Below are 144179 nucleotides of genomic sequence, written 5' to 3' on the forward strand. Positions count from 1 at the left end.
GAGGACGAATATCTAAGTAAGGTAAACCATTCCATTGCAGATAACAATTTTATTGAGATTAACTCCAATCCCACCACCAAAATCAATAGCTTGATTAGAAATAAGTTGACCACCACCACCAAATTATTTAACAAGAAAGAAACTAAGTATCTAACAGTTATGAATCCATATCCACCTAGACTTTTCGGTCAACCTAAATTACACAAAACTAATGTTCCTATAAGACCAGTGGTATCTTTTGTTAATTCCCCCTGCTCCCAAGTTAGCTCACAAACTGAATAGCACCTTTCGGTCATTAACAGGTTTTCAACCAAAGTTTAGTATTAAAAATTCATTGGAGTTGGTCAACAATATAAAGCATATTCCTGTTCTATCATCTTATAAACTTGTGTCATTTCATGTTGCTTTCAAGACCAAACCGATTTTAAATAGTCTATTTAGCTGGAGTAAAGACAAAATTGATATTTGGGATAAAAGCGGGGTGTACAAACTTAAATGTGATGATTGTAATGCTTGTTACGTGGGTCAGACTGGTAGAAGTTTCAAAAGTAGAATTAAAGAACACATCAGAGATTGGAATAAACAAAATGGGGAATCTAACTTTGCAGAACATTTGATAACAAATAATCACAAGTTCACAGTTAAGGAGAATGTTGAGTTTCTGCATGTTAATAACAAAGGCAGATCTTTGAATATTCTAGAGGCTTTAGAAATAACAAGAGTAATTAAGGAAAATCCCCAGTATAGTTTAAATGACCAGATTCATTTCAACCAGTACAACACTACGAATTTAGTTTTATCATAAACATGTAAGCATACATTAGTCAATAGTTTTTCCATTTACATATTTGTTTTATTATCTTTCACATTTGTTTTCTTGGTTCTTATTTTGTACCAAATAGTAAATTTTATTATCATGGCGATTCTGTTGCTTAAGCCGCCATTTTGTCACACCGTTGAGGGGGAGGAGACTGTCTAGCTAGGCCAATGGCAGGCGTTCATGCCCTCGACCAATAGCAGTACTCGCCTACTAGTATAAATTCTGCTGCTCTTGTATTTAGTTTTAGTTTATCAGAGATTGACAATGGTGTAATAACCGAAACCGGTCTTTCTAATTATCAATAAATCAGTGGTTTTTTGACAATTTCTTAGTCTTTTTCATTCGATAATAAAACTCCTATTGGACGACATCTCTGAACTTAGAGATGAAATCAATATCTTAAGAGAGAAAACATTAGACTATCGGATGTTGTAGTTAAAAAAATGGACGTAATATATAAGCTTGAAAATATCATCTATGACTTCTCACAGGGAATTCACCCAGAGCAAACCTGTCCTAAAAGGAAAGAAATTGAACAGGAGACGAATACCTTGATTTATCATGGAAATGGAACTAAGGAGGATAAGACAAATGAAGACTTACAGGTAAATGGTGAGACGGAGCCAAGGTTACAAATGGAAAAAAACTATTACTTCTAATGAAGAGAAAAATGTTAAGGATTTCTTGATAATGGGAGATTCTTTGATAAGAGACGCACCAAGCATTATAGAAGACAGTACTACTCAGGAAATCAAAGTGGAAATAATCCCAGGTGCAAGAATACAATATGTCAGTGAAAAATTAAAATACAATCAGACTCTACCTAAAAACGTACTTTTAAATGTAGGCTCAAATAACATCTATGAATCAAAGACACCCAATCAGGTGATGAGGCCACTCTGGTACACCATTGAGGCAAACAGCAAGAGATTCCCTGATACAAGATTTTATGTCAACTCAATTCCAATTCGAGACGACTGTAATGAGAGATTTATCCATGATACAAACGATGCCTTGAGATTTATGTGCCATCAACTAAATGCAATATATGTGGACAACTCAAGACTCCTGACTAGAGACCACCTGAAATGGGACGGAGTCCATCTAAACTGGGAAGGATCAAAGATACTAACAAAAAGCATGATAGGAGCACTCGGGGTCATGTTAAACCAGAAAGGACACCCAAACGAAAAAATAGCCTCAATCACGCCTCACCCAAGCTAAATCAAGTTTTGCAAGCAAATACAGGGAAAAGTCATGGAAGCCATACTGAATACGCAAATATCAAAACAAATAAAAATAACAATACACAAAAATCTGGTGTGGTACACTCACACAACTTTCCTTGCTCATTGAACTATAAGCCTCATTCTTAAACGAGAATGATTTAGGGGAATAACATAATGACGATTGGCGGCAACATATTTGAAACTACGATCAGACTTCTGTATAATGTGTATAGTTGTTTTCAGAGTACTTTTTCCTTTGTGTAAATTGTGAAATTCGATATTTCTTAAAAGTCGTCAAAACAGCTGTTCTACAGATGAAATATCTCGACTATGTGTTCTTTTTATGAACTGCTCTACCTACCTACCTCATGCACGAGAAGGAGGCTACAAAGTCCATTTCTCAAGGATTGGGTGGTCCATTAGTTTCTCAGAGAGGAGACTCATTCCAGTTAATAGAGCCGATAAATAACTATACAGGGTATGAATTCGAAAAAAATCGGTCAAGTCATTTTTTGAGAAAATCGTGAAGCACGTGTTTTTTTTAGTGATTATCCGCCATTTTTCTCAATAATATTACGGAGCTCCTGAAATTTTCCAAGAAATGAGACTCATGTCAGTTGATAGGGCTAATAAATAGCTATTCATGGTATAAATTTGAAGAAAATCGTTGGATCCGTTTCCGAGAAAACCGTGAAAAACATGGTTTTTTAGTGATTATCCGCCATTTTTCTCAATAATATTACGGAGCTCCTGGAATTTTTCCAGAAATGAGACTCATGTCAGTTGATAGGGCTTATAAATAGCTATCCATGGTATAAATTTGAAGAAAATCGTTGGAGCCGTTTTTTAGAAAACCGTGAAAAACATGGTTTTTTAGTGATTGTCCGTCATTTTTCTCAATAATATTACGGAGCTCCTGAAATTTTCCCAGAAATGAGACTCATGTCAGTTGATAGGGCTTATAAATAGCTATCCATGGTAAAAATTTGAAGAAAATCGTTAGGGCCATTTTCGAGAAAAACGTGGTTTTTGGTAATTATCCGCCATTTTTTCCGCCATCTTGAATTGAATTTTATTGAATTTCTTATTGTCGGGTCCTCATGGTATAAGGACCTTAAGTTTAAAATTTCAAGTCAATCGGTTAATAAGGAATGGAGTTATTGTGTTCACAGACATACACACATACACACACACATACACACACACACACACACACACACATACACACACACTGACCAATACCCAAAAATCATGTTTTTGGACTCAGGGGACCTTGAAACGTATAGAAAACTTGAAATTAGGGTACCTTAATTTTTTTGGAAAGCAATACTTTCCTTACCTATGGTAATAGGGCAAGGAAAGTAAAAAAGATCTAATATTTACGATCCATATTTAACAAAATAGAAATGATAGAATCAATATTGCATGATGGGACGTGTGACATTGTATGCATAGCGGAAACCTGGTTAAATGATGTGAAAATGAAGAAATTTAAAATTGAACATTATAGTGTATCTGCTGAATTTCACAGGAGGAAAATAATCGGAGGTGGTGTAGCAATACTAAACTCGGTTTCCAGCATTACAAAGTTGAGTCCTATAACAAAACTGAATGAGATCTCAACTGAGGAAGTATTTGAATGTTGCGGAGCTCTCGTGAAGTGCAGTAAGTTCAAATTCATATTATTAAATATATATAGGCCACCTCATCGGACAAACTTCAATCATTTTATGGAACTGTTTCACTGTTGGAGATTACCATCGACATGATCAAAAATGACTATTGCGATCTACAAATTGTGATATGCGGTGACTTAAATATTGACAATTTGGTGGATGATTTTAACAAGGAAATTTTTAATGATTTACTAATGTCACGTAATCTTCAAATCACTTTTAAACATCATACAAGAATAAATACAAGAACTGAACGTCACAGCCAACTTGATTATTTCATAACAGACATTCCAAACCAGTATTACACAATTGAGTTATTGCCACCAATTCTTTCTGATCACGACATTATTGTTCTAAATCTTAATATAGCGACATACAGAGTAACGAAAAAACCGAGAAGAGGAGATTTACAAGACCACAGCAGGACCTATTCAAGTATTTATCGGCAGTTCAAGATTTGAAGGTTGGTTTCCATGACAGTGTTGAAGATAGTTTTAATCACTTTTACTCGACCTTTCTATCGACTTTTGACAATTGCTTCCCAAAATTAATATTTAAAGACAAAGACAATTCACATGTTAAATGGGTTAAACAGGAAATTCTTGAAGCACAGGAGCAATTGAAAGACATGTACTGGCATGCTAGGTATGAAAGAACATTGAACTCTAAAGAGAATTACAGAAGCACTAAACAAAAATACTTAAATCTACTAAATGAAACAAAAAGAAAGTTCTATAAATGTAAGATTGATAGCGCTAAAAATGTTAGCAAGGTCTCCTGGTCCATCATAAGAAATTTAACATGTGATGAAACTGTAAATAATTGTATTTAAAAAGAAGTGACGAACTCATTACAAGCCCGGCAATCGTGGCTAATATGTTTAATGATTATTTCATATCTGAAATTGAAAAATTGACTTGTTGGGGTGGAGAGAAATTGAGTGTGATTGACGGTGAGATGCAGGGGAATGATTTTACTTTGTGGCCGGTGACTAAGGATGAGATAGCAAACATAATTGTTCAAATTGGTTCAAAGACTAGTGCGGGGTGGATGAGGTGCCTTGTAGTTTGTTGAGTGTCTGTATAGACACTATAGTGGAGCCATTGACATGTATTGTGAATAAATCATTTGAGCAGGGCGTCTTTCCAAGTGCAATTAAAACATCTAAAGTGGTTCCAATATATAAGACTGGTGATAAAAGTAAAGTTGAAAATTTTAGACCAGTGTCAATACAGAGTGTTTACTCGAAGATCTTTGAAATTGCCTTCTTAAAACGACTCATTCCATATCTAGAGAAAAGGAAATTACTAAATAACAGACAATTCGGATTCCAGAAAAACAAGAATACAACGGATGCCATATTTGACTTGTTAATACGAATATATGAACATCTGGACGAAGTGGGTGAACAGATATGTATCTTTTATGACATGACAAAGGCATTTGATCTTCTATCTCATGTAAACCTTTTGAATAAATTATCAAGTATGGGAATTAAAGGAAAACCTCTGAAATGGATAACCACTTACCTGGCAAATAGAAGGCAAACTGTCAGTATAAGACATTCAGGACGTGATGGTATGACTCGGACTTATAAATCCACTATTTCGACAGCGATAAACACCGGGGTTCCGCAGGGGTCGAACTTGGGGCCAGTCTTGTTTCTGTTATATGTAAATGATTTACCTGAGAATATTACTACAGGAAATGTATGGCTTTTTGCAGACGATATCAGCCACTTAATACAGGACCAAAATAAATACAGCCTCCAAGTTAAAGCACAATCTGGTTTAAATGAAGTGAGTAGATGGTGTCATATAAATAAATTATTGCTAAACAAAGGGAAAACCAAAATTCTGCAGTTCTACAATAGGAAAAAGTATGAAAGTACTCCTCTCCTCAGATTGGAGGGATCTAGTGTGAGTGTGGTGGAGAGTACAAAATACTTGGGCATATCCATATCAGACAACCTGGACTGGCGACTACACATTGAGAACCTATCAACAAGACTGACAGCTGTTTGCTATATGATGTGCCGTCTTCAACCACTCCTAGATCGAGAAGTACTTATGAATGTTTACTACGGCTGTTTTCATAGTATAATAAATTACGGTATACTATTCTGGGGAAACAGTCCACACATGGAAAGAATATTGCTTCTGCAGAAACGAGTTCTAAGGACTATCTTCAAGCAACCATACCTCGCCCACTGTAGACCCTTGTTTATGGAGGCTGACATTCTAACACTACCTGCGCTGTTTGTTTTGGAGGCATGTTTGATGACTAGAAGGAAGCCAGATATTTTTTGAGAAATCAGCAATATCACCACTACAACACCAGACGAAGAAACGACACTCATGTGACAGTGGTACGATCCAGACTGACCCAATATGGACCAAAATATATCTGCGCTAGGATATACAACTGCTTGCCAAATGAATTGAAGACCTTGGAAAACTTGAGTCAATTTAAAAATGAACTAAAAAAAAAATTCCTCACAATGAGACCATATTATAGTATACAAGAATACTTTGAGGAAAGAATCTCACCACACCGACACCAGGAAACACAAGGAAATTGAGCACTACATTATGATGAAAAAAATCTGACGACCAGGCGCCTACGCGCTTCCAATGGGAGAATATCAAGTATCAAGTAAGTATCATTTAATAAAAAACGTGTTTTGCTTATCTAATTTTTGGTACAGTAATAATGATCATAAAGTCGCTGAAGCCTAAACCGTGTAGTAGGCCAAAGTTTTCCTATTCTACAGACATGCTTTTAATCAAATAATATCTTGTCTATTATGCATTATTTATTATTAAATACGTTTATACTATAGGATAAAAGCTTGGGTAATAAATTGAAGAACATTTTTGACTAGAATCCTGCATTTGGGTAAGCTGTGGGCTGGGATTCTTGTAAGTTTTGTAAGCCTAGTCAATGTTTTAATTAGCTTAATGAAAATGTTCAATTATATTATTTTATACGTAATAGAAAGAAAAATAAAAATCTTAGTAGGTACCCTTTTTGAAAAATTCAATAACAACATGTTTCGGACATTGATGCCATTTTCAAGTGATATGAAATAAATAAATAAATACTGCTAGAAGATTCTTATTAGGTACATGTTGTGATTAAATTTTTCAAAAAGGGTACTAAGATTTTTATTTTTCTTTCTATTTCTATAAAAGTAGCCCTATACAGAAAAGAGATATTTTATACGTTTACAGAGTTTTAAAATTTTTCTGTTCTTAAAAAATTCTTCCTTAAAATGATTGTTCCTCGTATTCATTCAACATTTGAAAGTCGTAAAACTAAATGCTAGACCGAGAAATCTCAAATGGAGTAGGGTGAATGTCAGGCATGGGCTAATTTCAAAGTAGGATTCAAGGATTGCAAAAGTTTTATTTGGTTGAAGAAAATCAACTGCATGATAATTTTTATTTGAAATTTGAAACGTTCTGTTGCTTACAACTTTTTTGCGGGGCTTTAACTTTGGTAAACGTACGGTACCTTTCTCTAAACGATTTACCGTTAACGAAACCGTATGCTTAATGGTTGACATTTTTACTTGAAATGATATTTTGACCAAATACAATAACAAATCAGAAAATAGAAGGGTAAAAGGGCAGTTTAAATGGTTTTAATTAAATGTATCGTGTAAAAAAGGTTATGACCAACACGTTTCTACAACAACAATTTTAACTTTGGAAACGGAGACGCAAGTTGAGTTTTTAAAAATTTGCACTTTGAAAATATAACTAGAATTGACTTTCTTATTTTGATTTTGAAGAAGGATAATGAAAACGTTGTATTGAACACAAAAACACTTGAAATAATCTTCATTATTAAACAATCTTAAAAACTTTTATGCCTGAAAATTAATTTAGCTTTTTTCTAAGAAATAATTCAACTGACAAATTTTTAAATAGAGATCTTATTACACATGATTTGCTCATGTTTAGAGTTGAGAAAGTTTGTAAAAACATGTGTTCAAATTCCAGAAATAAATTTATTTAAAAAACTTCAACATGCATAATAATTGGTTGGAAATTATTAGGATCTATCAGATTATTTTGTAAAGATCATAATATTGAGGACGGAAAATACGTGTGTTAGTAGGCTACTACAGTCTATCCCTCATTTTACTCCATAATTTCATATCCCAATTAAGAATTCAAGAATTAATAATAATTCATTAATATTTATTTATTACTTCGACAATAATTTATTTATAATTAATAATATCAAGTCTATAAGAGAATTCGTCATTCATCAATAGAATTCAAGAGAGGCGATTCGCCACTTACCTTTCCACAAATATTTTATTTTTTAATTATTGAATAAAAAATGCAATTCTCATGTTTGTCCATCAATATTGTGTTTGCTTTCAATTGGATTTTCAATGAATTATTGCTGATTCAATTTCTCATTCCAATATAATGGAATATAGTATTGTAATAATAGTTTTACAACAAATAATGAAACATTTTTATATTCTTTTTCAGCTGAGGATTATGCCCACGAAAGCTTCAGGCTTATTAGTGATTAAAAAGAATGAATTAAGATAAAGTATGAATAGTCCAGTCACCAGGTACTTTTTGCAGGAAAATACTCCGAATACGCTAATTTTACAATGGAATAATTTTGGAGTATTGGAAATCCTGAATACATAAAAGTTGATCTTGTAGACCTAATGATAAGATATTCTTCTCGATCATTAATAATTGTAGAACAGAATCTCCAATTTCATTTGACGTGAATAATTCTTGAACAAATACATTTTAAAAGTTTGAATCGCTCGTTTCAAAAAATCAAGATATTTTTCCTCATTCTCACGATTTCTGTAGTTTTTCTATACAGAAGAATAGTTCAAGATTCCAGGCAACTGAGCATGTAGAGCATGTATCAGTCTCAATTTGAAGATTGTTGATTATTAGTAGAATCGTAAAAAATAGGAAAAATGAAATTAGCTATTTCTTTATTCAGCAGTAAGTTTTTATTTATAGCCGTATGAATAGAATCGTCGTTCATTGGAATGGAAAGAGGAGTAAATTCTTCACAACCCTCACTAGATTTGTATAATTATTTTTCATATAGAGTAGTCCATGAGGAAGAATGATTTAACAAAAACTATGCATAATCGAAATATCATAATTATTGTCCAATATTTCCCTAATTAGTCCAGCCAATTAAAACAAAATTTTGTGCAAGTGATTAAGGAAGAGCTGAATTTTCGCAGGATGTAAGTAAGCATACTACATGGCCTGGAATCACAAAATACTCATATTCCCCCCGCTTGCTTTCCACCTGGACCCCCCCCCCACAAAGTTTGAAACTGCAATGGTTCGAATGACAAGTATATCTCGGTATTAAGTCAAGGTACTGAGCTGACTTTGATTTCATCGTTTCAAGGATGAATAGAACTATAATTGATGCCATATAAATTTTTGTCGTATATCTATTGTTCAGGAAGTTATTCCCATACAAAGCCAGAGAATAAGAAACTTTTCACCTCATAATTTTATATTTTGTAGAATAAAAGTTTACGCTTCCGTTTTTCGAAACAAATGTTTGATATGAAAGTTATCGTTGCAAGACCTCTAAAATGATGCATCATAAGTCATATTTTTTTGATGTTCTTTCATCTCAATTGTCCAGTAAATCTGCTTAATGCCCATTTAAGTAATACTATTACCAACAGGTGGTTAAATATAGAAACCAACTGGTCAAATGCAAAGCAATTTTTGCTATCGGATGTACCTGGAAATCCATTTGAGATAGAACAATCTACTTGGTCTCAGGTTGTAGAGCACAAATATGCCCGGAGAGATTTTAAATGATGAATTTTAATTGTGGAAATCAAAAGATAAAGTTGATTAAAAATGGTATTTCCTCCAAATTTTGTTTTTTAACGAGAATTTGAATTATTTATGAAGAATTGTAACTCAGCACTTAAAGATACAGAGCTCTAAATTATTCTATTTTATTCAAAATGTTATTATCTATAAAAAAGGCAAGAGTGATTTTTTCTGTCGATGGCGATTTGGCGAAAAGCTCAAAGAATTGAAAAAGGAACAGAAAATCATCCGTCGTTTTTGGGGCACTAGATAAAAAGCTCCAGGGCTGGAAGATCAAAATTTTGCATTTAAGCTGTCCAATACTCCAGAATCATTGCACGAGAAATTTAGCGTGTTCGGAATTAATTCCCCAAACGCTCTTTTTCACTTACCTCGCGACTGGACTAGCAGAGTGAACAAACAGCTTTAGGTGAGATCCGAACCAACCGGAAAGCGATTATGATACAGATTATGTGTCAAGTTAGCCTACTTTCCTATTCGAAAAAGAGATCAAGATCTGAATAGTAGGCTATGATCACTGTGGCACGGACTGCATCAACTGTGCCAATTCTAGTAAAGTTTACTAGAGATTGAACAGTGTAGCTAGCTGATACTAGTTTATTATATATTTTTTCAAAATGAAAAATACATTTCAATGAATAATGGTGGTTGTTACAATTTTTACTTTCCTTGCCCTACCTACCTACTACCATAGGTAAGGATAGTATTGCTTTCCAAAAAATTAAGGCAGGTACCCGAATTTCAAGTATCCCACGTTTCAAGTTCCTCAGAGTCCAAAAACATGATTTTTGGGTGTTGGTCTGTTCGTGTGTATTTGTTTGTACGGATGGTCAGATGGGGCAAATTGTAGGCAAGCACAACATGAAACGGGGTGCTCCCGTCATCTAGCTAACGTTCTGAAGCTGAATTACTAGTTTACACACTTTAAAAATCACCCCGTTTTGCATCTAGAGTTCACATACTTAAGATAAGGAAGAAATCCACTTAGAAAGACATCTCACAGGGGCACGTGCTCCTCCCAAGATTCCAAACAAGGCAGTAGACATTTAGTGGTGTGAGGACATTTTTCAGGGTTATTCTAAATTAAAATCAGGGAAACGTGCTTGTATCAAAACAGAATGTACAATAGCCTGCTTTTGCTTATTTCATCAGGACTTTCCCCTCTATTTGGTTCAGTAGTTCAGTTGAAGTGTTCAAATATTGTGTCGAAAGGCCTTTAAAATTACGCTAATTAAGATAAGCTTGAAATCGGTGTTCTTTCGCTTGGTTCCAAATTTTTCAAACAGAAAATGTTCAAATTTGGTTCAAAGGTTCATCCAAGGTGTAGATACAAATGTTACGTCAAGGGGGCTTAGGTATCACGACGAAGATATGCGCGAATTCGGGGGTTTTTCAGCGTTTTCTGTATTTCTCAACTTTTTCAAGAGCAATTTGACATAAACGTTTGAATTTGATTCTCATTTTAAGCTAAGGTCAGCTATATTTTTGTATTGAAAGGCTTCAAAATTTTGCCAAAAATACACCCAACATTGGCATGAAATTGTGTGTTAATTGCGCCTAATATTTCTTTTGCGTTTGGGGTTTCTAAGTTTATCAAGAGTTTTTAGGAAAGACTGAACTCGAAAGTCTAAACTCAATAGACAGGTTCATCTCGCAAGTAATGGCAGAGCTTACTTAGATTGTTCATTTTCCCCAATTTTGTGTTGAATTGAATGTAATTATTGATTGATTGATGGAATTCAACAAGTTAACCAAAATCTGATTGATAGATTGATAAGGGATTCAAATCAATCTTTCTAGGCACAAGAAAACAGTAAACAATATTTCCGTCTAGTCATTTTATTGTTTTCAAAATATACAATGATACAAACTAAAAAATTAATAAAAAAAAATTAACAATAAATTTTGAGGACCAAATCACTGGTATAGGCTAGATACTACAATACGTTTTCAATATTTTGTGCACTGAATAACAATGATAAGTATAATAAATATTGTTACCATGTTCAATATTTCACAAATTCAGTTGGAAAATTCAAGAATTTGTTCTTGCGTACGTTTTGAATAAATAAAAAACGTTTTATGATAACATTGTACAGATTACAAATAAAATATTTTGTAACTTGGATTGATTCAACAATAACGATAGAAAATATTAGTGTTTCAGATAAACTTAGTTTACAAAACAGTTTCGTTCAACTGAAAATAAATTTTAATAACCAGGCTATTAAATGCTATGCTATAGTGAGATTCACTTTGAACTGTTAGCATTTCTAGTAGATAACATCTATGCTTCACATTCAATCAATATTGCTAGTTTCAACGATATTTCACTATAGACTGTAAAATAATTAATTTAAAGTCAGTTTTGCATAGTTGGTGAAATCAACTGAAATGTGTGCTCATTTGTTCAATAGAGTATTAATAATTGGAAAAATTAACAAAAAGGATTTTAAGAGTAAAATATACTAAAATATGAGAACTACAAAACAACTGCATCGATGTACAACAATAGAGATCATAAAGAGTATGAATAAGATTAATATTATCAACAAAATAATCACTCATTAAATGCAACCAAAATTACAAACTATGGAAATGTTTCTAGAGAAATAGTAAAAGTTCAAAATAAATGCAATAAGTTTGTAACATTGTTAATAATTGATAAAATGGAATAAATATAGAATGCATAATACGGTACATGGAAATAAAGAACTGGAAGTTGAAAATGAGTAAGCTAATTTTAAAAATATCTGTGTATTGGATACTTGATTAAATTTTTTTCAATATGTAATCATGATCCCTGAATTGAGTATAAATTTGGAATCCAAAGAAATATTTATGTTCTACACCTATGAAACATTATAATATATTCACCTCCTCATTTCGGAAACATCAATTTATTAACAAATAAGGTTTGTCTTTCAGTAAGGTATGAATTATTAAAATAATCCATTTATTTATTTATACAATCACTAATCATGATATTGTTATCGGGAATCAATAGGTATCGAATATACTCCAAGATCTAAAGAGACAGACATTCTTATTGTCAATATTTTCAATATCCCTCATTCAAAATTCTTATTGTCCTAATAGAACTTGAAAACAATTTTTCGCTTCTAGATTTCGTTCACTAAAGCTTTACTTTTTAATGAAGTTCTTGCTCTGCTAGTAAGAAAATTATACCATTCGTTCTTATGGGAGAGTTCACACATTGACAGTCCCATAAGACAATTCTTGTTTATTATTTTTGTAAAAACCAATATGATCTCATTTTTTAGTCATTCTGGAATTCATTCCTACAATACAAGAAATAGATTGAACTTGAGAAATGAATATTGTCGGTGCAAATCCAGACATTGAGTTTTAGGGCTTGTGCAATTAAATCCTTCAACCAATTACCATTGAACATTGGAGACTTACCTGTGAGAGATTTTAAATTAAGAATCAAGGATTTTATAAAAAGAAACTGTTTTTACAATGTCAATGAATATTTTAGCTCTAATATGAATCATTTAATATCCCTCCAATATCTATAATTGTGATATTTAGGATTTTATGTAGTTGTAAAATAATGAATATGTGATTTTTATGATAAAAATACCTTATCTTAATAACGATAGAAAATATTAGTGTTTCAGATAAACTTAGTTTACAAAACAGTTTCGTTCAACTGAAAATAAATTTTAATAACCAGGCTATTAAATGCTATGCTATAGTGAGATTCACTTTGAACTGTTAGCATTTCTAGTAGATAACATCTATGCTTCACATTCAATCAATATTGCTAGTTTCAACGATATTTCACTATACACTGTAAAATAATTAATTTAAAGTCAGTTTTGCATAGTTGGTGAAATCAACTGAAATGTGTGCTCATTTGTTCAATAGAGTATTAATAATTGGAAAAATTAACAAAAAGGATTTTAAGAGTAAAATATACTAAAATATGAGAACTACAAAACAACTGCATCGATGTACAACAATAGAGATCATAAAGAGTATGAATAAGATTAATATTATCAACAAAATAATCACTCATTAAATGCAACCAAAATTACAAACTATGGAAATGTTTCTAGAGAAATAGTAAAAATACACAATTCTCACATTTATCGTGATTTTAAGGGGTTTTGTAACAACTTTTACAATAATCTAGCAGAAGAAAATAACAGAAAAATGCTTCAGTACTTCAAAACAATTGATTTGAAATGAAATAAAAAACAAAAACAAATTGTTTATTGGTTCTACACTTATAAACTGACAGAATCTCAGAACGATTGCACTATTATGAAACATTGACAGTCAGTCCACACTCTACACTGGTAGCAATAGATTAACTTCGTAGACAATATATTGAATAATTCGACATAACTTTTTTCAGAACGATTGCACTATTATGAAACATTGACAGTCAGTCCACACTCTACACTGGTAGCAATAGATTAACTTCGTAGACAATATATTGAATAATTCGACATAACTTTATGAATATGTTATTAAGTATAGGTTCCACTAACACACATTTACATTCTACTGGAGAAATATCACATGAATCTGTTTAGCAAAATCTATATTATATAATCAGCAATATAACAATAATTAGAAATGGTTACAATGATTATAATGCAACATCAATGATGTTGTAATAATTTCTGATATAACAATAGGCTATCACACAAATCACTTAGCTATTCAAAGCATGGGTTACTATGGTATAGAATATACCTGTATGGTTATCAACATACATGGTTACTATAGAGTGTTTAGTACAGATTTAAATTCAGCAATTTTCATGTACAGTAATGATGATAAATAATGGTATAGAACATATAGTTTCAAAATTTTCCCTGAAACAACCTTTCATTTTTTGAAATCTAAGCTCAAATTTGAAAATGAAAAATGAGTAACTTTTCGTTACGTTTATGAGGTGATATTCACCATTAAAAATAATTTTGAACTTGGAAATGGAAAAAGTAAATATACTGTTTGAAAATATTCATTCAAAAAAATCCAATTTCATACGTTATCAGTTATACTTTACAAGACACTCTGTATAAATAGACTTAAATGCAATGATAAATAGTATTAACGCACATATATTATGAATATCTAAGTATATATTAGCTTATGTTTATAAATTATCATGATAATTTTTGGTGTAAAGTACCACAGTGATCTTTTTAAATTACACTAAGTTTAAATTAATGTAGATTAAATATTGAAAAGCAATAGGAAACTTTAATACACACAATATTCAATTACTATCTAGATGTGTCAAAGGAAATTTATACTGTAATATTTATACATTGATAACATACATCCATTATTACTAAAGTCTGCAATAAATTATAATAATAGCATGATGAGATGATATATAATATAGTATAGTAGAATATTAACAATATTGTATTAATGATAATTATCAAAATTGCTAAAAACTATGAATAAACATTCAAAATACAAGATATAAGTACAAGAAACGATCAGTCATGAGGTTGGTACTTTCAATAAAAATTAAATTTCAAACTGAATAATTAAAAACGGAAAGTTATTAAATCCAAGTACTAATTAATATTGTTAAAGAACTTCATGTTTTTCAAGAACAACAGTTTCATTTAAAGATATAAGAGAGAAATAAGCGACTTAAAGTCGTAATGGGATTCAAAATTGAGGAATAACTTTTACAATATTTTATTCAAAATTCAAAATAATTATAGAACAAACCTTGAGAGATCATAGGACCTTGGATGAATCCCAAACTATTACAGATAGATCACAACTAATAATTTTTGGCATATTTTTCAGTTAGTGATAATTTAGTATCAATAAGTTTATTCAAAATGAGGTAACTGAATATCACAAGCATAAAATTAAAGTATTATCAATGGTGAGAAATGGATGATGAATATCATAAGACTAATGTTTATCAGCAATAGATATATAATTACCATCAAATATCATACAGGAATAATGATGATAAATAATGGTATAGAACATATAGTTTCAAAATTTTCCCTGAAACAACCTTTCATTTTTTGAAATCTAAGCTCAAATATGAAAATGAAAAATGTGTCACTCTTTATTTGTAATATGAGTCACCATGTACAGTATAACAGTTCCTATTATAGAAAAACTTATTTTTCAAGAACAAGAACTGTTGCTTTTCAAAATAATTTGAAATTCATAAACATACTACGAACGCGTTTGGTACTATATTACTCATGTTGAAATTTATAGCCAGTCCACACAATAGTATTGTTATTACCTCACCGTCAGTACAGAACATTTACAATTGATAGAATTATTTGTAAGAATCGCATTCGTGCCAACTAGAAAATATAATATCTTGAATAATTCAAAATAGTCATCTCTTATGCGGTGTCATATTCAATACATATATATTTCTTTTTATTTCTAGATTCCATAAATGTGGATATAAGTACCTAAGGACCAGCCTTTCAAGATAATCCCGAGAAGTATGTGCGTTTTGTCCGTAAAATTTTGTTCATAAAATAAATTGAATATCCATACAATGGGAGAGAAGCAAAAATAATCTACAGGTTTGATGCTTTGAAATCAAGTTGTTTGTAAGCTATGGAAATGAACTTTATTTTTTATATAGATTCGATTTCTTTTCAGTCTTGAATAATTTTCCAACTCATACCTGAAAAAACGCTAACTTCAAGTTGTAGCTTAAACAACTTTATCAAGACAACCATTCCATCAAAAACTTTTAAAACTCAAATTTCTATGCTAAGTTATATTATAAAAGCATGTTTTGTAATTTATTTCTTAAAATGACATAATATACGTAAATTTACGTATTTTTTAAAAAGCAATCTTCACTTCACTGTGCATACGGGAATAAAACTTTTCTTAATTTTCAGATATATTGTTCTGAAACTAATTACTTGCATCACACATTCTAATAATTATTTCAACAACCTAATATGGATAAATCTAGACATCAAATTACAGAGTTATTCAAATAGTAGAAGACTTCAAATTACATGCCTTTAAAATCGTCAAATTAATCTGAATACAGTCTCATACGACATACGCTACTGAAAGAGTGCTAATACATTTGTTCGCAGCAGGCAGCATTTCAATTATTTCAACTAAATTTAAAAATATTATTTTAGAACCCATCTAAAACTGTAGTTTCTAATCTTAATCAGAAATTCATGAGAAGCTTCTTACCAATCATCAATCTTGGTTTTATACTACAACAATATGGTTGTAATACAGCAAATTACTATTCCCGCAAGTATTACATTCGCACAGTATCAGCTAATTACTGTTGCCATAAAATAGCCGTTACATTCTCAACTTGTCACAAGGATTAGTGATCATAAGACCCTCATTTTAATCTCAATTTCTACAAACAATCTTTAAGGCTTGCCGCAATGCATACAGGGAAATCTATAAATTTCGCACTATCAGATATTTCTACACTCTAAACTAAAAACAGCTGATACAATGGCAATAGTTGGAGGTGTAGGAGCATCCATCATCCTTCCCTGCAGTATATACGCCTGAAGGCTTCTCCTGCAGAACTTGTATCTCTCCGGCGCGTATGAGCTACTACTAAGGACTCAGTTATATTCATTGGAAAGGGTCTCAATCAGCAACTTTTCACTCTTTTGGCCAATTGTCGGACGTGACGACATTGAAGCTAGATTCGCACAGAACAGTGACGGTGAACTGTGAACATATAATTGTCACGCATTCTAATTGGGCTATTCGTATTGAGCCCGACCGAGCGAGTGAGCGAATAATCCCATCAGAACTTATGGCAATTGTATTTTCGCTGTTCACTGTCACTGTTGTGTGACACTCAGAATCAGAGCACAATATTCTGGGTGTCGGCCGACAATCGGTGAATGTGAACGGACCCAAGGAACAGAAAAGCTGATGAATTCTCAACGATTTGAGGTAATGAACAAAGGGAACTCACTCGAACCTCCTCAACTTGCTGCATTGCAGACGTTTGACGAAAATCAGCTGTTTACTGTTGTGGGCTGATCAGCTGTTTACTGCTTGAGTTTGCGCTGTTGTTGCAGTTTGGTGATGAGCTGTTCGAGGTCCTGAATGCGCCGATCTCGACTGGCCAGCTGGCGGCGAAGCAGTTTCAGCTCTTCGCACTGCCGGCTGTAGGCTCGTTGCAACTGCATCAACAAATTTACTCAGTCAGCATTTTTCAATTTTACGTTTCAAGATTCGTCATGCTCGGAAATGTCCGTATTAACAAAATATTGGAAGATTATTCATTCACTTTGAAGAAAAAGATGGCATCCAGGAGGACCTACTCATCATGGGAAGGAGAGGATGAAAAGCCAAGGTGGAGGATAGACGTTGATGGAAGCTCATGATGGACTGACTGGAGCGCCGGATAGAGATAAAAATTCATTCACTTTTTGGACATTAGATAATTATTGAAACGATAACGCGAATAAGAGTCGAAACATAGTGGAGCAGCAAAGATAGAGTATATCGGAAAAGGTAGCTGATATTGGAGCGGCAAAGGTAGGGTGGAAGGTAGAAGGAAGCGTGATATTTAGGTACATGAATTATTCAAACACTCTCCACCTTCTCTCTACTCTACACTCTGCTTTCGCCGCTCCACTATGTTTTGACCCTCAGGCCTGGTATTTAGAACACTTATTGAATGTAATTGACCATTAAACCTACAGATTTGATGGTTCATTAGATTTAATGAGTGTCCTCGAAACCGGGCTCTAGTGCTATTGAATTCTCTGCATACTGCAAATGTTGGCAACAGCGGAATATTGGCAATGGGAAACCCGATGAGCGCTGCTGTAAAAACTATATACATAAATAGTCATTGCCCAGGCTGGAATAGCCGGACAGTGGCATTCATATCATCGTCGTTATCTGTGTTAAACAGAAATAACACAAATGCGTGTGGAATAAGTTATTTAATATAATATTGAAAATTGACATAAAATAAATGGCTAGATTATATTGGACATACATAGAATGTCCTACTTGTTTCTGCTATCAATGTTCATCACTTTCAAAGTCTTAAGACCAAACAGCGTTCCAGCATATTCAAATAAAAGTATAACACTGCTGTAACAATTACCTGCTTATTAAAACTAGGTAAACTAAGTGTTTTTATCAACCTATTCGAATTTGAAACTGGTAGTTTTATTATGATTTAGAATTTCAAGATAAATGATTTATCGTAAAAATTAATAATACACAGATTAAAAATAAATTACTACAATAGTAAAGTTATAGGAAACTAGGTGATTATAACAACTACATTATAAAATTACAATAGCTCACCTGATATTCATTCTTTGGGCTTTCTTCGAAGTCATCTCGTTCGGGTACTTTGATATTCATGATTTTCTCACTCAGGTCGTCATCTTCATTCTGAAAAAGAAAAATCACATTGAAATGTGATTATCTTGATCACAAATAATGATATCCTATTATTATTAAGCCAGCAGTTTCCGTATAAATTGGTTATTTATGTCCAACGGATCTCGAAAACACCTTCATCGATTTTGATGAAATTTGCAATATAGTAGGTTTATGATATAAAAATTCGATTGCACTAGGTCTCATCCCTAGGAAAACTTGCTGAACGACATTAAAAAGATAATCCATCCTTGGAAAAACAACTGAGACTTTCGTCATCTGTGGATAATGGAAGTGATTCAGCGGGTGTGTCTGTGGTAAATCAAAATATCTCATCCCCGAAATTCATTAGCTGACGTATAGCCAGCTGTAAAATATAAACACGACCTAAAAGATGAAGAAACCTTGAAAGATAAAATGATTCATAATTATTAATCGGTTTAATTAATCATAATTTACAGTTCAAGTGATTGGTGAGTGTTATTTTGTCAATCAAAATTCAAACTTTTCTGTTTTCAAATATTTGTACTGAAAATTGGACTAGAATTCGAAAGTGTGTGGAACATAACCTACTTTTTGGACTATAGTGTATACATCTAAATTCGGGGAAGAAACAGTTTTTGGCTGTGCCTGTTAGTCCTTCCCTAATCATTTTAAAGAATCGTGTTCTGTTTATCAATAAATAAATAACGAGCGATGTTCGGTGCCCCGATATTAAAATTAAGTAGAGGAAGCAGTTGTTGATCGCTTCTTTAATTAGGAGTTTTCAGACCATTTGAATGAATGGAATCTCTATAGAAAACCTAATTCAAATACATTAAGTGAAGGCCAAATAGAATGATATTGAAAATGTACAAATTGGAGAAAAGTCTTCTAATAAATTCATTTAGTTTGTAGTACCTGCATGTACAAGCATACATAAGGCTACGTCATAATAAACTATTTAATCACAGTAGCTACAGTCTGATCGAAATATTTGAAAGATCAAACAGATCATAACATAATATGACAATAATACTAATTCATACTGATCATACTATGCTTTCCTCATGCAAAATTTCATCTTTGTCACTGCTTTCAACTTAGAAAGGCAATCAAGTAAAAACTGACTCGAGTTTAAATTTTTTTTTGCTGAGTGTGATGTACTTATGAGCTTAAAGGATGAACGTAGATGATAATAGTGTTAGTCGCAAATTGAGAGGCGACGCGAGTCTGCTACAAGAGTTAATACCATACGATCACATGAGTTAGCTTCGTCTCAATGTGAACATTATAATACGATATTAACTCGTCTATCAGACATATATCACGTGGTGTATCAAAATGCGGCTAGCCTGAGAGATGAGTAGACCTACAGCTTCAGGTGGATTCCGAACAGCCAGTAAGCGATTTTAAACTCATATATTGACAAAATGTAAATTAAACTGAATTTCAGGAAAATTATTCTCAAGACAGAAATTAAAAATAAATTCGTATAAATACTTGGAAAAATGCTTTGATGGTATATTATAATTTAATTGATGAGAGAATTATGGATACCAGAAAAATTATTCTCAAGTCAGAAATTGGTAATGAATTTTAATAATATTACTTGGGTGATTATTACTCGAATAATTTCAATGACTTGGAAAAATACTTTTGAATTGATAGAAGAATTACCTGTACGATGCTATTTCCGAACATTTGTTGTAGCTGCTGAAACTTTGTGCTTTGGTTGCTAGATGTCTTCTGACTTTTCTCACTTTCTGGTAAGCCCTAAAAATATTAATAGTAGACAAAATAAAAAAGTGAACCACTCAAGAAAAAAAAGAACAATTTTCACACAATAGACTTTTAAAATCAGGGACCTATTGCAAAAAAACGCAGTTCTTACAATAAGAAAGTGCAAATGTTCCTATCTATGAAAAACATGCATTATTATGTTAAATTGACTGATGACTCTTCATTATTGAAAGACATTTAGTTCATGAACTTCAAGAAAATCATGTAATACAGAAAAAATACTCCTTCATAATAGACATGGAAAGTGAGGTGAGCTAAGTGATAATTTCATATGAATTGAAAAAGTAAATGTTACACAGCTATTCAACATTTATTCGAATAAATTATATATTCTATGTGAAATATGATAAAATGTGAATACTATAAAATAGAAATAAACCACTATGATTCATGTGAACCTGAATTTTTGTCGCTGCATGCAAAAACATGCATTTAAACTTTTTAGACGAATTCCTAAGAGACCAATACTAGTTGATAAAATAATTTCAATATTTCCAGAGAGATTACAAAAAATACCATGAAACACTCATATACAGAAATCACCATGATTACTTTGAACTTTGAACGATAATAACAAATTTTAGTGAACAAATGATAGGCTAAAAAAGGAAGGGACTTGACTCGGAAAATGAGGAAATAGTAATATTGTGGCAAAAAGACAACCATGAAAGCCAAAATAATTAATGGAAAACTATAAAACTAAGAAACTGAGAACATGTTTTAGCATGAACTAAATGTTAGTATGCCTTGTTGATTTAAGATAAATATGATAACGCCCAACACCATAAAACAATATACTATTTTTTATAAAGGAGATTTAGAACAAAAATAAAAAATGAGAATTTACCAATGCGGGCTGGGTGGTAATGTAATGAATTAGGTTACTGTTGGACAATATATTCGGAATTACATCAGGTACGGCAGTTTTCTTCACTACATCCTAAAAAACATGAAACCAAACAAAAAGCAAACATAACAATCACGGCAACCAAATACGACACAAAACCCAAATTATAAAAAATAATCACAGTAAATGATAGTTTCAAACAGAACATGGTATTCAAAGCATGAAATTAGAAAAATGGTTCTACAAATAACTCAAATACGATTATTGTAGACAAAAAAATAAATATATGAGAATGGTTAGATGTGTAACAAGTGGACACCAAAATAGAAACAAAAATAAATTTTCAAAGATCTAACTTTGAACAACAAAATGAGAAAATCCTATAAAATTAAATATCATCAACAATACTCATGAATTTCGAATTGGAATAAAATGTATTACCTATCTTATACGTGGTACATTAATTTGGTAGTTATATCAAGTTAGTTCAACTACTGATTTAAATTCAAACTTTGATTTATAAAAAAAATACGAAATCAATTAATTGAACTGATTTGAGTCTTGAAAACATGCAGATGTGGAAACGAATATTCATTATAAATGAGAACACCAACAAATAGTATAACTCAACTAAACTTTAACACACAAAAAATAGCATAAAGCTTGAATACATGACAACATACATTACAACACCAAACAATTCCAACTAACCATAGATCAAGCTAACGTTAACACAACAAAACACAAAACATGAATTCATATCTAGTTTGAAGTGTTGGATAGAAATCTAATAAATAACTAATTTCACTCTTACAACAGTAAAGTACTGAATGGTTTTCAAAGTGGAAAAGTAAAGTGCTTATTAAGAAATTTATGAATGTGTAGATGGAATGAATTATAGTGCACTGATCAGGCCTTACGTAATGTGTTGTTCTATCAGCTACATCTTGTTTGTTGGATTGGATCCATAATTTTGTTATTGACATGTGAACTCAACCATACTTTGGACATTTTATTTTATTATATTTGGGAATAGAAGAAGTTTTGGGTCAGCGCCTGTTTCTTCATTCCGCTATTGTGCTTCAATGTATGAATAAATAAATAAAAAATGAAGACAGACCTCAAAGTTGTGAACGACTTGAATAATGAAACATTCTTTGTTAGTTATTCTATGCTATTACTGGAGTACTAATAAAGTATTTGGTTATTGAAGTGAGTTGTCGCTCACCTCGAGAGGTCGATAATCGGGGATAGTCTCCTTGGAAAGGAAGGCGAACTTCATGCGTAGATTGTTGTCTGAGGAGGCTGCCCTAGCTGCGTCGCTGCCCTTAAACGCCTTAGGCTTGTGCGTGCGAACTGTCACACCTATTAAAATATAATATAAAAAAATAATATAATATCATTATATAATAATAATTCATAATAAAGGAAAGAGTTGGCTTATACACGTACGGAATAGGAAATTTACGAATGACGCATCATCACGTCTGAACTACTTGCTAGACTGATTGATTTGGAATTTTGCATATCGATTTTTAATTTGCCGAGGATGATTAAGGCCTATTTTGAATTCTTCAAGATTTCAGTAGGTCAAGTTCTCAGTTTGTCAAGATTTTAATTAGACCATTGTGGAGCACGGTAGTATAATAAGAATATATGAAATAAACCAAATTTAATCAGTAAATGAATAAGTTGAATTGATGGATAAATAAATAAATAATACAAAATATATTGATAAAAATACACAGAAATGTTCAACAAATCATATCTTTAATCTACAAGATCTTCTACCTGGAAATATAAAATAACTCAATTCAAATTAATTAAAAACAAATATCAACAAAGAAAGGTATAGATAGGAACAATCATTTTGAACTATTCATAATAGATGGATGGAATACATCTGAAGCGAGAAAACACAGTGATTGACCGAGGAGTTACATGTGACTTAAAACTTATTTTCAACGAACATGTTGATGGAATGGTTGGGAAGACACGCAGACAACTTAGCATGATGAGCTGGATAACCAGATAATTCAAGTATACACTTTCCCTTTGTTTGCTTTACTGCACATTACTACACTATATAACCTTACAAAAAACTAATTGTTATTACAATTAATTGTTAAAACTAATGTATATTTTTGTAACTCACTTAATTTTGAATAAATAAATATATTATAATCACAATCAAATACACATACATTAAACATTACTCAGAAAATAAAAATTTACAATCTAAAATTCCCTATTTGTAAATAACAAACAACTAAAGAAAAACGTTGAATGTTGGTCACAATTAGTCAATAAATAGGAAAACAGAGCATAGGAACAATATTTCAATTTTTTGTGTAGCAGTGAAGGTAATATTATGATAGTTATCCATAATAATTTAAAAGTCTAGTAGTTGTCACAACGTTGTCAATTATAATTACTTATCATTTATTCATCAAAATGTGACATACACATTATAATCATAGAATGATTTGAAATAAAGAGCAGGCTCATTATTGAAATACAGAGACACCAGTTTCGGTTGTTACACCACTATCAATCTATGGTGAACTCAGATGTGAATTTGTTAATTTTATCCAGTATATTTTAATTAGACTATGGTGGTTGACTTGCCTGTTTTCATGGACATGAGGACAGGGGCCCGGTTGATGCCGTTGAGCCAATCAGAGGCACTCAACGCCGGCACAGGGGCAGCAGTATCTGGGTACAGGTCCTCTTGGAATTGGTCACTCTGAAAATTACAATTTCACAGTGAAAATCCGATCACAAATTGTAATGTTACAGTTTGATATTGATTTACCAAGTAAACAGCTGGTTTGGTTTTATATGAAATCAAATGTAATTAATTTGTTTGTTTGTTATTTGAATTTAATTTGAAATTCGTTGATGTTGGTCAAGGCTTACTTTGGATATAAATCTATCTATAGTAGGCTATGTGTTGGTGAATTCAATTTGTAATAATAATATTGAAAATAAAATAATAAGTTTTAAAAAGAGAGTAATGTTTCAAAATGATAAATGCATGATTATTCGTGTAAAATTACAATAAAATTTCTATTTTCAGGTGTTTAATTAATGAATATTCGTGTAAAAATAATTACCAGAAAGTACAAAACAATAATTGAGAAAATGTTGAAATATTCCGCATAAACAAATATTTTAGTACAATCAGTCTCGCAGTTTTCTTGTACTTCAATTCAACTTTAAATCATATAATATTGTTTAAAACGACAGAAAACATAGTACTGATCTAAATAATAATTATTACTAGGTCAGCAGAAACATTACAAGAATCAATATTTTGAAAGGTTGAGAATAAAATGTAATAAGTATACTTCTTTTTGCTGGCTGTACAGTTACAAATCTACTAGGAACAAATAAAATAAAAATAAATAAATAAATGACTGAAGAAAGTTGCTAAGAATATTAGAGAGAAATAAAGTTGCCAGCCAACCTTTCTGGGAACAATCATGGAGATCGGTTCACACATGCCCCTAGTGGCATGCAACTTGTAGAATCTAAACACCTCGCACTGAGTCACATCACAGCCTCTCTTTGGAATGAAGCCCAGACCTCGCTACAACAAATCACAACATTCATTTATTAATAAAAGAGCAAATTATAGTACTCATAAAATAAAATAGATTGGTACAGAATACAACAAACATCACATTTAAAAATTATTGAAAGCATTATGAGCAATGGGTACTCTAATTGAAACATAATAAACATTTGTACTTCCTTAGAATATGTACCTCCTTAAAATAGAACATTTCTCTAAAATTTTGCATCTGTCTATAATACTGTACTCGTAATCGGTGATATTTATTCACTTTTTCGATAATTTGACAATTGTGAATAAAAGAAATAGAATATCTCACTAATATATAGAATTGATCATATAAAATTTGTTATTGTATGAAATAAAATCCATTGAATAGACTGACTCAATAAAATTCTACACTGGAATAATGTAAATAAAATTGATTTACCTGAGGTGAACCAGAAAGATACTGGCTGAGGAAATGTATCCATGGCGCCTCATCGACCACTTCGTAGTAGCGAATGTTGCCATCGCCCTGAAAATAATACCCATGACAAGATTGTCTCATTTTTTTATATTTTTTATCAGAGATTGGCTTGTTCCTGAGCTTGTTCATGATATAATACCTCTATTGTCTTGCTAGTAATTGTTTAATACATAAGAAATAGTTATGTTTCAGTAGTATTAAAATAGTAGTGAGAGAACAACTTTTTTTACAGATAATAATAATAATAAATTAATATTACAGAAAATATAATAAATACAGATAATAATATTTACATATTAGTGTTATGAAGTATGAAATGTTAGAGTTTACAATATTATTATTAGGTTAGATGACTTCTGTCAGTATATGACACCTAATAAAATTTCAACTACTGTACACCTCTCAGCAGCATAAAATAGAGGGGAAACAATATTGCAAACATACATTTGAATACGTATAATACTGATATACAAAGATTCTTTTTTCACAACCTTTTATAGTAGATATTTGCTTTGAATCAAGTCATCCCAATATACTCGTATTTGATAGAATATTTATACTGTTATTCAGTATTGCCATAGACAAAAATAGCATTAGAAGATATCTCTATGGTATCATAGTATAGGGCGTTTATGTTCCAAATTTCAATGTTCACTGAAGCCGATAGCCCTAGTAGTTATTTATCGTGAAACTACGTGACGCTGGGTGTTTCTCATACTGTTCCGTTCTTACACTCTCATCTCACCCGTCCAGAACAGTAATCATTATAGACAGTAATCTGCTGGAGTTAACAAAAAACGGCTTGAAATTTGGAACATGAACGACTTATACAATGGGATATCTTCTTATGCTATATTTTGTCTATGGTATTGGTTATGTGTTGTGATGTCACCTTGCCGGCCAGATACAGCATACTGGTGTCGGGGTCGTAGTAGGGGAATATGACGCCAGACGACGAGTCGACCGTCTCGACATGCAGCGGCGTTGCCAGATTGTCCTCCGACCAGATAGCTATCTGCCGGTCCGAGTAGCGCGCGAAGCCAGTCGTCACCAGTCGACCGCTGCTGCCCAGATAGGCAACCTTGCTCGACCTCGTGCCTAGGTGGCATGTGCCTTCCTACACACACAAACAACAAATCATATCAATAATTGGAAAGAAAAACAAACAAATCAATTGACTATATTTTTCAATGATAACCTGTTATTCTGAACAACACTTCTTCTAAACGAAGAAATGAGTCAATTTCATTTCCCAGCGAAAATGATCTGTAGAATTGTCCAAGAATATGTGTTCAGAAAGTTTAAGTCAATTGGTCGGCAGTAAAAGTCAAACTTTCTAATGCAAAAATCCTTGAGTCTAAACTAAAAACTAGCAAGGTCTGTTCAATAACAAAATTCATTGCATAACATCTACAAATGAAATAATTCTGCATGAAGAATGACAAGTCTTCTCCTCAAGCTCTCTATGCAATACTTTCAATTCATTTTTATTCAGAAATGAATACATTACACATAATCTATACTATAAGAATGAAAAGAAGTGGCTTATACAGGTACGGGATGTGAAAATTATGTTTGACGCATCATCACGTCTGAACTACTGGATTGATTAGCTTGAAATTTTCCAGATAGATTCGTTATTAACCGATGATGTTTATAGGCCTATTTTCAAGATTTCATTACGTCAAGTTTTCAGTTTGTCAAGTTTTATACTCTTGCGAAGCACGGGTTACCTGCTAGTGAATAATAAACACAATTAAAATTGTAAAAATGTAATATTGAAAGAAATAAATCAGTAGAAATGAATGTTTTCTTGCTTGGAAGATGAGTCTGTGTGCACGGAGGAATGAACTTTACAATAACTTCTAACTAATTTAATGAAATTTGAGAATGACCACCCAATAGGTTCTTTGCCATGAATTATGCCTAAATAAAGCTGGATTCGCACACAACTGTGACAGTGAACAGTAAAAATATAGTTTGCATTAGTTCTAATGGAATCATTCATACTCGTTGAGCCGGACTGAATAGGAAAAGTGCAATTGGAGCTCCTGGCAATTGGAGAGTTTTCACGGTTTACTATCACTGTTGTGTTCCAATCAGGGTTAACAGTGGTTCTTATGAATCACTCTTATCTGAGTGTTCACACAGACAGAAAGTTTGGCAGGGAAGACGAACCATTGGAAAAACAGATGAACTAAATTAATGTTTCTGTAAAAAATGCCTAAATATTCTTCAAGACCAATCAAAACAAAGATAATTTTCGAACAAGCACTTTTTGCAAAGAAAAACGACTATTGACTATTAGAACAATACCTTTGTTCTTGTCTATTTCAGATTCGAATAAGCTGATTTAGAACCCATCTTAACAAAGCCAAATTGATTTGGTTGTAATATAGTTCTGTAAAGGTTATTTTATCCTTGATTTTTTAAACTTATGAGGGATTGAATTTAAAAGAGACATAATAATGAATGTTGCAATATGTAATATTTTAGCTCTTAATTTGAAATTTTTAGACCCGTATCACATTAGAGCACACGCCAAGTCACCAATGGGACCCCAGTGTGCCGTCAGTGGTGTCCTTGCGTAAAGCCAGCTGAGACACCAATGCTGGTGTACCAGCGGTAATCGGCCTGTTGATCCGAATGAGACACCAGCCAGCCACCAAAAGGTGGTGTCTCTAGTTTAATGAACGTAATAAGAACTGATGCCCAGACACTTGATGTCCCAGCCTGGTGTTTTAATGTAATACCAACTTGAATGGTTTTCAACATTTTTTCTGTATATATTCCACATTCAAATTTTCCGGCTCTGGTTTATTTTGTCTGTCACGATTTGTGAACACTTCCACAAAAATCAATATGGTATTATTTTTCTGGCCGACTGCGCAGGAGTTTTTGAAAACATTCCTTAAAAACCAACACCTCCTAATTCTACACTTGACAATAACAAGGTTAATATTTGATATAATCTCATTTCTTCCAAACATTCTGCCAATGTATAATTACAATATTGTATAATAACATAGTATGATATTATTTTTCTGACCGACTGGCAGAATTTATTGGAAAGTACCTCTCTACTATAATAACCTTCATTCAATAAATCCAAAAATGATAACGCACCGATATGACGAATCCACTCCTGGGGTCAATGATCCTCAACTTCTTGTCCTTGCAGGTGGTGGCCAGCCTGCTTCCATCTCTGTTGAATGAGAGCGAGTAGATGACATCCCGGGTGACAGTCAATCACGTTCAGCGCCTCCCCCTTGCCAACGTCCCACAATATTATCTACAACACCAAACAAATAATTTTAACTCAATTATATAAATATGTTATTCAAAAATACCAGAATAATTTTTAAAAGAACTTGAATTGTAAGATAATTATTTTTTTCATTTTTTATCTAAACAGCAAACAAATTTCAAGTTGATTGAATATGGATCCATCCAAAATAGCAAAATAATGTTTAAACGTACTTGGAAATTGTAAATTCACTATTTATCATTGGATAAAAGACTAGTTCAAAAATTATTTATTAATTTACTAATTCAGTATAAAGCATTTCCTTTTGTGGGGAGATAACCAGGTGTAGAATATGTTACGGTACAGACCATATAGAAAATGTCAGTAATAAATTCTATTGCTTATAGATAATAGTGTGGCAGGCAAAACTAGTTGTTAGGTGGTTGAAACAATTTCAAACGTCTTCATTCAAAATGTCTCATCACAATATCACCAACACAGAAAACTATAAAAGACAAGTGAATTTGATTGTTAATAATCAGAGGTTTCATTTAAGTAAGATATGAATTATGAATATGATTAGAAAACAATGACTCACCAAATGATCGAACCCAGCGCTGACTAGAATATTCTCGGCAGTGGGATGCCACTCTATGTAACCGACTCTGCGCTTATGACCGTGCAAGTCTATCAGCCATTCTGTCAGGTGACTGCTCAGGCCTCCGTCAGGAATGTACCACAACTTGATCTGCAAACAACAATCATTCAAATAATTTGCATCATTCACCTGCTAAATTTGATTGAATTTTTCATACTCTCAGCTGTACGGCTATATAATGGTGTCCCAAATCTTCATAGTTATGGGCCTCATAATTATCATAATAGTCCAAGCAATGAATGCTCAAAAGAGGGTATAGAGGGAAAAGTTTGGAAGACAATTTTTGACCACACAGTTCTGTTTAGGGTAGTAAGGAGGTGAACATAACAAAAGTCCCCACCCCTACCCCTGAGCTAAGGGGGTGGGGGTATTTCAAAGGAATCATTTTTGGTTTCTCGCATATAACTCGAAACAAAGCTGCAAAGTCAAAAATTGTGTTCAAAACATTCCCTCCAAATTCCTTTGCCAATTGATCTAAAAACTGGAGATTACACACTCAACACTAAAGCTGCTGCAACAGTTGTAAGAAAATGCAATGCTCCTAAGCTCATAATCAACATGGATTTTTCCCATCGATTTTTAAAAAGTTATAAGAGCAATACCGTAATAAGAAAAAATAGAGACAAACGTGGTTTTTTCAAAAATGTCACACCTTCAAGAGCAGATACCTCGTAAACTGGAGGAGATAGAGAATATTGTAGGAAATTATGTAAGCTTTAATTTTATATAATAACAGTTATGTCCGTAAGATACATAGTTTTCGAGTTATATGCGAGAAACCAAAAATGGTACCTTTGAAACACCCCCACCACCTTAGCACAGGAGGTAGAGGTGGGAGCTTTTGATATGTCTACCTCCTTACTACCCTAAACAGAACTGCGGGGTCGAAAATTATCTTCAAAACTTTTCCCTCTATAACCTTTCCTTGGCTGGACTATACGTTAATAAGTTAATTTATTGAAAAGAATCTGGCGTGTCAATTTGTAGTTTTTATTATTATTCAAAACGTTTCTATAACAATTTAATTCATTCAAAATAATGTGATAAATTACGTCGAAAATTACAAGGATCATTGACATTTAAAGCTGCGTACACATATACGCGCTTCCAACCCGCACCGAGCACGCTCCGCCCTCGTTCCTCCATCGTACCGCAGTCGCTCCGCCCCCGCTCTGCAGTCGCACCCATCATGAACGTTACGGAAGATGTTAGATCTTCTCGCGTTCCCCGGTCGAACCACTCTTGCTCCCCGGTCGATCATCAATCGCTCTGCTGGAGTGACGTTCGGTTGCGGAGCAAAGCGAAAGTCTGTACGCACTCTAACGATTTTCTTCAAATTTATACCATGGATTCATAAGCCCTATCAAATGACATAAGTTTTTTTCTGGGAAAATTGCAGGAGCTCCGTAATATTCTTGAGAAAAATGGCGGATAATTACTAAAAAACCATGTTTTTCACGATTTTCTCAAAAATAACTTGACCGATTTGTTTAAAATTCATACTCTGTATAGATATTTATCAGCTCTATCAACTGGCATGAGTCTCCTTTCTGGGAAACCAATGGGGGGTCCACCCCATCCTTGGGAAATGGACTTAGTAACCTCCTTCTCGTGCATGAGGTAGGTAGGTAGCGCAGTTCATAAAAAGAACACATAGTCGAGATATTTCATCTGTAGAACAGCTGTTTTGACGACTTAAAAAAAATGACGACTAAAAAAATCATCGAATTTCACAATTCACACAAAGAAAAAGTACTCTAAGAACAATTATATATACACATATACAGAAGTCTGATCGTAGTTTCAAATATGAGCAAGGAAAGTTGTGTGAGTGTACCACACCAGATTTTTTCATTTTTTATCTAAACAGCAAACAAATTTCAAGTTGATTGAATATGGATCCATCCAAAATAACAAAATAATGTTTAAACGTACTTGGAAATTGTAAATTCACTATTTATCATTGGATAAAAGACTAGTTCAAAAATTATTTATTAATTTACTAATTCAGTATAAAGCATTTCCATTTGTGGGGAGATAACCAGGTGTAGAATATGATACGGTACAGACCATATTATAGAAAATGTCAGTAATAAATTCTATTGCTTATAGATAATAGTGTGGCAGGCAAAACTAGTTGTTAGGTGGTTGAAACAATTTCAAACGTCTTCATTCAAAATGTCTCATCACAATATCACCAACACAGAAAACTATAAAAGACAAGTGAATTTGATTGTTAATAATCAGAGGTTTCATTTAAGTAAGATATGAATTATGAATATGATTAGAAAACAATCACTCACCAATGATCGAACCCAGCGCTGACTAGATATTCTCGGCAGTGGGATGCCACTCTATGTAACCGACTCTGCGCTTATGACCGTGCAAGTCTATCAGCCATTCTGTCAGGTGACTGCTCAGGCCTCCGTCAGGAATGTACCACAACTTGATCTGCAAACAACAATCATTCAAATAATTTGCATCATTCACCTGCTAAATTTGATTGAATTTTTCATACTCTCAGCTGTACGGCTATATAATGGTGTCCCAAATCTTCATAGTTATGGGCCTCATAATTATCATAATAGTCCAAGCAATGAATGCTCAAAAGAGGGTATAGAGGGAAAAGTTTGGAAGACAATTTTTGACCACACAGTTCTGTTTAGGGTAGTAAGGAGGTGAACATAACAAAAGTCCCCACCCCTACCCCCTGAGCTAAGGGGGTGGGGGTATTTCAAAGGAATCATTTTTGGTTTCTCGCATATAACTCGAAACAAAGCTGCAAAGTCAAAAATTGTGTTCAAAACATTCCCTCCAAATTCCTTTGCCAATTGATCTAAAAACTGGAGATTTCACACTCAACACTAAAGCTGCTGCAACAGTTGTAAGAAAATGCAATGCTCCTAAGCTCATAATCAACATGGATTTTCCCATCGATTTTTAAAAAGTTATAAGAGCAATACCGTAATAGGAAAAAATAGAGACAAACGTGGTTTTTTCAAAAATGTCACACCTTCAAGAGCAGATACCTCGTAAACTGGAGGAGATAGAGAATATTGTAGGAAATTATGTAAGCTTTAATTTTATATAATAACAGTTATGTCCGTAAGATACATAGTTTTCGAGTTATATGCGAGAAACCAAAAAATGGTACCTTTGAAACACCTGCAACACATTAAATGGTGGAGTCGTTTTTGTTTTTCAATATGAGTCATACATTGTTTTTTGAGCCACAATAAAACTCATATACTTTGAACTCATATATTTTGAATCACGTGAAATTATTCATTTAGAATTATGCAGAACACAGAAAATAATTCTGTATAGTGTGATTCACTAACTGACAAGATTCCTTATGAATAGCATCAATGGGTTCCATTCAACGAATGCTGACAGTTGAAAGTGAATGTTAGTATGAGGGCAGAGAAGTGCCTACTAATGAGGATGTCAGTATGGAGGGGTCTCCATCAACTGTCAAGTAGTCTATTACATTAGGACAGCGCACTGCTTCCGGCAAGTTATATGTTAGCCGGTTTACTACCGCTACTATTCTACTATAAAATCTGAGAGAAAGTTTTTTCATTGATTAAGGTTGTAATTCAGTTCATTAAACGAATTGGTAAAAAATGTAAAAGAATTTTATAATAAGTTCTGTTATGGTGTGATAGGTCAAAGTTTATAAAATATTCTATAGTTTAACACGGGTTGACTTGAAAATCAAATATTTGAAATAAGTTGGTCAAAGATCTTTTATCAAATATTTATATGATCGTGTAATTTAATTTGAGCTTTCGATTCACACATGCAATAGGCATGCAAAATTTAAACAATATTATTCTTTACATACCGTTGGCATTCCCTATAAAACCAATACTTCCATTATGTAATATTACATTATGTAACTTTACATTATGATGTTTCAGTCATAATTGAATGAAGCTGTTCAGAGAGTGCTGGTAGGCGAAGGGTTGAAGCCGCTCCGCCCGCAACGGAGAAGTAACGGATTCGATTCCCGGTCTGAGCGTAATTTTTGGACATTTTTATTCTTCAAATTTCATTCTGCTTGTTAGTTTTTCGGACAATATTCGCAGTAGCAGAAGTCCTTAGTTCTTTTTATATAGCTTTCATTGGATATTTAAATAATTATTATTAAGTACCTAATAATATTCCAGCAGTTGATTAATTGCAATTTCTAATAAAAATCTCTCATCCTATACAATTCTCATTTTTATTCAAATACTCAGTGAATGTATTTTAATAAAAAAATTATAGTTTTTTCAAAGTTTGGAATTTTCTAATTAATTGTGATTGATTAAATTTAATTTCGAAGTATTTTTTTTTTAATTCAAAAATGATTTTTGTGTGTTTTGAATTGTAAATTGAGTGTGTAATTGAAGAATGTTCCAGTAATTGATATGTTCAAAGCTCCGCCAATTTATGTAGATGCAAAACAATATTATTTTATAGTCGTTCAAAATTGATTTATTCATACCATGTACAGTTCAATAATAATATTATTTTGTATTTTCATCTAAAACTTTGCAGTATCGTAAGCTATTGTACATGCCCGTATATATTGAAATCCACATAAATAAAGCACTCAAACAACAATCAATCAATCAATCAATCCAACTCCTACACAATCCCCTTTTCTTCAAATACTTTTAACTCGCCATTATTGTTCAATTGAGATGTTGATTAACTCAAAGTTACCCTTGAATATAGCTATAGAATCTTCTTGACTCAATCCAACTCCTACAAAATCGTCTTTTTTCTTCAAAACATTTCTAAACCGCCCTTATTACTGACCCTATCGATGGGCAATGCAAGGAAGGCTCCCCCGCCGGCCACCTCGGTGACAATGGCGACGAACTTGGGGTTGACGGCGCAGAAGTGCGAGTCGTGTGCGTTGCGGGTGATCTTCACGTTGTCGTAGCAGCGCTCCCGTTTCGCCGGCAGCCCGAACACGTGACGGAACTTGGAACTGCGCACGCCGCGGAACCATAGCTGCAACAACCAATCAACACCAATAAGATACAAATGCAATGAACAAAGTCAAGGGAGGAATCATTTGAATGAGAGAATAGATTCATAATGGAAAAACAAAATATAGATTTGTCAATGCCACATGTGTTTTTGGTACAGGACCATGGTTTTGAGGCCATCATCAAACTGATTTATTCATTATTATATATAATTATGGGTATATTATATAGTTGTATGATATAGTTATAGATTTGTTATTAACAAGTCATGGATTATTATAAAGTTATTCTAACACTTATTCATTCATTCCTTTATACATTGATAGATACAATATCATTCTCAACTATGAATGATTGGGAAAGGAACAACAGGCTTAAAGCCCAAAACTGTTCCTTTCCCAAATTTGGATAGAAATTGTCCAAAAATAGGTTATGTTTATCACTTCATAAGTTTTGTCCAATTTTGAGTCCAAAATATATATATATATATATATATATATATATATATATATATATATATATATATATATATATATAAAACTAGGAATTTCGAATTTAGACTATAGAACTATTCATTGATATTCTATAATCTACTATGGAAACTTCTGTAGCTGCAACTATTTGAATCAGGGAGAACAGTTATAAATGATACAATCATGAGAAAAATCTCGGTCCCCAAAAGGCCGCTGCAATATCAAGCTTTATATTGACGGTACTATCTATAGAAGGAAAATCTATGATATCTATATCTAAAAATGTATTTGCTCAAAAAGTGAAGATGTCCTATCTACAAAAACTGGAATTACTATGGAATATTCTACCTAGAGAGGTCTTAGTTAAGTTATATCTGCCCAGATAAATATGTTTTATTCAATTTTAAATTATTCATAATTTTTTTGTATTTATTGTTTTTGGCAATAAAGAGCTTTTATTATTACGAGGGCCATTTTTCAACCTCCGAGTGGCCATACTTAAAAGATACTTGAACTTATGATTATTCTTCAACATAATTGCAGTGAAGGTTGAGGCATTTGTCATACCAGTGGACCAGCCTACCAAACATCTTTTCATAGAATGCCAACAAATTAGTTGGTCTATGACGCTATTTTGGAGCTCCATAGCTTGATAGCTCTGCCCTCAAAGTCATGTCTTGAGTTTGGAGAAAAGGTTTGAGTTACTAGTGGTCAGGTCAGGTTTGTATTGTAGGTATTCGAAATTATCCCATTTTATTCGCTGGAGAAGCAGTTTGGTTGCACCGGCTCTGTGAGGCCGAATTGTCATGGATCACAATGATTCCGGAAGTCATCTCAACTTACGTCTTCAATTTCCCGACACCATCCACACACAATAACATCACTTGTTCTCCAGCGTAAAAACTTGAATTATAATTTAATTAGAATAATTAAACAAATTTTGTTAGATTTACGCTAAACTGTTATGTTTTGATTGCAAAAACAAATATTGCTAAGGGACTAGCACTTGGCGGCAGACTCAAGTGAGGCAGCCATGTTTCGGGATCTATAACTTGACAACAATATTATTGATGGTATGGCCTCACCGATCACAGGGCGTTTGGAGGGGATGAAAAGCTGTTCAGCTCTATGAAAATCAACCCTCTACCGCTTGTCTGTGTCTCATGATATGTGTGTGACCAGAGATTGAAAAAAATGACGCTCGTATTAATTGAAATTTCATTGCAAAAGAAATAAATTTTATAAAACCAATCACTCTACAAAGCAATACATTTTAGATGTATTTATGAGTATAAATGCGAGAGTATAAATGAGTATAAATTTTAAATGTATCAAATGAGTATAAGAAAGGAATCAATTGTATCACAAACAAAAGACGGAAAATCAAATTAATTTACATGAATCATTAAAATTAAAAAAGAATGTCAGTGAAAGAATTATTAAAACAGAATATAAAACTACGGAATGTTTATTTGACTAGTTCAAGGTTGAATGCTTTGTAGCAAGCTTGTGTTAGTAGTTATCAAAGCTTTGCAAATGCGGTAGTTGTAATGCAAAAATAATTTATTCCAAATCAATAGATTCCATTATGTATTTGGAACGACAACATGTCACGCGTTTCAAATCTATCCGGCAGTTGATAGTCAGGTTCACTTTAGACTGTCAGCATTGGTTGGATGGGGAGCATTGATGTTATTTATTAGGAATGCTGACTGTTTGCAGTGAATCGGTAGCTATCTGATAATGCATATCAAACCAAACAATGGAGTATCAATCGTTAGCGAATAGTTTGGCATTTCCTGTGCTAATATGCTGGCATTTTCATTAACTATTCCTTTATGTATTGAATCAATGATGGGATGGGATACGTGCGCTGTTTGAAAAGTAAGGGCTATGGAAAGGAAGTGTGATTTTATCAAATTTAGTTGATGATTAGTTGGTGATAGAAGAAATTAGTTTTCCAGATTTGCTTATTAAGGTGCATTTTCGTTTGTGCGTAAACTTCCGCAGTCGACGACGACAAGCATTGTTGACATTCATATTGTCCAAATTTCAAGTGTGCTAAAACAGCTGAACAAATAACTTTTCATTATTTGTGTTCATTATTCAAGAATCAATAATTTCTAATAATATCAACGTATTGCTATTTGAAAGTATAAAAAATATAAACTCAACATCCCTCATTAAAACGTAATTCAACATAATCTTTTATGTTAGACAAGTTGAAATCTCTCCATGTTATTATCTTTCGAAGGTTACTGTAAAAGCTACTCAGTTGTGCATTGGAATTTGACGATGCTGGTTCAGAATTTTATAGTCTAGATGGAAAGAGGAAATTAATGAAGCACCAAATTGAACTACAGAATATTTTACTCAAACTAAAGATCTTATATTAGTACTAACATGTATTTTTGTTATGTGGAAATTAATGTAATAAGATCGACCACTGTGTAAGAAATAAAATTTGATTAATTTTTATTCTATAAGATTCTAAAGATATTTTATGAAATTTGCAATTCTATTGGGAATTTGTTATATGCGTTTGTTAAGTTCTTTCAACATCATTTCAACTATGCTATTCAAAGCAAGGTATGAATAAAGTTTGAAGATTTAAATCCAGCAGTCATTCAAATTTAACTCAACCCATTCTATGGACTCTTTTTTTTTAGTTATTTTTTGTTGACACAAAAGTAACAAACAAAGGTTTATTGTAAAGGCGTTTATTTGTAAAAGATAGTCTACGGTAATTTTCTATTGTTCTTGGCGTAGTTTCGAATCTCTCAGTTCTGTTCAATTATCAGGGTGGAACTCAGGCTGGCAAACTGAGCCAACAAAAAATCTCAATGGTCCACTGATCCTCGCAGACTCACTCCAAACTGTCAGCATTCCTTATGAATAACATCAATGCTTCCCATTAAACCAATGCTGACAGTAGAAAGTGAATGTCTTCAGATAGCCATTCAGAGCTGAGAAATAGTTTGCTCTTCTTTCTGACTCATTTACGTCTTGCAAATCGTCATGCATTTCGTTTCTATTCACTATAGTGAGATTCATTGAATCAAGGAATGGCATCATGGAATCAAGGAATCAAGGAATTGCATCATTGAATCAAGGATTCAGGATTCATTAGAACATGGAAGATTCCTGAATGAAAAATAAGCAACGTTAAACAACGCTCTGTGCCATTATCATACTCTTATAATTAAAACAAAATAAAGTTAGCTAATCTTCAAAAACATATTTTACAAGCAAAATGAACATAAATACAGAAAACGAATGATACATTTCTTTGAAAACTACTCACTTAACGTTTATGTGAATATAATAATACTGTAAAATACTGTACAGTACTGCTGGTTCAACATGCTATAAATGCAATCCTAGGACCATATATATTCTCAAGAACGATTTCAACCAAGCACGCTTTTATATCCATGAACCAATCAGAACGATTCTGCTAGCTGCGTTTTCTAGACTATGAAAGAGTGCTTGGCAGAGGAGGTTCACAGGAATCGTTGTAGTCGAATCAAGATGTGTTGTAGTCACTATCTGTATTTGGATGTAAGTAGGCTAATTATAATAATTATGATTTAAATTTCAATCATAATGTAAAGCTTGGATCTCATTTCAACATACAGAACATTGCAAAGCAGCCACTACAACGCTTTTAAAGAGTATAAAACAAGAAATTAGGACGAATTCATAAATAGAAATCACCTCTAAACGAAAAATCTAGAACGACAGGGGTAGACTATCGTGCTAACTTATTGATTTCTATAAAACTAAAGCAGCACACAAGTGCAAGAGAGAAAGAGAATAAGTGATAAATGAGTCAAAGAGAGAGAAAGAAGTGAGAACTTATATTGAAGCTACTCAGGTTACTGAACTAACCTAATTTTGCTAAAACGGAATATTTACCTGTGTATTGGTCATGCTGAGGGCTTGCTTGCTAACTTCAGAAGGTTTTCGCAAAAATTGAGGAGATTTTTCTACTGCAATCACACATCAAGAGTACAGGAGAGGCTTCAACAGATAGGTTACACACGAGCAACAAACTCACTCTGGCAAGAAGCTACACAATATCAATCACTCAATACTGAAAAAGACAGAGAAAAACAAAAAATAATACAAAATGAGAATACAAATTTATAATAAATCATAACAACTTTAAAAAAGTAAACAAATTATAGGAAAGAAGTTTCAAAAATAATACAACAGTTCAATAACTAATAACAGAAATAACAGTTTAAAAACTAATGCAAGGAAAATGATAATAGGAAGGAAATAATACAACTAAAAATAGTGAAAAATGAAAAAATATGGGTGAAATCAAAAAACGATTTCCTGGTTGCACGTATTTTTATAAAATTTAACTGTGATTAAATGACGGTTAGACTGTCCACAAGAGCCAATGACAGCTCAAGTCAGCAGTTAATCCTGGTTAAATTCAATAAACGTGCTTGCAACTAGGCCTAAAATAAGTATTGTCAAGTTATCACTGAGTCACAAGAATTTAATAATGAAATAAACTCTATTGAAAATACAAATATCGATTAAAACAAAACAAATGATGGTAAACACATTTCTCAAGAAGTTTCTGTTGATGTTGAATATGTAAGAGAAATTCATGGGATGGAGGGATTGAATGTCATATCAATAAGTGTAGTAGAACTACTTATCAAGTAAATGTTTAGATATAAACTATATTCATAAATTTATGTCAATTCTAGAATTCCGGAATGCACTTTGTATCAACATTGTTATGGGTTCTAAAACACACAAACAATTGAGTATAATTTATGAGTAGTATGTATATAATATTGTATATTTTATTATGTATTTACATGGCAGATGAATGTTTCAACTAGACCTCAAAGTTTTAGATGAAAACTACTTGTTTAAGCCATCTACAGTTTGTATTGATGGAATAGCTCGAGTATCTAAACTGCGATGATAGAAAATCACTACTAAGGTGTTAATGATGATAATAATTAAACTTGAGATGCGATCTAAAATGGAGTGGCGTGTGGCTCGAAGGGGAATAGAATAATTCAATAAAAAAATGTATGCTGAAATTTGCCTGAAAAATCTAATGAAGAGAAAATGTAACTACGGTGATTGAATATACTGGAACCTCAATTAAATTATAGATTAGTGGATATGGAATACTGTAAAAAATCATGTAATACTAAAAAATTGTAAATAATAAAATATGAAATAGGAAATACGATTGAGATTGATGATGCATATTGAAGCAATGATGCACTATTATTAAAAGAAGCATTTTCATAAAAAAATAGATGGAGACACACAGAAATGATTAAAATAAGTCATGCAAAACATGAACATTTTCAATGCAAAAAATGATAAATTAATAAAGATATTAGTTATTAATTACTATTTTACTAGTTATAAGAAGTTTGAAACTGTAATTCCACAATTAGGTAAGGAAATTTAGGAGATTGATGGATTTGGCAAATAAAGTATAATAAAAAATAAACAAAAAAGCAAGTAATATATCAAACAAACTGTACATTATAACAAAGATTATTTAATCTATGATTATAAGTAAGAGAAACCAAAAAACGTTATCATTTTCTCGCAAAAGTTCTGTGGTATCAAACAATCAATAACATGAAAGTATAAATAGGTAATGAAAAGAGCTGGATCAAAAATTTTAATATTTATGAGTATGGGACAGTAAATATAAACTGAATAAGAGCCCCGTATGGAGGTGTTACGATAAATATTAATAAATAAATATGTATTGGCAAATGAATAACCGGAATTTTTTTCTTATAAGTTTTAAAAAAGGTTTATTACTAAACGTGTTATTAATATAAAATTATAGTATTCACGGTTTAGGTTCAGTGCAAATGAGAGCTTTTTCTATTCTTCATCTGTGGTTCAGGAAAACCATCCAAATAAGGATAACTGGATAACTATCTGGAGCAAAAAACTTGTAGCCGAAGAAGAAATGGAGGGAAAACCTCGGAAAAGCCAGAAAAAATGCACAATGTGCCAATTTTACTACTTTGCCTGTCACAAACAAGTTAAGGGCCGGGAAATCGATTGACACAGCCAGACAGACGCCTAACAACACAGCAACAACAAAAAAACAACAACAATGTGTAGTGTGACTGAAATCAGAATACTGAACAACAGGCGACAGACTGATTGCATGTCAATCAGCTGATAAGAGCAAGGAGAGACGAATAATAATGCAACATCGATCGAGATATGGCGAGGGAAACTAGTAAGTAGGGTGGGAAAAGCCTTTTTCAAGTGTAGCCTATAAGAGAAAAGTGGATTAGGTTCAGCAACAGTTGTAGAACTCCCAACTAACATATTGATGGTCTCGGGTTCGATTCCCATTCCAGACTGGCTTTTTACCGACATTTTTCCATGGATAATAAATACTTCTTCTGTGACTTTTCCGTTGTTGAATGATTAAAATCAAAGTCATACATGAGCAAATAATAGATTCTGTTTAAACATATCGATATAACTGTCACCCTGTGTTGGGGAACGAATACGCGACATATGACTATAACCTAACCTAATGAATAGCTTTTATTGAATGGGAGGCATTAGTATTATTTAAAATTTATGCTGACAATTTGAACTGAATCTGAAAATAGACACAAACTGTGACATTGTAAACATTACAATGGTATAGACCAGGGGTTCCCAACAAAATTTTCCCAAGGACCCCCTCATCCATTTATTATATTTATGCGGACCCCACTACTTCTTAAATGCACAGTTATAAAAATATTTTCATCTACCGCCAGCCCCACCCCCCACACTCTTAATAGTTAATAGTAATAAGTATAGCAGCTAATCTGATGAAATAACAGAGTGAAAAAATATATATTATAAATGCCTTGTATCTATCATCTTTTAAATAGGTTGTCAGAATATTTAAATTTCATAGTGCAATCAGGAAGAGCCAGTTTAATATTATTTTCGATTGCTTCAGACTCTGTTGAAAATTCATGGAAGTTCATAACTCAATTCGATTAAGAGAAGAAGTTGACATTTCAAGAAAAATGTAGGTAGTTTTTTAATCATTGATTATCATTATCATTATTATTGGAGGGTTAAGTGTAGGAGAGGGCCGACTGCGCCCTACTTCGCCCTCCTAGGTATAAAATAAAGGCAGTCATTCTATTCTATTATTCAAATTACGGTACGTTAGAATAATATTAAAAAAAACTTGAGATTTATAATTTTTTGTTTGCATTTATCACAATAATTTTCGTGTTATTATTACGGTAAAATTATTGTTATTGTAAAATCAGTACGGAAATTGTTTCACTAACTTGGTTTCGATATGGAGAATACGATCCTTGTACTGTACCTCAGCTCAAATAAGTTGCGGAAATGGAGACTAGGTCCACTGTTCCTAATAATTATCACTATTTGTTCAATGAGATGAGTTGAATTTTTTCTTCAAGTTCATGATTCCTGAGATATAAGGCTCCATACTTGACACTTTCACTCTAAAATCTGACCGCTCATCTGATCGAGCCGATTTCTAAACTTGTTTTTCATAAAACACATTGATGAAAATGCTAGTTCACAACGGTAAGTCGTTGCAAAGGGAAGGATTAACCTCAATGCCTTTTCTCCAAGATCTTTATAGTTCTTTCGTGCTGTTGCCCAAAAGTCTACCAACATCGAGTTACTATCAAATTGGTTTTTAATTTCATTAAAGCTGGATAAATCTACAAGTTGATCTTGTTCGTTTTCCGTGAGCCCGCGAATCTCACCTATATCTTGTCAGCAGAAGGGATTTTTAACCAAATTATCATCTGGTTCAGTTTCAAGAAAATATTTCCTAAAACTAATTGCTAAGCAGCGTAAATGTTCTGCTATTTTGCTCTTTATTTGATCACGTAAATTTTCCTCACATGCCTCCATTTATTGATTCAAAGTAGAGAAATTCGTGAATGATTTGTTTTCTACCTGCCCACATTCGGCACTTTTTCACCATAGCACTAATTTTATCTTCCACATTAAAAATGACAAAATTTTTCCCCTGCAAACTTTGATTCAGCCCATTCAATTGTTCAAAAACATCAGCTAGATAAGCAGAGCCAAGAAAAGTCTGTGAGCAAATCTGCATACTTGGTATCGATGAGAAAAATACGAACCTCGCATCTCTATTCAATTCAAATTACTTTCCCTAAATTTTCGGTTTATATGTCGCGGACCCCCACAACATGCCCCGCGGACCACCAGTTGGGAACTGCTGGTATAGACTATATGGAACAATGATTTTATGAATCATTGAGCTATAGAAGAGATTGAAAGATAAACAACTACTGATGATATAGGCTACAATAGAGTGATACCAGATACAAATAATACCTACAAGTACCGTATATTTAACGGTATCTTTACTCTATGGTGATAGTGATACTAAAGTAGCTATAGTAGTATTATAGTGCTTATTAGTTATTAGAACCATTTGTTAGAACTTACTGATTTTGGGTCAGACTATACGTAGCGGTTTTTGCATAGTTTTTGCACTGGCGGCGGACGAGTCAGCAGGACAGGAAGCTCTGCGATTGGCTGATTATCAGCTGATTCCCCGAACATCAACCCAATCATCTGATAATCAGCCAATGGGAGAGCTTCCTGCCAAAGAAAGTACGAAGAAGACGCGCATCCTACCTGGCTGAAGGTTGGCCATAAATAATTTTCGTGAGAGTACGAAGAGGGCGCGCGTCATTGCAGTGTGCACTCTCTTCGTACCTCACTGATTCACCCTTCTGACAGCTTGACAGAGCTTTTGCATGCGCGCCGTTTTCGTTCTCCCTGATAATATATATAAATATGCATGCTATTACTTATTTTCTAGTTTTCTTCAATAAAATCGACATGTTGAGGACCGAATGATGAATATTGAGAAATATTAATATTATAGATTTCTGTTAATATTCTCCAGTTGTGTTGAATTGATTAAAGCCGAATTTCTTGATATGAATTCCAGTGAACTTCAATTTATGTTAACTGTCAATTATATTTTTGTGTTTAATTTCAAGTGTTAATTTTATTTCTTGACTGGAGTACGATTCTGCTAAATTACTTCTAAGCTGCTTGAAAGCTGCAATAATTTGAACAAAGTTTTTACGTTATTGGTGTGCAATACTGCAAAGCATTCGAAAAAACTGAATGGAATTTGACCACTATGATTTTTGTACAAGTGTAGTTTATTGAGAACTAACCGGCAGGCTCGCTACCAGGCTTGAACCTTAACAATAGTAAATTTGTTTCTATATCCTGAAGGAGTGAGTCAATTTTTTTGTCCAACGAACTTGACCTGTAAAAGAATTGAAGAATTCTTGTTCAAAATTCGAAGCTGATTGATCAATTCTCTCTAAAGTTCTTGTCGAACATAAAAACAGGTAGAAAACGCCTTCAGTAAGTCAAAAGTGAGAACTTCACTAACGCTCGTTCTAATGAAGGTCCATTTTGAAGGTCTCTTGCCAAATATTTTTTAACATATTGTTGAAGGATCCGTATGATTAGAATTACATATGTTTAAAAATCCTGGAGTGCAGCATTTATTTTATTTTTATTCTTCATTCATTTTTTCCTCTCTTAGTATTGGGGCGCTACTCCCACTGGCGGACAAGTTCTCACTTATGCCAGTAGATTTCCACCAAGCTTATGCTATTTGAAGTATTGAATAATAATGTGATGATAATCCTCAATCTATTCAGTTTGATTGTGCATTATAACTATTACTAGTTAGGAATAGAAGTATTAATACTATTATTGTTCGATTTATCATTTTTTAGTAAGGAATGTTATTTATTTGAATTGATTGTGGTGAATTGCATTTGTGTTTTATAGTTAAATGTTTGTACCTACTTTGTGGAAATAAATTTGAATTTGAAATGTGGAGACTTACGTTTCAAGCTATATATACTCAGCCTGGACTTTGAACCCTTGTCAAACTCGAACAGATAAAGCCCGCTCGGCTCTCAATGCATCTAATAGAGTTGGGAAGTTTATTCCATTCACGACAAACACTGACAAGGAACGATTTAGAATAGATATTAGTTCGGTGATTAGGTATCCTAAGAGTATTAGCACCAGTTCTAGTATGGGAAGCATCTATCCTCCTACCATCGGAAACAAATTTAAAATCATTTTAAAATAATTAGGATTGCCATATTTTAAAGTATCTCTTACAAGTTTGATTATTCTGAAACGTCTCTGATCGGAAGCTTCAGGGTAGAACTAGCAATGTGTGCTGGGGTGATATGTTCATGGCGTTCAAGAGAATAAACAAAACGTAGACAATAATTTTAGCAGCGCTGCATTTTATCATTGAGTGTAACTTGCATGTCATTGAGGACAGAGTTGCAGTACATGAAATGTGGAAAAATAAGAGATTGGACCAGTAATAATAGTATACTTCTAGGAAGGACATCTTGTAATTTTTTAAGTGAATGCATTGCTGAGAGAACGAACCTTTCTACAGTTTTTATTGACTTGTTCTGACCAGTCGAGGTTTTTATCTATAATGATGCCTAGGTTTTTCACTGAGTTGCAGTAGGGAATCACATTACCATCAACAGTTATTTTACGTATCGAGTTGAAGTCGATATTGTTCACTAAACGTGAGTAACCAATAATTATGGGTTGTGTTTTGGTTGGGTTGAGTAGTAGGCCGTTTCGTCTTGTCCATTCCACTATCAAACTTATGTCTTGATTCATTTTTTGCACGGTTTCATTTAGTTTAGTGATAAGACAACTTGCATAAATTTGAAGGTCATTTGCATACAGAGTAAAAAGAAGAGGGCCTAAAATTGAACCTTGAGGAACACCATGTGAAACATTTAACCAATTCGACCTGTTCTCTTCAAGAGAGACACATTGTTTCCTATCTGTGAGATATGAATTAAACCAAACTATAGATTGATGACTAAAACCAAGAATAGCTAATTTTTTCAGAAGAACTTTGTGATCAACAGTATCAAATGCTTTGGAAAAGTCAGAGTCAATATTGTAATATTGTACATTTCTTTTGATCCATTGCCAACCTAATATCATCAGTGACACGTAGAAGAGCAGTTTCTGTTGAATGAGATTTACGAAAACCAGACTGAAAGTTATGAAGCTTTTTTTCTGCTCAAGGAACTCGTAACTTGTGCATGTACAAGTCTTTCAAGTACTTTTGATAGTGCGGATAAAATACTGATAGGTCTTCAACTCTATTTGGAGATGGAACTTTATTCAAAGGACGAACTAGAGCAGCCTTCCAACTTTCAGGAAAAGATCCATTCTCAAGAGAATTATTGAAAATGAATGTGATAGTTGGTAGAACAGCAAAGAGCATTTTCTTGATTAATTTGATTGTCTTGTCAGCCCCAGTGGCATTGCTATGAATATGCTGGATTGCTTTGAAAGCTTCTAATTCTGAAATTGGATGGAAGTGGAATTGATCTTCTAATGCTATGTTGAGGTTTGTTACTTGATCATTAAGGTCATTGTAAAGATTTCTTATTGCTGACTCATCACGCTGATTTGAATGTGAAATGGAATGATTGTTTATATCGTCTAGAGGTAAGTCAATTTGGATTTGGGATTTATGTTTGCCAAGACCGAATTCTTTGATACCACGCCATAGTGAGGAAGAGTCTTGTTTGTTTTCAGTCTGAATGAATTCAGATACCTGATCTTTGAGTTACGTAATTGTTGTTTTACTTTATTTCTAAGGCTCCTATACTCAATTAGACTGTCCAAGTCGAATGTCTTCCTGAATTTCCGGTGAGCTTTGTCTCTTCTACCCATCATTTTCAGTATGTCGTCAGTCATCCACGGTACACGTCGTTTTTTATTTATTCTCCGAGTAACATAAGGCGTTTGTCATATAAGTTAAGAGTCCAATTCTCAAAAGTCTCTACCATTTCATCAACTGAAGTTAAGGCTTCAATGTGATGCCATGGAGTCTGAGCTACATCAGTCAAAAAAGAGGTTTCATTGAAATTTTTAAAGTCTCTAAAAGTAATGAATTTCAGTGCTGGTTTTGGTGGATTATGAGAGAGCACACAGTAAATCAGGTCATGTCCAGAAATAGCTGGGACTGATATTTGTCCTGTTTGAACAACCTCGATGGGATCACTAACTATGAGAGAATCAATGAAAGTGTCAGATTCATTTGTATGGTGAGTTGGATCAAGTGGTACAATAGTCAAGTTGAGGCACTGAAATATGTTAGTGACCTGATAATAGTCAAAGTTGCGATTAGTCATGTTGAGGTCAGTGTTCATATCACCCATGACAAGGACACGGTTATAAGATGGCATAAGAGGAAGCAATGCATTTTCAAAATCAGTAAAATAACCGATTTTCGGGGGACGATAGCAAGTGAGAGTGAGAGAGCGATAGAGTGTGAGAGCGATAGAGTGAGAGAGAGAGAGAGATAAATAGAGAGAAAGAAGAAAAGGGCAGTGAGTGACAGGAAGGTTTGTTCTACATCGATTTCCTTGGGAAAGGTCAAAGCTCTCATTCACGTCAGCTATAGGTGATAAAGAGGGTTGGAATTAGAATGAAAGAGAAGAAAAGGAGAGAAGAGCATAGAAAGGAGCGGATGGAAAGGTGAGGAGTGAAAAGAGGGAGGAAAGCAGAAGAAAAATGTGAAAAGGAAGGAGAAGAGAAGGGGAGAAGCATTTTCAAAAATAATAATATTCTTTTATGCCGTTAAAATGCGTGAACTATTCAATGGAATAGGGAGACGCCAGCCAGACTGCCGCAGTGAATAGAATGTGAGACACAAAAGAAGATCGGGAAGAAAGAGAGGATGAAGGAGAAGAAGAAGGGAAGTAGAGCAGCAGAAGCAGCTGATTGAAGTTGTAGTTGAATACAGTGGTGAAGGTAAAGGACTTTAAGGCTCGGTAAAGGAGAAGAAGTACAATAGCCAGACAAGTAAAGAGTAGATGAACTAGAATAAAGTACTGGGGATAGATAATATTACTATAGAAGAGAAATTACATTCTAGTTTCAGAAAGATGTAGTAAAAGGACTTCTGTATAGAATCTTGAAATAGGACCGTCTCTTTGGTATTCGTCCTATTTTATCTCATTGGAAATTATGGAAGTTGTTTGACTGTATTAGTAAAATATTTCATAGTTTGAAGAAAGTTCTTATCCGATAAATGACAAACTTCAAGTTACTAGAAAACATAAGATAAGAATAACACAGTTTGAGTACTGTGCGACAACTTTATGAGAATGCACGAGATAGATAACGATTTGATAGGATGTAGGCGAAATATTGCAGTGATTCATATTTTTTCTTGTAATCTGAAGCATGGTTGACATTTGACATTGCATTGATAATAAATTATTGGAGTGATAAATATGCAACTTTTCAATATCAATGTAAACTACAAAATGAAAAATGTACTTTTAGTACAAAAAGTGAGATTTCTCAAATAAAACAACAGTTGGCCTACAGTAGTATAAATAAATTTCTTGTGCCACATAATATTGATAAACCAAACCTAAAATACGAAGTGATGATAGATTTAAAAATCGCTAGATCATGAAAAGGCAGAAGAAGATGTAGTAGGAAGAGCTTGTACAAAGAAAGAAGAAAGTGAAGAAGAAGAAGAAGAAGAAGAAGAAGAAGAGAAGAAGAAGAAGAAGAAGAAGAAGAAGAAATAGAAACAAAGACGACAAAAATAAGAGATTGTCATGCAATCAAAAAAGGGTTGTTTGTAGTTGAGGGGTGGAGGCCAGTCTGTCATACTCTCTAAACTTTATCACCGGGTTAGAGCCCTTTCCCAAATGTCACCCGGCTATTTAATAGGGCAACGATCGTCTCTCATCTATTCCTTCAAGTTTTCAGCATTTGTTGTATGGGAAGCAACGATGCTATTTATAAGGAATGCTGACAGTATGTAGTGAAGCCCATATTAGTTATTTTGTTGGCCAATCTGCTTTATTAAAAGGGCAAACAGCCAAACGCAAAATGCTATGGTTTTGTTTGTTTCTGACTCATGTTGCATCTAGGGCTAGGCCCTACGGCTGATTACCAGAGTAGGATAAAATTCAAAGAATTATAAAAATTTACGAGTTCTTTTTTCCTCAAAAAGTATGAGACGAAAGAAATTTATAAATGGAAGCATTAAAAGCTTTCATTGTTACATTAGTACAATAATATAATGAATAAGTTAGCATTGTTTTCTAGCATCAAATCTTGTAGAAAAACTCAATATTTCTCAAACTTTTTATTATTGTAAATTAAGTGGAATATATTATTATGCAACAATATTCTATGTTAATTCAGTTTCTAATCCTTATGATTTCAAAATTTGTAGTTTTTATATTTTCAGACCCAATTCGAACTAACATTTAAGGCAAGTTAAATTCAACCACAGTAGAATGTATAAAAAGCATTGATATCATGAGCGCTTAATCAATTCTCTTGGCATTGCTTCCGTCGATTGAGATTATTAAAACTTAAAGATAGTTAAATTCAATTGGATGATCAAGCAACTTGTGTTACTTTGAAAAAGGAGGAGTTACTTTCAATTCACTAGACGTCATAAAAAACCAATGGCTTTAATATTTTCATAGAATAAGATTTTTAGCCTAGATTGATCAATATTAATAATTAGAGATCTCCTACCTTTAACATAAAAACACCTATAACGATTCAAATATCCAATTTGGAGAGCAATGATCACTAGCACACTTCAACTGCTGAACACAACACAGTAACAACAGAGGAAATTATAAAAAAGGCCGAATAACACTCGAAAGATAATGTCAAACCGAACTGATAAACTCGCGTTGAACTTTACGGCTGAATATTGAACGATTCTAAAGTAGCTGCCGTCTAAATTTATTGCAGTCAATGATAAAGTGCCCTGCTAATGAACGAGTAAAGTCAAATTAAAAGGCTGCTAAGCTCGATTGAAAGTGACAAGTATTTCGTGTTTTTCGCCGAGCTGTAGATACAAACAGACTAATGCGCCAAATTTTATTACAGTTATTATATGTATGAAAGTGGCAATGATTGTAGAGAACTTACAAAAACAACTTGAAACGTTGTCAAATTCAAACAAGCTTCAAAGATATTCATATTTTGAATTCTCTAAGTCTACCTTGCGAGCGATTAATTATATAATAAAGAGAGGGGATTCACTAAATAAACATCAATATTGATCGATTTTAAGATCTTGTCAACATTTTTCATGGAGTGGTGATCCCAAACACCCTATCTCTTCCTGAAACCTTCAATAGTAGATTTTAATTATGAAAACATGGGTCATACAAAATCTCCCACTCTATAGAGAACGACTGATATAAATGTGCTAAAATGATACTGATCAAAGGGATTACTGTACCGTACATCGGAAAGAAATTCAATATGAGATGTAATATAAATCAACCATTAAAAGATGTTAGAACAATTAAAAAATAATGCAGGGAAAAACATACCGTATTCACCCAACTTCTCGTTCACAGAAGACAGTTGACTACAATCAACTGGAATAACTCAAATACTATCCAATTATCTAATCACAAAATCCAAGTTTGGAATGAAAATAAATCCAGCCACATACGACGAAACTAATGACAGCCAAACCGACACTAATTTTTAAAACCAAAAATTGATCTTGAAAAGTGAAGAGAATATCATTGAATCACATACGAGGTTCATGAAAAAAGAAAACTTCTTCAATTAAGACTGTCAAATAGGAGCAAACTTTGAAAATTTCAAGAACTATCACTAGCTTATGAACAAATTTCAAGCAGCTTAAAAGTTCATATAAATACTAAGTATCGACATTTAATTTGAAAAGTTCCGAAAATAACACTTCTTCATGGACTGATAACCGTTCAAGTCCAGAGATTAACACAAAGTCTAGAAAGTCCAGAGACTAACACATGTTTTTTAAACGAAGTGCATATAAAATTCTAAAATTCTCAAAATCTAAAATTCACAAAACTGGATGTACATAGATGTGGAAGCTCCGATTGTTAACAGCTCAAACCACGCCACAAACACTAATGAAATAAGACCGAGTTGACACCCCTTCGTCCTCTGCGTAGGACAGTCAACGGCATACTGACGATGCCTCTGTTGGGATTGACAAGCGAAAGCACTAAGCCCGGTGAAAACTATCTGCGACTAGTTTACAAAAATTCACTTCAAACTGTCAGGATTGCTCGAACAGGAAGCACTATTGTTATTTATAAGGAATGCTGACGGTTTAAAGTTGATCTGACTATAGTTCACAGAAGATAGGAAAACCAACCAACTATATAGAACTGTAGTGAGATTCACATAAAAATGTCAGAATTGACTGGATGGTATAAATTGATGGTATCTACGAGGAATGCTGACAGGCTGAAGTGAATCTCACAGTGCACTATACAGGAGCATCGAGGCATTACCTAGTTCGTAGATAGGGAAACCAACTATATATCTCAGTAACTGTATCACACAGTAAAGATACTAAGTTCAGTATATAGCTCTAAAACTCTAGAGATTTTAAACAGTGAGCATTTCTGGCACCAATGCTTCCCATCCAACTTATGCTGACGGTTGAAAGTGAATCTCACTGTATGGAAGCACCAAAGCATCACAGCAAAACCAAGATACTATCGCATCTATATGGTCTGATGAGTAACATTCGCTAGGTTTCAAGTAATTTGCAATAATTATCGTAGAATGTGTTATGTGCAATAGCAATTTGAATAGAGACTAGGCAAATACCGTAAAGTCTACACAAAATAATTTAGCGAGTAAGTAAAAGTAAACTATTGTATAACTATTGGAACTATTATAGGTCTATTTGTGTTGTAGTGCAGGGGATATTGTGGTATAATGCTTGGTATTCTGGTATAGTATTGCAATGAATGAAGCGAGTCGAAGTTGTGACAGTAACAAATGTGTTTAAAAACGAGATACCAGTTTCAGTTGTTAAATAGTTTGGTGAAGAAGTTTATCAGTTACCAGAGAGTTTACCAGATATTGATAATGGTGTAAAAGCCGAAACCAGTATTTCGTCTTTTTAAGGCTGTGCAAAGGCTAAAAATAAACTTTCTACTGGTAATATTTTTCAAAGTTTTTCGATTTGTATATCATCAAGCTATGAAAATGAAAAAGTTTTTTCAGAAAAACATTTTTTCCGCTACATTTGAGATATGAGCGCCTAAGTTTGAATATTTTGGACAGAACATTTCAAGTTCGGTAAGAGATAAATCCATGAGATTTAGAGGATTAGCCTCAAAATTTTAAAATTAAGGAGCTCATATCTCAAAAAGTCATGATCGGTAAAAAATGTTTTCCTGAGAAAACTTTCTCAATTTGATAGCTTGATGATATACAAATCGAAAAACTTTGAAAATATCACCAGTAGAAAGTTTATTTTTAGCCTTTGCACAGCCTTAATAAAGTGGCGACTTAACTAAACTTAACAGTCTTTTTAGACGAATATTATTTTCATTCATTTCAAACAATCATTATCATCATCTCTCCTACGAAAATGGAAGACTACTGTACTTGAAAAACCAAGAAAAAAGACTACGGATTAGAAGAGGAAGGGTGGAAGAATACAGAACATAAATGTGAGAGCTATGTGAAAAGAAAACGGGAGAGAAGTAGAGAGATAGATGAAGATATGATGGAATGCGAGTGGAGAAGAAGAACAGAGTATAAGAGGAATAGAAAAAAAGAAGAAAAAACCAGAGAAAAGCATGAGGAATCGAGAGATAAAAATGGAAAGGAGAGGTGAAAAGAAGGGAAACGATGAACAGGAGAGAAGGAGACGGGGCAAACTTGGAAGTTGAAGAGCAGAAATTAAACAGAGAAGAATACGAAGAAAATCAGAAGATGGATATGAAAAGTAGGTACAGTAAGATCAACTAGGGAGATTAGCTGTGGAGCTTCTAAAAGAGAAATAAAAACGTTTTATCAGCAGCCAATCAGAGCGGGCATTCCATTTAATCTGGGCTAGCATCCAAAACAGAAAACTCAATAAACCTAACCTTATTACAATTTCACCCAATTGGCCTAAATCGATTGTCAACTCATCGACTATTCAAACAATCGAATAATATCAGTCGACAATCAATGGTCATGTAGTGTTTCACTCCTTCCATGAACAAGAGGCCACGTTCTAATTTTCTATACTACAATCAACCGTATTTCTAATGCAATAGTCAACAATCAAATTTTATCCAAGATATTGATTTGATTGGTTAGGAAGGACTTGAAAAGTTATTACAATGAGAAATTTGTAATTCGGATAAATACAAATTTGTATTAGGACATGTGTTCAACAATATTTTTATTAAGACATGGTTTTATATTTTTGCTAATATTCCCCCTCCCCTCTATAATAAACTAGCCGTCAGGCTCGCTTCGCTCGCCATATCCGTCTAGCCAGGGGGCTCCGCCCCTGGACCCCCGACTGGATCGTCCAAGAATGAGATCAGCAGGCTCGCTTCGCTCGCCTGCATTTTTCATTTGAGCATTTTTATCATATGTTAGGACAATCCAGTCGGGGGTTCAGACTAAACGTCTGGCTAAACGGATATGGCGAGCGAAGCGAGCATGACGGCTAGTAATATAATATTCCCAGGATTGAAGTAGCAGTGCCCAATCAATTATTTTTCCGCGATAAATGCATTTAAATCTTCAACTTGGTGCCAACCTAACAAAGTCAACTCAACTTAATGCCAACCTGACAAAATTATTAATTTAGTTGCCAGTTAACAACTGTTTCGAAGAGGTACTCTATCTAGATTATAGTTCTATAGTAACATATGATATGGAATTTCAATTATAATTAAGAGATTGGGAGAAGAAGAATATACATGCTAAAAGACGAACTTTAAACCCTTAAAAACAACCCTTAGAGTTGGAATATTGCCAAAAGATTTCTTAGTGCGCCTCTAAAGGGCCAACTGAACATACCTACCAAATTTGAACGTTTTTGGTCCGGTAGATTTTTAGTTATGCGAGTGAGTGAGTGAGTGAGTGAGTGAGGGAGTGAGTGCCATTTCGCTTTTATATATATAGATTACAATATTTCTGAGGAATCTTGTTCATAATTAATTGCACTTTCACGTGATATGTGATTTTTCATCATTATTCAATACTCCAAGTTGTATAGATTCCAGAATTTAACAAAACCTTGAAAAATACCACTTTTTGAAAATTTGTAGCTTCAAAACTAGAAATCGTAGAATCCTGCGTGACTTTACACAATCTATTAGAAATTTGATTTTCCTCAATTTTGTAGAGAATGCGTTTTCTTGAAAAACCGAAGATTCTCGAAATAAAATGGAAAAAATCGAGAATTCCCAACATTTGAGGGTTTTAGGGGGAAGCCCTCTTCTGGCGTGTCAGCAAATTTCAGATCAGTATTCAGCGCCCCAAAATACTTATAAGACCGACAAGAAAAACTCTTTCGGGGCTGTTTCCTGAAAAATGACTATTTGACGACTAAAACTATCTGAAAAATTACTATTTGACGACTAAAACTACCTGAGAAATGACTATTTGACGACTATAACTACCTGAAACATGACTATTTGATGACTAAAACTAAATTTAGATGATTTTATTGCTGAGTATGATTCTCAAAAGAGCCCAAGACTTGTGCGTGAGTTGGGGAAGGGATGAATGAAGCTACTGTTGTAGGTGGATCCCGAGCCAACAGGATGTGTTTTATTCATTTATTAGGTTAGCTTAAACAATACAATGATCGGAAAAGAAAAAACAGGCTTTTGCCCAAAACTTCTTCAATTTCCTAATTTAGTTTCAAATTGTCCCAATATTATACATAGGTTATGTCCATTTCATTTTCATGCTATCAATGAGAATAATGCTGAAGAGAAGCAAAAAATCTAAAGGAAAACAGAACATACTGTATACGGAATCAGACAATGAAGAATATGGGATAAATGAATTGTAGTGTAAATTACAGTTCACAATCTAAATCTAGTGATAGTGATATTTTAGCGCAAGTGCTTCTCTTTGTAGTAAGTCACACCTACTTCCCACAACTAGCAACGAGCAATGATTGTATGTTAATGTCGGTTTGAAAATGAAATCTTCACTTCTATTACTACATAATACTAGTATAGGCTATCACTATAGCCTACTACTATAGTACTTAGTAAGCAGGCTTTTCTCCATCTACCTAATTAGATGGGGCGTTGATAGTACCTAGTGAAAAAGAGAAAACTACACTATCATGAGATTCACTGCCAACATTGGTTGGATGGGTAGCGTTGGTGTTATTCATGATGAATTCTCGTAGTTCAAAATGAATCTCACTGTAGTTCTATGATGTGTGAATATGTGCAAGCTTTCCTTTGAAATCTATGTGCTTTGTATCACTGATGATAGGCTATGTCAAAACTTTGTAGTGTATCAAATTTAGTTTTAGTCGTCAAATAGACATTTTCAGGTACTTTTAGTCATCAAATAGTCATTTTTCAGATAGTTTTAGTCGTCAAATAGTCATGTTTCAGGTAGTTTTAGTCGTCAAATAGTCATTTCTCAGGTAGTTTTAGTCGTCAAATAGTCATTTTTCAGATAGTTTTAGTCGTCAAATAGTCATGTTTCAGGTAGTTTTAGTCGTCAAATAGTCATTTCTCAGGTAGTTTTAGTCGTCAAATAGTCATTTTTCAGATAGTTTTAGTCGTCAAATAGTCATTTTTCAGGAAACAGCCCTGGAAGAGTTTTTCTCGTCGGTCTTATAAGTATTATTTCTTCCTAACTAGTACTATCTGTGATTCAAATAATCACACGATTTTTCTCTATTCTAGTAGAAGCTTTCATTAATTCAGCATTAGTACTTGACTTGGATTATTATTCATAAATTGGACATACATTCCTCGGATTATCACCTTTATTTCCAAATCTTGTCTCTTTTTCTTATTTAAAGCTATTTTATGCAGGTAATCTATTCCATAATCGTAATGCATATAAAATACAATCCCAGTTTTCTTATCATACATCTCCTTCTTTCTCTACAAGTTCTTCAATTACGTTTTCCACGATATCTTCAAACTTCTTTCCAAAACTTATTTTTCATCAACTCCTCTTCAATTAATTTTCCGTCTCCTTTCACTGGCTACAATTATCACTGGTACACTTCTCACAGATATATCAGTCTATTCGTCTATTCAATGGAACACTGTTGTCACAATAGACTGCAATTACAATTAGACTTCTACTATAATGTTGCACCAGTTCCCATACTAGGTTTCTAACACAGAAATTAGGTTAATGAAGTCTATATGAACGTACATTAAGTAAATGACCAAAATACTTGTAAATACCATCAACTAATAAATATTTTCTCAATATTTGATATAAGTTAGCGATACTGTTCATGTCTGAGCTAGTGACGTATTATGCGAGTAAAACTAATTGAAAATGTATAAACTCACCAGAAGAGAAACCATATTGCACACAACTTACACAACACATGACCAAAGGAAGTACAACACGAATAAGAATGGGAACTGACCAGAAATCAGAATTTCAACACGCTATGATTCCACACAATTTCCATGAAAGAAAAGCCAAGAATTTATGCAATTTTCATAATAGGAAAGCTGAGAGTTGATGCAATGAAAACTATTTCCATTTACTCTGTGGAACCAGTGCGTGCTTACTCTCCAAGGAAAGCAAAAATGAAGTAGAAAAGGAAACCAACATAAGTTTTTTTCAGGTGAAACCGTATATGCATTACGATTATGGAATAGATTACCTGCATAAAATAGCTTTAAATAAGAGAAATTATGAGACAAGATTTGGAAATAAAGGTGATAATCCGAGGAATGTATGTCGAGTTTATGAATAATAATCCAAGTTAAGTACTAATGCTGAATTAATGAAAGCTTCTTCTAGAATAGAGAAAAATCGTGTGATTATTTGAATCACAGATAGTACTAGTTAAGGAATCATGATTAATGTAGCCTAATATTGACAAAGAACAATAACGTTACAAGGTCCATCTACTGAAGTCTAGTACCTATTTGGTTTATTTGTTTAGCTGAGAATGATGCCCAAATGAGACATAGACTTGTGCGAGGTAACGAAAGGCTGAGAAATGAATGAATCACATTTCTAGGTGGGTTTCGAGCCACCGAGAAATGTATCTATCATTGATAACTATCTCTAACTCACATTGGAAACTCATACAGACTGATATGATATTATTGTGTCTGTCAATATTATCATACATCAATATTGACATTATATCTAGTGGATGGATGACTAATGATTGGACTCATACAGAAATATATATCAAATAATGTGTTATCAATTCTTAAGATAGCCTATCTATTCCTAAGGTCAAAACTAGTAAGTCTAGTAAGTATTCGAGTGGACTCTGGTATTCGTATTCCAGTATTCCTGAGTCTCTATCAAATATGCCATACTGAGTTATTACAACACTGTAGTGAGATTCACTTTAAACTGTAAGCATTGATAGAATGAGAAGCATTATTGTTATATTAATAGAAAATGCTGACAGTTGAAAGTGAATCTTCCTATAAAAACCAGCTTTGATTAATGATGAGGTGACATCATAATTCACCTTGAACAGTCAGTAATTTATTCACACATGACGTAATCATCATCACTCGGAAATATCAGGTCACTTCCCACAACAATCGTCAATGTTTTGAAATGCAATCTCACATATCATAGAAGAGAACACCAACATTTTTTATCCAGTGAACAAAAGCATTCTAAATATTGTGAGTGCACATTTGACTTATTTTAGTGAATAAACAATTTGATTATTTTTTGTTCAACATTCAATTATAGTATTGATATTTTATTCAGTTTCAAGCTTGAAATTTGATTTTGCATTGAATAATATTTTGTGCCATGAAGGCAATAATGGGGTCACCCTGGTCCCCTGGTGCCCTCACATACTGTAACCAGACATAAGGGAAGAAGTACTAACTTCTCTCTGCTGTAACTTTCTAATAAACGAATAAATTCCAAGTGAATAGTAACAATTGATTGATAACTGTGGTAAAATAGCATAAATTCATTAAAGTCTATATACTCGATGAATCTTGTTGTGATGCTTTATGTGAATGCAAATTCGGTTGTTTAGTCTTGGTCAGTTGCTATTTACACTTATCAAAAAATAAACTAAAAGTCTAAGCTATTATTTGGGAAGCAAAGACACTTTGTAATCACAACTGATATAGGAATTTATTGGCTTGGATATCGGCCAACTACATTCCTTTACTTTTATTTTATTCAAGGTTGGGATTTATACATGTAAGCAATGTTAAGCTGCATTTACACCAAAGTTATAAACAAAATGTTTAGTTTTCCGTCCTTATAGATTTTATTACATTGAACGTAACTTATCATACACAATCATGAAAAGTTAAACATTTTGTTACTAACTTTGGTGTAAATGCAGCTTAAAAGATGTAAACAAAACTGATGTTTCATCACTTCTACCACCACTTATTTATTCTAATTTCTCTTAAAATTCTTCTTCTACTCTCTTATCTTCTTATGGTAGAGAGTTAGTGGGGAGGATATTTTTAATATTCTTTCCGAAGAATGGACATTGATATGTCCAAAGCTCCGCCAATTTATGTAGATGCATAACAATATGATTATTATCTATAGTTATTATATTACAAACTGCTTTTTCATATCATAAACAGTTCAATAATTATTTTCTTAGTCTATATTATGTAAATTCATCTATAATTTTGCTGTATTGTAAGCTATTGTATATAAGTGTATAAGCCAGTATATATTGTAATCTACATAAATAAAGTACTCAATCAATCAATCAATCAATCTTCCTCGTTCCAACTTTCAACTCTTATTATGGTTTTCCTTCATTTACATTTTTTATGCAATTTCTAGTCAATGTTAAAAAATGTAACATGCTTCTTGTTTAACCTATCTTTTGATAATACCTTTTATTTTAGGTCCTCTTCCATTTTTTTCTTCTCATAGCGGCCCTCCTTCTTCTTCTGCTTCATCTTTTTATTTTTTGTATTATCTTCATCCTTTTTCTTTTTCCCCATTATCTAGTTAATCGAGTCTTTTATTCAATTTTTAACCACTCTAGTGTTCTATTTAATTTAATTTGTATATCTCTTTTTACTACTTGACTAGAATTGAAGCAGATCAAGTTAACCAACTCAACACACAAGGAATATTATGTTGGCAGTGCCGAATATTACATTGATAATTATTGTTGTGCAAGTTACAATCAATTTATTATCTATTTTCTGTATGGGGCTACTTGTAATATAAATAGAAAGAAAAATAAAAATCTGAGTACCCTTTTTGAATTATTTTATCACATGTTTCAACATTGATGCCATTTTCAAGTGATATTTTATTTTTCTTTATATTTATACAATCAATGTCTATTTGTAGGTAATTGTATATTGCATACTCTAATGATTATGTTGTACAATGTGATGAATCTTTCAAATAGATCTCATGAAAAGAGAGAAAAAATTGTGATTACCTTTTGAAATGAAAGAATTTGCTAAAGGAATAGTTAGCGACCGAGCGATAAAGCTTACTTATCAATAACTGTATATTTGATAAGAGTACCGTTCTGTACTAAATATTTTTCTAGGAAAATTATTCAATAAAATTATAATTATTTTGCAAATAAAGCACAAATTATTTATGAATCGCTCACTGATTTTGAGGTTACACTTTGTTTACTATCGATCAGATGTTTTTAAAACAGTTCGAACGCAGCTGACTGATTCAAAGTATTGTCAAATGTCACGCTGGCTTCACGTAAGATACAATACCATCTCTAAAAATCAAAACTATCCATAAAGGACCAAGAATTTCAAATAATAAAAAAATAAAATGTATGTATTATCGTTGAAATTATTTATTATTTAAGAAATTATATTATATGTCAGGTCTTATTGTAACTAAATAGGTCATAGCATGAAATTATATTATTGATAAAACGGCAGAAATTAATTATAACAGTCTCAAACCTAACAAAAATTGTACAAGAATATTAATTTATTAATGATTTAATTCAACCGAACCACATGGTAATTAAATCTCTTTGGCCAGCCTAAGCCAATCATAGTGCATAGAAATAGCACCAAGAAGGTGATCGTTTGAAAGCAACACATGTTAATCTATTATCAGACAACAACCCTGCCTTATCATTTACGCTAGCACATGTACATTGTATGAGAGGAACTATGTCCAGAAGATTAAGCAGTTTCAAGAATTACATAAATTAAATTATTATTGTAATTAAAGGAATTGTATTCTACTGCTTGCCACTGACGTCATGTTTACGTCACAAGCGTTCTACCAATGGCAAATTTTTATGCAAATTATTACATCGAGATTCTGAGAAGCAAGGTCTAGCCAAGAAGCTTAGAGAAAAAAGACAGCACTTCCCTTTTGAAATCCTCACCGTGCAGATCTCTTTTATAGTTACCAAGACCTATTTGTGAAAATTTCTTGTTCGATTTTAAATGTTCTATTTGTGAGCCGATATTTTAGGCTGTTTGCTGTTCTATTTGTTATTTGTAAATTTCTGTTTTCATCAATCGATAAATTTAAAAGTTTAAAGTAAATTATCCCTTAATTAATTCGGTGAAGGAGATATTAAATTAAAATTCCCCACGTGCTGAAACCGAAGCCTGGATTGCCGCCGATCAAACGATTTTTGATCTAAAGAAGAAAACCACGAACGCCAAGGAAATTCACGTGAGTTATAAGTTTTAAAAGGGGCCCCAATCTACGCTTCGAAAAATATTTCAGTGCAGAAACATAAATTTTTTCTTCGTTAAATTATTGGCCACGCCGACAAGCGCTTTAGCATTTAAGAGTCTAGAATTTATTCATATTAAATTTATAAGAATTGTAGTTGATTGACTATCCTCCGCTGCCTGAACCACGACCCCGAGCAACTTTAAAAAATATTTTTTTTATAATTCATTTTTTTTTTCACTATTTTTTCAAAACTGTTCAATTTTATCAATTGTAAAATTCTGTTGAATCACGCATGGTATCATGCAAGCACAAGAAAATTTTTAACTATTCTATTAATGCTAAATTATTATCAACCTGTAAATCAAATTCTGAATCTGCACTGTATGATTACATATTTTATTGTAATATATTTCAGTTTTGTTAATTCGCTTTCTGAGTTCGATTATTTCTTAAGCCTGTCAATTATTGTGTCTGATACGTTCTATATCATCAAGAACCGATCGAATACGATCATTAGAATAATTGAATCAAGCTGGATATTGGAACAGGTCTAAGTGGATGTAGCGAGTGGGGTCAGATCGAGATATTTATTCTTTGTCCTTACCTGCTCATACATCAGCTTTTATCTGTTACCTACCTCGACTTAGGAACGAATGCATCAATTGTACAGCAGAGGCAGCCATAGATCATATAAATTCCTACAATAGAGCTTAAAACCCGACAAGACTCTGTTCTCGAAATATATTCTGAACGATATTTGGTTCAAATACCGTATTTTAATCCTTCAGAACTTATTAGAGACGCAGTCCCGTAAATTATCTACATCGGGATTTTTGCTCGACCTGTATGATTTTGTATGCTCATTCTTCACAGGTAATAATTTTAAGGTATCCGTATTCAGTGTTTAGCGTCCGCTACACTACTTGTAAAAATTTCATCATTATACAATCTGTCATTAGAAGAATCAAGGGTGAGCGAGCGTTTAGGCCTCCCGCGATTCCGACAATTGTATGAATCTTGTAGTGAATCAATCAGTCTGGTGTTCACTCAGCGTCCACACATGCATTGCAAAATTTATAGCCTCTACACCATTGACTCAGTACAAGATTCACCCTACATGTGTGAAGCCGTTAAAAAACGCACCACATGATTTGCCGGCCCAACGTGAGGCATTTAGATTCAGCACTACATGATTTGGCAAATCTCTCTACATATGTGAGGCGAGTAAAATACCGCACCACAACAAGTATTTGTATGTAATTTTTGGCAATTAATTCAATTCAATTCAAGAAAAAAAAAATAACAATTTTCGCCTGTAATAATTGCAAATGTTTGACAGTAGTTGTCTTTTGAGTATACTATGCGATTTCTTCTTGTTAGATCTATGGTCAAATCATTTTAAAATTCTCATGATATTGTTGATATCTTGAATCTTCATTCTCTTCCACTCCATTTTCTTTCTTCCCCTACAATCTACAGTTTTTTCAATTTCTTTACTCAATTTTCTCTCCTCATTCTTTCGCCTTTCGTCTTTTACTATAAGTTCTGCTTATATATTTTTTTCACTACATAGTCCTTTAAATCTTCTTATCAGTATTACTATGTTGTTGGAAAATAGACTGTCATCTTGTTCTGTATGGTTTCAACTCCTTCCCGTCTATACTATGTTAATTAATGTGCATTACCAACCCAGGAAGTGAGAGAAGACAATAAAACGTGTTTAATTCGATGGGCTCGGATGTACAGCGTAATAATTCGCGTATGTTACGCTTTCAACACATCTTGTCAAGTGTGCAGTGCAGTGCGCATGTGCAGTAATCATTTCTCACTCACTATCATTACCAAACTACTGTAAAGTACTGCATTCGTCAAATTTGCTAGATGAGAACCATGCACCAATATTTTAAGCAAAGTTAAATTAGCTGTACCAATATCAAGTGCTATTCAAAATTTGTTGTAATTTGTTGACGTTGTAATATGTTTCTGACAATAAATGATTGATTGGTTTTTTCTTCTTCAAAAGGCTTTTGCGAGTATCCCTGGATCGCTGCTCACATAAATAGAGAGCAAGCTGGTGATAGCAACGCAACAGGAATTGTTACTTCACAACATACTCAGTCTAAAAATATGTAGTCCATAGTGAGGTAATAACAACACACCTATTGAAAGATGTGGAAACTACGAAGATGCTCCAGCTTATTTTGTGTTGCCATCACCCGGCTGCTCAATGTATGCTTGCAACCTAATCTTTGATTCATAAATGACACATAACAGAATCTAAATTTCCAGTAATAAGAGGGGCAAATTTTGGCATAATAAATTAAGAATTTACAGAGGATGATGTCCTTATAATCTGCAGGATTATGTGTTTGTAATGAGGATGATGATGATGATGATGATGATGATAGATGAGACTGGGTTACAGTTTTAGGTGGGTTCCGATTCCGAACCACCAAACAAGCTCAATTGTTAAATTCAATAAATCGTCAAAAATATAACAGAAAAAAAAACATATCTGAATGAGACAAAAGTTGAAATTATTGAGAATGATTGGACAGGATTTTTAGACACATAAATTCACTGCAAGGTCTCAAATATTCAAATGCTGCAGAACTATTTTGGAATATATACACAATTTTAATTTGTAATATTATAATAAAATTATACTTGGAATATACTAGTCTGGACTAGAAAAAGAATAACTTTTAATAGTTATCCTAGTAGAAAAATCTATACTAACATTCACTCTAGAATGTCAGCATTGTTGTTATTTATAAGAAATGCTAAAAGATTGGAGTGAATTTCACTATTTTAGTAAAATCTACTAGCAAAGGTCTACTAAAAATACTAGTAGAAGCTAGATACTTTGTCAAAATATTCAAGTAGAAACTAGAAACCTTGATGTTTGAATGACCAGTACTGAGCAGTGAATTAACGACAAAACAAGTTAAGAATTTCAAGGTGGCTTGTAATTTGCTAAAATAAATGGACAATTTACAGTTGTCGTGTTCAGGCTAATTGAGTGAAAACTTATTATTGGCCAAGGAAAAAATTACAACAATAACTACTGACAGGCTACAGAAGATGACTGGATTCAATTTGGAAATCAATCCAGATGAGTACAGATTACTTGAAAAAAGAAAAGAAGGAGATTGAGTAGCAGTAAGGGAAATAGCATGATTGGAATTAGATTAGAAGAGAAAATGGGAAAGGAAAATAGAAAGAAAAATAAAATAATTTAAAAATTGAAATTAGTGAGAAAAATAGAAAAAATAGGACGTGAAAAATAGAAGATAAAATCGGGTGCGGCAATTTATTTGAGTAAGAATTTGGAGAAGTTGAAAAAATAGTGAAAAGAAACTGTTAGAAAGATTGGAAAATTTGAAAAAAGTTATTAGAGAATAAGAAGGGTGAAGAGAAAGGAAGAGGAGAAGAGTAAAGAATACAAGAAGAGAGAAGAGTAGAAGAAAGATAAGAGGAAGACATAAAATTATTTCAAGGGAATAGGATGAGTAAAAGAGGATAAGAAATAAAAAAATTCCTACCTTTAAATCGTGAATAGAATTTGTATAGAATATTCAAAATATTAATAATGCTAAGAAAATTTTAAAGTGAATAAATTACAAAGAACTTGGGGAATAGGGTTGGAACAGATCAGGAAAGCATGTGAGATAATTATAGAGGAAGGGATAGACGATAAAAGAGGAATAGAGGATGAACGATGAAAGAGGATAAGAGAAGAAGAAGAAGGAATTGGAAAAGAAGGATGAAGAAAACAAAAAGATGAATACAATTAACCACTATCTCTCCATACAGCGCACACTATTCACTGTTATAATTCGGTTGTGCTTAACTGCTCATGTGCATCACTTCACTTGAAATTATCATCATCATCATCATCATCATCATCATGATCATCGTACTCATCATCATTGATAAGATACCCTTAAAATCAGCAGCAGACGCATTATGAATGTGAAAGAACTCTAATTCGGAGGTTTGCTGTCATACTGTTTATTTCTTTGTCTATTTATTACTCTTTTCACTATTCTCTGATCTTCCTTTCCTTCTTGCCCCCTCATTTTCTTCTTTTATTCTAAATTCTTCCTCGTACTATTCCTTTCACTCTCTATCTTCTTATCTGTCTTTTCCTTCAATTTGTACCTCTTGTTCTTCAACGTCTACTTCCTGTTCTTCTTCCTGTCCTACTTTTTGTTCTTCTCATTCCTCTTCCACCTCCTTCATACTGTTATCTTTGTTCTTCAATGCTTTCTTCTTCTGCATTTTCTACTTCTTTACATTCCCCTTCTATTTCTTATTCAATTCCTTCCCTCTAGATTTCGTCTTCTTTTCTCTTTCTTTACCTTACTAATTCTTCATTTTCTCCTTCTACTTGTTCTTCTGCAACTGCTAGCGAACTTATTTTTCTTTCCGGCAGTGCAATAACATTTTGGTAATGTTCATGACACTTCCTGTACCTCACACCTCCACATGTTTTTCGTTTCATTCTATTTACCGTATTCTTATCATCTTCTACTTCCTCAATACTATACCGTTCAACGAGCTACAGGTAACGGTAATTGTAGTGGGAGCAGGCATACGCATAGTAAGTTTGTTACTTGACTCAATTTGGAAATTGTGTATTTAGAGTGGGGCCAATTGCCAATATCCATATTCATGCTGCAAAGGGACTTGCAGCAAATAGGGGATGCTGATAAACTAAGAACGACTAAAATAATTTTTGGTAGGTCTATCCCTGTACTCCGTCCAGGAGTATATAGATTTGACAAATGATATATTTTTAAATTTAGCATTTTATTGAAATTGTAATCTTATGCTTGAGATATTACTTGATTGGTAATTTATTTTCTTATTTGAAATTGTAATTTTATGCTTGTAACCTGATTTATTGTTGTATTTTGTTACAGATGTATTTGTACACTTCATGAATAAAGATATTTTCAATTCAATTCCCAATGAATAATTCAATGGGATTTTCTGCTAGGAATGATAGAAAAAAGCTGGCAACATTTGATTTTATGTAGTATAGTGCAATGCTTACTGATACTACCAATAGTTTTGTAATAAGAAAAGACTATTGCTGGCTTGCGCCAACAAAGAAGTAATGCTCTAATCCTGGAACAGTTTTGCAAAGTATGTGAAGCTGATTTAAGATTAAAATAGATACTGTTGGTTCAAACTGCAAGCCTACAGATTTACAATAATCGAATCTAGTAGCCAACGAAAATTACACGCTAATATTGTAATATCTACAGACGATATTAGAGATTCATTATTTATACTATACAGTATTTTAATATCCAGGTAAGTTATTCAATTTTGCTACTATTTAACTTGAAAAAATGTTTGCAATAGACCTACTGATGACCTACTAATTATAGTCAAAATATCTACTATAGGCCTATAGTAGATAGTCTAAGGCCTTGTTGCAAGTACCATTATTATTTTAACCATCGGAAAGTGATCTCATCTAACGAAGGCGATTTCAAGAGAACCAATGAGTGAATCGGACGATAATACCAAGACATCATTTTACAGCAGTTAAATGGGCTATAGATCTATATTCGACGTAAAGACGTGCTTATAAACGCATTATAAATTGAATTATAGACGTGCTTAATTTTTTGAATTATATTAAATTATAGACGTGCTTAATTTTTTGAATTATGAGTCGTGAATATTGCTTATATGAGGTGGTTTTGATCAACAATTTCTTTGCAATATTTTTCAAGATTACTAGCATCAACAAGCTGAATGTAGCTATTTCGTATTTATAATTGTGACTGCATGAGTCACCTCGATAATAATAGATGGAACTATGAAATTAAACACACCATGTACCATACACATTTTAAAGGATCAGTCAGTAGCTAATATTGCACATGCATTATATAAGGTATTTGTATGATATTCTACATAATTAGCCTACATATGCATATCATATTGCAATATAATTTTTCTAGAAAGTTACATGAGATTAACTTTAAAATATCAACTTTGTTCGAATGGAAAGCATTGATGTAATTTATTAGGTAGGTATCAAGTAACTTTTATAAAAAAATTTCGTCTGCTGCAAAAAATGTATAGGTATTGTAAGGTATTTATGGAAGTAATTTTATACTGTAGTCAAAATTGAAGAATTGTCAAACATTGAATTGATTTTATAGTCAATACATCATAAACATTGAAAACAATACTAATTGGTTGAGAATAGAGCTATATCTGAATATCCAATGTCGTAATCACTGCCAGGATTTCCTGGATAGATCGTGTCAAATAATTTTGTGTTCATCAAAAAAATCGTCTAACTAATACAAGCTCTTTGAGCTACTTTAATAATGAGCTTTATTTAAAGCAATCCATATTACTATACCCGGTTTTTCAATTATTATCTTTATTAACTAACACCAAATAATCAATTTGTGCAATAAATCTACTAATAGGTAACTTTAACATATTTCAAAACGGGATTATTTTATGGAGTGATCATTGATTCTACAATAATTAATTAATATAATATTTATTATCCTATCGTACCTGGTCCTCATAGCGCAGATAGCGCTTAACCTAACCTCAACAGCAAGGAGTTTAATTTGACCTCTCATAGCTCAAGTGGATTTTGTTTTGTTTCACTTAGCCAAAACAATTACTAATTCTAATGAATCCAGAAATATTGTAATCAAGTGAAAAACTACACATTGTTATAGGGATACTATTATTATTGCAAAATCAGCAAACATGTTATTCAGGGGCTTAGGAATAGACACCGGTATCTTGTTAACAATTCAGGCAGGATTATTATTGTGAAATTACTAGTATAACTCTCTGAAATTGATCATATAATTAAGTTTAGTTCAAATTAAGGTTTAGGAGCGAGAAAATGAACACATTTTTAAGATCTAAAGTAAACAATGAAAAAGCTTGAATGGCAAGACAACTTGAAGATGCAAAGATAAAAAATATCAATATAAAAACTCACTTTTTCGACAGGTTTATTGCAGGCTCTGTTGTCTACCATTGCATTGCCCTTTCCTTTGTCAAATGCATGGAAAATATTTAAACCACTTTCAGTATCTTTATCAACGTTTTCTTCTGTAAACAACATATCAGAAGTAACAGAAACAAGACTCCTTCTCTTCAGAAGACAAAGCTGAAAGCAAGACAGACAGGCTGAAGCTGAAGAGGACACTAGCGCTCATAGCGGGCATAGGAAAAAGCATAAATCCGAGGCAAATTTGCCTGCGAAATTTTGAATTTTGGTGTTGATATCATTCTGATAGTATGAGCACAGAATATTCTTATATTTTACATTTTTAAGTATAGGCTACTGTCATCCTGTCATAGCCTACTATATCTAAAGTAAGCCATGATTCTGTGGTATGAGTAGTACTTTCTTGGTAAGTACTACTGTAATCGTATTTTATGAAAAAATAAAACAATCAAAGTAGGTACCTACTATTTTTTAAATAAATTAAAGTTGAAAAGATGCTACTTAAACTTTTTATTATTAATTTTCACTGATATCAATGGCGTAACGGCTAATGATTGATGGATGGGGTTTGGTTTCCAAGTTACAAACCCCCAATGAGCCCAAATAAAGAAACACAAATCCAAATATCCAACATCTAAAATCTGTATATCTACAATCAACTCAAATAATCTTATTCAATATTCAATCTCAATATTGTTTTCTGAACGTTGAAAAGTATCAAACTCATTCAAATGATATGGAAAATTGGCTACCAGCAATAATTATAGCAATTGCATTGTTAATATAAATTGAAAGAAACCATCCCGTTAATGCCTAAATGAGTAATCCAAACATAGAGGAAACATAGTTACAATAAAAAAACTAGCAAGAAAAATCTGGTGTGGTACACTCACACAACTTTCCTTGTTCATTGAACTGAAAGCCTCATTCTTAAAGGGAGAATAATTTAAGGGAATAACATAATGACGATTGGCGGCAACATACAGTATTTGAAATTACGATCAGACTACTGTGTATATATTATAGTTGTATTCAGAGTAATTTTTCCTTTGTGTGGATTGGGAAATTCGATGATTTTTACTTTCCTAGCCCTATTACCATAGGTAAGGAAAGTATTGCTCTCCGAAAAAAATTAAGGTACCCCAATTTCTAAATTTCTAAACGTTTTAAGGTCCCCTGAGTCCAGAAGTGGTTTTTGGGTATTGGTCTGTATGTGTATGTGTATGTGTGTGTGTATGTGTGTGTGTGTGTGTGTGTGTGTGTGTGTGTGTGGTGTGTGTGTGTGGTGTGTGTGTGTGTGTGTGTGCAGGGGTGCCCAGCCCCCCCAAGGGCAATGGCGCAAGCCCCCCCCAATCCAAGTGTAATGCCCCCCCCAAAGTATCCCAATTCCCAACCCTTTAGTTTTTTGCATTAGTCAGTGTAAGACAATAAAATTCACATCTTACATTCTAATCTTCCAAAGGGCATTATTTACCTTTTTTCTTGTGAGGAATTCTTTCTGTTTTCATAATATTGTAAAAATATATACCATCGTTTCTTATCTCTTTTAAAATAGAAATAAAAAATCTTTTTAATATTATTTTTGAGACTAGCAGTGCACCCGTTCTTGTTCGGGAGGAATAAAAAGTACTACATTACATCAGGAAAAAACTACATGACAAAAATTTTAGTAGGATATTAAAAGATAAGTAAGGAAGGCTTTGCTTTTTAAATGTAAAGGTTACTTATAAAAAGTTGAATAATAATATCATCGATATTCTTTTATTGCAAAAGAATATTGCATAGCAATTTTGGTGAACATTCATACAATTTTGGAACGATTTTATTCATACAATATATAATATCGGCAAATTTAGGTATTCTAAATCCTATACTATAAAACGAGAAATTTCTGTTTTGATGTTTATATATTTGTATTTTACCGGATCTCGAAAACGGCTCTAACGATTCTCACGAAATTCAGAACATATAGTATGTTTATAATATAAAAATTCGATTGCACTAGTTCTCATCCCTGGGGAAACTCGCTGAAGGACATTAAAAGAATTTATTCATCCTTGGAAAAACAGCTGATAATTTCGTCGTCTGTTGATGATGGAAGTGAGTGAGCGAGTGCATGTGTGTGGGACTCAGACAAAATTATGACTCAGCTGTTGAACTTTTGTACCTAATTCAATCAGGTACTTAGTGGCAGTTGTACAAAAGCCGGTTAAATTTTAATCCTGATTAATTCCAGTAGAACCAATCAGATGAGCTATCTTTTCGAGATGGTCTTCTGTGATTTGGTCTCGTGAAATTAATCAGGATTAATTTAACATGCTTTTGTGAGAGAAATTTTTGCATTCCTCTGCGAATTAATCTCAATCCACTGTGATTAGGTAGAACCTTTCTATATGAACTATGAATATTTATTATAATTTCTTCTTTCTTAATAATTTTTATATGCTTTTGTAGGTACCCCAGAGCGGAGCTCGGTGCCCCGATATTTATCATAAATTGGAACAGGTTGTCACTGATGTTGTGTTGTTGGTAGTATTTACTTTTAACATTACAGGAGTAAATAATAACACAAGTCGAACAAAATGTATCTTCAAATGGTTTGGTTTTTGGAATAAAGATATCATCTGAACAAGTACATTTTGTAAATTCTATCTATTAATACCAAATATCGGGGCACCAAGCTTTGCTCGTTATTATTCATTGATAAACAGAACTCAATTCTTTGAAATGATTGGGGAAGGACTAACAGGCACAGCCCAAAACTGTTTCTTCCTCGAATTTTGATTTATTCACTATAAAATTTATAGTTGGAATATTTAATATTCCAAAAAGTAGGTTATGTTTCATAGACTTGAATCCAAGTGAAATTTTCAGTCCAAATATTTGAAAACATAAAAGTTCTAATTTAGATTGTTTACATACCAAATAATTGAATAACAAAATAACACTCACTAATCACTGTAAAATAATGATTAACTTTCAATATTATGATATATACCATCTCATGTCAACAAATCAGATTACTGTATTTTGATCGAGTCAATTAAAATTTCTAGATTTCTCGCGAGATACGATGAGCTAATTGATTACATAGCTGATCTCCCACACAGGCACACGCATCTTCTGTTATCGACAGACGACGAAATCATCATCTGTTTTTCGAAGGATGAATTATCCTTTTCATGTCCTTCAGGGAGTTTTCTCAGGGATGAGACCTAGTGCAATCGAATTTTGATATCATAAACCTACTATATTCCGAATTTCGTGAAAATCGTTCAGACTATAGAATTGTCAGACTATAGAATTATTCATCATAGATCAGCTGACAAGTGATTACACAGATGTGTGAAGCCAGTCTATTGCTGTATTTCCATAAGGTCTATAGTTTCAATCAGGTACTACTCTTGTGGATGAGAATACTGCGTGAGGTCTACTGTTCACAGAACTACTAGTATAATCTATAAGGATTAAGTTATCAACACTTTGTTAATAACTTTTGTGTAAGTAGCATTTTCTATATAAAAATTGAACTTGAACCACTTTGTAAAACATTGGAACAGTCAAGAAAAAATTTGAAGAAACTAAACTTATAAAATTATATACATATAATAAAATAACGAAATTTTGTTTAGCCATTATAATTGTCATGTTATAATACTGGAAATCTGACTGCCAAAAGCTGAGCTTTGGAAAACAAGTTAAAGGAAGGAACGCTGGAATATTGAGAATGTGAAGGCCAGCACTATCTAGCGTCGAAAAAAGCAACTATAGTGAGGTCCACGTTATAATGGCAGTGAAGAAAGATATGAGAACAGCGTTGCCGATTCTCTGACCTGCTACTGCCTTCTATAGAGAATAGATGATACCGGTATATCTGATGTATATCTGATAATCTATAAGGATTAAGTTAAACACTGTTAATTATTATTAACACTGTTAATAATTCTTGTTTGAAATAATCAATAATTATAATTACTGGTATATGAAAATATAATATTATTATTATATTTCATTCATTGAGAAAATAGATTCTTCATTGATTAAATAATACATTTCTAATCAAGATGAAATATTTTGTTAATTAATTGTATTTCTACATTGATAAAAAACGATCTGACAACATTGCGGAGCTGGGAAAGGATAGCGCTATCTGGTATCTGCTTTATCAAATGAAAGACAAGGATAGCAGCACCAATGCTAATCAAATACTGCCATTTTTACGTGGAACTTACTATAAGGGTGTGATCATTTAGGATGTGTAGCCTATGGGGCTGTTAAATGTTATGTTTTGAATGTAATATAATACTTTAATTCTAATACTATAATAAATACTAAAACCCTATTTCTCCACGAAATGTAATTGAACGTTGTCTATAAAGCCCTAATTTATTTATCAATTTATAACATTCTAACTTCAAAACTATTGGAAAACTATAGTAAAATTAGTAGGTTGCTGAAAAATATGATTTACACAACATAAGTTTCTGTATAGCCGGTTCTGTTACAATTTTGCGAATTGTAACTTGAGACTTAGCCTTAATAAAATATTATGTGAGAAACAGATTTACAAAGCTTTTTGAGTTTCATCAATTCATGGTTTTTGATATTCTTTAATCTGATAAACATAGCAAAGCAATCACTATCCCAACAAAAATGAATTTATTATTCTATTCATGTTATCGTTTTCATGAGATGTTAGTTACGATTTCTGACGGTAGGTTGTGCAAGCATGCATGTTTGTTACCCAAGGTCTATACAGGCATAGCCAACTCTAATACAGTCAGTCACTCTGTATAGCTACTCTATATTAGAGGTGGCTATGATACAGGTCATGACACTCGTGTTCCTTATGGAGCGGCCATTATTTGGGTTCTTTATGACGGTACATTTGAAATATTCCAATCTACTCATAACAAAATCATGCATTATGCTTTTTAAAAACAATATTCTAGTTCAGATAATATGTAAATTCAGGTTTTCCATTTTTAATAATGAAATTTCAATAATAATTCAATAGTTCATTTTTTTATTATTGAAAATTGTTCTTATTCTTGTAACTTGTTATGATTCATAAGGCATTGAGACAAAAGGCAAACCTCAAAAAGAGTTTGAAGTTCCCAATCTAAAAATCAACAATTCAGTTCCTAGTTGGAATAAAAATATTATTATTCTGTGGGAAGAATTTATCATTCAAAGCCAAGCAATAATCCTTGAATAATATAATAAGATAACACATCATGTTGTTCAATCTATAATGATAACAGCTGATAAATTTGAAAATTGGTGAACTAGAACCCCAAAAAATGGCGATTTTGAAATTCATCACGGGATTGTGTCATGACCTGTATTTATAGACCTTGTTGTTGCCTTACTACCACCATATAACTACATAGACAAGGGTTGGATCTGTGATAATAAGGTTTGGTACTTGTTACTCAGTGGTGCACGTCCTTGAATTAGGGGAGGGGGACTCAAAATATATTTTGGTGAGGGGGACCCAAGGAAATATGGGGTTACCATGCTTTGAAATGAATTCACATCTCAGAAATTTTATTTCTTCAGCGTACGGCTTATTAGTATAGATATCTTCTCGTGAGATAGATAGTCTCTTGCCATTCTACACCCAATAGAAAAAATATGAATGTCAAAATATATTATTATTTATAAGCAGATATCCAAGTTCGTAATATAAGACTTGGCTTCCTTAGTCGACCGAATTTTTGCAGGATGTTAATATACATAGTATACTTAGCCTGGAATCACAGAATACTCATCGTCCCCCACTCGCTCACCCCCCCCCCTGAAACCTCAACCCTTTTCTCCAGTTTGTTTGTTTCAGTTTGTTACCGTATACTATTTGAGAGTGGTCATAGATAAAATAGTGTATTCAACGGGTTCATCTTCTATATCTTCCACTATTCTATCTATACTGTACTGTTTACTGTATATTATTAAGGAAGGGATTTGCTTATGTATGTACGGGATACAAAATACATGTTTGACGCAGCAGCACGTCTGAACTACTGATTAACTTGAAATTTCGCATGAAAGTTTTTAATTTACCGACGATGGTTATAGTATGCCTGTTTACATTTTTTATAGAATAATTTCAATTTGAATAATTGAAACAAATTTATTCTGTTCGTGATACAAAGTTTATGTGAGATAAAAGTCCAATCAAATTGTTATTATATTGTATATTATTAAAACAGTAAATAATTATTAAATTCAGTCTATTTGTGCTTTAAACAGACCCTTGCAAAGCACGGGTTACCTGCTAGTTCTTTATGGATGAATTCATTTGGAATCGGATTATTCATATTGAAGCACCAAACAGCACACAGAATAAGTTGATGATGGAAAATGATGAATTTAGAGCGAGATTGGGAAGTAGGATAATGAAAAGGAGAAAATAAAATAAGAGAATGATTTTGAATGAGTACGGTAAGGTGTTGACAAAAGACAGAAAGAGGGAATTGAGAGTTTTTCAGCTGATTGAACTGTTTCAAAATTACTTATCGATTTTGAACCCCCACCCACACTTCATCTCTTAAATTGACGAACTTTTTCATCGTTAGAGGAGCGAAAAAATATTATATTCATTGGTCAATAGAGTTCAGAAAATTACAAAAAACGCCCATAATAACTTCGTTTTTCTATTTCTCGTATCGTTTGTAACTCTCTATTTCTCTCTCACCATCACGCTTGTTTTCCTCTCTCCATTATTTCTCTTGATCTTTCATCAATTTCTTTAGCTCATTGGAATTTCCATCATCGCAGTTATGAACAATATTCGACGTTTCTGTTCAATGTTTGACTTTTTGAAAGGAAATAACTTTTTTCATTAGTGAAGATATAACCTCCTTGTTGAATAATATTTTGACTGATTCAGTTAAAACAATTCACGAGTTGGAGTAATTCAACTAAAAACAACTGACGCAACTGGAAACTGTTTCAAGAGAGATCCTTCATTTTCATCTCAAAAGAACTATGTTCTTTAACTTTACAAAATCTTTCGAAACGGCGGCACTTTCAAATTGACATTATGATGTATTCTATATATATACTAGTGGTTCTGTGAACAGTAGACCTCGCGCTTAGTAAGTTACATTGACCTGTTATGTATTGTTTTCTATAGACCTTATACAAATACAATAATAGACTGGCTTTTCCACACATCTGTGTAATCACTTGTCAGCTGATTTATGATGAATAATTCTACAGTCTGATTTTTACTTTCCTTGCCCTATTACCATATGTAAGGAAAGTATTGCTCTCCGAAAAAATCTGGTGTGGCGCACTCACACAACTTTCCTTGCCGTTATGAAAATTGATCACCTGACGCTAGTGCTCCCGCGCATCTCAAGTCTACTATTATCAATTTGAGCCAGCTGGTGAGAGGGCAATAACGCTGGAGACACACATGAGGTCTGCTATCTTTTCATAGTGAATGATTTAATAGAATCAACAATAATTTGCAATTGAATAATCACATTTTCTCGAATTTAAAGCATATTTTCAATTTTAGGTGAAAATGTTACTGAACATTAATTGTAGAGATTTTCATGCTCAATCTACTCCACTTGAATTTTTTTGTTTAAATTGTATCTGAAGCCTGATAATTGGGAATCTAAAATCGAACTTTGCATTGATGGGGCGGAGCTCCTGAAATTTTACAGATATGGGACTTGTAGCAGTTGATAGAGCTTATCGATTACTATTTTAGGTATGAATTTGATCAAAATCGTTGGAGCCGTTTCCGAGAAAATCACGAAAAACCCTGTTTTTGACAACATTTTCGCCATTTTAGCCGCCATCTTGAATTGCATTTGATCGGAATTGTTCGTGTCGGATCCTTTTACACACACACACACACCACACACACACACACACACACACACACACACCACACACACACACACACACACACACACACACACAGGCCAATACCCAAAAACCACTTTTTTGGAATCAGGGGACCTCGAAACGTATAGAAATTTACAAATTGAGGTAGGCCTACCTTAATTTTTTTCGGAAAGCAATACTTTCCTTACCTATGGTAATAGGGCAAGGAAAGTAAAAATAAAAGGGAAGTAGAATCTAATTTTTCTACGCGCATTGATACGTTCTGTACACTCCAGCCAAATCTGATTGTTTACCAAGTATTTGATCGGCGCTAAAAAATATTTTATTCAAAATCTCCACGTGGTCTTTATTAAGATTATAAAAATTTGTGATTGTTGTAGAATGTATAAAACACTGTAATTAGAATAAAATAAAAGTCAAGGATAGAAATATTTGTGTTTAATATAGCAATATGTTCTCGTACTGTGGACTACTTGACAGTATTGAATAGCGTCATCGCGGATTATTTGAAGTCCACCAATAAGAAAAGATATTTAAATTTTATGCAAATTTAGAATCGGAAGTATCGTCGAAGGAGAATAGGGGAAGACCAACTGCCCACTTGCTTGCCAGAGATCGACCAAGACGCCAACCATCACGAGAGCAATAGACTGTTTCCCTTATAAAAATTAAATTTTATTTATTGCCAAAGTTTAAGAATCAAAAACTTTTAATGAGTAATAAACCTAATTCAGTGAAGTCGCTCTATGACGTGAGTTATTAATATTCAAATATCCCCATTGTAGAGGACGATAGTGGCCCACCAGAAAGGCATAGGACATACGAGGTGAATCCATGCCACATCTTTAAAATTTGTGAAAAATCTTGCACATGAGTTACAGAATAATTTCTTGAGAGGGCCCTCAGTGCAACGAATAAATAGAATTTCCATAAAGCTAGCTCGTCGAAGGTTTTACTTAAAAATCAAGCTTGATTTAAACATAATCGCGCAAGTAGTATAAATAGGGGAAAAGTCATATTTAGAATACATATGACAACTAAATGTCAAATTATATAATATCACTATTTGAAATTATCAAATATGCTCAGTTAATATATTTAAATATCAGTATTATTAGCATAATAAGAATTATAGAAGATCAAAGTTCATAAGATAAATTATTTATCTAAATTCCACTGATGGCCGAACTTATACCCTGTGATTTTATATTTAAAGTATCTAATATTATTGTAATATTGAATTATGAAAGTCGAATAATTGAGCTATTAATAGAAATCTGTAAAATGTATGCTGATATGAAAATCATGAAAGTTATTAGTGGATGCTATTAAGCAGAACAAGAGTTTTAATTGAGCTATCTGTGATATTTTCTTGTGTATTTTCTCATATGTTATTTGCTCTTATTGTTTCATATATTATTTTTTGCTGTTCCTATCCTTCCTTCCCCAGGGCACAGCGGACCGTTGGCTGCCGTCCCTATCCATCCATCCTCCTAGGGTACAGCGGCCCATTGTCTGCCATCCCTATCCATCTATCATCCCAGGGCACAGCGGCCCATTGGCTGCCGTCACTATCCTTCCATCCTCCCAGGGCAAAGTGGCCCGTTGGCTGCCGTCCCTATCCTTCCATCCTCCCAGGGCACAGCGGCCCGTTGGCTGCCGTCCCTCCCGTCTATCCTCCCTCTTCCTACTATACTGGAGCGGAACCGAGGTCGTAAGGCCAATACAAAATTACCTCGAAGTGGTGTCATCAGAGTAGAGAGCGACCTTCACGCCGTCAGAAGCACCAGGAAGTGCTGTCCACACCAGCTAAGGTACAAAGAAGGAAGAAGAGGAACGTCGACTTGCCTCCTTCCCCCGCCCTCAATACGACTGTTCAAATGTTTAAATGTTTTGTCACAAAGTAAAATTGTGACGGGAAAATGTTGCAAAATAAATATTAATATTATTAAAGGATGCTCGGCTATCAGCAAGCTAGCTGACCGCGGAGATAAAGAGGGTACCGATGGCACACCATCTTCCGTGCATCGGGAGGATTCTTGCCGCCTCTGGAGGCGCCGCATTTCCATCCCCACCACTTTGGGAGAGTATTTAAACGCCGGACGAGCCCCAGACCACTAGCATTCTGCTCCCAACCTTCCTGCTCTTTGTAGGAAGCCGTCGAGCTAAGTCGTCCAGGAGCAACACCTGGGTATCAATCACCTACCTCTGAAGGTACTCAGGGTGTATGTGATAGTTAAAATGTTTAAATGTTAAAATGTTAAAATGTTAAATGTTTAATGTTTAAATGTTAAAATGTTAAAATGTTAAATGTTTAAATGTTTAAATGTTTAAATGTTTAAATGTTTAATGTTTAAATGTTTAATGTTTAAATGTTTAAATGTTAAAATGTTAAATGTTTAAATGTTTAAATGTTAAAGTTTAAATGTTTAATGTTTAAATGTTTAAATGTTTAAATGTTTAAATGTTTAAATGTTTAAATGTTTAATGTTTAAATGTTTAAATGTTTAAATGTTTAATGTTTAAATGTTTAAATGTTTAATGTTAAATGTTTAAATGTTTAAATGTTAAATGTTTAAATGTTTAAATGTTTAAATGTTTAAATGTTTAAATGTTTAAATGTTTAAATGTTAAATGTTTAAATGTTTAAATGTTTAATTTTTAAATGTTTAAATGTTAAATGTTTAAATGTGTAAATGTTTAAATGTTTAAATGTTAAAATGTTAAAATGTTAAATGTTTAAATGTTTAATGTTTAAAGTTTAAATGTTTAAATGTTTAAATGTTTAAATGTTTAAATGTTTAAATGTTTAAATGTTTAAATGTTTAAATGTTAAATGTTTAATGTTTAAATGTTTAAATGTTTAAATGTTTAAATGTTTAAATGTTAAATGTTTAATGTTTAAATGTTTAAATGTTTAAAGTTTAAATGTTTAAATGTTTAAATGTTTAAAGTTAAATGTTTAAATGTTTAAATGTTTAAATGTTTAAATGTTTAAATGTTTAAATGTTTAAATGTTTAAATGTTTAAATGTTTAAATGTTTAAATGTTTAAATGTTTAAATGTTTAAATGTTAATGTTTAAATGTTTAAATGTTTAAATGTTTAAATGGTTAAATGTTTAAATGTTTAAATGTTTAAATGTTTAAATGTTTAAATGTTAAATGTTTAAATGTTTAAATGTTTAAATGTTTAATGTTAAATGTTTAATGTTTAAATGTTAAATGTTTAAATGTTTAATGTTTAAATGTTTAAATGTTTAATGTTTAAATGTTTAAATGTTTAAATGTTTAAATGTTTAAATGTTTAATGTTTAAATGTTTAAAGTTTAATGTTTAAATGTTTAAATGTTTAAATGTTTAAATGTTTAAATGTTTAAATGTTTAAATGTTTAAATGCTTAAATGTTTAAATGTTTAAATGTTTAAATGTTTAAATGCTTAAATGCTTAAATGCTTATATGTTTAAATGTTCAAATGTTTAAATTTTTAAATGTTCAAATGTTTAAATGCTTAAATGTTTAAATGTTTAAATTTTTAAATGTTCAAATGTTTGTATGTTTATAATATGTTGCGCATTTACGGCGAAACATGCTAATAGATATTCATGAAATTTGACAGTTATTAAATTGCGCGTCGACGTATATACAAGGTTTTTGGAAATTTTGCATCTCAAGGATAATATAAAAGGAAAAAGGAGCCTCCTTCATACGCTAATATTATAGTAAAAATCTGGTGTGGTGCACTCACACAACTTTCTTTGCCATTATGAAAATTGATCACCTGATGCTAATGTTCATGCGCATCTCAAGTCTACCTACTATTCAAAGATTTGAGGCAGCTTGTGACAGGGCAATAACGCAGGACACACACGAGGTCTGCTATCTCTTTATAGTGAATGATTTAATAGAATCAACAATAATTTGCAATTGAATAATCACATTTTCTCGAATTTAGAGTTTATTTTCAAATTCAGGTGAAAATGTTACTGAACATTAATTGTAGAGATTTTAATGTTCAATCTTTTCCATTTCAAATTTTTGGTTTAAATTGTATTTGAAGCCTGATAATTGGGAATCGAAAATCAAACTTTGCATAGATGGGGTGGCGCTCCTGGAATTTTTTCAGATATGGGACTAGTGGCAGTTGATAAAGCTTATCAATGACTATTTTAGGTGTAAATTTGATCAAAATCGTTGGAGCCATTCTCGATAAAATCACGAAAAACCCGGTTTTTGACAACATTTTCTCCATTTTAGCCGCCATCTTGAATCGCATTTGATCGAAATTGTTCGTATCGGATCCTTATAGTGTAAGGACCTTAAGTTATAGATTTCAAGTCATTCCATTAATTGGGAGATGAGATATCGTGTACACACACACACACACACACACACACACACACACACACACACACACACACACACACACACACACACACACACACACACACACACACACACACACACACACACACACACACACACACACACACACACACATATATACATACATACAGACCAATACCCAAAAACCACTTTTTTGGACTCTGGTGACCTTGAAACGTATAGAAATTTTGAAATTGGGGTACCTTAATTTTTTTTGGACCTTGAAGAGTTATGCATCTTTAAGCTGGGTTTACACCAAAGTTATAAACAAAATGTTAATAACTTAATCCTTATAGATTCTATTAGATTGAACTCAAGTTGACAAACACACATGTTCATCATGTGTATGATAAGTTATGTTCAATCTAATATATATATATCTTCTATAGTTATAAAATTCTTATCTCACTGACTCACTGACTCACTGATCACGATTTATGGAAAACTACTGGATGGATTGCAACAAGACTTGGAATATAGCTAGCTCTCTTATACGTCCTAGGTGCTCACTAAGAAATCTTTTGGCGATATTCCAACTCTAAGGGTGGTTTTTAAGGGTTTAAAGTTCATCTTCTAGCATGTATATTCTTCTTCTCCCTATCTCTTAATTATAATAGAAATGTCCACATCATATGTTATTTTAGATCTATAATTTAGAGAGAGTACCTCTTCGAAACAGTTGTTACCTGGCAACTAAATTAATAGTTTTGACAGGTTGGTATTAAGTTGAGATGACTTCATTAGGTTGGCACCAAGTTGAAGAACTAATCAAAATGCATTTATCGGGAACAAAGTGATTAGGCACTACTGTTTCAATAGGAGCTATTCCTGGGAGTATAGATACGAGTAGTTTTTATTTTCCATAAAACAAACTTTTACGACGGGAGTTGCTTCTATCAATTGATCCTGTTCCATCAAGACTAATTTAATTTTGTTTGTATTCCGATCGCGATAACTGCTTAAACAATTTCGATGAAATTTTAATAATGCAGTATGATATATGGAGGGTATTTTTAAAACCTCAGAAGTGTCCGTTGGGGAATGTGTTTGCAAAGAATGAGGAAATTCGGCCAAAATTTAACTTGGGCGAAAGAAAGGGTTTATTTATTAAAACAGCCAAATAGCTGTTGTTCCTTCTCCTAATGTAGAAATTAATATCTTCCATAGAAGTAAGGCGCTTTTCCCATGCATCAATATTGTTCTCAAACATTGATTGTTTTACCATAGAAAATAGAAGGTAGCTTTCGTTATAAATATTGGAGAATATGCATAACAGTTCGTTGACTGTCAGTATTTCTCATTAATAGCATCGATGCTCCCCATTCAAACAATGCTGACACATTGATGTGAATCTTACTATAATTGGTTACTTCAGATGAACTTCCTATGTGCTTAGTTATATATATTTATTTACAAATAATTAATTAAAAATCAATTAATTCTAAACACCGATGACATCACAATTATTCGAAACAGAATAATGTCTTTAGAGCATGTAAGTCTTCAACCTGAGGACGCACAGAACAGTCATTTTCTTTTTAGTCGGGCGTGATGAATAAATATTTGGGCGGTTATGGAGCAGCACACACTCTTGTCTACTATCTATACCGACGGCTGTTGGATGACGCGATGATTATAACAGCTGATTTTATTTCTGTGTGTTGCCAGCTCACAAAATCTTCTCCCATAAGGATTACATGTAAACTTTGAAGGACTGTAGGAAAGAGTCCTGAAGTCGGATTATAAATTTAATAGGCCATAAACCTGGTCCTGAACATAACGAACACAACTGAAAAAAATCAAATTCGGTGCACACATAAAAAAGTTATTGAATGTCAAAATTTGAGGCTCGATTTTTATTTATATAGATGTTATAAAATTATATCAAACCTCATTACAAACATTTTATATAATAGAGCATATAGTCTTGTAAACCATCTTGTATACAAGACACAGTAATTCAAACAGAATTACAGCCAACTCAATAAATCTAGTCCTTCGTCCTATTCCACAAAAGGTTATACTGTACATTGTTCAAATAAGTGTATATTCTGAGCAAAAGTAGGACAGAGCCCTGGCTTTCCAAAGCAATCAGAGCTGGCTAATTAAAAGATTAAGCATACAATAAAGCAGCCAGGCCTGAGGCTTCTGAAGTCCGTCCTACTTTATTCAATATTTGCATTCTCTTATTCCACACAAAAGGCTGTGTTTTAGTTATTATTGTCAAGTTTGTTTAAAATGTTGTCCTTTGTGCGGTTATCCTTCCAGAGTTCAGGAGATGAGGGAAATGGAATGAAGTATAGGAGAGTGAGTAAATAATAGAAGAGAGAGAGAGAGATTTCGATTCAGATTACTTTATTCATGTGTTTAACAAAACAAAATTCAACTTACGTTCTAGTGTTAAAAATAGTTACTAGCAAGAGGAAAATAACATGATGAATTACATATACAGACTGAAGAGTTTCATAACAATATTGAGCAAATATGATGAAATTAGCGAATATTGAGGTATAACTTTAATGTTTTCACATGAAACGGTGAAGTTTGGACCATTCCCAGAAAGGGTATCGAGGATACCCTTCCCTTCAGCACTGTGAATGAAAAGATTGATTGATTTATTTATCACATGCAAGGTCTTGAAAAACCTATCGCATTTATAACATTACAACATTGCGAATTACAAAATGATAATAAATTAAAAATATCATTCTAAATATAAAAAAGAAGAAAAAATAACTGAACTAAGTTAAAAATAATTGAAAAATATAAAAGTAAGACAAAAAAGAGAGAGAGTGTGAGACAGAGTTTAGATAATATTAGAGTTCTTTAAATATTGTGATGTAGTTACATAAATCGGCGGTGCTTCAACAAATAATTTTTGACTCTCTAAAATCTGAAAATGATATAGAATAATATCCTTCCTATTAACACACGACCGGGATAGAAAGAGAGAGAATGCGAGAGAGAGAGAGAGAGAGAGAGAGATTGGATTAGAGTTCTTTAGCCTTGTAACAATATTTTCTGGCTTATACACTAATTTACATTACGGCTAATTAATCAACGAATTTTACAAAGTATGAAAAATCAATCATAAAAATGAAGATTGAGCACAATTTAAATAACGATAATATAATCGGGGAGTCAGAACTAGGGGAGAAAAAACTACAAAAACATAACAAAAGCAAACTTAGCAAAGTAAGTATATAAACATAAATGCTTCAACAAATAATTGTTGACTCTCTGAAAAGGATATAAAATAATAAGCCCGTTTAAAACATTATTTTTCATGGTGTGAAAAGGTAATGTTGATTAATGACTTTCCAAACTTGACATTTTCAGTTCATTTTTGTTTTTATAATTTTCAAATAGTGTACTTCTGAAGTGCTATTTACATTTGATGAACGTACATTATGATGCTATTGTAGTATTGGCGAGCAACAAAACTATCATATCCATGATATGGATTCGCATTTTATGTGAAATATTGCTGCGGTATCAAACAAATGTTTGTGATCATAAACTTGAAGAATGTATGGAGCTTTAGCATACACTCCTCAGTTATTTCCCAACCTTCAACTGCATTGGTTAGCTGTGATAATGGTGAGATAACCAGAAGAATGGTGGCGTCTCTGCATGGGAATTCATGTGAGTGGAAAGTGGTTTGCAACGAGCTCTGCTTGTTTTCTTGGTATGGACACGAGTGGTGCAATTCGTTATGCCAATGTTAGATCTGCCCATGTGGCAACTGGCTTTTACACGTTGAATACAAATAATCACCATGTATTTATTACAATTTTGGAACATCATTCTCATTTTACTTGCATGATACAGGAATACGAACACAATGGAGGACCCAGCAATTATTTTCAAATTATCATGATAGAAGAGGCAATGCATCCGTATGGTGTCACTAACGCACCACTCAGTACCAAGAAGTTCAACATTGAGAAGAGTGAATGAAGAAGATAGTTATATGATAAGTTATGATGATGTAGTGGATACAAATATTTTTTCACGATTTCAACCTTCTCTACAAATAACACATTTCAAAGGAAACCTGAACGATTGTACCTATAAAAGCCCCCTCAGGTACAGAAACCTATACAAATTCAATTGATGTTTGTGGATTAAAAGCAAAAGGTTGCCTTGTATCCACGATGTGGGTGCTCCTGTAGTTTGCAATGATGTCGTACATGATATGTTGTACAGAGTGGAGTTTCCGGACTGTCTAATGAACGTAAGGGGATGGCGCCAGGACATGGGTGGGAAAGAAATTTATGAAAAGAAATTCCCACACCTGTCAAATAAACCTTTTTCTAGTGAACTTGCGATGTATGGGTTTCTGGACATCAGTATCTACAGAAGAAAATTTGAGAAATTTCTGAAATACGAAGGTGTCTATGAAGAAGCTGAGGATGTATTTTTGATAAATGAAAGTATTAACTGGTGTGGTGCTCCGATTAGTGCAGAGATCTCACTTCCGACCTGGCCGTTTCTTGATTGGAGGAGGTCGACGCTGGTTTTCGAGGAGTGGCCAATCACCATGGAGACAACCACTCTACCTGATGATTATTTATTTCCATGAAGACAATGCACATGAAAATTGTCCTGTTAGAAGGGGAGGGAGTCATACTGGAAGCTGACAATCATGATTATTCGAAAGTTCATATTATCGAGGATATGAAATGTGAATACAGTCACACTGACACTATCCATTATGCTCTGGAAATATGGACTGTTTTTCTCATCAACCTCTTCATTATTTGATTTTGTTGTTTTCATATCAATGTTACCAAAAATGCACTTTTACGTAGATTTTGAAGGGAACCACAAAGATATTTCAATCTTGCTATCAAATTATGTTCATTCTAGTTGGAAATATCCTTCTCACCAATTTTTGTTCAGTTCTTCATGTCATTCCACTTTGCTATCTATTTTACAAAGAATTTACTTTTGCTGAGATTATGAATACAGAGAACACAGGTAATGTAATCAATCATGCTATAGAATCTTACTCAATTATCCAGTTATTTATTCCTTAGATTCAGCTTCTAGATTTTTTTCTTAATTGTATTTGAATTTCACCAATTGTAAATTGTACTTGGACTTCAACAATGATCACCATTAGCAAATAGAATTACACAGTAATTTAAAATACAAGAGAAAATAGTTCAAGTCAATGTTAACATTATAATCTCAGCATAACAGTTCAATTATCATTAATATATACATCAACTTGTCTACCTCACCATATATCCACACTCAGATAACTACCCATTTCCAATTTATATGAATCAAAATGTAGGTTATCTAACTTTCATTTTTCAAAAAATAATTCACACCCTCCGAAGCCTGAAAAACTAGCAAATTTTGAATCAAACAGATATTATTAAAATCCAAAATCACCAAAATCTAGAATAATAATTTAAAAAGAAGAATAAATTTTGAATGAAACTAGAAAATTTTGAATGGAACTTGAAAATTTTGTATGAAACTAGAAAATTTTGAGTCAAAAACTTAACGATAGTCATAGAAAACTACAGCTGATCTGATATAATATGAGAGTCAAAATCCATGTCAGGAATGATAGAATAATAATACAGGTGTGATAAATTGACGACCTATCATCATCTGCTTTAATGTAAAAAAAAAATCTGGTGTGGCGCACTCACAAAACTTTCCTTGCCGTTATGAAAATTTATCACCTGACGCTAGTGTTGTCGCGCATCTAAAATCTACTATTCAAAGATATGAGACAGCTGGTGATAGGACAATAATGCTAGAGACACACGAGGTCTGCCATCTCTTAGTAGTGAATGATTTAATAGAACCAACAGCTGCCAACAGTTTGCAATTTAATAATCACATTTTCTCGAATTTCAGGTTTCTTTTCAATTTTAGGTGAAAATGTTACTGGACATCAATTGCAGAGATTTTCATTCTCAATCTTTTCCACTTGAAATTTTTTGTTTAAATTGTATATGAAGGCTGCTAATTGAGAATCTAAAATCAAACTTTGCATAGATGGGGTGGAGCTCCTGAAATTTTTACAGATATAGGACTTGTTGCAGTAGATAGAGCTTATCAATGACTATTTCAGGCATGAATTTGATCAAAATCGTTGAAGCCGTTTTCGAGAAAATCGCGAAAAACTCTGTTTTTGACAACATTTTAGCCATTTTAGCCGCCATCTTGGATTGCATTTGATCGAAATTGTTGATGTCGGATCCTTATAGTGTAAGGACTATACCTTCCAAATTTCAAGTTATTCCGTTTACTGGGAGATAAGATATCGTGTACACAGACTCACATACACTCATACACAAACACACACACACACACACACACACACACACAGACACACACACACACACACACACACACACACACATACAGACCAATACCCAAAAACTACTTTTTCGGACTCAGGGGACCTTGAAACGTATAGAAATTTAGAAATTGGGGTACCTTAATTTTTTTCGGAGAGCAATACTTTCCTTACCTTAATAGGGCAAGGAAAGTAAAAATATTATACTTGTGATATATTGCTCTGTATTAGATATATAGATATATTATACTACAAACTTGCTCTGATCTGTCAGCATTAGTTGAGTTAGGAGAATTGATGTTATTTATTAGGAATGCTGACAGTTCGTAGTGAATCTACATAACGGCTTTGTCATAGAACTCGAGACCCCCTGGGTTGAGAGCTCGCTCATGAACTGTTGTATTGATCTCTGAGGTCCGAAACTTGTAATTATACAGAGTTGGTGAGAATTATTATGGAAACAGCTGAATATAAATATATCTTTTACAAGTATGATATTACAGTAGTAAGGTTCCATGGAGTCATATTCTAATTGAAAAAAAGACTTTCTGTCGCTTCAAAACTTTTGTCCGTCATCTTGGATCCGTCATATGGAACCAGCTTCATTTTGAATCCAACTTAATTTTTTCAAATTGGAAGGTGGTCATGTGATACATGATTTCCATACAGAATTTCAAAGGAAAATTAATGGCCAAGCCCGCACATCGAAATATCAACCGTTTCAATGATCTCAACATTTTCAAGGTACTAATAAATGACGCAAAAATGAAATGAATGAGTACGGTACCTATACATTGAATACCTGAGTGTGTTAGTGAACAAAGTACCTTCTACTCATATTTCAACACTTTGAACTAAAAAAAGTTGTCATAGCACTGCTATCACAAGTTGTATTAATTACGTGTATGTTACAGACAGGAAGACAGACGTTAACGTTAATATAGAACTTATAAATTAATTTATATATATAAAACCGAAATGGCACTCACTCACTGACTGACTGACTGACTCACTCACTCACTCGCAGAACTAAGAATCTACCGGACCAAAGACGTTCAAATTTGGTAGGTATGCTCAGTTGGCCCTTTAGAGGCGCACTAAGAAATCTTTTGGCGATATTTTAACTCTAAGGGTGGTTTTTAAGGGTTTAAAGTTCGTCTTTTTGCATGTATATTCTTCTTATTCCAATATCTTAAAATTATAATTGAAATGTCCATACCATATGTTAATATAGAACTTTAATCTAGAGAGAGTACCTCTTCGAAAAAGTTGTTCTGGTAACTAAATTAAACATTTTGTCAGGTTGGCATTAAGTTGAGTTGACTTTGTTAGGTTGGCACCAAGTTGAAAATTGAAATGCATTTATCCAGGACCTCCTAAATACCAATTTATCCAGTACCTCCTAAATACCTATTTAGGAGGTCCTGATTTATCGCGGAAAAATTGATTGGGTACTGCTACTTCAATCAGAGCTATTCCTGGGTGTAAACTCTAAGGTTCAACTTTAAGAAATTTATATTGATTTTAAATTGGTAATCAATAATTTTGATGTAAAGTGGACTGTATTGAATAGAAACGAAACAAGTGATATCTCTACAGAAACAAGTACATGCAATGAATATATAAAAGAACAACTCACCGAAAATCTGCAGAGTACCTAATGTAATATTTATATTATTGAGCTTACAACTCCCAGGTAAGGTATTCAGGTGTCCCCGAGGTAGGAGATGAATCAAGGATGGTGAAAAGGCAAGCTTAATTGTCATCTACTGTTGGTAAATTCGGCTTCCATCATATAACGTTGCACATATATTTCTGACGAGATATTTACAATGTCTTTAAAGACTATAGATCGGTGAACTTTCCAATCGAAAAATAATAGTTTAAAACTTTCAACTAAAGGGAGTTTGGCAAACACTCTTCCAAACGTAGGTTTATGGTGTACGATTTAACATTAACAAAAAAATAATAATTTGAAGAACGATTTTCTTCTGGGAATGATCGACAAATAATAACTATCAAATCCCGACTCGAGGCAAGCTATTACAAAGCGAGACTGAACTGAAAGAAAAAACCTACCGGCTAGTGAGCGCGACGCACTCAAGTGAAAGAAATACGAACTGAACGAGGAGCGCACGTCCAATTCAAAAACGAAAAATGAAAACTAGAGCTGGCTCCAACATCCCCCCCCGGCTGAAAAGCTATTTTCAGACAAGGCTAGAGAACAAAGAAACGAAAAAAACAATGAATAAACGACGAAAGAAATAAAAAATAAAACAAAACGAGAATAAAACAAAAAATGCAAAAGGAAAATTATTGAGTAGGCAACGGATACAACTTTGTAGCCGGCCTTTTGAAGCGACCATTGGCGCACCGCACTATAGCCACTCGAACGACACCATCAGCACCGGGAAATACTTCCTCAATCACCCCCAGAGGCCATTTCAACGGTGCGACATTTGGTTGATCCACTAGGACGTTTGTACCAACCGTGAGAGGGGTGGAATCCTTACACCATTTCACACGGGTTTGTAATTCATGTAAGTATTCTTTGTGCCAACGACTCCAGAAAGACTGAACCATTTGATTGACTAATTCAAACCGATCCAATCGATTCATTGGACGATCTTCCACATTTAACATAGGAAGGTACTTAAGAGGTGTCAAAGTGAGAAAATGAGCCGGTATGAGGGCGAGGGGTTCACTCGGATCCGCGCTCATTTGACATAACGGGCGTGAGTTGAGTACAGCCTCAATTTGAACTAAGACAGTGTTCAATTCTTCGTAAGTCAACAACTGGTTACCAATAACTCGAAACAGGTGTGACTTTACTGATTTTATATTCGCCTCCCAAAGACCGCCGAAGTGAGGTGAACCTGGCGGGATGAAATTCCACTCAATGCTATGATCAGCAAGTTCATTCTGGAGCAGGTTTTGATATTCCTTGGAGTTCAGCATCCGTGACAATTTTATTAGCTCATCATAGGCGCCGACGAAGTTGGTACCATTATCGGAATACATGACCTTACAAGGACCTCGTCGAGCAAGGAAACGGCGAAAAGCTGATAAGAACATTTGGGTCGATAAGTCCGAAACTAATTCAATGTGAACGGCTTTAGTTGCCATACAGACAAAAAGACAAATGTACGATTTAAATATGAAAGGATTCCGACGCCTGGCCATGGTGATTCGAATGGGTCCACCATAATCAACTCCACATTGGACGAATGGTTTAGACGACAGAGTTCTACAGGCTGGCAGATTGCCCATTTTCGGCGGTGTAAGAGTGGGACGATAGTGAAAACACTTGTTACATTTTCGTACATGACTCCTTATAAGGACACGGGCTGATAAAATCCAATATTTTTGTCTCAAAATAGACGCCAATAAATGAGGTCCAGCGTGACAGTGCTTTTCATGAAAATAATCAATCAAAAGCGTGACCAATGGATCATTTTTCGGTAATATAATCGGATGACAGCTGTCATAATTCAACTCAGAATTTTGTAAACGTCCACCCACACGAATAATATCATGATCAAGAAAGGGTGACAGTTGTTGAAGATGAGAAGTACATTCTTTCCCAGCTTTCAATTCCAGTAATTCTTTCGAAAAATGAATTTTTTGTACGACTTTACACAAATGTTTTTCCGCCAAATCGAAATCTAATTCATGAGGTTTAGGCAATAGACGAAGTACTTTCAATATTAACACCATGATACGCAATAGACGTTGGTAGTTGGAACAACGAGCAATTAAAAGATGAATCGAATTAATAGATGAATTTTCCGACTGTACTACAGTGACAATTGAGTGAACCTTGACCTCAGGTAGACACTCTATAGGTTCCAGATCGACCTTGACGGGCCAATCACTCTCTTCTAACATTAGCCAAGAGGGGCCAGACCACCACAAATCATGATTAATTATTTCAGAAGGGGATAAACCTCTCGAAATGGGATCAGCTGGGTTTGAATTTCCTGCCACGTGTAACCAGTCGTTGATAGGACAGTCTTGAATTTTCGTAACTCGATTAGCGACGAAAGATTGCCATCTAGATGGACAGCCCCTGATCCAATGTAAGACAACAGTTGAATCCGATAATGCAACAACGCGAGTCACGTGACAACGAAGGCTCAAAACAGAGACAACAACCTGTATTAATTCAGCGAGCAAGAGCGCCGCGCATAATTCAAGCCTAGGTATGGATAAAGTCTTAGATGGCGCGACTTTTGATTTAGCGCACAACAATGTGATAGTTGCAGGTTGCATATCCATTTGAGATTTTATGTAGATCACACCACCATAACCTAAAGTCGATGCATCACAGAAACCAATGACAGTAATTTTCGAATCATTCATCACTCCTAAATGACGTGGTATGAAGAGATTGGACAATAAAGGGAACTCCTTCTGACATGTCTCCCATTGAAGCGCAATAGAGGGAGGTACTGAATCGTCCCAATCAAGACCAGCATTCCATAATTGTTTAATTAAACATTTAAGAAACAAAGTTAGGGGTGACAAGAGTCCCAAAGGATCGAAAATGCGTGCTACTACCGATAAAATGTGACGTTTGGTAGGAACAGACTGATTAGGATTCACTGAAAAACAAAACGAATCACTACCAGGTTGCCATTTCAAACCTAGGACAGCCAACAAATTTCCCATCTCGAAATCTTTAGACAAGGCCGATTTTTCATCCTCCGAGAAATCATCATCAATTCAGGTGAATTGGAACTCCATTTAGTAAGTTCGAATCCGCCTCTCTCGAACAATTCTTTAGCCTGACTACAAAGACGATTTGCTTCACCTAAAGAAGACACACTTGTCACCAAATCATCCATAAACATGTCACTCGGAATACGAGCTTTAGCATCAGGGAAATTTTCACCTTCTTCTTGAACAAGTTGATGGACAGTTCTGAGAGCTAGAAACGGTGACTCACTCAGACCAAATACGACAGTTTTTAATTCAAAAATTTGTATGGGATCATTGGACGAAAATCTCCATAACAAACGCTGAAATTTGCGACACGATTCATCGACAAGAATCTGTCTATACATCTGCTTTATATCAGCAGTTACAGCGATAGAAAATAACCGAAAATTGACTAACAGAACGAAAATATCCGTTTGCAACTTGGGGCCGATATGAAGTATATCATTCAATGATACTCCAGTAGTAGTTTTCGCGCCTGCGTCAAAGACAATACGCAAAGGCGTTGATTGACTCTGAGTTTTGATTACAGCATGATGAGGTATAAAATAACCACTTTTATCACTCTGATTTTTTATCAATTCCATGTGTCCTTGTTTGAGATAATCCAAGAGGACATCGTGATACACTAAACGCATGTTTGGATCACGTGCCAGTCGTTTCTCCAAACTGATGAGTCGACGTTCTGACATAGCATAAGAATCACCAAGACAATCAGGGGATTTTGAAAACGATAATGAGACAACGAATCTACCCGAATTTTCACGACGAACGGACGATGCAAAATCCTTCTCGCATTCTAACTCATCAGCAGTGAGTTGTTTTCCTACATCTGGAACGCTTTCCACTTCCCAAAATTTTCGAACTAACTTATCCAACGGTGATGTTAGACAAGTCATCAAACACGTTGAATTTTCTGAAGATTGAGTTAAAATAGGGGCTCTACCCATCAAAATATAACCGAAAACACTTTCCAAGGCCATCAAATAATTCGAATCAATTTCCACACGACCATTTCGGAAAATATGGGGCACTAATTCAGCTCCTATAATAGCGTCAATTTCGCTGGGAATGTGATAACTTTCATCAGCAAGTCGAAGACCAAACAAATTTGATAATTTAGAATTATCAATTTTACTAGTGGGAAGCTGTTCCATGATTTTTTCGACAACTAATGGTTCAATGGAAAATTTAACACTAGAATCGAGTCGAGATTGAAGCGTGACAAAAGTACGACCAAAAACTGATTGCGAATTTCCGCCAAAACCATTCACAATTAATTGGAAAGGAGAAATCGATAGTTGCAATTTACGACAAAGTTTACGAGTAATGAAATGACTTTGACTAGCTGAATCAACTAAAACTCTTATTTTGTGCAATCTACCTCTCTTATCAGGTACCTCGACTTGAGCAGTTGATAGTAGAACACTATACGGTGCCGACTTCGAATCGATAGAACAACAGGTAATAGTATTATTTTCTACCTTTTTCGCATCCGAATTTGATGACGAATTTGAAGCATTTCCGAAATGTAAAAGCGAATTATGCTTCTGACTACATTCCTCGCAGTTGGAAGAAGTACAATCTTTACTACGATGGGCTGGCGAGAAACATTTCAAACAGCAACCCTTCTCCTTAACAAAACGAAAACGGTCCCAAGGTGATAACTGACGAAAAAGACGACAATTGATCAATTTATGATTTGTCATCGAACATTTCAGACATTCTGATATTTTTACCGGTGATTTGGTCACTTGCGAATTCGATTGAACAACCAACACTTTGGATTTTGGTATTGGTTTCACTACTGGCTTGCATTGTTTAGACGATTCGTCATGCGGTAACGATTTAATCTGCCTTTCGATGAATGAAACAAAATCAGTATATGTGGGATCATCCTTAGTATGAACTGAAGCTTCAAATGCCTTTCGAGAAACAGGATCTAAAATTTTCAACGCTTGGAACAGAAATATTGCATCAGATACATCTTCACCTCGTAGGCGTTTTAAAGCAGTAATTGAACCACAGAACTGATCGACTATAGAAACTAAACCTGCACGAGACTCAGATTTTAGACAATTGAATTCGAAAATTTGTTTCAAGTACACATTTGAGAGTGAGCGGGGGTCATTGAACCGCTTAATTAATGCATCCCAAATAATTTCATAATTATTAGCAATAGGTGGTAGATGACGTGAAATATTAGCCGCTTCTCCAGATAGTTTGGACACCAGATATTGGACCTTTTGTTGATTTGGAATCGATTTGTTGTCATGAATCATGCATTTAAACATTTCGTAGAATACCGCCCATTTTGATTGATCTCCGTCGAACACAGGAATTTCAATTTTCGGTAAAATATTAGACGAATCCTTATTGGAAGATACAGGTTGAGCCGGGGTAGAAACACTAGGTACAACCTGACTGCGTTTTTTCAATTCACTAGCAATTGCTTCCATATGTTCGAACATTTCCATATGTGAACTACTAAATTTGGGTACAAATTCCGGGTCTTTTTCCATTTCAAGCTCCTGTATTTCCATTTCAACAGCTTCATAATCCTGAACAGTTTTAAGAGTGGAACTATAGAGAATTAGAAATTGTTTAGCACTAGCTTCTTCTTTTAAAGCCTTTTTCGACAAATCGAAAGTACGTTGAATACGATAGAAATATTGCTCAAGTTTAGCTCATTTGAGCTTTAACTTCTTTTCACTCATGATTGGATATTGGAAAGGTCTTAATGATTTTCATTTACTAATTTTCGAATAAAATTACGAATGCAACAATGAACGATTTTCATTGATGATTCAAGCAAGCAAAATGATAATGTTAGTACAAATTGAACAGAGAAAGCTCAATAGACGAAGCAAGCTAAGTGATAACGTTATCAGCATTGCAAAGTAACGGTTCCGATCGGACAATAGAGATAAGAGTGAACCAACTTGATCGGCTCAATTCATAATGTACAAACAGGTTTGAACCCTAGCATGCACAAACGATTTACAATAAAATTGGATAAGTGCTTGCCAAATATTTGAATAAAAATTAGCCAATAAAATTTGGCCTGGATGACCAATGTAAACTCTAAGGTTCAACTTTAAGAAATTTATATTGATTTTAAATTGGTAATCAATAATTTTGATGTAAAGTGGACTGTATTGAATAGAAACGAAACAAGTGATATCTCTACAGAAACAAGTACATGCAATGAATATATAAAAGAACAACTCACCGAAAATCTGCAGAGTACCTAATGTAATATTTATATTATTGAGCTCACAACTCCCAGGTAAGGTATTCAGGTGTCCCCGAGGTAGGAGATGAATCAAGGATGGTGAAAAGGCAAGCTTAATTGTCATCTACTGTTGGTAAATTCGGCTTCCATCATATAACGTTGCACATATATTTCTGACGAGATATTTACAATGTCTTTAAAGACTATAGATCGGTGAACTTTCCAATCGAAAAATAATAGTTTAAAACTTTCAACTAAAGGGAGTTTGGCAAACACTCTTCCAAACGTAGGTTTATGGTGTACGATTTAACATTAACGAAAAAATAATAATTTGAAGAACGATTTTCTTCTGGGAATGATCGACGAATAATAACTATCAAATCCCGACTCGAGGCAAGCTATTACAAAGCGAGACTGAACTGAAAGAAAAAACCTACCGGCTAGTGAGCGCGACGCACTCAAGTGAAAGAAATACGAACTGAACGAGGAGCGCGCGTCCAATTCAAAAACGAAAAATGAAAACTAGAGCTGGCTCCAACACTGGGAATATTATATTACTAGCCGTCAGGCTCGCTTCGCTCGCCATATCCGTTTAGCCCAAGGACCTTAAAGATGCATAGACTCACATGCAGCGCTAGTGTCGTACTTGGAATTGAAATCCGCCATTGAGGGGGCAACCCATAAGATTATTACATACCAATGCCACCAATGCCTTTGTGATCTATAGTATTACAAATATATATAGATATAATATCTCGTGCTAAAATACCCCAATGGCGGCCTTCAATTACAAGTAAGAGCTATCATTGGGAAGGCATAGGCATTGTGGGTCTATATCTCTTTAAGGTCTTTGGTTTAGCCAGTCGTTTAGTCTGGACCCCCGACTGGATCGTCCTAACATATGATAAAAATATGACATAACATTTCAAATTTGGTAGGTGTGTTCAGTTGGCCCTTTAGATGCGCAATAAGAACGGTTTTGGATCGCAATCTACGTTTTTTAGCGTTTTCTCAGCTTTATCGAGAACAAATAAACAGAAAATGTTCAAATTTACTACGGGAAGCTCAGCTGGGGTGCAATAATGTTGTGTTAGAAGGAATTTGAAATAACGCCAAAGATACGCTCAAAATTAGCGTTTTCTCGGGTTTTCTGCGTTTCCTCACCTTTTTCAATAATTGATGGAAATATATTAAAAAAAATTCAGTACACAGGTTTAGCTGAGGTGGAAGAATTTTGTTCGCCAAAGATACGCCGATATAGTAACAGGTGTTTTTCGAGATCAAATCGATATAATACGTTCAAATTCGGTACAGAGGTTCCGCTGAGGTCTACATGCAGGCGAGCGAAGCGAGCCCGCTGATCTCATTTTTGGACGATCCAGTCGGGGGTCCAGGGAGCGGAGCCCCCTGGCTAGAAGTATATGGCGAGCAAAGCGAGCCTGACGGCTAGTGTTGTATATTATTCAGCTGAAATCATGTGTCGGCGCATAAAGTTTGTCTGTCTGACAGTCTGTGTGACAATTGATATATGATAGCATCAGCTTCTTTAAATGAATGGAAAAATTACAGAAATAGCATGCAAATAATTCCAGCTGACTGATAAATGATAAATCAAAACAATTTTTTTTCTCATACACTCTCAATGTTATTCTTATATCCTGAAAAAGGAAGAAGGATTTAGCCAATTTGTTGTCCAACGAACTTGACCTGTAAAAAGGTTCGAGGAATTCGTGTTCAGAATTTGAAGTTGATTGATCAATTGTCTCTAAAGTTCTTGTCGAACACACAAACAGACAGAAAACGACTTCGGGCTCTGGTAAGTGAAAAGTGAGAACTTCGCTAATGCTCGTTCAATATAACAACTTTGTATAGTTTATAGATAAAAATAGAATAAATAAAAAAACCAATGTATAAGTTTTCTCTGGTTATGTTGTAATGTTATTTTTCTATAACATGTGCCCAGCTTGGCCGCAGTCGGTAGAGCAAAGATTTTTGAATATACTGTATATAGGCTATATAATTTTCCGTGACTCCTGAAAGAACAATAGTACCAGTTTCTTACCAGCTCTTCTATCCTGGTGAGCAACTAATATATTGAAATATGTTGAAAGACTGAATTCAGTTGTTACACCCTTTTATTTATTTATTTATTTATATTTATTAGAACAGTCACAAACACAATATTTGGAAAGAGAAACAGGCAATTGCCCAAAACTTCTTCAATTCCTTGATTTTGGCACAAAAATAGTCCAAAGTGAGGTTAAGTTTAAAATTTCTGTTTTCACCAAAGATTAACACTCAGAGAATACGTATTCGAGATATGACTGATGAATTTTTAATTTCGAAGGGTTGATAAGAGCCGGAAATAACATTAAACAATCCGAAAGTTTCAATAATATTGAAATAAACTTGAAAATTTTGAGCAGAAAAATTAAAACTACTATCACTGCAACTATCAGCTGATTTTTATTTGAATTTATTTATTTATGGGAACAACAGGTTACCCCTAATGTGTCTCCTTCACAAATACAACAATACAAGATAATTATACAATGAAAATACAATGGGCAATGTAACTTACAATTATTGCAATATTGTTAAAAAAAACTATAGAAATACAAGAGAAGGAAAAAAATAGATATATACAAAAAATAATCATAAAACAGAATATATAAATGAAAATATTCTAAAATTGAAATAAAAATGTTACAAAGAATGGATAAAACTAACAAATGAATGTCAGAGGACTGAGGACCTTGTTTTGGTTCTTACACCATTTTCAATCTCTATAGTGGAGGTCCACGCTATAATGGCAGTGTCTGATTAGCGATCGTATTACAATCCTTGTCTATCATTCAAAAAAGCAGATGGCGCTATCTCTTTCTTGCTTTGCTCTGTTGCCAGATCGTCTTTTAACAATGTAGAATTAATAATTAATTAGCAATATATTTTATTTTAATTATGAAAATTCTTTATAAGATTATTGGATAATATAATTTCTAGCTTAATAAAATATAATTGATTATTTCAAACGAGAATGAACAGTCAACCTGTATCAGCTACCGTCTATAGAAGACATAGACAAACAATGTTGATCGGCAACGTTGTTCTATCTTTCTCCACTGCCATTATAACGTGGAACTCACTATAGATAACATTATAAATTTGAGATTTCAGGTGATCCTATTATTTATTAGAAAATTCAGTAACTAGTTTCAATTGCTACGTTATTATCATTTTTTAGTAAACATGATTAATCTCTTATAAACTGAAAATCGTCCCTCAATTTTAAGTGACTATAAACTTTAATATCGGGGACCGAGCTTCGCTCTGGAGTACAAAAGCATAAAAATTAAAAATCTGGTGTGATGCACTCACACAACTTTCCTTGCCGTTAAGAAAATTGATCAACTGACGCTAGTGTTCCCGCGCATCTCGTCTACTTTTCCAGCTGGTGACAGGACAATAACGCTGCAGACACATGAAGTCTGCTATCTCTTCATAGTGAATGATTCAATAGAATCAAAAGTTGCCAACAGTTTGCAATTGAATAATCTTATTTTCTCGAATATCGAGCTTATTTTCAATTTTGGGTAAAAATGTTACTGAACATTAACTGTAGAGATCTTTATGCTCAATGTTTTCCACCTGAAAATTTTTGTTTAAATTGTATCTGAAGCCTGATAATTGGGAATCTAAAATCAAACTTTGCATAGATGGTGCAGTGCTCCTGAATTTTTTACAGATAATGAGACTTGTGGCAGTTGATAGAGCTTATCAATGACTTTTCTATGTATGAATTTGATCAAAATCGTTGGAGCTGTTTTCGAGAAAATCGCGAAAAACCCACTTTTTGACAACATTTTCGCCATTTTAGCCGCCATCTTGAATTGCATTTGATCGAAAATGTTCGTGTCGGATCCTTATAGTGTGAGGACCTTAAGTTCCAAATTTGAAGTCATTCTGTTGATTGGGAGATGAGATATCGTGTACACAGACGCACATACACTCATACACACACACACACCACACACACACACCACACACACACACACACACACACACACACACAACACACACACACACACACCACACACACACACACACACACACACACACACAACACACACACACACACACACCACACACACACACACACACACACACCACACACACACACACACACACACACCACACACACACACACACACACACACACACACACACACACACCACACACACACACCACACACACACCACACACACCACACACACACACACACACACACACACACACACACATACAGACCAATACCCAAAAACCACTTTTTTTGGACTCGGGGGACCTTGAAATGTATAGAAATTTAGTAATTGGGGTACCGGTACCTTAATTTTTTTCTGAAAGCGATACTTTCCTTACCTATGATAATAGGGCAAGGAAAGTAAAAAATGTATTACGAAAGAAGAAATTATAATAACATTCTTACAGAAATGTTCTATCTAATCACAGTAAATTGAGATTAATTCCCAGAAGAATGCAAAAATTTCCCTCACATAGGCCCAGTTGCACAAAATCCGGTTAAATTTTAATCCTGATTAACTTCACGTGAACCAAATCAGAGAAGACCATTTCAAATAACTTAATTCCAGTTATTTATTGACAATTGAATTACTTTATCAAAAATCTGATGTGGCGCACTCACACAACTTTCCTTGCCGTTATGAAAATTGATCACCTGACGCTAGTGTTCACGCGCATCTCAAGTCTACTTATAAACAAAGATCTGAGCCAGCTGGTGACAGGACAATAACGCTGGAGACATAAGAGGTCTGATATCACTTCATAGTGAATCATTTAATAGAATAAACAGTTTCCGACAGTTTGTGATTGGATAATCACATTTTTTTGAATTCCGAGATTATTTTCAATTTTAGGTGAAAATATTATTGATCATTAATATTGTAGAGATTGTCATGCTAAATCTTTCCCACTCAACGTTTTTCGTTCAAATTGTATCTGAAGTCTGATAATTGGGAATCCAAAATCAAACTTTGCATGGGGCGAAGCTTCTGAAATTTTTACAGATATGAGGCTTGTGGCAGTTGATAGAGCTTATTTTAGATATAAATTTAATCAAAATCGTTGGTGCCGTTTTCGAGAAAATCGCGAAAAACCCTGTTTTTGACAACATTTTCGCCATTTTAGCTGCCATCTCAAATTGCATTTGCTCGAAATTGTTCGTGTCGGATCCTTATATCATAAGGACCTCAAGTTCCAAATTTCAAGTCATTTCGTTAATTGGGATCTCATCTCCCATGTACCGTGTACACAGACGCACATACACTCATACACACACACACACACACACACACACACACACACACACACACACACACCACACACACACACACACACACACACACACACACATACAGACAGATACCCAAAAACCACTTTTTTGGACTCAGGGGACCTTGAAACGTATAGAAATTTAGAAATTCAGTACCTTAATTTTTTTCGGAAAGCCATACTTTCCTTACCTATGGTAATAGGGCAAGGAAAGTAAAAATCAGACTATAGAATGATTCATCATAAATCAGCTGACAAGTGATTACACAGATGTGTGGAGAAGCCAGTCTATTACTGTATTTGTATAAGGTCTATAGTTTCAATCAAAGACATTAAAGAGTTATGCATCTTTGAGCTGGGTTTACACCAAAGTTATCAACAAAATGGTTATAACTCAATATTCTCACATTCGAAAAAACTAATATTAATATATGGATAAAAATAAACAAATGAACTGAATAATGCTGGAGAAATTATAATATTTTTGATTTAAAAATAAATAATTTTCATCAGATAGAAAGATCATCACGGAACTGGATGAATTATATCATATGAAATACAAATTCAAACGTGAACTGAGTTTGTTAACATTCAAAACAGTTGACATCTGGTACTTGTGGATGAGAATACTGCATGAGGTCTACTACTGTTCACAGATAACTACTAGTATAAATATAAAGAAAATAATAATCTCAGTACCCTTTTTTTTAAATATTTTATCACAACATATTTCGGTCATTTATGCCATTTTCAAGTGATATAAATTAAATAAATAAATACTACTGGAAGATTACAGGAAAGAGATAAATAAGATGGCATATCAACCAAGCATAGTCCATAAATGGAAATATACACAATTAAAAATAAGAAAGGTAAGAGAAGATATTTTATTCAACAAAACTTGTTTGGAATCATCATCATCATCGTGTAAGTAAACAATCAGTTACTCTAAATCACAATGATCCTCCAAAAAAAATTTAAATCCAAATTAACTGATGTTTGAGAAATGGTGTTATTCCTAGTTATGTAAATATTTTCACAAAGTCTAAATCAAGAGCTGCTAAAAAAACTATGAAAACTGCACAACAATTTTGGATTAAAGAGGAGATAAATTATTTATATTCAAAATTGAAAAGATTAAACAAAAACAATCAGATAATAAAAGAGCAAATAGAGAATCATTTTCATGCCGAATCAATAGATGAATTCAAAATCCATATTTAAACGTGGATTAAACCTATCATTGAAAAGAAAAAACTCACACAAACAAAGAAAATTAGCTTGTTGATCCAAAAACAAAAGAAAAATACTGATAATAACTACTACAATGAAATTGAAGAATATGAATCTTATGATAAAGTGAAGAACCTTACAAATTTAGGCTTCACTGAAAAAGAGAATAATTTATTATCTAAAGCATTAAAATATAATATAAATTTAGATAACAAAGTGTATGTCATGAAAGAACAACTGATGGAAGTGGAAACGTCTATAAGAAAGAAAGAAAGAGAGAATCAAAACGTATTAAGAACAAATTTCATAAATGCAATTAAAAAAGGAAATGATATGAGTAAAAATAAAATTTTTGAAAGATCCAAAGAAGATATGGAACTGGTAGAATCCATTTCAAACAAATTGAAGAATGAGGATGGCATTATCACAAAAGCAGACAAAGGAATTACTACAGTTATCATAAAACAAACAGATTATAATGATAAACTAGAGAAATTCATTAGAGATAACAAATTTGAAAATTTAACAAAAGATCCAACTCTTGAATATAGTAAAAATATAAATGATATCATATCTAAATGTAAATCAATCTCCAGAGCAGAACAATTCAAAATGAAGTTGATAAATCCTTTATCTTCAATGTTTAGAGTTCAACCAAAAGTACATTAGGTTGGAATACCAATAAGGCCAGTAGTAAATTATCGTAATGCTCCTGCATATGAAGTTTGCAAATATTTAAATAAAATTCTACCTCAAAAGACAATAATGGGAGAAAACCATAGCATAAAAAAACATATAATTTAGTTCAAAAAATTAAAGATATAAAAATTCCAACTGAAGCTATTTTCCTAGCATTTGATGTAGGTAACTAACATGTACACTAGTATTCCAACAAATGAAACAATTAGTATTTTGAAACAAAATTTGATAGATAATAATATAAATAATGATGAAATAATAGAAGATCTAATAGAATTGACAACAGTATGTGTAGATCAAAATTATTTCAAATTCAATGAAAAAAATTACAAACAAAAGAAAGGTTTGGCAATGGGATCTCCTTTATCAGGTTATCTGGCTAACCTATAGGCTACATGATGTGCCGAGCACTATTTTCAATTCAGGCCTTTTTCCAAGTTATAATAGTAAATTTAATACGCAATAGACTAGAGCCATTATTGTGAGTTAGCAAAATAAATTATTTTCTCTCTCTATTATGAACGACCATGACTTCGAGTTTCCCATGATAGATATTTAAAAATTGTGGCTCCGAGTCGTTGAGGAATGTAGATTATGGATTTATCTCTAAAACTTAGCCTTCCTGTCATGACATAGAGTGCGATAAGTTGGAAAACAGCAAGCAATGAAATTATAACAAACTACCGATTTTGCAGTTACTATTTGGTCCAAAGGCTCTAGAAGCCACGCGACGATTGGTCAAATTGATTCCCTTCGCCCAATAGGAGACCTGTTTCTAAATACAGTAGTGGGGATTCCCCAGCCGCGAGACCAGATTACGTTTCGGAGGACACTTTGCTAGGAGCACTATGAGAGTAAAGATGTAGTCACTATGTTTCCCCCTTTTTGGGCAAGTTTATATCATTAATTAATGTAGGAGCTAGTTCTATTTTTATTAAAGTTTAAATTTTCTAGTAGTGCCATGTCCTGAAAAGTTTAATTGTGTTTCTTCATCATGTACAAATAATTGTTTCTTCAAATAACCGCTAAGCGGTTCATGTGTGTCCCCAAACCAACTTCATGTACCACCCCTTTGGTTCCGCAACTTTATGTAACACCGCTTCAAGACACCCGTTCAGACGACAGGTCTAGGGACGTAAGAGGACTTCGCCGTCAAGCCAAATTCAACCGGTAAAAGTTCACCGCCAAAAACAAGGTACTGTAACCCCGAAGATAAAGCAACGTACAGACCAACGAAAGTGCAGTGTAGTGAAACAAAGGTTCATTCGAGAATGTCAATCAAAAGTGGGGATTCAAAATTATTATGAAATGGGTTATATGGGTTACTATCGACGAAATTTGGGTTCAACGGGCTTTTCTTTCCTGAGTAATTTCATGTTGAAATCAATTGGTTATTTTATGACTGATATTTTTTGGTTTTGTGACGTATTGCTATCTAAACGGGGATAGTAATGCGCCCCCGAATCACATGAAGAATGTCAACAAAGTAACATGATATTGTTGTTTCTGTTGTTCGATTTTAGTTGCCAATGTTTATTGAAGCTGTTTGTATTTTTCAATTATTTCAAATTGTAGTGTTATTCTATAGTAGAAACCTATTAAATCAGGCATGGCAAGATTAATTGAAGTTTTCTTGACTCTAGCCCGTTCACCTGCATGAATTAAGTATAGACTCAGGTATTTTCTAGATGTGTCGGCCTATTTCTAAATTCTAAATTTTATTCAAAATTATCTTCTTTATCATCTTTTAAAAGGTCAGGCACACAACTGCGCCACTGCAGCTGAATGTTTAGCGAAAGGCACACAACTGCGCCGACTCTGCTACAGAGCATTTTATATCTCTGAAATTTAAATTTAAAAAATAAAATCAAATTTTCTAACTCATTCTAATTAGTTAAGATTAATTTTTCTGAGTCGATACTTAATAATTCATTCTGTGAACGTGTTAACTGTCAATATTTTAGGTTTGGAGTTGAATGAATAATTTATAGTTGCTACTCCAATTTTTCTGAAGTTTAAATAATTGTAGATGAAACAGGAAAGTTATTCAGTTATGTTAAACCATTAAAATGAAAATCTTTTTAAGTGCTTAAAGATAAAGTCAGGTATCATTGAAGCTTAAGTTGAAAGTATTCTAAAACTTTATATTGAAATTGATTATTGACAAATTAAAGGTTTAACAGTAGAATAAAAATTAGTAGAAGAAACTAGCATAGGTGAAAAACAACTGATTCTAAGTGCTGAACAAATTTTTTGCATTCTGTAATTCCGTGAATGATGATAGAAATTATTGTAATGTCAACGTACGTATTCTGGTCTCACGCATCGGGTACTTGAGTATCATCATAGTATAGTGGTAGTGAAAGTGAATATTGAGATTTTAAAGGTCAACCCAAGTAAATTAGGAAAATTCGGAAATTATTATGGGAGAATGTTTGAGGAAAATAGGAAATTTTTTTGATAAGTTTAGGTAGATAGAAGGTAATCAGAGAATAAATAGGAAACTGTTTTATTAGTTATTGTTGATATGTAGTTTTGAAAAGTTGATGAGTAGTTTTGGCCTTGAGATGTTTAAACTAAATAATTGGGTATTGTAGATTAAAGTTGAAACGATGATCAAATCCTTGGGAATTTGTATAAAAATAAGTTGATTGAGATGAGGTTGTTAAGTCCTTTATCAGTAATGTTTATTCTCGAAAAGGTGAATCAGTTTTATTATTGAAGATATTTTTTTTAGGTGTGATTTTTGCGGTAGGCATGCGTAGTGATAGTGTAAAGATCCGTTGTGTTGATGACGTTTCCTGTAGACTGTGGGGAATTTTTTTGTTTGTTTAGTTGAGACTCAAGATTTAGAGGAGGACAAGGGGATGTCCTGCCTATGTGTGTTGTTGTTGTTGAATTTAGGTAATCGGCGCGAGTGTAGGTCCGTGTCCAGAGAGAACGGAGCACTGCCCAATAGTTGTCCATGTAACAAATCAAGGAATTTAGCTGTGACTAACCTTGCAAATTTGTACGGTGGAATTGTATAATTTTAGCGAAAGGCACCGAAGATGGTGTGAGCTAAGATTTTTTTTTGTATCTAGTAAACGGTCTGGTTCATTCGAGAGTTATGGGGCTCGTCAGTAGAATAACGTAAACCGAAATCTAGAATATTTAGTGAGTCTTCGTAGTGATTGTAAGGAAAACAATCAGCGTAATGCAGTTTAGGGAAGCCCAGTCAAAAGGTTCGTCAATGTTTGGTAGGAAAGTCAGCCGCAAAAACACTAGTAATAATTGGTAAAAAAAAGGGGGGATTATTGAGTTTAAAGTTGCTTAGAAATTTGGTATGGTAACGAAAATTGAAAGTTTTAGACAATGAATATTTAAAGTGATTAGTTAAGGTATACAAATAAAATAACAGAGAAACTTTTTCGATTACCTAGGTAATGTTAAAATGGTTATCAGTAAAAGTAGAAATAAATATTGGAACACTACTGAATGGGTTAAATTAAAATAAAATTAACAGTGAAATTCTTCTAGTTGAATTTGAAATGAAAAGGGAAAATCTCTCGAGTTAAGCATGAGTTTAAATTATTCTGTAGTTGAGAGTTGAAAGGTTGATTAAAAATTTAATTGGGGATATGAAAGTAGAAATATGTAGAAAAATTCGTGTCAAAAGGAAATAGAATTTTTGTTGGGAAAAATTAAATTGAGGTAATTAACAGTAGTAGGACCCTTTAGAGATAAGTAGTCAAAAGGAATTAATAAAAAAAAATAGGAAAATCTTTAATGAAATGATAAACTTTTTTAATGATGAATAGTAAAATTGCAATCAAGTTTTCCATGTGAATAAGTTGGGATGTTTTGAGATCTAGTAGAGTAATTGAAACTAGTTGGATATGAAGTTTATTGTTGAGAAATAATTATGTGAGGCTCCAGTAAGGTTGGAAATGTCAGTGCACTTGTAAATCAGTAATAGTGTAATAGTAGCCTATGCTACCAGTGTTTTGAGAAAATGTCACGTACTTTGAGTTTGAGATAAATAACCATGATCGCTGTCGAGTCAATTTATCTAGTTGAAGTTGTAGGCAGTGAGAGAATGACAATACTCTAGTGAGAAGCGAAATACAGAATTATTATTGTAGATTAAAGCCTGGCACCCGATATCATAGTTTTGTTTTGACTAGCGTTCTGTGGTAAAAGTTTCCTACTGGAATATTATAATGAAAAGTGTTTTTCTCATGATTGTAGAATGCAAAATCACGCTTGAGTCATGTTGAAAAATATCCGAAACAGATCAGGATAAAATAGGAAACAGATCAGTCTATTGAAGACAAGATTTTTTGTCGTGAGTTATAATTGGATAGGTTTTTGTGAGTATGGCGCCACTCTATAGTCTTGTCTCTATACACTCAACGAGATGATTCCTAATGAATGAGAAGGAGAAAAGAGAAAAAGAGTTATGATGAAGATATTTACCGTATTTGTTAGAAGGATTCATTACGGGTTCATGAAGGGTTTATTAGTCAAAGATTTTGTTACGTGACAATAATTACAATGTATATAGAAGAAATTCCGGAATGTAAATAACTTGCACAACTAGATTAGTCATTAAATTATGTTATTAACCTCGTAATCTTAAATATATTTAGGTAGGTGAATTAGGTTTAATTTTATTTCATTGATCGGCTGCATACTCGCGGTAAATGGAATGATTGTACAGTTTTCTCACGGTAGTAGATAATTGATTGTTTGGAAAATCGGGTGATTATCAATTTTTTAAGTTATCAACAGTCATATTATCCTATGTGACAATGTATGTACGTGATGTCTCTAATAATAATAATAAGTTATTTAGCATAAGACGATTTATCATAATATTCTATACTATACCCATTTTCAATAGCTTAATACTCATCCATTCATAGTTAAGAATTATACATTCACATAGTTAGGAGTTAGTACATATAGATGAAATATATTCTCATTCATAAAATAATAAGAATAATGTCTAAGGCCTCATATTTTATATTCTATTCGCTTTATATTTCATATTATTTTGTTGATATCCCTATTCTTTATTAGTTTACCTTCCGTGATTAATACAATTATAATCTTATCATAGGTTTATTCAGTTCAACTGATTCCGTTTTAGTTCACTTTAATACAATTCAGTGATAGAGATTTCCTGCTGGAATACAATAATGGATAGAAAATTTTCATAGCTACGGAATGTACATCAAGCAGGTGTCATTGCTCTCCGATGGCTCGCTAGCATTGCAGTTTCAACCATTGTTATCTTTGAATCGTAGTCTATGTAGAATAGTATTGCCTATTGAATTGCTTTATATTGTTAAAAATATGTTGCACTCTCAACTCTATAGTAATGATAGTTAGATTTCAATACATTCAGCAGAGTGAAAAGGTTTCATCCTTTACTATTATAATCAATGTGCTTCATATTTTACAACAGAGAAGTAACATAGAACCAATTAAAACTATGATGTCTTATAAACGTTTTCCCTTGTTAGAGTTTGCCAAGAAAATAACCAGGGACTCAATAAAGTGATTGAAGTATTCAAGATTATTATACTCGGTCCGTCTTTAGTGCCTACTTAAAAAGTGGACACGCCCATATTGTTTTGTCCTGACTCTTGCCACAGTTTTAAAGACTCTTGCCACAAATCTCTATTAGTTATACATTTTGCTGAATTTCGGAATGATTAAAAAGATTTCTTTTGAAGAGGGCCCGCTTCAAATTGGATCCTACTATCTATCCAGAAATTCGACTCTCCAAATTATACAGAATGCCTCTATAATAACATATCCTGATTAGATTTCTTTTTGCGTGTTTCACACCGTAAGGAGGGGGAGTGTGCTGAGCACTATTTTTAATTCAGGCCTTTTTCCAAGTTATAATAGTAAATTTAATACGCAATAGACTAGAGCCATTATTGTGAGTTAGCAAAATAATTTATTTTCTCTCTCTATTATGAACGACCATGACTTCGAGTTTCCCATGATAGATATTTAAAAATTGTGGCTCCGAGTCGTCGAGGAATGTAGATTATGGAATTATCTCTAAAACTTAGCCTTCCTGTCGTGACATAGAGTGAGATAAGTTGGAAAACAGCAAGCAATGAAATTATAACAAACTACCGATTTTGCAGTTACTATTTGGTCCAAAGGCTCTAGAAGCCACGCAACGATTGGTCAAATTGATTCCCTTCGCCCAATAGGAGACCTGTTTCTAAATACAGTAGTGGGGATTCCCCAGCCGCGAGACCAGATTACGTTTCGGAGGACACTTTGCTAGGAGCACTATGAGAGTAAAGATGTAGTCACTATGTTTCCCCCTTTTTGGGCAAGTTTATATCATTAATTAATGTAGGAGCTAGTTTTTTTTTATTAAAGTTCAAATTTTCTAGTAGTGCCATGTCCTGAAAAGTTTAATTGTGTTTCTTCATCATGTACAAATAATTGTTTCTTCAAATAACCGCTAAGCGGTTCATGTGTGTCCCCAAACCAACTTCATGTACCACCCCTTTGGTTCCGCAACTTTATGTAACACCACTTCAAGACACCCGTTCAGACGACAGGTCTAGGGACGTAAGAGGACTTCGCCGTCAAGCCAAATTCAACCGGTAAAAGTTCACCGCCAAAAACAAGGTACTGTAACCCCGACGATAAAGCAACGTACAGACCAACGAAAGTGCAGTGTAGTGAAACAAAGGTTCATTCGAGAATGTCAATCAAAAGTGGGGATTCAAAATTATTATGAAATGGGTTATATGGGTTACTATCGACGAAATTTGGGTTCAACGGGCTTTTCTTTCCTGAGTAATTTCATGTTGAAATCAATTGGTTATTTTATGACTGATATTTTTTGGTTTTGTGACGTATTGCTATCTAAACGGGGATAGTAATGCGCCCCCGAATCACATGAAGAATGTCAACAAAGTAACATGATATTGTTGTTTCTGTTGTTCGATTTTAGTTGCCAATGTTTATTGAAGCTGTTTGTATTTTTCAATTATTTCAAATTGTAGTGTTATTCTATAGTAGAAACCTATTAAATCAGGCATGGCAAGATTAATTGAAGTTTTCTTGACTCTAGCCCGTTCACCTGCATGAATTAGGTATAGACTCAGGTATTTTCTAGATGTGTCGGCCTATTTCTAAATTCTAAATTTTATTCAAAATTATCTTCTTTATCATCTTTTAAAAGGTCAGGCACAATGAACAATTTAGAAAAATCTAAAATAATGAATGATAATAATCCTCTAAAGAAAGTAAAGTTAGTATGAAAGATAACAAACATGATTTTAGCATTTATAGTTAACCCACACATACAGATTGTATAATTCCTAGAGATTCAAATCATCCTTGGCAAACAAAAAAATTCAACTTTCATTGCAATGATATACAGGCTAATAAATATTCCCATGTCAAAAGATAATTACAGAAAAGAGAAGAAAATAATAAAATATATGGCAATAACAAATGGATATAATACCAAAGCTATTGATAGAATGATTTACAAACAATAAGGAAAATTAATACAGAAAAGAACTCAAAATAATCAAGGAAATGTAGGGAATAAAGAATATATTTGTGTTCCATATAACACAAAATTTAATAAAGCTATAAGAAAAACCTTTACAAAAAATAAATTCATTCTAGGTTATAGAACAACAAATAATGCATTCGAACTGATAAAAAAGAAATCAAATTTAAATGTACAGCAAGATAAGTTTAAAAAATCTGGATTCTATGAACTTAAATGTAGTGATTGTGTAAAATTCGATATCGGACAAACGGGTAGAAATTTCCATATCAGGTTTTGAGAACATATTATCCAAGCACTAAAATCTAAAAATTATACACAAAAGTCGGCATTTGCTGAACACTTGATAGATTCAGGCCATAATTTTACAGATATAAATTCCAATATGAAAATACTTAATTATGGTAATAAAAGTCAAAAACTGAATGTCAAAGAAGAATTTCATATTTATAAAGCAGCAACATTAAACAGAGATAAAATAATAAACTTAATCCAATTAGACACCAATAACCCCATTTTTGATAGAATCATGCGAATTTAAACCCAAAATTTAAAGTCCCAGTTCATAAAAACATATGAATACACTAACATATGATCAAAATAAGAATCTTCCAGTAGTATTTATTTATTTAATTTATATCACTTGAAAATGGCAGAAATGACCGAAACATGTTGTGATAAAATATTAAAAAAAAGGGTACTGAGATTTTTATTTTCTTTATATCTATATTACAAGTAGCCCTATACAGGAAAGAGATAAACTACTAGTATATATATTCTGTTCAATAATTATATTCTGTAAATCAACCTTCAAAATTCAAAATTTTAAATCATCATTTCTGGACCGAAAATCAAGTGACGACGAAGCAGTGTGTGACTATATAACCTTATCTTTTGGACAACATTAACATTTTATCAAATTTTTTGGAGAGAAATAGTACAGGCTTAGCCTAGTTTTCCTCCAATGTCATAATTGTATTATGATTATAGTATTTTATACAATAAAAAAATAAAATAAAAATAAAAAATAATACTATTTTTTTCCATTCACTTGGATCCTCATTCCTCAAGAAACAGACTTCATTCTGTTGCATGTTGAATGATACAGTATCAAAGTGGTTTGTATCGTGTTTGCTGCCAGCGCTATCTAGCGTCACATACTATAACTACATTAAGCTTTTCTCTACTCGTTTTTCCGTTGGTGCAACTTTGATCATGTCTTTTCATCAATTTTGGGGATCAGTTTTGCAAATTTGACCATCTATAGACTCTCTTTGATGCGTGAAGAACTGGCAAAAAGAATTTCGATGCAGTTGTCATTGGATTTGTCACTGATAACTGACTTTATAGGTGCTGCCTCTCGCCAGAGTTTTGTGGGAATGTCTGCATAAGTTCACATTTCAATTTGATATTGCTGAAATGTTATCTCAGGATCAGATAAATTGCTTTTTTGGAGAATCATCGTGATTAAGGACCCCTCGGGGTACTATCAAGATGATTCATTGATTCTCAAAATTGATCCTCATTTTGATTCTCAAAATCAAGGTGATTCTCAAAATTTGGGATGCCATCTAGGTGTCACCCCGACTACCTGGTCATTTTGGCCATAGGTGTGAACATGGGGGTCGCAGTAAACCAGAAACTACCAGCCCTAAAAACTACCACAACCCAAAAAAATGAGATAAATTTTGGGATGACGACAAACTAGGTCTTTTCTCGATCCAGCTTGTCGCTTCACGCACATGAAGAGAGATCTTTCGAAACGTGGTTAACTATAAAGTGGTACCATTAGTGGAAACTGATTTGAAACTCGCTGGTATATGAATGCTGAATTTATAAGAGTATCCATACTATTTAGAAATATAAATAAGAATTTTATTTCAATATATTAAGATCTGTATAAGTAATAAATAGTATTCCATTTTATTAATCATATTATTCAACTATCAATTCCGAGTAACTGGTCAAGCAGTCAACGGTTTGGTTGAGTTTTTTCAGTTGAGTATAGCCAGGATGATGATGATCATTAATAATATTAGATCTAACATATTCTAAAATGGATAACGCAAATAGACAACTTTGTCTGATCTGAGCCCATAAGTATCTTAGTTTTGTTTTCAATACAGTTAGATACTAGAAGGAGATTTAAGAAAAATTATAATAACATGTTCTCATAAATTTGATTCCCTGAATATGATGGAATTCCCCAATATAAGAATAATACTAGAACTAATAATAGCTTTTATAATGAACACGTTGTATAGACCTATTCACTTGTCAGCTTTTTAACTTTCCTTGCCCTATTACCATAGGTAAGGAAAGTATCGCTTTCCGCAAAAACATTAAGGTACCCCAGTTTGTGTGTGTGTGTGTGTGTGTGTGTGTGTGTGTGTGTGTGTGTGTGTGTGTGTGTGTGTGTGTGTGGGCTTCAGATAAAATTTAAACAAAAAAATTTGAGTGAAAAAGATTCAGCATGAAAATCTCTACAATTCATGTTTAGTAACATTTTCACCAAAATTGAAAATAAGCTCGAAATTCGAGAAAATGTGATTGTTGAATTGCAAACTATTGGTAAATGTTGATTCTATTGAATCATTCACTATGAAGAGATAGCAGACCTCGCGTATCTCCAGCGTTATTGTCCTGTCACCAGCTGACTCAGATCTTTGAATAGTAGACTTGAGATGCGCGGGAGCACTAGCGTCAGATGATCAATTTTCATAACGTCAAGGAAAGCTGTGTGAGTGCGCCACACCAGATTTTTTAAATAACTTTCTATATGTGGCTGTGACAATACCATAGTGAGGTCCACGTTATAATGACAGAGGAGAAAGATAGCAGAACAACGTTGCCGATCCTCTGTCTTGTCAATGCCTTCTATAGATGGTTGCTGATACATGTTTATTGGTGTAATATTAACTGTTCATTCTCGTTTGAAATGATAAATTATATTTCATTGAGCATTAAATTATATTTTTCAATAACTTCATGAAGATTTTCCATAGTTAAGATTAAATATTTTGTTAATTGATAATTAATTCTACATTGTTAAAAGACGATCTGGCAACAGAGCAAAACGAGAAAGAGATAGCGCTATCCGATTTGTTGAATGATAGACAAGGATAGCAATACCATTGCTAATCAAACACTGCCATTTATAACGTAGACCTCACTATAGACTATTGCCTAATTCAATATTTGATATGGGTTTCTACTACCACAATGTCACATTTATTACTGCAACACAGAAAGTATGTATTCTACTATTAAAGTAAAGTTCTACTCTCCAATAAACTTCAATGCTAAGCAGAAAAATAATGCCATTGGTTCTTAGCCACAAGAATAATATTTTTCTACAATAAAAAACTCAAACAAAATAGTTGAAATTGAATCAAATAGAAAGTGATCCTCATAAGATCTTGAGGTTCGTACCCACTAGAACGTATCATACCATGACCGTGCCCGTACCGACACATGCAAAAAAATATTCTTTGCATCATTTGATATGTAATACACCCATTAGACCGTTCCGTCACCGGCCAAGCACGGAGCGTGCCATGCACGTCCAGGTCAACATTTGTCGGCCAGTATATTTTGTCTGTGACGAAACGCTCCTTGCATGGTACGTGACGCCTGCAAACCCCGTTGTAGCCGCGCATTCGCCGCGTTGGTAACCAGTGTAGACACCATTGTGGTAAAGTACCTAGTTAGTTGCTACTTGCTAGTTGTAGTTATACATTAGTTGTGGTTATATCATTTTCAATTTTTCTCAACAATTCATTAAACTGGAATGACGTCATACGGAAATACGAAAAAAACTTTTCTTCATCATCCATTAGGTGCCTATATAATGTCCAATACACCCCCTCAGTTTTCCGTTTTCTTAGAGATTCGTGAATCCAATAGCGCCTCTGAGTTCCTCTATTCTCCTCTTCCTCGTCCAAAATAATTGCAACCATTGCCAATTCTGTTAATGATAATCGCCTAATAGCCATTTATTTAAAAATAATTATGTGAACACTGATTAGAACACTATTTCACAACACCGCAAAATACGTACATCTGTTCATCGGCTAACTACATTCTCTTGCTAACTGACGCGTTCCCAACAACTTCTGACCGGGCATCATACGCGTATCATACGCGTTCCATACGCGTAATGTACTGGCATAGAACGCTGTTGATCCGTTGTAGTGGGCATAGTTGTTATTTTACGTGCCTGGCATGGTCTGACACGGTCCGTGTCTGGTACGTTCTAGTGGGTACGAACCTTTAATCTAGGAGCTCAATTCTCTGCTTTCGCTGGCTGCAAACGTCGGCCGCTTTAACAGTTCACAGTTTTTGTGACTGATTTGGTAGACTCCACAGATATAGATGCAGTAGAGGTAGACAGATATAAGGGCTCTGATTATCGTACTAGACAATGCGGTATCGCCACCAATGCCACTCACCACCATTCACCAAAGTGGTCAGCAATGAACAATGATACCGAGCGGAATCAAAGGCGACACTCTATCAGATACCTTATAAATTCTATTAATTTATATTGCTGCTGCAACTTAATACTATGACCTTTGAGTTTCTTCAAATCAGATATGCTGGTCCTGGATAATTTAAATAAATCTCGGGAAAATATTATTTCCAAACATTTAACAATCACAGCTGTATATTGCTGATTGATCCAACTTATTCGGTGAAGAATACAGTTGGTTGACGATTTCAATAGTATGTCAACAATAACAATAAAATAGAATATAACAAGATTGGTCATGCATGGAGATAGGATAATAAATGAAGGGTACACCATTCAATAAACATAAAATATATAATTACATGAGAAATTCAACAAGCAATAAATAAAAAATATAGAGCAACAAATACAAAAATAATTTGAGAATAAATATATATCAAAGAATATCACAGATAGCTCACGACTTTGTTTCTTAGCACAAATTATTACCATGTGCTTCTTTAATCAGCAAATATATACTTTAAAGTTATACAGCTCAGTTATCGACTTGCTGTTGCTTATGGAATAAAAGTTTATAAATCTTCTTTCCAAATTGATATAAAAAAATATATAAAATATTAATCTCAGAATATACAGGGTGATTCATAATTATGGTAAAATAATTTAATACGTGATAGTAGAGGTAAAAATGAGAAAAAAAGTTCTTATAAACATATATCCATAAACGCTTAATTAGCGAGCTATACAGAGTGAAAGATTTTGCCCGGAATTCAGTTCCTCTGGTGAATTGCACCGATGCTGAATTGTTTGGGGACTAGTTTTTGAAAAACTTATGCTGGATTCATATGGAAAAATATCTGAAAAATTGAATAAAACTAGTCTGGAGTCTGTAGTGTGAGTAGTTTTTGAGAAAAAAGTTGAAATATGCAAAAAATCTGAGTAGAAAAACACAGACTCCTACGTTTGATGCCCAATTACTTTCTTTAATGTCCAGTAAACAAATAATTTTTCGCAATAAAAATTGTAGAGAATTTAATTCTGAAAAGAATTACGTAAGCTGTGTGAACTAAATTTAAATAAAAGTTGAATAAAATGTATTCTTATGTAGAACATTACACCACAAAAATTTTCTGTTTTATGAGGAGAGAACTAATAACTCATAGGTTGTAGCTGATTGCAAATAGAACATGGATTTTAATAACAGCTGTTCCAAAACAGCTGATTTATTTTGTTTTAAATAAGAAAATATTTAAAAGAAATTATCAGCTGGAAATTATTTTCAGAAATATTTTAGCTCACTGTTGAACAAAAAAACAAACTGTAAGTTAGACCTACTGTAACCGTGCTGTGTTTTTTGTTTAATCTATTAACCAGTTATTTGTAACCATTTCACTTTGCTTTTGTGCTAAGTGTTAACTTTTTTAAAAAATGGCAGGTAATTTTAGACATTATTCATACTCCGAATTAGCTGACATGCATTTAATGTATGGAATGGGACACTACTGTAATAGTACTGAAGCAAGACGTTTGTATCAAGAGAACTTTCCTAACCGAGTATATAGTTTACAATTTCTTACTGTTTATATAAAAAAAACATGTATATTTTGAATTAATTCGCTTTTACTGCCGGTCAATTACTGTATTCTGATTGGCGTATCCTAAAATTACAAATGTATTCATGCGCTGAGTAAAGGTACATCCCATTTCCTTATTATTTTTATTTATTTTATACATTTTGTTCATGCTCGTATGACATAATAAATATTTTTGTATTTTCTAAAACGCTTTTCCTTTTACATTGACATGCCATGCTTGTTACTAACCCTTTGATCATAGTTTAAGCGAATGCTATTTGTATGCAACTAAATTTGCCACAGGTGTCTGGCTAATTCTCAATTTATTCGGCTCGATCGATTATTTAGGTCGCCGACTAGTAAGTACCAAAGAACCTAACACCAAATATTATTATTTCATATTATTAAATAAATAGTAATAATATTTTCCTTTCCATTTGGCTGTTCAAAACTGTAGCCTGGAGAACTGTTATTATCTATCTAATCTTGAGTTTGTTCACATCGTATCTAGCGATAACAATACAGCTGCTTGCTCGAGACCTATAATCTCTTTTCATTCTATGATTTTGAAAACTATTCAAAAATATATTCTTACAATGTATAACTTACCATCTCCGATTTCAATTGAATGCTACAATCTACTTCCTTCATCAAATCAATTAGCTATTTGGAATGAAGGAATTGATAGAAGAAAGGCTTGCTGATATTACAGTTATTTTTACAATAACAAGAGACAATAACAAATATTCAGCGTTTTTAATGCAAAATCCCCATCCTACCAGTGAGTATTGAATGTAATAGAGGAGCCTTCCCGTAGAGTGGAGCGTGCTTGACCCCCAACTCACTGGTTAAATACCCCGACATAGCCGTCTCAAGGCTTTATATTGCAAGCGTTACGGAAATCGTCCATATCTCTAGTAACAATGAAAATATCAAAACAAAATGAATGTCCATGTCTTTCTCACATCATCCCCTACAATATTAATGTCATACCTTTCCATTTCATCTGCAACTATTTGATAGATATCAGTGTGCAAGCTGAAATAGTTCGATATTCAACGTTTGCATACATTTCTATTCTCTTCAAAAGGATATTATCCAAGCTTCAAACAACAAAATGCTATCAATAGAACTTCTAGTACACAGAAAGACCTTCATATTTATATGAAATCCTACATACTTGATGATCACAGAACAACAGATTATGCGTTCAAACGAAACAAAGCCAGTGATGGATCACTTTGACTCTGCTTTAAAACTACACTTGACTAATATTGTAATTATAGGACTGACAATATCTTGTATGCTAGAAGTTACCTTTGATATTCAGTTCCAGAAATATGATGTATTCTGATCAGGTCACACTCATTAATTTGATGTTTTGGTCAATTATTACACTGAACTCATCATTTACACTTAACAATACACACATAGCTCTATATCTATATATTATATACTGTATATATTATTTCTTAATCGTTATTGAGAAATATATTCTACTTATGGACTCAGCCAATTCTTATGATTATACTCGGCTGAATATAAATGAATTTCAAAATGAAATAATTATTCCGTTTCGACTTTCTAGGAATCAAAAAATCTATTCTTTGACAAAGGCACTTCTATCAATAATAATTACTCTTTCCCTATGAAATAAGTCGCTGAAATTTAACTAATTTAGAATCAAGTTAATGTTGAAAAGTGCAATAAAAAACATATATGCAGTAGATATATAAGTCATGAACAATAGGAAAAAGTGTCTGTAAATAAATATGTCAACTCATTAAATCCATTGTACCATTGATGTATCGTATGTAATTATTCTATATTCTCTCTACACTCCAGTAGTGCAATGCTCACTCAGCTCCATGTAATGATGTATTTTTTTCTCTCTCCAAAGCATTGGTGTGTTGTTCTTTGTCCAACAAGTACGTATTATCAGAGACAAGAATAATATAGTTACTTACTTATTTTATAATTACTTATCCTTCATCTATGGTATTATTATATATCAATGGAAAGGTCTTTTCATGCACCACAAATTCAATCAATAACATTTTTTCGTTAAACGCTTCCATTCTCGTATTTCGGTTCGTACACGGATAACATGCAGACAGTGGCATCTACGATGAAAGTTTATGACTTCAATTGTAGATAATAATCTGAGAAAGCCATCAACATCAATTACGTTTCAATATTCCCATTAGAACTGGAGATATGGACAATTCAAGTAACGCTTGCAATATAAAGCCTTGAGACGGCTATGGCGGGGTATTTAACCAGAGAGTTGGGGGGTGAAGCACGCTCCCGCTCTGCATTCAGCTATGAGCAAGGCTGCTCTATTACATTCTATCCTCACTGCATCCTACCCCGTGTTAAATTGTGGCATAATCGCCTAATTGACAAATTAAATAAGAAATTCCGTCACAAGTGATTCCCACGTCTTTGGAATTCCTTTTACCTACGTGCTTATTAATTATTGATAAATATTTATAATCAATTATCTGTCCAGTGGATCATCAATTGCATGCATGACGCCTGCAGTTAATAACTCCATGTAACACTTACTCTAGACCTTTCTCCACTTTCAACTCTGGCTGACCAGTTGACAGTATGTGTTGTCGGAAATTAGCTTTTGTTGATAGTGGTTTACAACAGATAATTAGCATTTTTGATACGCCAACCCAATCTCCCAATCAGACGTTTTCACACCAATATCTCGCTGAACACGATAGAATTTACTCTGATGGACAGCATTAGATAAGGCTGTGGTTTATCTATCTTCTTTTATTTATACTCTGTGATGGATTTATACTTTTCAATTGAATGTAGCTCTGGATATATCTAGATCTTTGGTAACTTGTTTCAGATATTGTAGCCGGGGTCTCCCACGAGTCCTTCGTTCAATTATTATACCGTCCAGTATTCATATCGTGAATTCGTTGTGTCTAATTACATGGCCAAGCCAAGAATGTCGTCTGACCTTTAGAATACGCAAAAAATAGTTTTTTTTCAACCCTTTGAAATACTTCCTCATTAGCAATTCTCTCAGTCCATTTCAACTTGAGCATCCGTCTCAAACACCATACTTCAAAGATATTGTTCTCTCTTCTGCCCTACCAATAGTTCAAGTTTCTGAGCCATAGAGTGCAATACTCCAAATGCAGCTTCTTATTAATCTTTTTACTTTCCTTGCCCTATTACCATAGGTAAGGAGAGTATTGCTTTCCGAAAAAAATTAAGGTACCCAAATTTGTAAATTTCTATACGTTTCAAGGTCCCCTGAGTCCAAAAAAGTGGTTTTTGGGTATTGGTCTGTATGTGTGTGTGTGTGTGTGTGTGTGTGTGTGTGTGTGTGTGTGTGTGTGTGTGGTGTGTTGTGTGTGTGTGTGTTGTGTGTGTGGTGTGTGTGTGTGTGTTGTGTGTGTGTGTGTGTTGTGTGTGTGTGTGTGTGTGTGTGTGTGTGTGTGTGTGTGTGTGTGTGTGTGGTGTGTGTGTGTTGTGTGTGTGTGTGTGTGTGTGTGTGTGTGTGGTGTGTGTTGTGTGTGTGGTGTGTGTGTGTGTTGTGTGTGTGTGTGTGTGTGGTGTGTGTGTGTGTGTGTGTGGTGTGTGTGTGTGTGTGTGTGGTGTGTGTGTGTGTGTGTGTGTGTGTGTGTGTGTGTGTGTGTGTGTGTGTGGTGTGTGTGTGTGTGTGTGTGTGTGTGTGTTGTGTGTGTGTGTGTGTGTGTGTGTGTGTGTGTGTGTGTGTGTGTGTGTGTGTTGTGTGTGTGTGTGTGTGTGTGTGTGTGTGTGTGTGTGTGGTGTGTGTGTGTGTGTGTGTGGTGTGTGTGTGGTGTGTGTGTGTGTGTGTGTGGTGTGTGTGTGTGTGTGTGGTGTGTGGTGTGTGTGTGTGGTGTGGTGTGTGTTGTGTGTGTGTGTGTGTGTGTGTGTGGTGTGTTGTGTGTGTGTGTGTGTGTGGTGTGTGTGTGTGTGTGTGAGTGTATGTGCGTCTGTGTACACGATATCTCATCTCCCAATTAACGGAATGACTTGAAATTTGGAACTTGAGGTCCTTACACTATAAGTATCCGACACGAACAATTTCGATCCAATGCGACTCAAGATGGCGGCTAAAATGGCGAAAATGTTGTCAAAAACAGGGTTTTTCGCGATTTTCTCGAAAACGGCTCCAACGATTTTGATCAAATTCATACCTAAATAAGTCATTGATAAGCTTCATCAACTGCCACAATTCCTATATCTGTAAAAATTTCAGGAGCTCCGCCCCATCTATGCAAAGTTTGATTTTAGATTCCCAATTATCAGGCTTCAGATACAATTTAAACAAAAAATTTCGAGTGGAAAAGATTGAGCATGAGAATCTGTACAATTAATGTTCAATAACATTTTCACCTAAAATTGAAAATAAGCTCGAAATTCGAGAAAATGTGAATATTTCAATTGCTAACACTGTTGACAACTGTTGATTCTATTTAATCATTCACTATGAAGAGATAGCAGACCTCGTGTGTTTCCAGCGTTATTGTCCTGTCACCAGCTGGCTTAGATCTTTGAATATTAGTAGACTTGACATGCGCGGGAACACTAGCGTCTGGTGATCAATTTTCATAACGGCAAGGAAAGTTGTGTGAGTGCGCCACACCAGATTTTTCTATTTTCTAACTTGATACTATTTGAGGTTTATCTATAAAACTGTGCGAATTCGACTGCTCACTTCACAGAATTACTAGTAAAACTAGAACTACTAGAATATGGTCGTATTTATTATAATGTGACACATTGCAGGATTAAACGAACAGCTGATCATCTTGATACTGTAAACATCTAAATACAGCTGATCAATTTATTTGATATGCATTTTTAAATTTATTTTTTGATGAATTAATCATACACTAACAATAATATCGCATGTGATCTGGCTGGCTCATATCTGGTGTCAGAGTTTTCAGGTCGCACCTGATCAATTTCAGGACATCTGACATGACTTAACGACTTTCGAGTCATTGACTATAACATACTAGAATCACAGATTCAATGCAAGCATACTATTTAACATTCTACAAATTGTGATATATATATATATATATATCAATTTCATGCAATTAATGAACTTCCGTTCAAACCGAGATGATGAGGCCCTAAATTGACGAAAACCAGGATGTTTAGTGAACAATGAATGAATCTAAAGAGGATTTAGAAGAATCGACAAAAATGTAACATCATATGAATGCGGTCAACCACTGAAGATAAAGACCAAAAAATGGCATAGGAGAATGGATACGGAATGAAATAAACCAGCGAAGAATGAATGAATCCAAAGAAGATAATGCAATTTCCATTTTGGTCCCTGGCCAAGAGTGGCTCATTCACATTGCCCAACACTCATGACTCACAACCCCAAAAATCCCACTTATCGTCTGATACCGATCTTCTCGAATCCCCATTTGGGGAAAGCGATGCAATAGTTTTTACGAATAGGAAAGCTCACGCTTCTCACTCCTTTATTTATGCCGAATTTTTGCTCAAGTATTTACTGTTACCATAGAGAAAAGATACAGTTAGGTTAGACTCATTCGTTTATGCTGTTACACTACTGATAATATTGAAGTTTTGTGCCAAAGATCTTGTTATTAAAGTTGTGTGAACTATAGTGAGATCGATGTTTTAAGGTCAGCATCTGATTAACATTGGTTTGCTATCCTTATCTGTCATTCGAAAAGCAGATATCTTGATCTTTCTCCAAACTCATACCGTTGCCAAATTTCTCAGGTTATGTAGGAATAATATAATGGATATTTAATCAGTATGAATATTATGAAAATATTAAAATATTATCAAATCAAGAGAAAATATATTTTCTTGATTAATTGAACACTGTATATAATATACCGCATTTCCCCATAGCTTGTAGCACTTGCCTTTACTTTCTTACTCTTTCTCAGTCTCTCATAGCTGTCTTCTACTTATTCTTCTTCCACAAATTTCTATTCTCTTATTCTACTACGCCATTTCAGGAAATATGCTAGCAACCATTTTCCGTCCCCAATGCAACCCTGCATTCTTCCAACTTGTTTTAAACCAGATTTTTCAAACTTTAAAAAACTGTTATGAAATTCTTTTATCAGCCAATTTTATTTGTCTCCTCCCCATCAACCTTATTGTACGCCTCCTTCTGCTGCATGCTGCTCACCCTTATCACACTTATATTCTCCTTCTTTTTTTTTCCCGACCTATTCTTTCTCTTCTCCCTTCATTTTCCAATTCTTTATCTTCTTCCTCTCTCTCTCTCTCTTCTTCATTTTCTATGATTGTCCGCATCGTTTAGCATCAGATGAAACAGTCACAATAAATAATTAATCTCTTCTCCTTCCCCCCCTTGTTCAAGTGAAATCATCCATTGTTATTTTGTTGGCTGCTGTAACAAGATTTCGTTCCATGTAAAGTACATAGTTGGAGATGTCGACGGGAGTATTGCTAGTTTCTGAGAGATAAAATGTGGAAAAAATTGGCATCGGTCCTGGTTCCCTTGCTGTCGTTTCTTCATAATACTATATTTCAATTTCAAGATCTTACAATTTGCTATCCAAATACTGCGTGTTGAAAATTTGAGATGTAGAATTTTGTATCTCAGGAGCTTGGAAGCTTCAAGGCCGGAATGTACCATGTCTGTTCGGTGATAGATCAGCTGATAGTTTAGAACCGGAATCAAACCAGATCTATTTTTAAAAGCTTCAATACAAATGAAAAGAAGGCAATAATGTACAAATATAACAATATAATAGTAAATTAGAATGTTCCTGAAAATAGTATAATTTTAGATTTAAATTATTGTATAATAATTATTTCAAATACATGTAATTACGAACAGGGGCGGTCTGACCAGGTCGGCTAGTCGGGGATCCCCGAGGGCCCCGAGGCCAAGATGGCCAAGATGGGCCCCGGGGGCCTCCAAAATGTAAGGTCTGCTTTTGCAAATTCAATTTGACTATAAATGTTTTTCGTGGTAACAAAGGGATATTCAATTCTGAACAACCAAAGCAAAGGCTCTTGTGCGTGCATAAACCACGAAAAGTGTACTCGAATCTACCAAACCATACATTATCTGCATTATCATGGTCTCTACCCCAACCCTCCTCCGCAACTAACCTCGTGCGCCTCACAGCGGTAAAAGGACCAACTGACTGCAACCCATTCTGTGTAATCAAACAGTCAGTGACATCAATGTGAATTTGATAATTATGTTCGAATGAGTTAAATTTTTCTCTTTTTTGGGCTTATTTAGCATTTTCAGGTTGTATTCCAAACACATTTAATAATTTTAATAGTACTAATAAATCTGTTTGACTACCCACATTAAATTTTTTTTAATTATCAAACCTAGTCCAATTTTAGTTACTCCCAATTGCAATTTAAAAAGGAAATTATTTTCTCATAAAAGTTTCAAATATTTTTTAATTATAAGCTACCAAATACCAAACATTTCTAGATATATTACATACTCCAAAGCTGGGTAAAAATCAATTATTAGACATAAATTTATACAAAATTTCCGGGGGAGGACCCCCAGTCACCATTCCCTCCATTGCTCGGGGGTATTCCAGACCCCTGACCCCCAGACCCCCGGTGGAGGGCACAACAATCAGCCATAGCCGAGGGCCCCCAGCTGAGCCAGACCGCCCCTGATCACGAAAGCTATATAAATAGAGCTAAGGGCTTCTGCCACTGCGAATATTGACCAAAGAACTAAATAGAAGTAATAATATTTCAGCAGTTGGTTGAACTGCAATTTCTAATAGAATATTCAATCTTAGATGGAAATGATTGTATATGATGTTATTTAGATTTTTTGCAAAATCAAATATGGCTTAGTATGGAGAAATTGCCTAATATCAGAGACAAATAAATAGGTTAAACAGTATATTTACTTGATGCTAATATGTAAAACATGGCGAAGTTATTTGAATGTTGGAAACATGCCTTCATGTAATCGTCGATTAGCGTTGAACGCAGATTGAGCATATGGGCATGAGCACGATCATTCGAGAGCCTCAATCATTTGATAGATGCCTAGGGGTAGCAATCATTGAGGAACGGCAGCCTAGGGGGCTTTCATTGAGGGGAAGCTGTCCAGGGGGCACTTATTGAGGGGCAGGCCCAGGGTGCATTTATGGAGGGGCCGCCGCCTAGGGAGCATTTATTGAGGGGCGGCCACCGCAACTTGATGCTGTAATCTGATTAGAAAGTTGGCGCCATGCAAATGCAATAATAATTGGTGGCGCCAATTACTGTCAGCCAACCGACTTATTCAGCTTCTGAAGGAAAGGCTACTTTCAATACAGATAAAGGAAGAGTTTCCGGTTGTTTTCAGTAAGAGAGGGATTGTGAGGTGAAAATGTTGCAAAGTAAAATTTGGAAGAAGAAATTAGGGATGAAAAGGAGGCTGAAGAAGGGCGTAATGTTTGAGAAGGAGATAGAAAGATGGAAAGAGTCGGAGAAATATAATGAAAGTGTAGAAGGAGTCAGATATATAGAAGGTTAAGACCAGATGCAGATCAGATGAAGTAAAATGGGTAGAAGGAGATAGAAATATGGTAACGGAGGAGAAGAAGAAGAAAAGCACAAGATACGGAGAGAAGGATGACAGGAAAAATGCATGGAAGAAAGTGACACAATTAGAAAAAAGAACATTTGGAGGATAAAAGGTGGAAGATGAATAAAGTTCGAGTGAACATAAAAATCGATGAATACGATGAACACAATCAGTGTAGATACAAAAATGAGAATGGAAGAAATGACAGAGAAAAACAATGTACAGGAATGGGAAATACAATAGAAACGTAAAGAATGAGAGAAAATTTAGAAGTATAAGGGTAAGAAAATTATGGTATTGAATCATGAGGGTAATGAGGTAATGAAGAGCAGCAGTAGAAGAGAATGATGGAGAACGATTTTCATCAACCAAGTAGTAACAATATACGAGTAACAAGATTGAATTGAAAGAATGGAAAAAATGCTAAGACAGGAATGTGGTGTGAAGAGATTTGAAAAGACACGAATGATATTGAGAAAACGTGTATAAATCTATGGAGAATGCGGTTTATGAGATTGGAAACAGATGAAAATGGAGAAATACAGGGAAGATAGAAGGGAAGGTGAAGAAGAAAACGTAGAGAACGAAGGAAAGGAAAATTGTAAAGCTTAGTGGAGAGGAGGGCAAGAAAGATAGAATGTAATAAGAGAGGAGTGGCTTTGTCTCTGTTCGAAATCGGTTAGCTGGTAATCTTCTTAATTAGTGGTTTAATTGGGTTTTCTGACCACTGACAAATCCCCACTTCACGACCACCCCTTAGCATCAACCGCCAATCAGGTTCACTTCAGCGGAAATCTCAATCTTTGCGTGTCTGGGTGTTTCCTCTGTTCAAAATTTTGTGGTTGCATAGAAGGAAACCAGAGCTGAAATCAAATGTTTGTTGAAATATTCCAATGGTCCTAACTCATTCAAATATCTAATAACTGAGATTGATGGACCACGGAGAAGGGGAGACATAGAAAAAGACGGAGAATAAGAAGATAAAAGAGATAAGAAGATAAGAAGAAGAAGAGAAAGAGAAAGAGAGAAAAGATGAATAAGAAGTACAACCACCAAAAAAAAAAAGAATAAGAAGAAAGCGAAGAAGTGGTGAAGCAGATGTAGAAGTAGGTTTTTGTGATATGACATTCACGTAAAATATTTATCAAATTCAATTGGAATTATTCAAAAAAGAAGTTACTATTCTTTTGAATTTCATTATTATTCATAGTTTGTAATTTTTTTAATTATTTCTAGTGCTCTGTCTGGTAATTTGCGACTCCTCTCTGCACACGGACAAATCATCCATGCAGGGAGAATATTCATGTAATACATAACACTGTTATATTTTGTAAATATGCAATTTTTTATGAATAAACTAATTTGAATTTGAATTTGAAGTTGAGATATTCTATCCCGAAATTATGAAAATAAAGAAGAACATTTATCACTGTAGAATCAACCAGCACATGCTGTTGCTTCTAAGTTTCCAATCGTCAACCAATCAGAAGAGAGTGGTAGGAGCTTAGATTCTTCGAATATCACCGGATACGATCAGTGCAATCTACTAAATCAGACAGAATACAGAAAAATGTCTAATTTTGTTAGTAACCAATGAGGAAAAAGTAGGAGCAGTTTGGCAGTACCTATGTCGATTTCAACATATTGCATCATAAAATACAACTGGACTGAAAAAACAGCAAATGAATTGATGCAAATTATTGACTGGATCAGAATAAACTTGAAATATCAACACACGGCTCACTCTTCCTTCTGTTGAGTTTATGTGTCAAGAATTCGGAGTTATGTTATGGATATACAGTATTACTATTTAAAAAAGTGATTGTCTCATATTGTAGATTGTGTTAAGTGATTGTGCTGTGTTGCATTGTATGTGCTATATTCCAGGCTTGGTGCAGAGTTGTGCAATAGTAACGTGGGGAACTAGAAGTAGAAGAAATGGAGAGAAAGGAGAAGGAGAAATGAAAGGAGAACATTATAATCCAGACAAATCAAGTACTATAGTTAGTCATGGCTTCGAAGGGCAAGTAGTCAAGATTGAATTAATTTGGTGAGTTTTTGCTTTTTTTATTGTTCATTAATGCAGAGTTCAACTGTACAAATAACCTGGCTCAAATTGAAGAATAAATTTTGCCCCTTGTTTGTATTTGATTATTAGAATAGTAAATTACAGTCCTCTGGTAGCTCTAGCCTGAGCTTTGTTCAGAAAATTTTATGGTCCTCCGGGCCGGATTAATTAAATTTGTAATTTGTTGATTAATTCACACACATTGGATTTAAGCAGTTTCGTATTTGTCCAATGTTGGCATGTTGAGATGGTCTGATCCATGCTCAACTTAAGTTTGTTGTGGCCTTGTTCTAAGAGCAAGGTTTCTTGTCAATTTGTATTTGTCTGGAATAAAATTTATTTCAGTTAAAATTATAATTTCCTAAAACTAGGCTCATTGTGCTTTTTTCAGGAATTTGTTTGTTTGTTGGAATTTGTATTGTCCATTTTTTATACATGTTAGTGAAGGTTAATCACCAGCATGATTTTGTTTGTTCAATTCAACAAGTTATCGTTTGTTTGTGAGTTGTTGGAAGAACATTATCTAATCATATAGTTTTGTTCTCAGCAATAACTTATCTTGTGAATTGATAATCAAAGTTTAACTTTGATAACTTACTAACTCGTGATTCTAGTTTTGAACTCATTCTTGTTTTATTGTCTGTTGTTTGTATTGTCGGGGCTGAATTGTATTGTGTATGAGTTCAAGATGAAGGAAAAATTACAGAAACAAATCAGGGTGCATCGCGCGAAACTGGAACAATTGTATGCCAGATTGCAAAGAATTTATGACCTGTCTAAAAATGTCTCTGATCCAAAAGTTGCAGAGCAATTTTCAATCTTGTATCCTCGGGTGTCTCAGACCATTTCGGATTATGAAAAGACAGAATTAGTGGTTAATGAGTTGGAACTTGAGTTGAATAAAGATCATGTTGTAGCATTCAACGACTCACACCTAGATCTGTTTCAGTATATTGAAGTAGCGGCTAACACTCTCAAACAGAAAGAGGCGACTGTCGCTATTGCTCAATCTTCGGCAGCTACAGCAGATAGTTCACAGCCGGTCGTGTCCAAGTCAGTACTGCCTAAAATCGACCTTCCGAAATTTGATGAGAACCAGACTCAATGGTCGGTGTTTTATGAACTATTCAAGGAATTGGTACATGACAACAAAAATTTGAATGATCAGCAGAAGGTCCAATATCTTGTAAGTAGACTTACTGGACAAGCAGCAAATATTTGTCGTCATTTGCCACCATTGGCTAACAATTATCAAATAATTTGGCAGGCATTATTGACCCACTATAACGATCCATGGGCGCAAGTCGATGCCTATTTCAAACAAAATTTTGAATTTTGTCCAATAAAATCAGAATCAAAGGCAGGTTGTATTGCGATTTTGGATGGGTTTTGCAGTTCAATCAATGCATTGAAGAGATTGCAACTCACTGATTTGTCAGACTCGATATTCCTCTATCATGGCTTGAGATTGCTGGATCCAAGTTCTCATAGAAATTTTGAATCGGCTGTCCGTGACAAGGCTATGCCAACTTATACCGATTATGTCAAATTCATTGAAAAGCAAATTAAGACTCTTCCTTCTGATGAGAAACAGACTGAATCGTTTAATATGAAGCAAAAAAAGGATAATGAATCGAAGGTGTTTGTGGTTCAATCTAATGATTCATCTATTGATGCATCTAGTAAAAATCCCAATTGTCTGAAGTGCTCAAAACCTGGTCATCGGTTAGTAGATTGTGCAAGTTTCTTGAAAATGACTCCTTGGGATCGTTATTGTTTGATTAAAGGAAAGTTTTGTTGTTTTTGTTGTCTTGATGTGGATCATTTGAGTAGAAATTGTCGTAGTAAAACTCAGTGTGCTCAATGTCGAGAATCTCATCATTCTTTATTACACTTTCCCAGATCAAGTTCCAATGAAGGTGTTGCGTCCTCGTCAAACTCCAAGGCAGGTGGCACATCACCTATTAGTTATTGTTCTACATCCAACGATGTAGAAAATTCGACCGTTGTGTTGTCGACCATCACTGCACATGTTTGAGATTGTAATGATCAGCTTTGTGATGTTCGTTTCTTGGTTGACACCGGGAGTCAGTGTCATTTTGTTACAGCCAAATTGTGTCGGCATTTAGACTACCATTCCAGCCCATGAAAACTGTTGTTTGTGGATTCGGTGGTGGTACTAGTGAAGTTCGAGGTTGTACTTGTGTGTCGATTCAGTCGAAGTTGGATCCTACCATCAAGTTTTTGATGGATGCCACAGTGGTAGATAAAATCATCGACAAGTTGCCTTCTTGTGAAATTGACAGATCCAAACTTCATCATCTTGAAAATCTCACACTGGCTGACAACAAATTCTACCTTCCTAGTAGAATAGATGGCATCATTGGTGCGGAGTTAGTTCCTCACTTGCTAAGTGGGAGTCCTAGTACAGGTGAATCGCACAAATTGATGACTGTTAATAGTGTCTTTGGTCACATTCTGATGGGGAGAGCGCCAATTCTCACTTCAACAACGAATGTGTCGAATTGTTTTACAGCCATCTGTAGTCCATTCGTTAGTAGTCCATCGTTGGATAGTTTTGTGGAACCTTCTTGGGAGTTGGAATCGTGCCCTGCACCAAGCTGTCAACTGAAACCGGAAGAGTTGGAGTGTGAGGTAAATTTTCGGAAGTCTGTACATTGTGTTAATTCTGGTCGTTTTGTTGTTGCCTTGTCATTTGCGGAGCCGCCCAGCAGCTTGGGAGATTCGTATGCTGTCACCGAACGCAGACTGCTGACTTTGGAGAGACAACTAGAGCTTGACAGCAATACTCGTATTTCATATCATGAAATATTGATCGATTACCTACATCAGGGTCACATGTCGTTTGTAGCAGATCAGACAGACCGAGGTGGTTACTACATACCACATCACGCCATCGTGAAAGCAAGCAGCACTACAACGCCCATCCGAATTGTATTTGATGCTGGTTCTAGAACATCATCTGGTTTGTCATTGAACCAGGTTCTTCATGCTGGTCCCAAATTGCAGACTGACATTTTTGGTTTGTTAGTTAATTTTCGTTTGTTCCCAATCGCACTAACTGCTGACATTAAACAAATGTATTGACAGATATTAGTGGAGGATTCCTGCCGTCGTTATCAGCGTGTATTGTGGAGATTTTCGCCGGAGGATCCAATCGAAATTTATCAGCTCAATCGTGTTGTTTTGGTGTTTCAAGCTCTCCATATTTGGCGCTTCGCACCGTCCACCACCTTGTAGAGGAGGATGGAGATCGTTTTCCAGCAGCCAAGGCGAGAATACCAGGAGACATGTTCATGGACGACTTAGTCACATCTGTCGCCACAGAGTCAGAGGCCGCGGAGCTGTATCGTCAGTCCAAGCAGCTGTTTGAGGGAGGAGGTTTCTCGCTCACAAAGTGGACTCCAAATTCACCATCAATGTTGGAGAAATTCTCGGAGGAAGAGAAATCGTTTTCGTACAAGGATTTTGAAGCAGACAACTCCTTGGCTATCTTAGGATTGAATTGGCAACCTAGTACTGATCTGTTTCAGTTTTCAGTCAAGAGTGGTGAGGTCTTCGCTACTAAGCGTTCTATTCTGTCAGTGATGGCTCGAATCTATGATATACTTGGTCTCTTGTCACCGTTTACATTATTTCTGAAGTGTCTTGTCCAGAAACTGTGGAAATAAGGAGTGGATTGGGATGAGAAGCCGCCTGAGATTATATGCACTCTTTGGGAGAATTGTCAAAAAGAGTTGCCTCTATTGTTGAATTTTGCTGTTCCACGTCACGTTGGTTTGTTTCAGGATTCTCAAATCAGTTTGATTGGTTTTTGTGACGCATCATTGTCTGGTTTTGGTGCAGTTATCTATGTGAAGTTGCAGAAGGAGGGCGAGGAGCCAAGAGTTGTATTATTGTGTTCAAAGTCCAAGGTAGCACCATCTAAAGTTGTTTCAATACCTCGTTTGGAATTGTGTGTGGCACTCTTGTTGACAGAACTCATGAATTCAGTAGTCACTATTATTAGTGAACGTTGTCATGTGTCTCGTATTATCGCACTCTCTGATTCTACAGTCACCTTGTGTTGGATTAATGCTCCATCCCCGAAATGGCAAACTTTTGTTGGTAATTGCATCGCAAAAATACAGGATTCTTGTATACAGGGGTGGATGCATGTTGCCGGAATTGAAAATCCCACTGACTGTTTGTCTAGAGGTTTATCACCAGTTGAGCTTGTGAACTTTCCGTTGTGGCTCTCAGGTCCATCATGGATAGCAGAGGACGAATGCAATTGGCCTGTTCGAACTCAAATGGAAGAGATAGTGGATCCACCGGAGGCGAAAAAACCGTCAGTGTTGACAGTCACAAAATCTCCTGATTGTAACAGCAATGCAATATATTCATTGATTGGTCGTTGTTCGGATTATGGTCGTCTTTTGAGAATTGTAATTCTTGTTCTCAAATTCTTATGAATCTTACCCCAATCAGAAGAATCAGATTTCGATGTTGTTGAGAGGTATCTATGTAAAGTGGTACAGAAGATACATTTTTCATCTGAATTTGTGCAATTAGAGAAGGGAGAAGATTGTTCTATGCGCCTACGTCGCCTGTCTCCATTCATTGATAAAGGTGTGATTCGCGTCGGCGGTCGTTTGTCTCATGCTGGACTTGAATTTGAGACTTGTCATCAGATGATCTTACCAAAATCTGACGCTTTCGTATCGATGTTAATTGATTATCATCACAAGAAGAATTGTCATGCTGGACCTTCGTTATTGTTGTCCTTGATCAGACAGGAATTCTGGATACTGTCTGCTTGCTCTATTATTTGTATTTGTGTCTTTAAGTGTAATCGTTGTCTCTGTATTCGACCTAGTAATAGTGCAATTATTCCGAAAATGGGTGACCTGCCTGCTTGTCGAGTGTCAAAATGCAAACCATTTGAAAATTGTGGTGTGGATTACGCTGGTCCTCTGCATATTACTATGACGAGATGTCGTAATCCTTGTGTGTTGAAAGCCTACATTTGTCTGTTTGTGTGTATGGCAACAAAGGCAGTACATATTGAGTTGGTATCGGATCTATCAACGCTCATGTTTTTAGCTGCATTTCGTCGTTTTTTGTCACATCGTGGACCCTGTTGTGTGATGTATTCCGATTGTGGTACTAATTTTGTAGGTGCCAAGGAACAGTTGCAAAAAATATCCCAACTTTTGAACTCGTCCGAGTTTCAAACCACATTGACTAGTCAACTCGCCGAACACAAAATTGATTGGAAATTCATTCCCCCTGGTTCGCCGCATTTTGGAGGTCTGTGGGAGGCAAATGTCAAATCTGTAAAGTTGCATCTGTTCCGAGTAATTGGCAATCAACTTCTCACCTATGAGGAACTGAACACTGTATTGGTGCAGATTGAAGGTGTCCTGAATTTCCGCCCGCTGTGTGTACTGAGTGAGGATCCGCATGAACCGCTGGCTTTAACACCAGTGCACTTTTTGACTCTAACACCGTTGAAATCGTTTCCCATGCGGGACGTGGACAGTGTCCCTGTGAATCGTCTCACCAGGTATGAATTGATCAGTCAACTTATTCAATCGTTCTGGAACCGATGGAGAAGAGAGTACCTGCACGAACTTCAAAGTCATAAAAAATGGTTGAAATCACCCACTTCTATCGGTTTGGGAACGGTTGTGGTAGTTGACCAACCAAACACACCTCCATTGCAGTGGCCACTGGGTGTCATTGAACAAGTGTTTCCGGGAAGTGACAGCGAGGTTCGAGTGGCGAGTGTTCGCCTAAGAACTGGTATTTATAAAAGACCAGTAACAAAATTATATCCACTCCCAACTCAATAGTTGTTGTGATTGTTGCATTTTTTCTTTTGTGTTGTTTTTTGGTGTTGGTGTTTTGTTCTTTTTGGCATGTCTGGATTTTTCCTTTCCTTGGTTTTTTTCAGTTTTGTAACTTGGCTGAAAAATAGTTTTTCAGAGGCGGGGGGAACGTTCTGGCCAGAGAACTCGAATTGTAGCGCCAGAATGCCAGACTGTGGTTCTGCCAATAGCAGGCTTGTGTTTGCGCCGGCGCAGACCGTCCTGCCGCTTGGCATTGTGGATTTTTTTGAAAGTCTCCAGTCTTGTCTCGTCGGCCCGTTGTCTTGCAAGACAAAATTGTGTTTGTCTGTCATGTAATCTTCGATCGGAAATTTCATGTGAATTGTTTGAGTGTCATGTGTGTGAATTATGAATCGTAAATAGTATTGAGTTGAATTAATTTGAATTGGATTTGAATTTATAAAGAATCCAGTTTGAGCTTTGTTCGAAACACAGTGTATGACCTGCAAGTTGAACACAGAATCAACGAGAAGGCAGCCCGTAAGCAATAACCTGTCTATTTCCAGATTTCGTCCCACCCTGAACCTGACCAAAACACCCAATAAAGGCTTCGAAGGGCAAGTAGTCAAGATTGGAATAAATTTGGTGAGTTTTTGCTTTTTTTATTGTTCATTAATGCAGAGTTTAACTGTACAAATAACCTGGCTCAAATTGAAGATTAAATTTTGCCCCTTGTTTGTATTTGATTATTTAAATAGTAAATTATAGTCAGAACTCTGTGAGACACTCAATAGCAGAGCGTATGCTAATTCTTGACAAGAGCCTATAAAAGTAACGACAATGACAACTTGTCAGCAACAAACGAAGGTGGAGGTCTATAAGGAGAAGGAGAAGTAGAAGAAATGAAGAGAAAGGAGAAGGAGAAATGAAAGGAGAACATCATAATCCAGACAAATCAAGTACTGTAGTTAGTCGTGGCTCTTATGCTAAATTCATTTTCCTAATGAAATTTGAAAATGTTCTAGATGATAAAAAAGAAGGAACATGAATAGAAGAGCGAAAAGGAGCAGAATTAAGTTAAGTGGGAAAGATGAAGAAGAAAACAAAGTAGAGAAGAAGAATAAGAAGAAGAAAGGGAAGAAAAAGAACCAACTGTCGATTAAGCAGGGAGTCGTTGAGATGCGCGTCAAGTTAATCCCAATTTTAAAACTTTTTATTATCCGTTCGGCGTATTAAAACGACTTGAAAGTTGTTCTACTCCGACTTTTGAATAATTATTTGTTATTGGCATTCATAGTTTGCGGCGCAACTTCCAATATTCGCGACCCACTTGATGGCTGCTATAAAAAACATGGAACTCTAATCGCTTCCAATGAAATCATCATGCAACTAAGTTTTATTGAGGGGACCGTTTTAATGGCTTCAACCGTCAATTCAGTTGGGTGTTATGGAAATTATGTTTTCATGGATATTCTGAACGTGGGAACATTTATACAGTAGTTGTTCATGTTTTGGAAGTTGTTTCAAAATGATAATGGAAGGTTCTCAAAAAGACAAGTTGTAAGCAGTCGTTTTCGCAATTGTAATGTACCAAATTTGGCCAATTTCGAGAGTTACTCATTCTTTTGATCAATCAAATCAAATGATCGTTTATTGCTAAAAAACATTAAAAATGTTATATGAACGACAATATAATCTTATTTCAACAATGTTTCTCAAATCGATATTATAAATAACAAATCTCAAATCCATGAACAATATTATTATAAGTTGAAACCAAAAATACATCCATACAAAAATTAAAATTCAATTAAAAAAAAAATCTTTAATTGTACATAGACATTTTCTGATCAACAAGCTCTTCAAATATGTCTCATAGCATGAGATATCCATCACTCTCACATGATCAGGTAGACAATTGAATAATCTTATGGTTATTTGCTGCCAGCAATGATGCGAAATTTTGTTAAAGCAGTGAATGCTGCTGTTCAATTTTCCAAGTTCCATGTCTGTAGCACATTCACTGTCCACCTTTAGTTGGCCAATAGCGGACTTCCATCTTGTTAGGTCAACCAAGTTCCAGTCATATTGCTCCTTTCACACCCTACACTTTGCAGCTTGATGTGTCTCAGTTCACAAGTGCTTTGATAATGGTGTGACAACGATAGCTAGTTCTATAATTCAGGGCATTAGTGCTGAGACTGTTTATTTATTTATTTATTTACACATCTCCCAATTTTACAAGAATAATAACAGAAGAAAGAAAGATACAAGCAAGAAAAGTACAAACAATATGGGATATTTTAATATCAAATAATATGAATAATACAAGCAAAGAATACAAAAAACAAAATAAATGAAAAAACACACCGTTAACCGGAAATATAGACCAAAAGTGAGATTAGCTATGAAAGCCAATAAAAGAGGAACAATAGTTGAAGTTAGTTCAAGTTAGTTCTATTCAATTTACATCATTCTTCAACGAATAAGAATAGCCTACTACAATGCCTTCACTCTAGAACCTCTGAATCTTCACTAGAATTCTGGTTATTCCTGGTAAGGCATCTAGTGATAAGCAATTTGAGCCAGTGACCTACTGTGAAAATAATGTATAAGAATTTGCTGTGTAAATTTAAATTATAAGTCAATCGTCAATTGAAGCAAAGATGATGAGCAATACTAAAGCAATACAGAGCATACTCAAGCGAGTAGTATAATTTTATTCACTATAATATAGCACTAATATATTAATAATCGGGCTTCATCCCAGCCGGAGCGCGAAACGCGGAGGCTGCTACCCAACGCAGTACAGTTTTAATAGGTGATTGGGCGGGTGAAGCCCGCCTCCCAGCCGTAGCGCGAAGCGCGGAGACTGCTGACCCACCCTACAGGGGGTGAAGCCCCTTGCCGAGCGCGAGGCGCGAGTATATCCTATTATATTAAGAAACGAGCAATTTCTGTATATGGCTATATGGTTATGTGGTTAGGTATGGTATGTGTATATTATGTGTGGTATGGTTATCTGGTTATGTATGTCCAACGGATCTCGAAAACGGCTCTAACAATTTTCACGAAATTTGGAACATAGTAGGTTTATCTTATAAAAATTCAATTGCACTAGGTCTCATCCCTAGGAAAACTCGCTGAAGGACATGAAAAGGATAATAATTATTCATCTTTGGGAAAACAGATGATAATTTCGTCGTCTGTCGATAACTGAAGATGTGGGAGAGAGACAGAATTATGTTCAGCTGTTCAACTATTTGCAATCAATCAGCTTATCTTACGAGAGATGTAAATCTAGAAATTTTAATCGACTTGATCAAAATAATCTGATTTGTTGACATGACATGGTTTATCATTCTAAATTAGAGTATATCATAATATTCAAAGTTAATAATTATTTTACAGTTTTAAGTGATTAGTGAGTGTTATTTTGGTATTCAATTTGGTTTGTAAACAATCTAAATTAGAAAATTTCTGTTTCAAAATGTTTGGACTGAAAATTGGACCTGAATCCAAGTTTATGGAACATAACCTACTTATAGTGTTTAAATAAAAATTCAGGGAAGAAACAGTTTCGGGCTGTTAGTCCTTCCCCAATCATTTTCAAAAATTGTGTTCTATTTATCAATAAATAAATGACGAGTGAAGTTCGGTGCCCCGATATTTAATATTACTACAGTAATATTCACTTTCCACTTCTATCAGTATTCCTCATACATAACTTAAATTCTGACATTATCAAGTGAATTATGGTATTATAAATTGAATAATGGTATTATATAGGAAATCAGTGTTACCAAGCACTCATTCAAAGAGTATCACAATATGAAACGCAAATTTCCTTGTTACCTTTGGGTCTGCCGACCGTCTGCCTTTTGTGCTCCCAACCAAAATTCTAGAAATATGACACTTATCGTTTCCTTTATTGCATCGCCTGCCACTGGCACTGGATCACTGCCATAAGCCCAAAAGTGTCATGAACGCCAGAAGAAGTGTCATAAGCAAAAGTGGCCGCTTTTCAAATTACATCTCATAAACGATTCTCATCAAATTCCAGAACGACTGTTACACAAACAAACTTCCATCTTGGGCCCGGAAAAAGTTTCTCATGGCGTTATGCTCCCGCCAACTTTTCTGTTCATCCTATCGTTATCCCTCTCTTTTGTTCTTCCTTTCTTTTGTATCTTGAGGTTTGATTTAGAAATTGTACGATGATTATAAAGTTCATGTAACTGATATTCTTATCTAATCTTATAATCATTGTCGATTTGAAAAATGAAGATTGGAGCCTGCATGTAATTCACTATTTTACTTTTGATCCTTCCTTCACCTCCTCCTCCTCCTCCTCCTCCTCCTCCTCCTCCTCCTCCTCCTCCTTCTTCTTCTTCTTCTTCTTCTTCTTCTTCTTCTTCTTCTTCTTCTTCTTCTTCTTCTTCTTCTTCTTCTTCTTCTTCTTCTTCTTCTTCTTTCTTCTTCTTCTTCTTCTTCTTCTTCTTCTTCTTCTTCTTCTTCTTGTTCACCTCATTTTTCTTAGGCTTCTCTTGTTTATTCTACTTTTTCCTTTCTCTATATGCAGTATTTCACTAAACATCACAAGTGAATAGGAATGTGCCTGATGTTTATTTATTTATTTATTTACACATCTCCCAATTTTACAAGAATAGTAGCAGAAGAAAGAAAGATACAAGCAAGAAAAGTACTAACAATATGGGATATTTTAATATCAAATAATATGAATAATACAAGCAAAGAATACAAAAAACAAAATAAATGAAAAAAAACACACCGTTAACGGAAATATAGACCAAAAGTGAGATTAGCTATGAAAGCCAATAAAAGAGGAACAATAGTTGAAGTTAGTTCAAGTTAGTTCTATTCAATTTACATCATTCTTCAACGAATAAGAATAGCCTACTACAATGCCTTCACTCTAGAACCTCTGAATCTTCACTAGAATTCTGGTTATTCCTGGTAAGGCATCTAGTGATAAGCAATTTGAGCCAGTGACCTTCTGTGAAAATAATGTATAAGAATTTGCTGTGTAAATTTAAATTATAAGTCAATCGTCAATTGAAGCAAAGATGATGAGCAATACTAAAGCAATACAGAGCATACTCAAGCGAGTAGTATAATTTTATTCACTATAATATAGCACTAATATATTAATAATCGGGCTTCATCCCAGCCGGAGCGCGAAACGCGGAGGCTGCTACCCAACGCAGTACAGTTTTAATAGGTGATTGGCGGGTGAAGCCCGCCTCTCAGCCGTAGCGCGAAGCGCGGAGACTGCTGACCCACCCTACAGGGGGTGAAGCCCCTTGCGAGCGCGAGGCGCGAGTATATCCTATTATATTAAGAAACGAGCAATTTCTGTATATGGCTATATGGTTATGTGGTTAGGTATGGTATGTGTTATTATGTGTGGTATGGTTATCTGGTTATGTATGTCCAACGGATCTCGAAAACGGCTCTAACGATTTTCACGAAATTTGGAACATAGTAGGTTTATGTTATAAAAATTCAATTGCACTAGGTCTCATCCCTAGGAAAACTCGCTGAAGGACATGAAAAGGATAATAATTATTCATCTTTGGGAAAACAGATGATAATTTCGTCGTCTGTCGATAACTGAAGATGTGGGAGAGAGACAGAATTATGTTCAGCTGTTCAACTATTTGCAATCAATCAGCTTATCTTACGAGAGATGTAAATCTAGAAATTTTAATCGACTTGATCAAAATAATCTGATTTGTTGACATGACATGGTTCATCATTCTAAATTAGAGTATATCATAATATTCAAAGTTAATAATTATTTTACAGTTTTAAGTGATTAGTGAGTGTTATTTTGGTATTCAATTTGGTTTGTAAACAATCTAAATTAGAAAATTTCTGTTTCAAAATGTTTGGACTGAAAATTGGACCTGAATCCAAGTGTATGGAACATAACCTACTTATAGTGTATAAATAAAAATCAGGGAAGAAACAGTTTCGGGCTGTTAGTCCTTCCCCATCATTTTCAAAAATTGTGTTCTATTTATCAATAAATAAATGACGAGTGAAGTTCGGTGCCCCGATATTTAATATTACTACAGTAATATTCACTTCCACTTCTATCAGTATTCCTCATACATAACTTAAATTCTGACATTATCAAGTGAATTATGGTATTATAAATAATGGTATATATAGGAAATCAGTGTTACCAAGCACTCATTTAAAGAGTATCACAATATGAAACGCAAATTTCCTTGTTACCTTTGGGTCTGCCGACTGTCTGCCTTTTGTGCTCCCAACCAAAATTCTAGAAATATGACACTTGTTTCCTTTATTGCATCGCCTGCCACTGGCACTGGATCACTGCCATAAGCCCAAAAGTGTCATGAACGCCAGAAGAAGTGTCATAAGCAAAAGTGGCCGCTTTTCAAATTACATCTCATAAACGATTCTCATCAAATTCCAGAACGACTGTTACACAAACAAACTTCCATTTTGGGCCCGGAAAAAGTTTCTCATGGCGTTATGCTCCCGCCAACTTTTCTGTTCATCCTATCGTTATCCCTCTCTTTTGTTCTTCCTTTCTTTTGTATCTTGAGGTTTGATTTAGAAATTGTACGATGATTATAAAGTTCATGTAACTGATATTCTTATCTAATCTTATAATCATTGTCAATTTGAAAAAAGAAGATTGGAGCCTGCATGTAATTCACATCATTGTACTTATTTATCCTTTCCTTCACCTCCTCCTCCTCCTCCTCCTCCTCCTCCTCCTCCTCCTCCTCCTTCTTCTTCTTCTTCTTCTTCTTCTTCTTCTCCTTCTTCTTCTTCTTCTTCTTCTTCTTCTTCTTCTTCTTCTTCTTCTTCTTCTTCTCTTCTTCTTCTTCTTTCTTCTTCTTCTTCTTCTTTCTTCTTCTTGTTCACCTCATTTTTCTTAGGCTTCTCTTGTTTATTCTACTTTTTCCTTTCTCTATATGCAGTATTTCACTAAACATCACAAGTGAATAGGAATGTGCCTGATGTTTGGAATATTATTCCTATTGGCTAATCCGTTGGACTCCTACATATGGATATAATCAGGACACCCCTCTCATTTGAGGAGCACTTTTCCTACTCCTCCTCCAACTACTCTACCATTCACTCCTCCTCCTCGTAATCCAACTACCTCTCTTCCTCCTCCACTACCTCCACCTCACCGACAACTCATACTCCTTCTCCACCTCTACAATTTTCTCTTCCTCCAACTCCTCCTCCTACTGAGCTAACTTTGGGTCAGTTTTCAGGTCACTAGAGCAAACTGCTTCGTCGGATAAAGCGCATATGAAGTGGAGCATAGGTTGGCAGCCTGGATTGGGAGCCCATGCCGTAAATTTAGGAAAGGGCTAAAACCCCATGCACCGTCTAACCTTCTAGACCTGCAATGAGTGTAATTGCTTTAGAGGTAAATTGATTTTGTTTCATCAGGATTCTTCACTCGCAAACACACCCTCACACACGAGAGGGATCTCAATTTAGGTTGGAATATCGTGTTATCACATTGATTCAGGCGTGTAAGGTTAGACACTCTGTTAGCCTAGAATTCCAATCGAATATAATACAGGTTGAAATTCAATTTGTTTAGACACAGGTTTTTGTGTTCCTCATTGGAGATTCTAGTTGACTGGCATGTATTCAATATAGTGAGGTTTACATCAAACTGTCTGCTTTCTTCAGAAAAAGCAATTGTTCTTCCCTGGATTGCTGACAATAATAAGTAAATATCACTATACAGCATTCTATTGTATTCTAAGAGATAACCATATTTGTAGTCTAACAGTGGTCGCGTGGAATAACAAATTTGAGAAAATCAACATTCTAGAATATATTATTCCACCTCTTACAATTAGGACTGAACCACATGAGACGTTTTTCAGACGTGTCGACCGGGCAGGAAGTTCTCCGATTGGCTGATTGGGCTGACGTTCGGGAATCAGCTGATAATCAGCCAATCGGAGAGCTTGCTGTCCTGCTATTGGGTTAGGCTACTAGGCTTCTAGGCTACTATAATGTCGTTGCAATCATCTCATCCCAGCACAAAGTGAAGGAGGAATCATATCTCAACTGAGCAGGACATTGCAGTGGTAGGCCTATCATTCTATGCTCAGGTTGAATGTAGATTGGTGTATTGTGGGGTATTTAAGGTGGTACATAGGCTTGGTTAAGACAAATTAGGCTGACAGGGGTATGGGAGATTCAACAACAGTACAAGGGTTGTAAACCATTGCAGCCACAGGGTTCTCCCTGTGCAGATAGAGAGGAAGAGAGCAAGATGAAGTGAGAAAGAGAGAGGAAGAAAGAAAAGAGACAGAGAGAGAGAGAGCGATAGAGCAAGAAAGAGAGATGAGAATGGAGGGACAGAGAGAAGGAAGGAGGAAGAGTGAGAAGATGAGTGAGACAATGAGTTTGTTGAGGGGTTATCAGTAGTGTTGTCATTCTCTGCCTTCCTCGCCTTATAATCCGAGAAGATGATGACATAAACAGAATACATGAGTAAAGAGAATATATGGAAGTTTTGTTGTACCATGTAATTGGAGAGATTTGTTTGAGTTTCGGTGGAAGAGGGGTAGCAAGGGCGAGGGAAGGGTGTGAGAGGATAGATGTGGAGAGAGAAAGAGTAATCCATTCGGATTCCACATTACAGTGAGGAAGAGGGAGAGAATGAGTGAGAGAGGAAGAGAGTTTCTTGTTTTTCAGTGTCTTCCAATTTTCCAGTTTTCAGTAATTTCTAAAATAATTGTCGTCTCACTTTTATAGTCCTATTTCTGTATTCCTGTATTGCTCTCATACATAAATAAATACAAGAAATTAAAATAGTGGAATATAATCGAATCTTCTCACACTGTTTCTCGTTCCATACTCTCACCTTCTGCTTCTTGGCAAATTACAACAGCTCAGAGAATATTGTCTGGATCAGAAGAGACTGTTACCAAAAGAGAAAGTATCAGAAAAGGGTGAGTGAATTTTAGAGAGATAGGCTTCAGAGAGCATACAGAGCAAGTAAGTTAAAAGAGAGATAGAGGAAGAGAGAGAGAGAGAGAGAGAGAGAGAGAAAGATAAACTTTGAGAGAGAGGAGAGAAATAGAGAGTCGGAGATGGAACAGAGAAAACATGAATATTGGTGTTGAACATACCTACCTTGTTCATTCACTGTCGGAATCAGTCCCCAAACCATGGCATTAAACAAGGCTCTGCTATCTAAACACATTCATCAAATCGTACAATACAGGCAAGCAAGCAAGCGAGCTCAGGCTTATTGTGGTGAGACCGAGTCACACGCGAAAATGTGCGTGCGTCAGTTAAGATTGTTGCTGTGAATGTTGATTCAAACCCTGAAATTTGGAATCATCACTGCTTTTCAAGAGCCCGATGTTATAAAGAAGATTCTTGCCTTGTTCTAGACGCAGTTCAAACCGAGCATCTGCGTACGGGCCAATGAGGCACAGATCATAGAATAGTCTTATAAAATTTATTATTTGATAATATTGTTTAAAATAATTTTATGTGTACGGTTGAAATATTAGGCGGAAATGGAAGTGTCGAAAATGTCACGAACCAATCAATTTATTGAAAATCCGGTTTCGGAATTTTCAACCTCTGAAAATCTGAGAGATTAGGCCCAGGTATACTGATCAGCAGAATATTCAGTTTGGCCTGAATTATTTTATTATATTATATTGAATGAATGTATAAATGTTACCTCATTTATCGTTCCATCATTTACATTCATCTCGTTTAGTAGACAGAAAAAATGAAGAGTAAATGGAGAGCTCATGAGGTCCATTGTCAAATACAGCAATGTTCATGAAAACCTTCACCTTCTGTGGAGTATCAAGTCAATGGACTTCTCATCTACGGTTGAACTAAATTACTACTTCATAGTTTTCTACTCATATTATTATAAGAATATATAACTCTTAATAAAATATAATTATAGTAACCTTGATGTATTTTTGATATATTATTCTATTAATTTCTATTTTATGATGAAACTCTTTTCATATTAGCGAATAATTATTAGAAAATTATTGTGTCGATATGTATGGTTGTATTAGAATGTCTCTGTTAGTTACAACATGACTGGTATGTAATTTCCCCTTCTAATACACTGGCTGTTTTAATGCTTTTGAAAATAAATTTCCAGAAGATAAAAATGCAGGAGTAGAAGAGGACAAACAAACACAAGAAGAAAAAGGGAAGAGATGAGAGGGAGAAGGAATAATAAATAGTAGGTCTTCTTGTTGCTCGCAAATGAACGAAAACCGTATCTTGAATTGTACAGCAGTAGTCGCAGTCACAGGTTGACACAGACCATTGTTCTTCTGTCAGCTTTTCCTCTTCCTTCACACCCTTGTCCCTTTCTCAGTCCTCTTGCTTGTCCTAACTTTGCCACCGATTGTTCTTTCCCTTAATTGTTCTCTATGATTGTTCTCTTATTACTATTGTTGCAAGCGCTTATCACCACAATTACGCTTACCTACAGGCTTATCAGAACTCATACTGCTGACTCTTGTTCAAGATGGAATAATGAAATACGTCACAGTGTCTTGAATCGTGAATGAACTCTGTAAATGTAATCAGAGACTTGTTTGGAGACGGCAATTAGTTGTATTTATTTCGGGTAATAACTTTGCTGTTCTACAAATTAATGACAATTTCAAGACTTCATGAGTTAAAGAAGAAATATACTTTAATTACATAGATCATGAATGTTCAGTTTCGAACATTTCAGTTTGATAAAAAACGAAGAAAGCTGTGACATACACTTTTATAAGTGCGTATAAACTATAACCCTATTTGTTTTACTTAAGACTGACAAAATCAATATTATTTTGAATAGAAAATCAGAATTGATATTAGACCAATACCTATTCAAATAATAAAAACACTTTGAAGCTTAATAATGATCTCTAATAAATAACAAGTATCACAGCACAAAAGTAAATTTTATTTAACGTTCCAGAAAATATTTTTGAAAAACGCAGAACTGTACTTTTCACAGTATGATGCAACTTTCAAAATAATGGTATGATTTCTCTCTCAAAGAGATTCTCTGCAATAAATTAATTAATCTAGCTTATTCATGACATGTGAATTCATACTCCCATGCTCCCATCTCAATGCTATTCAACGTTAAATTTTTATTCTGTTTTTAGATTTTTCAATCGGTTCTCTCTTACTCCCTTCCTTCATTCTCTCTTATTACCATTAAACCATTCGCTTCTTTTTTCCTCCCCCTCTTTTTTTTCTCATGTTCTATACTATTGAATTCACTATCATTTTTCTTTTTATGTCATGAGCGGAGTTTTGCTATAATGTTTTTATTGTGGGTACCGAGTCTTATTAGTTCTGTTAATAAAGTTAGTTGTTTTTCCCATATCACCTTCAGATAATACCTACCCAGGTAGATTAGTATCTAAACCCGATTGTTGTTATTTGTGATTTTGTTTGTTTTTTATTAAATTTTATCAAACAGGGGCTGAAGTTACAGGCCTGTAATAGTTTTGCTCACTTATTATTTGATATTGATTTAAATCAATTTGAATTTATCGTTTAATACCGGCCCACAGTAATGGGTGTGAGTATTATCGTCAGTATTGGTACACATATTTTTTTTGTAAGTATGTTTGGATGTGCATGTATGATTGAAAGTATGAATGTGAAAGTTAAACTGCCTCTCGTTACTTGTAGCTTGCGATTGCTCTCACTCAGATGCGGTTGTGGACTGCAGCTCTCGTTAAAGAACAGCTATGAGTGCTGTAGATGACCGATCTGCCGCGTTGGACACTAAATGTTTGCTTCAAAATAAACTACAGCCCTATTCTGGTTTCCTTAAGATAGCTCATGTTATCATGTTAGCTCATGGTCACATTGACGAATTCAGGTGTATTTTTGAGTCGAATCAGTGCGATGTGGTCCTGGTGTGTGAAACATGGTTGAATCCATTTGTGTCGTCACGAGGAGTTGATTTGGATGGTTACACTCTTGTTAGGAACGACCGATTGCATAAGGGTGGAGGAGGAGTGGCGGCATATGTTAGAAGCGAATTGAAGCCAGTCTCGAAGTTCAAATCTGATACATCTAGAGCTAATAAGCCAGAATATTTGTTTTTAGAAATAACTGTTTCAAGACAGAAAATTTTGTTAGCTGTCTGTTATAGACCGCCTCACATAGGCTTTATGGACGAGTTTGAAGAGGGTCTTACGCAGTGTATGGCCAATTATAACCATGTTATTGTTATGGGAGACTTCAACACAGACTTGTTAGGACCGACTACTTTTGACAGAACACAACTGACGACAATATTTGACTCATGCAACCTGACTCTGCTCCCTCTGGAGGCCACCCACCATACGGTTACATCCCATACCCTCCTTGATCTAATAGTAGTCTCTAATCCCAAATTGGTAAGAACTCATGGACAGATCCCAGCTTCCGGACTTTCT

At 34.1% G+C, this 144179-nt stretch overlaps 1 protein-coding gene across 1 annotated transcript; it reads right to left on the reverse strand.

Moving 5' to 3' along the window:
* Positions 1-16440: 16440 nt before the first annotated feature.
* On the reverse strand, positions 16441-67964 carry LOC111048487 (coronin-2B). The gene is given in 17 exon segments (XM_039435094.1): positions 16441-17763; positions 18908-18997; positions 20645-20740; positions 21615-21707; positions 22843-22979; positions 24243-24360; positions 25084-25206; positions 25622-25708; positions 26553-26777; positions 28787-28897; positions 28899-28952; positions 29506-29694; positions 31933-32016; positions 33056-33128; positions 34349-34572; positions 38942-39119; positions 67785-67964. Coding segments are annotated over 16 exon segments (1854 nt in total). The 5' UTR covers positions 38957-39119; positions 67785-67964; the 3' UTR covers positions 16441-17628.
* Between the last annotated feature and the right edge of the window lie 76215 nt (positions 67965-144179).

Source organism: Nilaparvata lugens, chromosome 8 (genome assembly GCF_014356525.2).
Source record: "Nilaparvata lugens isolate BPH chromosome 8, ASM1435652v1, whole genome shotgun sequence".
Lineage (NCBI taxonomy): Eukaryota > Metazoa > Arthropoda > Insecta > Hemiptera > Delphacidae > Nilaparvata > Nilaparvata lugens.